Consider the following 121,896-nt stretch of genomic DNA (forward strand, 5'->3'; position numbering starts at 1 on the left):
TCGACAGCAGAAAACACGTTTTTGCTTTCGGGAGAAGGCGACCTCGCAGCCTCACATACCTCCTTCTGTCTTTTAATGATGTGAGAGAGCTCGGTGTAGGGGATTCTCGGGTTCAGCTCGCACTCCATGAGCGTCGCTCCCTCGTAGTCTTTGATGTATCCCAGGTATCGACTCTTCGGCACTTTGATGTCTTTGGAAAAGCCCTGCGAGGAAAGAGCAAATTACTGAGCGGACGGCGTGGAGGGAGAGGACAGCGGCAGAGCTAATGCCCAGGTCACGCCTGCAGTACCTGCTTCTTGAAGTAGCCGATGGCGTACTCGTCGGCGTAAGTGAGGAAATAGAGGATGTTGTGTTTGATGTGATACTCCTTCAGGTGGTTCATCAGGTGGGTACCGTAGCCCTTATGATAAAAAGACCAGAGAAAAGACAATGTCATGAAAAGGTGAGGTAGATGAAAACTTGTCCACCAGCGGCCATATTCACAGACTCACTCTAACAATTCATTTCATACATGACAAAATATCCAGGATCTGAATCTGATATTATTTTGAGTTAACCAACACAGCTGTCTGGTGTTCCAGTGATGGCCATGAAACCAGATTTATGTGTTTAATTCAATGGTTCTGTAATGATCAACAAATGTTAGCCGGAATGGTAATTTTTGCATTTCACTTTCTTTTCTGTCGAGTTCTTTTCCATATGCAGAATATGATTTGCAGGCTGGAGCATCTCTGTCGCACAAGGCTTTGTTTATAACATTTAACATCTTACCTTAATGAAAACATTATTTCTATTATTATTGTATGCAGCCATATTGCGGTTTCAATAGTATCTTGGAACTGTTCAGCCTGACTCAGCACCCTTACAATATGTTGCTTTCCAAAACACGAGCACAACAGGGCGAATCACCTGCAGCAGCTGACTGATTGTGATCAGGTCTTAGTGACAGACGAGTCCTCTGAGCTGTCTCTAACTTCTCTCAGATTTAGGAGCTACTTCCAGCTCTAAAATGTTGTGAACTTAACTTACACTGCGTCCACACAGGTGGCATAGCGTGAGCAGCACCCAAACAAAACCACTGTACTCATGTGTGTAAAACAGAAAGAAGGAAAAGAAATAAACAAACAAAAATACACTTGAAGCCTAAAAATACACTTTGGGTGGCGTTTGCATGCATTTAGTGTGAGTGAAACAGGCGTTGTTATGCAGTCTGTGTAGGCAGCTGGATTTATTAGTACAACATGATTTCTGTCAGATGCGTGTGAGGTGTACAGCTGAAAAACTCAGCTGCACCACTTCCTGTGAAGCAGCGCTGTTGCACCAGAACATCAGAGACTTAAAGGTAGGACAGGCACGCCCCATATTTCTAGCTTCTCCGGGCTCGTCCTGCTACGTTAGCGTGTTTGGTAAACATGGCCTCGGGTCTCAGAGGGAGCAAAGAGGTGCTAACGAAGCTACTTCACATGAAAAAGTAAAAGGTTATTACGTACCTTAACTTGCTCATTGGATGTGACGGCACAGAAGACGATCTCCGTGAAGCCCTGAGTGGGAAACATCCTAAAACAGATGCCACCGATGACGCGGCCATCTTTGATAAGGGCGAGGGTCTTGTGCTTCCTGTGAAAGTTGGAGACATCAGAACAGCGCGCAGGCATCCGATCACATGTGCTACGAGAACATCTACTCACGGGTCAAACACCAGTCGTGTGATGTACTCTTTGGGCATGCGAGGTAATTGGTGAGAGAAGACGTTCTGCAGGCCAACCAGCCACATCAGGATCTTCTTGTTGGACTTCTGGGAAAGCGAGTTTCCAATGACGTGGAACTCTATGATCCCCCGCCTCTCCTCCAGCCTGGCAGTTTCATCACGGGCAGCGTTAGGCGTCAGCAGATTAGTCTGGCGATATACACATAAAAACTGTGAGTACTTAATTCGGAACAACTTCTCCCTTAACGAATCGCCTGAGATCGAACGACTCACCTCTGGTCCGAGCATAGCGGCAGGGTCGGTGATCGTCATCATGACTTCGTTGACCAGCTCCATTGGAATATCTCCCATCACGCGGATCCGCTTGGCGTCCTCCAGCGTCAACGCCTCCGGAAGTTTCCGTTTCTCTCCTGAACAGACAGTGACATTACTCAGATCGCAGCAGCGGGAGGAGACAGCTAACACTGATCCTGGGGTTTTGTTGGCCACTGCGCTGTAGCTAGTGAGGGCCTGGTAGAAAGGTGAACAGACCTGTGATGGGCTCTGCACCTCCAGCGTCCAAGCTGCCCAGAGAGGAGATGCTGCTCAGACCTTTGGGCAGAGCGGAGGAGCCAGAAACTGCAGCAGGACTGATCACTACAATGGAGACACACCAAGATAATTAACTGTAAACCCTACAACAAGAACTGCCAACTCAGCAAAAGCCAACTCTGATTATTTCTGATGTATTTCATTCATCATTTTCACGTGCAAATAACGTACTGTATATGGCCGAAGGTATTGTATATAACTTACGTGATTTATTTGTTTTAGTTGTTCTTAATCTGTTTCTTTGCATGCTGTAATATGTGAGTTTCTCCACAGGGGATCAATTAAGTCTTACCTTTTTACTCCAAAACTGACTCATTTCTTAATGGGAGGAGGAGAGACTACTCAGCTGTGTTTTAAAGTCCCGTTTTAACATGTTTACAGTCCCACGGTCAAGTGACGCACACTATGTTTTTAGAACTTATTATTTCTTGCAGATATTACCAATAAAGTCCAAAAGATGTGATTTAATATAAACTTTCTGGTCCCACCTGACTAAAAACATCATAGCTAAACAACCAGAATGCCATACCCCCCCCTCACCTGTCTGATGTCCCAGCTGTGTGCCGTCTGAGGCCGGCATGGTGAAGTCAGCCTCCCAGATGGGCGAATTCTCCCCGTAGATTTCCTCCTCAAGCATGGACAAGAACCTGACGACATTCAGCGTAAAATGTCATTTCAAAAGGTGAACATGAGCAGGAGCTGACCCCCACAGGGGCAGCAAAACAAAGCTAATGTACCACGGCTATAAGAGGGAAGCTACTGTAACGAATACACATTTTTCACACGACTGCAAGTAAAGTTTAGCATTAATGCAAATGCAGGCACAAGACCAGTGAAGACAAAAGAACGGGATAGAAGATGAAATGGATTCTCTACTGAATCTGTTCTCTAGTTCAACAGAGCCAGGCCTCACTTGGGAAAGTGTGTGAGGATGAGTGTGCGTTTCTCTGGCAGCAGCTTGTCCTTCTCCACTCTGAACTTCTCCAGGAGCTGGCGTCGGGTCACAGTGAAGATGGACTTGAGCAAGCTGCGGCCGAACACATGGGTGGTTTCATAGCGCGGTAGGCTGTCATTACTCTGGGGGACATGGCAGTAGCACAGCCACCTGGGGGTCATGAGGAAAAAACACGACTTTTGTGCAGACTGATACCAGCATCCAGCACTGAAATCTCACAAATAAAAGAATGCACCTGCATTCGTTAATAACAACACATCCACGCACCTGGTGTAGTCCACTTTGTACGCCGTCCCGTCGTCTTTCTGGGTGCGCTGGCGGTACTGCGTCGGCGTCTCCAGCTTCCAATAATTTAGGCACAAGAGGAACATCTTCGACAGCTCAAACATGGTCTGCCTTTCCTTTGGTGCAAGGTGGCTGAACTTGTACTGAACGAAATTCAAAACCCCCTTTGGCGGAAAAGGAAACAGAACATCGGGAAAAAGAGGCAGCAGAAGAAGAAAAGGAGAGTAATGTAAATGTGTAACAGGACGATGCAGTTTCTTTCATGCAGCACAAGAAACCTATGAGAAGCATGCCGATCTTCAGACACAGGCAGTATAATCCTGTTGCTTTTTCAGGTGCTGCTAAACATGAGGAGATGCTTTTAGTTTCAGGTTCACCTGCTCGATGTTGGGCTTCTCAAAGGGTGGACTTCCAAGGGATCCCTCTACGACCGGCTGGCTCATCTGCAGGATGCATTTCCTCAGCAGCTACGAGAAAGAAGTCACAGGTTAGGGGGCTAAAATGGACTCACAGTTATTAGAAGGTCTGTTTTATCTGATACACTGATAGATGCACTTTTGCTTACCTTAAAAAGGTAGAAGTACACCTGTTTGGTGTCAGTGTCCTCCTCTTTATGTACAGACATAAAAAGGTTCTCCACATCCACCACCATCCCCAACAGCCTGTTAATCTCATCCTCAGACACATTCTCCAAGTGGGACACATGATCCGCTGTTAGCACAAAACACACATCAGATCAAGTCAAAATACAAACATATATAATGTCAGACAACACTGGGATGCAGGAGGTCCTGAGAATACAGCTTAATTTGCTGTTGAGAGCAGGGCTGGGGTGCACTGGAGTGAAGGTGCAGGCTGGTTAGTTTGTACCCAGAGCATGTCCACAGCTGCGGCACGGCTCGCTCAGGCTGGCTGCCTGCTGCTGCAGGTCCATACGTGTGGCTGATGGTGGATTTGGGTTTTTCCATCCATTGCACTTGCATGTGTCAACAGCCTGTGAATAAACAAAAACACGCTGAACACCAAATAAACCGTCTTAAACAACAGTTTAGCTGCTCTTTTTCTACGTCAGTGAATGGCTGAACGGTTAACTCAAGATAGCCGATAATACATGCATCTTTAGAGATTTAATGAGAATAATACAAGTGTCCGGGAGTGTTCAGCTAGCTAGCTAGCTAGCATCAAAAGTTAACAATTACGCTAGGTTATTACGCTATTTGTTTATGTTTATGTTTGCGGTGCCTGGACTGTGCTACCAATTGCTTCCCCAGATACACTAATGCCGACACTACCGAGGACTGCTTTGTTGTGGTGAACTTTGGCTAGCTAAGCTAACTTAGCTACCTTGCATGCGGAGAATACGCCAAGTTTCTCAAGCTTTTTTGCCCGTGGGAAAGCTCGGACTTGGGCTTTCTTCTGGCTCGCGCGCTGTTGCTGGCTGAGTCCCGGTCTGGCCGGGTCGCTATTCCCTGATCCGGAGCCTGTCGCGACAGTGCTGGACCCAGCTGACCCAGCAGACTGGGCTTGGAGAAGCCGGGGTTGTAAGGCCTGCGCCGCCGGGTCCGACATATCCACGCTGCTACACTCTTCCTCTGCTCCCGTTTAGCTCATATGCTGCCTTCAAGTGCTGTCGGTGAAATTGCAGTTAAGAAGACAGTGGCAACGTCTTGAAGTGGAACTAATTTTCCATTAAACAGTGGTGTTGAGAACATATAATGAAATAATGCTAAGGCCACACACAAGTAATTTTACACACGAAGCGGACACAGTATCAACTTTTCAAGGCAGAAATGGCAGCAGGGTGGATCGAGTCCCCAAAATTACGTGACCCCCATTGAACATACATCGCTATATCTACTTCAAGCGAAATCATCCTCGTCCCCGTTATCATGGCACGTTTCTTTTCACTTGTGCTTAATTTGAAAACTTTATTTTGAATTGTGAATACCGATGTTTGTACTCTATTATGTCGGCCTTGATGCTCGTGTTGGTGTCTGGTTACCTTCATGGGTATTCAGTGCCCTCTAGTGGTCACAGTGCGTAACTACAGCAAAGGCTATATTGAAAGGTGCGCTCTAGCAAATTTAGCAACCGTTTACCAACTTGGTGGAGCTGATGGATGCCATAAAGGCGTTTATAATGGCGAGGGCAGTGTAGATAATCTCAGGGTGTAACGTTATGTAATGTGGTAACAAAAGTAGGCTGTCAATGTCTTGGGCTGTCTCAGTCCATGTGCCCTCCAGTGGTCACAGTCGTGAACTGCAACACATTACTTAAATTAGCATTAATGCAGCAATACCATACTGTCACTTCCGGTTGTAACTTTTCAAAATAACGCGAGAACCGCCTCAAAACGAAATATGAAATTACCTTAAGTTATCCATGCAAATTCTATTTATTACGGATTCAAATAAACAGCCGTGCAACAAATTTTACTATATGTACTTATGGGAAAACATAATGTTAGAAACACTGCAGTCTCTCTTTTTCATACCTTCGAGGGTACCAGCATAGCCAGTGCACGAGACTCAAAGTGCTTAAGTGCAGTGCTTGAAAGCAACACACCTGGTCTATGTTGATTATGGGTAATGTAGTTTGTAGTATTAAAAATACAACATTTACAAATATCATTTGCTGGTTTCACACGGATGAAGTGTAAATATAGAAAAAATAAAATAAAAATCATGCTTTAATTTAGATTTTGTATTATATGTTATATTAAGAATCAAAAGCAAATGTTCCTCTGTTACTTGTTGCTGGTGATAAAATGACTTGCTCAAAGGTGAAATGATTGAACAGGCATAGAGAAAAGATACCTTCCCCTTATTTATTGGTAAAATTACATTGTTTGTCCTCTTTCTCCACCCATGACCCCATCCTCCCATTATCCCCCTCCCCTAACAGCAGTGGCTGCTGTGCAGGTACTGTTGTGCTAGCTGTTGCCATAACAGAATGACAGCGCAGTTGAAAGCAATCCCTCCCTGATATGAACAGTAAAAATAGAGAGAAAAGAAAACGGAAAGGAAGCTGACGATAACATCTCAATTCACAAAGATGATGAGACAGAACCAGTGCATTTAATACCATAGATCTTCAGAAAAAAAATTAAGACATAAAAAAAAAAAATCCATCACAAAATAATTAAGGTTAACAAAACATCATGTAGAGATTGGGAAGATATTGTTTTGACAATAACTACTGATTGATTATAAACTTGAAAAGTCTGATACAAATACAGCATGTTGTCAATACACAGTTGTGATTTTGGTCGAGAAAACAAATCTTGCTTTATGTATTTGTAATTGTACACTGATGATTCAAAAACATTACATTAATGCTAAAATTACTCATGGGTGATAATGTTAATAAAGTACTATTTACTGTATATGGTTCGATAACATAGATGGATGATTGTAAAACCTCAAAGTCTAGGCTTTAAAATCATACTGAACAGCCTGTGTCAAAAGAAGTTGAAGTAATAATAATAGTGATAACAATAACAATGTAATAATTCAATCTACACAGCTCTATCAAGAAGGAATTATCTGTCCATTCCCGTTCTCCTGCTATGAACCTTCTCTCGTCATCTTTTCCAGGAAGCGGACCAGGAACAAGACAGAAAAGTGAAGGACTGCAGCATGCACCTGGACTGGAGTTTTAACAGTGTCATAAGACATGATGGAAATACTAAATTTAAGGTGCATGGGGAAGCAGTGGGTAGAAGAGACAGGACAGGGCCAATGAGCCTGTTTATATTCCTTCCTGTTGCATTATTTTTTTTCCTCTACACAAATACAGAAACAAAGGTGAGCAAAATGGCCGTTAAGTGCCATTGGTAATGACTGATCTCTTTTTTTTTTCTTCTTCCATGAATGGGACGTTTTTGTTTTGTTTTTTTTTCCCCTAAGGTGACGTCAAGTGTCCATCATCAATAGAGAGGTCATGGATTGGCAAGTCCTGGGGTTAAAACATGATTCTGTATATAAGCCTGTGGGTTGATTTCTTGGTCTGTTGATTGGCTCGTCATCTGGAACCATCAGTGGGCTCTGGCAGTTTACTGGCCAGTGGACTCATTTGCCAAACAGTTTATTTGTGCTGTGTTGCTCAGAGGGTAGCTGGTCCGACCGTGGTTTGGTTTGACCGATGGGACATTGTTTGACAGCTGGCTAATATCTGGTCTGGTTGATCGAAGCTGTAGATTGGTTGGATCAGCTGACTCGTGGTTGTGTTAGTTAGTTCCCGCCCCCACAGCACTGGCCACTTCTGCCCTGTGGTGCGGCTTCCTGGAGGTCCACGCCACCTCTGGCTCGTCCGCCGGCGCCCGCTCCACCCTGAGGCTCGTTCTTAGGAAGCTTCTTGGCTGTTTTGGGTCAAGAGTACAATGAATTAATTTTGGTAGCATGGCAGTAAGACTGCAAGAAATAACTAATTTCATTATCGATCATTTTGCTCATTTCCGTCTTGATAATTTTGTCAATAAAACATCACAAATGAGCAAAATTTATTTTCTAGAATGTGAAGTGATGTCAAAATGTCTTGTTTTATTTGAGCAATGGTCCAAAACCCAAACATATTTTTACTGTAATACAGGACAACCAAAATCCTCACATATGAGAATCTGGAACCATTAAATATTTGTCATTTTTACTTGATAACTGACTAAAATAGAGCTGAAATGATTAGTCGTTTAATTGATTCATCTTTTGATGGAAAATTAATCAGCAACCATTTTCATTTAAACACACAGTATGTAATTTCTGCCACTAGGGGTCGCTCAATCAAAACAACAAAAGACAGAGTTAGATGATGTCATAAAGTAGTGTGAGATCATGGGAGTTGCTGTCGTCATTGTTAAACAACCACCATTGCCAGTGAAAATTAATAATGGTGCTCCATCCTGGGTGAGTAATACAAACAATAGTAAACAATAGAAGGGTTAGCTAGCGGTGTTGCCTGGAAGTTATAGCAACTAGAGGGTGTACAGGGGACATGACACCATTGACATGCGGCCAAATGGTTGTTTTTAGACATTTTTAATGCAGAAATGTTATTACCTTTTTTTTAAAGAAAAATGACAAACATTCTCTGAGAATTTGCTGTTGTTGAAGTGAATTTCTTTGGGTTTTGGACTGATGGTTGGATAATCTGATGGTCTTGCTAATCAATTAAGCATTAATTGGTTATTGAATCCAATAACCAATAGACTAATCTTTGCTCTACATGACAGTAAAATAGCTGCGAGCAGCACTTACCTATAGCCATAAAAATCTCATTGACATTCATAGCAGTCTTGGCTGAAGTCTCCATGAAGAGCAAACTGTTGTCATCTGCATATGCTTGTGCTTCCTAAATGAGGAAACACAACACAGCAATCATTAAATTGACAGCTTGTCTTAAAATTTTCAAGAATGTCTTTAGAAACGTCAGACTGTTTGAATTCCTCTTTACCTGGAAATCTACAGCTCTCTTGTTGGCCAGATCTGCTTTGTTTCCTGCCAGTGCAATAACAATATTCGGGCTGGCTTGTCGCTGCAGCTCCTTCACCCAGTTCTTTGCACGTGTGAATGTATCCTTAAAAAAAAAAAAGTACAAATAGTACATGCATAATCATAAGACACTGCTTTAAAACACAGGTTTTACATGATAAAAGAGCAAAGGTCTGTAGCTGTCTCTTGAAGTAAGCAATCATCAACCCAAACTGGAAGACAAGGTTCAGCAAAACAAATGACACAAGACTTCTGACCGTCTCTGCTGTGTCCTGTTACCGTCCACGTCACTTACTGTGTTGGTGATGTCGTAGACCACGATGGCGGCTTGGGCTCCCCTGTAGTACATGGGTGCCAAGCTGTGATACCGTTCCTGTCCTGCTGTGTCCCAGATCTCGAACTTGACTGTTGTATCATCCAAACATACCGTCTGTGTGAGGAAGGCCGCTGCAAAGAAAATAACACATATTAGACTGCGGCCGAAAGACAATCGGAGCAGAAAATCACACACTTGTTACCTGCAGGGCTGAAGTTTAATATTTAAGCCTGAAAATGTAGTGATTAAGACTGCAGAGAGAAGAGATTTAAATATCAGGTGTGCAGTAAGAACACATTGCAGCACATAAAGAGCTGGCACAAGTGCATACGACTCGCTTACTCAGCCGACTGTCACATGACTGAGGAAACTGAGCACTCATTTTCAAAGCACATACTTTAAGGCTTTGTAATCTTTGACCAGGCGTGCAGCTGACCAGCAGTTCAGCAGAACAGAAAACATGCTGACTCGTTTTGAGTCTCGTAAGCACTGAGCATCCTGTCTCCTCATCCTACAGCCGCATTACTCAGAAGATGTAGGAAACTGGGAATGTTGGTGTAACATGACAAAAAAGAAATGACACAAGAAGAAAAGGAGCTTAATCATCTTTGGGTTTTGGACAAGCATCTTGAAGACGTCATCTTATACTTTGAGATGACACTCCGTACATTAAGTGATTACTCGAGAAAACAATCATCAGTTTAATAAATAAATGAAAATAATTGTTAGTAGCAGTTCTATCAGATAGGGACACAAATTATCAGATATTTCCCTAATTGATTGTTGACCATGTTAACGGTAAATAATCAATTTATTGTTAAATGTCTGTACGGATTATAGACTAAAAATTCCCATTTCAAGTAAACAATAAAACAAGGCTGCCCCGATCTCTTGACAGCAGACTTAAGTCCAACTGTCATACATGTAAGAATATGAGCATACTGTATGCACATGGTCAAAGGTGAGTTGTACAGGTTTTTTGCATGAGCACCTTGTCAGTAAAAATCTGGCAGATCAGTTTTGCACTGAACAGCGGAGGAATGAACAGGGTAGATAGGCGAGACATCTTATACCTTTGATGCCCTGAGGTTCGGTCAGTGACCATATACATTACAACAGACCTGGTTTGAATCTGGCTGCGGATGTTTGTCTGCCTCTCTACTATATTTTGTCGATTAAAAAACATCACGGCATGGGCTTTGTGGGCTGAAGTTCCAGTGGAAACCTGTCAATGTTGTTTTTCCAGCTGGATTGAGGATTTGCAACTTAACATCCCAGTTAAAAGTTTACTTCTGTAGCCTCAGGCTATAGTCACCATCGTGGAGAAAAACCAACACATTTAAGCCCACCGCTTTGTAAAATGTCAAAGTTACATATTACCATGTTCTTGCTTTAAAACTGAACAGTACTCTTTGAACAGCTTCACTGATCTACAGGAGGTTGAGGAAATGGCCATTATTGTCTCAATTCCTTCCTGTTTCAAGTAACCTCACTCCTCTGATGCCGAAGAACTGTTTTTTACAGAGGTCAATCTAAAGTCATTTTCTGTATAAAATATTAAGAAATATGATTTCTTTTCTGCAAAAATCAATACACATGTCTGCCATGTGTGAGGAGCTTGGTGGCTCATGGGAGAGTCATGTGACTAGCTGCAAAGAACTGGTTCTTCCACTCTTGCACAGGCTCTGACAACCAAAAGATTAAGGCCAACGAGCAAGCGGCTCCTCTGTACTGGCAAAGACATGTTTTCTTCTGCTTCAGCATTCATGTTTTGCCCACTCACATGTTGAAAGAGTTTGAGAGTGAGTGCAACAAGATGACAAGAGATTCTGCACAGCCACACGATGCAGGGGATGAAATCCGTTCTTCTGTGACAGGAGTTTAAAATTATTTTATGGTTTCTATCCAATCATACATGATTTGTTTTAATTATCCCTCTGAGCTGTAAATTATAGCTGAAGAGATGCACAACTCTGATGCCATTAAAACATGACGGAGAGCGGAGACGATCCTGAGACCACACCCAAAACCCTCACCTCCGATGGTGCTCTCCTGGTACTCGTGGAACTGGCCTTTGACAAAGCGCAGCACCAAGCTGGACTTTCCCACCGCCGATTCCCCCAACAGCACTAGCTTAAATTGGCAGATCTTGTTGCTTGCTGCCGTGCCGTTGGTCCGAGCGGGTCCGCCTCGCCCTGCCATAGCGCAGTGTTGAAGTCTGGGAGGAAGAAGCTGGGCGAAGAGGGAGGAAGTCCGGTTGAATTTAGGCCTAGACTTGGTGCAGGGGCTGGCAAGGGCTTGGTGAGGCTGAGCTTAGATGGGGACAGGTTTGATTCAGGCAGGTAGGTAGATGAGGAAGAGGAAGAGGAGACCTCACCAGTGGGAGCTGGAAAACACAACACATTCAATACTTTAAGCTTTACTCCAAACAGAAAACAGGCTTTTTTTAAATTAAAACAACCATGTTATCTGCTGATTGCTATGATTGTCAGTTAAAACCTGAAGCAGAGTCTAATAAAAAAAAACAAAAAAAACAAGATGAATTGCTTGTCCCTGCTGGCAGTTGCTAAGACATATGAATCAAGTAAAATACAGTTTAACTGTAAAATATATCAACACTAAAGCTTTTGTTTTAGCCAAGTTTTTATGTTGTTGACACAAAACCCGCATCACACTGGGGCTGGGCCTCCAGATAAAGAGTTTATTATTTAACCATGTTTAGTATACACAAATGCTCCTGCTCTCACAGGCTGTCCTAACAGTGTGTGTTTTTTGACATCACTACACACCGCAGGATGAAATTCTTACTTCTGCTTTACATCAGCGTAGATGCTAAACGGAATACACAGAATACAGAATAAAATATGTGCAGTAATAAGACAAATTAAGTTATAATATACAAATAAAATGACGTGGATCTGGAGACTTGATGGTGAAAGGGTATATAGGCAGGTGGACGTTAAACAAAAGGAAAGCTATGATTGAAGAAATGAAAAGCATATGTGCATATAAACCATAAAAATTAGCATAAAACTTTGCCCTACCGCCTCACACTAACATAGATCCAACACATTTGTTCCTGTGAGTCATCTGTCAACAGATGTCTGGCCACGGTGTTAAGCAATGACTATACGCTGTTAAGATCTCTGCGGCCTCTTCCATCAAGCGACACCAAAACCAGATAATGAAGTCAATAGAAAGCATTAAGATTAATCAGCAAGTCACCCATAAATCATTTTTTACACTGCAACTTCCAGTGACCACATTCTGCATACGACCAGTACTAAGATGAACCTGTAGCAAAGAGGTTGACTCAGAAAAATCTAAACTTTTAAAAAATATTTCATCCCACTTTTGGCCGAAATAAGCTTAACAACTTTACTTGATGACAGCATACCAAGACTAGAACAAGCCAACAATTGATTCTCTTCATTTCAGACTGCTTTGCGTATCTGAAACCTTGCCTAATCTTTTTTTCAGTTGGGTGATACACATGAGGTCAGCCAGCTTCTGCTTGGTCAAAGGACAGGAAACACAAGTCAGCTCAAAGCAGGAAGTGAAGATTGCAGAACACATTTTACTGCTGAGCACATTAAAACCTGGGATAGCCTCAGCTTTGTCACTACTTTGTGCAGAAACACGATGAATACTGAGGACAAACAGGAGGTTAGACTACTCCTGAGTGAGAAGGGAAACGTCAAAAATGAGGAAGACTGAAGTAAAGGCGTCACTGCTGATAGTCTGTAGAGTTTGGTTGTGCTCGGCTTTTTCTCGGCTCTTTGCTGAGCCGAGCTTAAGCTTCAGCATGTGACAAGAGATCACAGCTCTGTCCATAAAATATTCACAACTGCCTTGTTTCATTTGACAGAGTACCAACCGTGCTGCTCATTATACGAATTAATTTCTGCCATGCAGATCGTCTTTTACCGTTAAATGCAACACTTTGCATCACTAGTTTAATTTTAGACATCACTGAACATCACAAATTTTAAAACATACCAGTACCTTTACTGTTTTCCCCATTTACTTAAACATAAAACTATTCAGCTTACATAATACAGTGGCATTACATGTGTTATGATTAAAGAAATATTCCATCTTCTGCATGCAACCAATCTGTTTACTTCTGATAACAGTGGGTGCACGACAGTACATCCGTAGCCAACTACAGCAGACATCAGTAGAGCACTAAAAGTCTTGCTGGACTCTTTAACTAGGCGTGAAAGAGCACAGGAAATCAGTAGCTGAGTTGGAGAAGGAATAAAGGCACTCTGTTCACTGGGTCAAAGTCAGCCTGTACTCATTTGATTGCAAGGAGCAAAGCTGAGCTCTCACCTGTTCACATTCCTCACTGGAGGAGACAAAGAGAAGGAGGGGGCGACGGACTGGGTTTGTGGAAACAGACCCTCAAACCATCCCGAATAGCAAACGGCAAAACAACTGATTTGCTTTTCTTGAACAGATGATGTGCAGATGAATAAAAATCAAGCAACAACTAGCTAAAATAAAAATTCACCCATGCTTCATCAGACATTGACAATTTTACTAACTGTACATTTTGATGGCTCAGTAAAACTACTGATTTAGAAGATCTGGATAAGACAGGCGAGTAACATATACCTTTACCAGCAACAGGCCTGAGGAACAGGTTTTACTATACAGCACAGTTACTTTATATGAGTGTCCTATTTTTAATTTCAGCCAGCAAAAAAAATACCATGCTGCAGCCACTCAGAGGAAGAATACAGTGAAGGAAGGTTTCAAAGACACAGAATAGCCTGCAGTAGGCAAAACAGATTATGTGCCCTGGCCTGAAGTTTTTCCTCACAACAGATAATGAAGAATACAACTATTACTAGGATTATAAACAATTATTATTCTACACACACTGACTGGTGATGTAGTAACTGTTAGGTGCCATTAGAGTACCATCTACGCCAATGCACAGCATATCATGTAAAAGGTACATGTGGCTGTCTAGCTTGCAATCAGAGGCTCTTTGTTGCACTGAGACAGACCTGCACACATCTTAAGCAGCCTGCGATGAATGCTTTGATGGCATCCCTAATGGGCTCTGAAGACCTCCACAGGGAAGTGGGTCAGAGAGAGAGAGACAGCGGGACATGGGTCAGAGAAAGGGGGAGGAGAAAGGGCAGGAAGAAGGAGCAACCTAGAGGGAGAGCCTGTGAAATATTCATCATGGCCCCCCTGTTTGCTCTGCTGCCAGCAAGACATCCAAACAGTTAGCAGGGATTGAGGTGCATTGATCACCTGAGTACCAGTATGTTTGCACAAATGAAACACCTGTATAGGTACAAAGAACTAATTTATGGCAGTTTCAAAACCTGTCCCAAAAAAACACATAATATTCAGATGAATAATTGCTGTTAACCCCATTAACGCATGCAATGTAACCACCCACAGTCAAATGATTCCCCTCCTCTGTGCTCTGTTGTCACATGTAAAGCTCCAAAATAAAACAACAGGAACAAAAAACAAAATGATACTGATAGTGGTATTACTCACTAATAACTGTAATAAAGTGACATAATACTTCTTAGTAACATAAAAGTTATACAAACTTCAGCAAAATGATTAGATCTGAGTTCCTGTAAATGGTTGCCTTGAGTGTTTTTATGAAGTAAATAAGCGTTTTATTCTGTGCTTTTGTAGAGTGCTCGGGGGAAGGCATGTCAGTCTGAAACTGCGGTGACACGAATATTTAGACAAAGTTTGGATTCTTCCCTTCATCTACAGCATGAACAAATCACTGAAGCCTCATTTTTGCAATAATTAAATAAGAAAAAAAATTTAATATTGTTCCATTGCAGGTCATGCAATCTAAAATTTATGACAGGATAAGGTCTTCACAAGGAAGTTAGCTATTGATTACAGAAAATAAACATGTAACTGGCACAAGTATACTGAACATTGTGCTAACATGAACTCACATCTCAAGTCACATATTCCATGTGGCTGGTGTCACTATACGGCAGTTCCTTGAAAACAAGCATGGACTTGTGCTGCTCACTTAATTTGAAGGGTGGGGTCCTGGAAGAACTGGTGGTGTCTGATATGAGGGGTGTCTATTATGCCAAATGGTCTTGCCGGGAAGAAAATTTTCATGTATAGTGAAACCACGTGTTCAAAGTCTGCATGTTATTGGCAAAAAGCTTTTATATGCAACACAACAACTAAAGAAGAGACGACAAGAGCACACAATCCTTGAGATTTCTAATAAAACAGGAAAAGCTCTTGATCCAAGGCAAGTAAGGTAAGTCCTTCTACGGTTCAAGTTCTAATGATGAACTGCTTTGGAAACAGTGACAGGGAAACTGGTGAACTTACTCAGGAAAAGCAAACAGGATACTCATCACCAGTGGTTAGCAAGGCCAATAGGAAATCACAGACACTTCCTTTTCTCGTGACTTCTGTGTGAAAAGCTCTGTCCCAAACAGATGAATAGTTAATACACAGGCCTAAACAAAATCTGCACTTCCTTGTCAACTCACGATCAAAAATTCAGAACTAACCCATGAGTTTTAAAACATTTGCCAACTGAAATATAAATGTACAGTGGTGGTTCTTAAGGTACCAAGTTACATAGTTTCTTGCTGCGTGAGATTACTACAGTATAGGCTGAGTCTTGCGTAGTTTTTCCTATGTCTAAACATGGCATGTGAAAAGACAAAAGGAAGACCTTCTCTTGCAAATTCTTTCTTTATGCATGAAAATCTGAGCAGAAATACTGGCTTCCATACTAGCTGCAATGAAAATCGAATCCATTCTGCACCTCGCAACTCATCAAGCCACATAAAACATCCTCTTACCCTTTTATGTTTCGGTAGACATTCTTGGTAAGTTTAAGGAAATTAAAACACACTACCATGCCTAGTTGTCAGTTCAACAGACCTGCGACTTCAGACAGTGCAGAAACAGAGCCTGAGTAAGAAAAGTGAGGGGTGTCCGTACTAATCCCAAACACAAAATATTAAGTATGCTGATGGGAGAAAAACTCACTGTCGTTGTGTCAGGGATGGTTGGTCAAGTGCGTCACCCCTTTGGAAGAACAAGGTCCAAACACCATAAACACAGCAAGAGCCCAAGCAATTAACTTTAAATCCCTTCAGTCACAAAGGTCCAAGCTCTGTTTCCCCTATTAAGTCATAAAGCGGAGCTACGAAGATACACCTGCATGTGAATATATTTGCTGTTAAATGTAAGGAGACACGTGCAGACACATAATGTAAACTGGCTGGATTACAAAGCAAATGCTGTCAGCAGTAATGACACCTTTATCACACATATTGTGATGGCACTGCTGAAAGTAAAAGCTTGCTGATATTTACTGGCCTGAGAGTGAAAAACTGTGAAGCCTACTCTATACCTCTGATGAGTGCCTTCAGTTAAAGCTAAAAGGCAAACTTGGAAATTGACCTATGCTAAAAAAAAACAAAACAACACTACAAGCATAAGAACATTAAAAAACAGAGATTAAAAACTGTCAAACGACCTTATACAGCATATGTACTTGAGAAAAACAGCTGGTTTGACAGCTAAAAACAATTATTAGCTACATGACAGACACAACGCGAGGATGGAAATTCTGTAACCAACAAGTGCATGCTACCGCTGTTATTAATTACAGTTACATTATATCTAAAACTTGAAAGTTGGTAAGTTAAAAATGTGTACTTAGACCTGGTTGGGACTAGATTTAGCGGAGTGATATGCCGACTTGATTAACCGGTGGACGGTCGGCACGTTCACTGTTATGAAAATAATGTATCAACGGCCGTAACGTTAGCTAGCCAAAAATGTGTACTGTCGCTACACTGGCTAGTAAAGGTAAAATACGGTAAACGCTAACGTTAGCTATGAACGCTGGCCAAAAAAAGCGACCGTTATCAGTAAGTGAGATAGCATAAGACTGACTAATACTTGTGCCTAGCAGTTTTCCAACTTGCTTACTAACCTTAACTAACGTCGACTAGCTAACGTTGGCTATTAACATTATCATTTACCTAGCATTAGCACTAGCCTGCTAGCGTGAATCGTCGACAAAAAAACTACTGCTAAGTCTGGAAAGGAAAACTTGAATTCTATAAGCGTTAGCTAGGTTAGCAGCTACAGCCAAGTGTCGAAAACGTCAATAGACAACTTTCCTTTTCTCGGCCCCACGTCGTCAGCTGATTGACATTTGACAAAGTCGAGGACTCGGACTTCTTATTGTGTTTGCTGCTGGCATGAACATATGTCATATGTCTCTCAGTAATGCTTGTGCCGAGGCTTTTTGGACATTTTCTGTGGTTTCACAGGGCTCGAAGCTCGTAGCTGTCTGATGGACATTTCGACTGAACCCGGACTTGGCTTGATCGGTTGATCAAAATTTGACAGAGGGGTATCGAAATACGATTAACAGCTGGCCGAAAAGAGGCCAACATGCGTTCAGTGTTCTCTTAATCACCCTGTTCTGTATTTTCAAGTTGTTCGACTTACAATACTTTCTCTTCTTTCGCTGGGCTCATCGGCGGCTGCTGTCTTCTTCTTCTTCTTCTTGGGCTCTGGCCTTCCCTTCCGGTTAGCGATTTTTCCGGGAGCGTCCCACTTTTTGTCAGTGGCTAACTGACCAATGACAACAGCAGCCTGCGCAAGACACCACTCTGCGGTACAGGGGGAGAGGTGTGCAGTTTGCATGCCTTTTCTGTTAGAGTCTTCATTTAATCAAGCCACAAGCTGAATTTAAACATGATCATTCATGTGATTTATGTTTAAATAGAAAATAAAACATGCACACACACATACTCAGAGTTTAAAACGCTCTCCGGTTGTCCACAACCAGAGAAAAGAGATAAGACTGAAGAAGGAATCTATAACTCATTTTAATGAATCCATTACGGAAAAAAGAGCTTTTCCAAAAAGTAACAACCAGACAGACAATCTAGCCATGTTTTGGACACTCTGGCAAAATGACACGATGAAGCATGCAGCCTATAATATTATAGATAATAGTCCAAGACTATCATCATGTTTGCAATAAACATTGTGATCCAGAGGATGTTCTGGTGTGATATTCAAATCCTATTCCTGATCTTCAAACTACTTATCTTTTGTTTGTTTGTTTCGTTAATGCTACTGTGTACATCAGAATTACAGCCAACAACGCTTCAACACATGCTTCAGGTCAGGATTTCATGTTTAGTGCTACAGGGAGGCCTGGATGCAATGTTTTACCCTATTGAGAACACATGCACTTGTTTTGCCATAAGCCATAAGTACATGACACACTGGTGAAGGCTTTCAGAGTGGTTGAATGTCTTGTTGTGTCCAGAAGTTCAGGAGTTCAGTCAAAAATATGGTTCATTTGTAAAGGAGTACTGTAAGAAGTATGCAGGTATAAATCAGGACAATGAATTACCATAGGCTATTTTGTAAGGACTTACCATAGTGCCACCTAATGTGTTAATATGTAAACTTACTATGTTAGTAGATTCTGGATGGGCATTCATATGTACTGTAAAAAGTTTTCATTCCCTCATGAAAAGTCCTTCAGGAATAGTTTACAGTTGTGAAGGAGTGCAGGTATGCAGGTCACAGGACTATAAATTACTACATGTTTTGTAAGGGATTACTCCACAAATGAAATAAAAAAAAACACTGTAAAGTTCAAAATATTCTCAATACAAAAAGTGGCCCATAGAGGGGCCCTGGTCTAATGAGGACTCATATGAGTATTATTGAAGGCTGACACAAAAAAAGTAATAAAAAATATTTTAAGTAAAACCTGCTGTTCAAAATATTGCAATTTATTTCCTGTACAGCTGTACCCGATTTCAAAGTGAATAATCAGATGAGTGTTATACTTAGGTTTATTCCTCTGTGTTAGTGTGATGGGCTGTCAGCCTTTTGTTGTTGTAAGCAACTCTTGCCACTGGGTGGTACTGTACGCCTATAGCTCATAACTTGCATCTCAAGCGTGGTCACACTGAATTTGCACAGTACATCTCTCTTTGGTTAACACATTGCAGGGTACCTGATAACAATCAGTTGCTTGTTTTTTTTATAAATATCCAAATGATCCTGTACTGTAAGCTAAAGAGAGAGTGTGTGGTGCACGTGCACTGGCCCCACGACAATCTCCGCAGACCAGTTTGCAACCTCTACCCACTTAACAAGCAAGTTTTATACAGTTGTGGAGGTAAGGTTTCAGCGGTTGTTCATGCATTTGGGCAGACGGCATTTTATTTCAAGGAAACTTTACACCAAAAATCTTTAGATGTACAATAAAGTCATCACTATCAAACAGTAACACAACAAGATAATGAGGTCATCAGTGAGGGGTTTGCATTCCGTCCATATCCAAGAGAGGTAGCTGAACTTCTACAGTTGGAGTACAGCTGCTCATACCATGAAATTCATTATTATCAGTCCTCTCTTGATACAGCGAAGCTCTGCAGTTGGAGTCTGTTACCTGCCCCAGCAGAGAACATGCAATGTCCTGTGTGTGGCGGATGGGGCTGGATCCTACGGGGTCATTTTGCCTGGGACCACCCTGCTGACTCTGGTTGTGCTCTGTGCAGATGGAAGTGTGGACCCCTGAACTGAGAGAGCTGAAGGTCGTGTGATACTGTGGCTGGCCAGTTGGGGTGATGGAGGAATGGATGGGTGTCTGGGAGTTGGTTTGATTGTGTGTGGGATCAGAGTTGGTTTGAACGCTCAGGGATGAATGGGAGCAGCCAGAATTGACTGGGGAACAAAGGGAGTTGCTCATGGTGGGAATAGTGGCATTGTAGGCCACCTGTGGGGCCTGACAAACCCCTGGGAAGCTGCTGAAGGCAGAACTGAGGGCCAGGAGGGATGGACCTCCCTGGGCATGCGGATGGGTCATGTAGGCAGAGTTTGGGGTCGCTCTGGAAGTTTGAAAGGTGCCACACTGGCTCTGTAACCTGTGCGCTGTGCCCCCCTCTCTGTCAGAGCAGCACAGGTGTAAACAGGATGACATTGGGCTTGAAGAGTGCAGCAAGGTGGGACTTCTGCCTTGGGAGGACATCCCACTGCAGCCCCACACATTTCTGGCAGGGTGGCTGATTGCTTCATGATGGAGGTGCAGCCCGGTTGCAATATTTAAAGGAACATGTGGCTGCCAGCTGCTGGGAGCCGTCACACTGGGACTGGGAGCCATGGGTACGCCATAGGAATATGAGGAGGCTGGAGGGGTATAATGGAGCATGGCTGCATGAGATGGTAGGAAATGCATGATGTCATGGAGCTCCTTGGCCAGGTTGGATATTTCTTGGTTCAAGTTGTTCACCTAAGAGAAAGGAAAAGTTGGCTGTAATGCATATCTGCCTTTTAATAATTTGACATAGCTCCTCAATGACAAGAATCGGTGATACACCTGTTAGACCCCAATATCTATAGATATCAGGGAAGCTGGCTATTTATTTAAAGAAAGCTAAAAAGGTGTCTCTTGACTTTAGCCTTTAACTAGCAGTGACTTTCCTGATACAACCTTTGAACTTTGCCTTACATCGCTGTACTTCTTTTAAAATGTAGAATTTTACTTGATTTAATGCATTCTATGTACTCTTTTCTTAACGACATCTTATTACTATTATTAATTAGGGACTCGGGGCATAGCCCCGAGTCACTTATTACTATCCCGCGCGTTTCTTCTTCTTCTTCTTATTAGGGACACGGGGCAACGTCCCGAGTCACTTATTACTATCCCGCGCGTTTCTTCTTCTTCTTCTTCTTCTTCTTATTAGGGACACGGGGCAACGTCCCGAGTCACTTATTACTATCCCGCGCGTTTCTTCTTCTTCTTATTAGGGACACGGGGCACGCTCCGAGGCACTGGCTCCTGCAGCTCTGCTGCAGGAGCCAGTGACTCGGGGCGTAGCCCCGAGTCACTTATTACTATCCCGCGCGTTTCTTCTTCTTCTTATTAGGGACACGGGGCAACGTCCCGAGTCACTGGCTCCTACAGCTATTTCATAGCTGCAGGAGCCAGTGACTCGGGGCGTAGCCCCGAGTCACTTATTACTATCCCGCGCGTTTCTTCTTCTTCTTCTTATTAGGGACACGGGGCAACGTCCCGAGTCACTGGCTCCTACAGCTATGAAATAGCTGCAGGAGCCAGTGACTCGGGGCGTAGCCCCGAGTCACTTATTACTATCCTGCGCGTTTCTTCTTCTTCTTCTTCTTCTTCTTCTTATTATTTTTCATCTTCCTCCAAGTTTTCGTCCCTTAACTCGCCCCGCAGCTTTGAGAAAACCCTTGCAAATTATATATCAAAATGTGCGTATTGTTCGGGATCGGTGTGCTATTACTTTTCTCAAATTTATCGCAGTTTTTCGCGTCGTAAGACGCGAAAAACTGCGATAAATTTCCCATAAGAAATGAATGGGACGGGCGAAAAAAACAAGATTGAAATTGGAGTTTTTCAAACATCTGTAGCTCAGGCATACATTCACCGAGAGACTTCATTTCAACTTTAAAATGTAGACCCAAGTCTGGTCTATTGGTGTGTTCATCCACATTTTGATTGGTCCTATAGTTTTTGATCAGTCACTGTTCAATGACAGTGATCGTTTGGCGGGAAATTTTGAGATTATAATGGGTGTGTATTGCGCGGAATGTTCGTGCTAGAGTGCGTGCTAGAGTGGCACAGAGTCTAAAAACGATCTGAAAATCTTCTCTTTTTCTCGTCGCTACGGCCACAAATTACACTCTACACGCATAATTTTGGGCTCATTTTGTAGACAAACTTGTCCTCTTTCGTGTGATGTCCTCGAAAAAGCCGAGAGACTTACTGAATTTAAATAGTGAGACGTTTTGTGCAGCCAGCGCCCTCCTGTTCTCCCATTAAGTCCCATGTTAAAATTCAGAGCTGTTTTGTGAGCAAAGCAGAAATGCCTCCTGTCTTTAGATCGCCATAAAACGAAAAGTTGTTGTGTCAGGAATAAAACGAGGAGATGGCCGGACTCAGGAAGTTCTCGGGAGTCCGATGATCTATAGTACACTCTGATACGAGGTACGGTTCTCTCACCAGAGGATTTAGTTCAGGAGGTTCGCCGAACCCAAATCTCACTGCATACAATACAAACTCCTGTTCTCTGAGTCGCAGAGTCTTTTTAAGTCGACCATTTTGTCATTTTTCTAAAGAATATCTGGACATAAAACACACGTACATCTGGCCCAGACTTGTCCGCATCTCACAGTGTAGTCGGTTTTTTGATAGCAGCTACGGTTTTGACACAATCGCAAGTTGTTCGGAAGAAACCGACAGCGAAAAAGCCGCTTTTCAAGGGAGGAGTTTAACAGGTGCAACTGTCATTTACACACACACCGGTCAATAACCCACGCACACACATCTGCAGGACAACCAGCCTGAGAATGATTATCTTAACGAGCTCAGTCAAAACAAGGGCATTGTTTGAAAACAATCTCTGTCCAACAAGCAGTTAAACTCAGCTTCAGAAAGCTCTTTGCCAAAGAGGTTGAGACAGTAGTCACACAAATGCACACACAAAAAGGGCTAACCAACAGCTAAAAAGTGATTAAAAACAGCACGTCAAAACTGAACAGGAACAGGTAAACAGTGGGAGAGGTGCAGAGGTAATTATCAGCAGGTGGGGCAGAAGTTACACAGGCACACACGCACACACACACATTCAGACACACATATACCAGACACATCTCCATGTAGGAGCTGGTTGGGCTGCTTGTGTAGTTCAAGCAGACACACACACACAAACAGACGAAGACACACACATACGCAGTCACACACAATGACAGATACATAAACACACAGACTAACCCAGACTTGTCCGCATCTCACAGTGTAGTCGGTTTTTTGATAGCAGCTACGGTTTTGACACAATCGCAAGTTGTTCGGAAGAAACCGACAGCGAAAAAGCCGCTTTTCAAGGGAGGAGTTTAACAGGTGCAACTGTCATTTACACACACACCGGTCAATAACCCACGCACACACATCTGCAGGACAACCAGCCTGAGAATGATTATCTTAACGAGCTCAGTCAAAACAAGGGCATTGTTTGAAAACAATCTCTGTCCAACAAGCAGTTAAACTCAGCTTCAGAAAGCTCTTTGCCAAAGAGGTTGAGACAGTAGTCACACAAATGCACACACAAAAAGGGCTAACCAACAGCTAAAAAGTGATTAAAAACAGCACGTCAAAACTGAACAGGAACAGGTAAACAGTGGGAGAGGTGCAGAGGTAATTATCAGCAGGTGGGGCAGAAGTTACACAGGCACACACACACACATTCAGACACATATATACTATACACATCTCCATGTTGGAGCTGGTTGGGCTGCTTGTGTAGTTCAAGCAGACACACACACACAAACAGACGAAGACACACACATACGCAGTCACACACAATGACAGATACATAAACACACACACACAGACAAATGCATAATGAAAACCCCATCCCCCCGCCCCCTTGTTAACGCCGTTAGCTCTGTTAGCTCTGTTAGCACAGTTAGCTCTGTTAGCGTTAGCGCCGTTAGCTCTATTCGCACCGTTAGCTGTTAGCTCCGTTAGTGTTAGCTCTGTTAGTGTTAGCTCTGTTAGCTCTGTTAGCATTAACTCCATTCATGCTTATTGATTCAGTTCATTAATTCATGTTAACAGAGACATGAAGCAGAGGAGAGAAGCAGACACAGACAGCTGAGGTGATCAACAGAGACAGACAAGGAGAAAGCCACAGAAACAGACGAAGACACACACATACGCAGTCACACACAACGACAGATACATAAACACACACACACAGACAAATGCATAATGAAAACCCCATCCCCCCGCCCCCTTGTTAACGCCGTTAGCTCTATTAGCTCTGTTAGCACAGTTAGCTCTGTTAGCGTTAGAGCTGTTAGCTCTATTCGCACCGTTAGCTGTTCGCTCCGTTAGTGTTAGCTCTGTTAGCTCCGTTAGCATTAGCTCCATTCATGTTTATTGATTCAGTTCATTAATTCATGTTAACAGAGACATGAAGCAGAGGAGAGAAGCAGACACAGACAGCTGAGGTGATCAACAGAGACAGACAAGGAGAAAGCCACAGAAACACAGCTGAGAGCAATTCATTAATCAGGGACTGACTACCTCTGATATCTGCCGTTTTCTCACATTGCAGCCTTTTTCAATTGTCCGCTGCTTCGCCATAGTTTCTCCTAGAGACTTCATTCAAACTTTAAAACGTAGATAATTTTGTCGGCTCAAAATGACCCTCGGCACATTTTGATATCTCTTACGGTTTTCGAGCTATGACCATCGAAGGCCGACGTAAGACGCAAACAACTGCGATAAATTTCCCATAAGAAATGAATGGGGAAATTTCCTCAAATTTCAGCCTTTTTCAATTGTCCGCTGCTCGGCCATACTTTGTCCTAGAGACTTCATTCAAACTTTAAAACGTAGATAATTTTGTCGGCTCGAACACACCCCGTGTCCCTTTCAAAATTTCCCAGGGGGAATTTTCTAGTTATTATTTTTCATCTTCCTCCAAGTTTTCGTCCTCAAACTCGCCCCGCAGCTTTGAGAAAACCCTCGCAAATTATATATCAAAACGTGCGTATTGTTCGGGATCGGTGTGCTATTACTTTTCTCAAATTTATCGCAGTTTTTCGCGTCGTAAGACGCGAAAAACTGCGATAAATTTCCCATAAGAAATGAATGGGACGGGCGAAAAAAACAAGATTGAAATTGGAGTTTTTCAAACATCTGTAGCTCAGGCATACATTCACCGAGAGACTTCATTTCAACTTTAAAATGTAGACCCAAGTCTGGTCTATTGGTGTGTTCATCCACATTTTGATTGGTCCTATAGTTTTTGATCAGTCACTGTTCAATGACAGTGATCGTTTGGCGGGAAATTTTGAGATTATAATGGGTGTGTATTGCGCGGAATGTTCGTGCTAGAGTGCGTGCTAGAGTGGCACAGAGTCTAAAAACGATCTGAAAATCTTCTCTTTTTCTCGTCGCTACGGCCACAAATTACACTCTACACGCATAATTTTGGGCTCATTTTGTAGACAAACTTGTCCTCTTTCGTGTGATGTCCTCGAAAAAGCCGAGAGACTTACTGAATTTAAATAGTGAGACGTTTTGTGCAGCCAGCGCCCTCCTGTTCTCCCATTAAGTCCCATGTTAAAATTCAGAGCTGTTTTGTGAGCAAAGCAGAAATGCCTCCTGTCTTTAGATCGCCATAAAAGGAAAAGTTGTTGTGTCAGGAATAAAACGAGGAGATGGCCGGACTCAGGAAGTTCTCGGGAGTCCGATGATCTATAGTACACTCTGATACGAGGTACGGTTCTCTCACCAGAGGATTTAGTTCAGGAGGTTCGCCGAACCCAAATCTCACTGCATACAATACAAACTCCTGTTCTCTGAGTCGCAGAGTCTTTTTAAGTCGACCATTTTGTCATTTTTCTAAAGAATATCTGGACATAAAACACACGTACATCTGGCCCAGACTTGTCCGCATCTCACAGTGTAATCGGTTTTTTGATAGCAGCTACGGTTTTGAAACAATCGCAAGTTGTTCGGAAGAAACCGACAGCGAAAAAGCCGCTTTTCAAGGGAGGAGTTTAACAGGTGCAACTGTCATTTACACACACACCGGTCAATAACCCACGCACACACATCTGCAGGACAACAAGCCTGAGAATGATTATCTTAACGAGCTCAGTCAAAACAAGGGCATTGTTTGAAAACAATCTCCATCCAACAAACAGTTAAACTCAGCTTCACCAAGCGCTTTGCCAAAAAGGTTGAGAAAGTAGTCACACAAACACACACACAAGCAGGGCTAACCAACAGCTAAAAAGTGATTAAAAACAAGCACGTCAAAACTGAACAGGAACAGGTAAAAAGTGGGAGAGGTAGAGAGGTAATTATCAGCAGGTGGGGCAGAAGTTACACACGCACACAAACAAACACACACACACACACACATTCAGACACACATATACCAGACACATCTCCATGTAGGAGCAGGTTGGGCTGCTTGTGTAGTTCAAGCAGACACACACACACAAACAGACGAAGACACACACATACGCAGTCACACACAATGACAGATACATAAACACACACACACAGACAAATGCATAATGAAAACCCCATCCCCCCGCCCCCTTGTTAACGCCGTTATTAGCTCTGTTAGCACAGTTAGCTCTGTTAGCGTTAGCGCCGTTAGCTCTATTCGCACCGCTAGCTGTTAGCTCCGTTAGTGTTAGCTCTGTTAGCTCCGTCAGCATTAGCTCCATTCATGTTTATTGATTCAGTTCATTAATTCATGTTAACAGAGACATGAAGCAGAGGAGAGAAGCAGACACAGACAGCTGAGGTGATCAACAGAGACAGACAAGTAGAAAGCCACAGAAACAGACGAAGACACACACATACGCAGTCACACACAACGACAGATACATAAACACACACACACAGACAAATGCATAATGAAAACCCCATCCCCCCGCCCCCTTGTTAACGCTGTTAGCTCTATTAGCTCTGCTAGCACAGTTAGCTCTGTTAGCGCTACCGCCGTTAGCGATATTCGCACCGTTAGCTGTTAGCTCAGTTAGTGTTAGCTCTGTTAGCTCTGTTAGCATTAGCTCCATTCATGTTTATTGATTCAGTTCATTAATTCATGTTAACAGAGACATGAAGCAGAGGAGAGAAGCAGACACAGACAGCTGAGGTGATCAACAGAGACAGACAAGGAGAAAGCCACAGAAACACAGCTGGGAGCAATTCATTAATCAGGGACTGACTGCCTCTGATATCTGCAGTTTTCTCAAATTGCAGCCTTTTTCAATTGTCCGCTGCTTCGCCATAGTTTCTCCTAGAGACTTCATTCAAACTTTAAAACGTAGATAATTTTGTTGGCTCGAACGCACCCCGTGTCCCTTTCAAAATTTCCCAGGGGGAATTTTCTAGTTAGGGACACGGGGCACGCTCCGAGGCACTGGCTCCTGCAGCTCTGCTGCAGGAGCCAGTGACTCGGGGCGTAGCCCCGAGTCACTTATTACTATCCCGCGCGTTTCTTCTTCTTCTTCTTCTTATTATTATTATTATTTTTCATCTTCCTCCAAGTTTTCGTCCTCAAACTCACCCCGCAGCTTTGAGAAAACCCTCGCAAATTATATATCAAAATGTGCGTATTGTTCGGGATCGGTGTGCTATTACTTTTCTCAAATTTATCGCAGTTTTTCGCGTCGTAAGACGCGAAAAACTGCGATAAATTTCCCATAAGAAATGAATGGGACGGGCGAAAAAAACAAGATTGAAATTGGAGTTTTTCAAACATCTGTAGCTCAGGCATACATTCACCGAGAGACTTCATTTCAACTTTAAAATGTAGACCCAAGTCTGGTCTATTGGTGTGTTCATCCACATTTTGATTGGTCCTATAGTTTTTGATCAGTCACTGTTCAATGACAGTGATCGTTTGGCGGGAAATTTTGAGATTATAATGGGTGTGTATTGCGCGGAATGTTCGTGCTAGAGTGCGTGCTAGAGTGGCACAGAGTCTAAAAACGATCTGAAAATCTTCTCTTTTTCTCATCGCTACGGCCACAAATTACACTCTACACGCATAATTTTGGGATCAGTTTGTAGACAAACTTGTCCTCTTTCGTGTGATGTCCTCGAAAAAGCCGAGAGACTTACTGAATTTAAATAGTGAGACGTTTTGTGCAGCCAGCGCCCTCCTGTTCTCCCATTAAGTCCCATGTTAAAATTCAGAGCTGTTTTGTGAGCAAAGCAGAAATGCCTCCTGTCTTTAGATCGCCATAAAACGAAAAGTTGTTGTGTCAGGAATAAAACGAGATGATGGTCGGACTCAGGAAGTTCTCGGGAGTCCGATGATCTATAGTACACTCTGATACGAGGTACGGTTCTCTCACCAGAGGATTTAGTTCAGGAGGTTCGCCGAACCCAAATCTCACTGCATACAATACAAACTCCTGTTCTCTGAGTGGCAGAGTCTTTTTAAGTCGACCATTTTGTCATTTTTCTAAAGAATATCTGGACATAAAACACACGTACATCTGGCCCAGACTTGTCCGCATCTCACAGTGTAATCGGTTTTTTGATAGCAGCTACGGTTTTGACACAATCGCAAGTTGTTCGGAAGAAACCGACAGCGAAAAAGCCGCTTTTCAGTTAACAGGTGCAACTGTCATTTACACACACACCGGTCAATAACCCACGCACACACATCTGCAGGACAACAAGCCTGAGAATGATTATCTTAACGAGCTCAGTCAAAACAAGGGCATTGTTTGAAAACAATCTCCATCCAACAAACAGTTAAACTCAGCTTCACCAAGCGCTTTGCCAAAAAGGTTGAGACAGTAGTCACACAAACACACACACAAAAAGGGCTAACCAACAGCTAAAAAGTGATTAAAAACAAGCACGTCAAAACTGAACAGGAACAGGTAAAAAGTGGGAGAGGTAGAGAGGTAATTATCAGCAGGTGGGGCAGAAGTTACACAGGCACACACGCACACACACACACACACACACATTCAGACACATATATACTATACACATCTCCATGTAGGAGCTGGTTGGGCTGCTTGTGTAGTTCAAGCAGACACACACACACAAACAGACGAAGACACACACATACACAGTCACACACAATGACAGATACATAAACACACATACACAGACAAATGCATAATGAAAACCCCATCCCCCCGCCCCCTTGTTAACACCGTAAGCTCTATTAGCTCTGTTAGCACAGTTAGCTCTGTTAGCGTTAGCGCCGTTAGCTCTATTCGCGCCGTTAGCTGTTCGCTCCGTTGGTGTTAGCTCCGTTAGTGTTAGCTCTGTTAGCTCTGTTAGCATTAACTCCATTCATGCTTATTGATTCAGTTCATTAATTCATGTTAACAGAGACATGAAGCAGAGGAGAGAAGCAGACACAGACAGCTGAGGTGATCAACAGAGACAGACAAGGAGAAAGCCACAGAAACAGACGAAGACACACACATACGCAGTCACACACAACGACAGATACATAAACACACACACACAGACAAATGCATAATGAAAACCCCATCCCCCCGCCCCCTTGTAAACGCCGCTAGCTCTATTAGCTCTGTTAGCACAGTTAGCTCTGGTTGCGCTAGCGCCGTTTGCTCTATTCGCACCGTTAGCTGTTCGCTCCATTAGTGTTAGCTCTGTTAGCTCCGTTAGCATTAGCTCCATTCATGTTTATTGATTCAGTTCATTAATTCATGTTAACAGAGACATAAAGCAGAGGAGAGAAGCAGACACAGACAGCTGAGGTGATCAACAGAGACAGACAAGGAGAAAGCCACAGAAACACAGCTGAGAGCAATTCATTAATCAGGGACTGACTGCCTCTGATATCTGCCGTTTTCTCACATTGCAGCCTTTTTCAATTGTCCGCTGCTTCGCCATAGTTTCTCCTAGAGACTTCATTCAAACTTTAAAACGTAGATAATTTTGTCGGCTCGAACGCACCCCGTGTCCCTTTCAAAATTTCCCAGGGGGAATTTTCTAGTTATTATTATTTTTCATCTTCCTCCAAGTTTTCGTCCTCAAACTCGTCCCACAGCTTTGAGAAAACCCTCGCAAATTATATATCAAAACGTGCGTATTGTTCGGGATCGGTGTGCTATTACTTTTCTCAAATTTATCGCAGTTTTTCGCGTCGTAAGACGCGAAAAACTGCGATAAATTTCCCATAAGAAATGAATGGGACGGGCGAAAAAAACAAGATTGAAATTGGAGTTTTTCAAACATCTGTAGCTCAGGCATACATTCACCGAGAGACTTCATTTCAACTTTAAAATGTAGACCCAAGTCTGGTCTATTGGTGTGTTCATCCACATTTTGATTGGTCCTATAGTTTTTGATCAGTCACTGTTCAATGACAGTGATCGTTTGGCGGGAAATTTTGAGATTATAATGGGTGTGTATTGCGCGGAATGTTCGTGCTAGAGTGCGTGCTAGAGTGGCACAGAGTCTAAAAACGATCTGAAAATCTTCTCTTTTTCTCGTCGCTACGGCCACAAATTACACTCTACACGCATAATTTTGGGCTCATTTTGTAGACAAACTTGTCCTCTTTCGTGTGATGTCCTCGAAAAAGCCGAGAGACTTACTGAATTTAAATAGTGAGACGTTTTGTGCAGCCAGCGCCCTCCTGTTCTCCCATTAAGTCCCATGTTAAAATTCAGAGCTGTTTTGTGAGCAAAGCAGAAATGCCTCCTGTCTTTAGATCGCCATAAAACGAAAAGTTGTTGTGTCAGGAATAAAACGAGGAGATGGCCGGACTCAGGAAGTTCTCGGGAGTCCGATGATCTATAGTACACTCTGATACGAGGTACGGTTCTCTCACCAGAGGATTTAGTTCAGGAGGTTCGCCGAACCCAAATCTCACTGCATACAATACAAACTCCTGTTCTCTGAGTCGCAGAGTCTTTTTAAGTCGACCATTTTGTCATTTTTCTAAAGAATATCTGGACATAAAACACACGTACATCTGGCCCAGACTTGTCCGCATCTCACAGTGTAATCGGTTTTTTGATAGCAGCTACGGTTTTGACACAATCGCAAGTTGTTCGGAAGAAACCGACAGCGAAAAAGCCGCTTTTCAAGGGAGGAGTTTAACAGGTGCAACTGTCATTTACACACACACCGGTCAATAACCCACGCACACACATCTGCAGGACAACAAGCCTGAGAATGATTATCTTAACGAGCTCAGTCAAAACAAGGGCATTGTTTGAAAACAATCTCCATCCAACAAACAGTTAAACTCAGCTTCACCAAGCGCTTTGCCAAAAAGGTTGAGAAAGTAGTCACACAAACACACACACAAGCAGGGCTAACCAACAGCTAAAAAGTGATTAAAAACAAGCACGTCAAAACTGAACAGGAACAGGTAAAAAGTGGGAGAGGTAGAGAGGTAATTATCAGCAGGTGGGGCAGAAGTTACACACGCACACAAACAAACACACACACACACACACACATTCAGACACACATATACCAGACACATCTCCATGTAGGAGCAGGTTGGGCTGCTTGTGTAGTTCAAGCAGACACACACACACAAACAGACGAAGACACACACATACGCAGTCACACACAATGACAGATACATAAACACACACACACAGACAAATGCATAATGAAAACCCCATCCCCCCGCCCCCTTGTTAACGCCGTTATTAGCTCTGTTAGCACAGTTAGCTCTGTTAGCGCTAGCGCCGTTAGCTATATTCGCACCTTTAGCTGTTAGCTCCGTTAGTGTTAGCTCTGTTAGCTCCGTTAGCATTAGCTCCATTCATGTTTATTGATTCAGTTCATTAATTCATGTTAACAGAGACATGAAGCAGAGGAGAGAAGCAGACACAGACAGCTGAGGTGATCAACAGAGACAGACAAGGAGAAAGCCACAGAAACACAGCTGAGAGCAATTCATTAATCAGGGACTGACTACCTCTGATATCTGCCGTTTTCTCAATTTGCAGCCTTTTTCAATTGTCCGCTGCTTCGCCATAGTTTCTCCTAGAGACTTCATTCAAACTTTAAAACGTAGATAATTTTGTCGGCTCAAAATGACCCTCGGCACATTTTGATATCTCTTACGGTTTTCGAGCTATGACCATCGAAGGCCGACGTAAGACGCAAACAACTGCGATAAATTTCCCATAAGAAATGAATGGGGAAATTTCCTCAAATTTCAGCCTTTTTCAATTGTCCGCTGCTCGGCCATACTTTGTCCTAGAGACTTCATTCAAACTTTAAAACGTAGATAATTTTGTCGGCTCGAACACACCCCGTGTCCCTTTCAAAATTTCCCAGAGGGAATTTTCTAGTTATTATTATTATTTTTCATCCTCCTCCAAGTTTTCGTCCCTTAACTCGTCCCGCAGCTTTGAGAAAACCCTCGCAAATTATATATCAAAACGTGCGTATTGTTCGGGATCGGTGTGCTATTACTTTTCTCAAATTTCCCATAAGAAATGAATGGGACGGGTGAAAAAAACAAGATTGAAATTGGAGTTTTTCAAACATCTGTAGCTCAGGCATACATTCACCGAGAGACTTCATTTCAACTTTAAAATGTAGACCCAAGTCTGGTCTATTGGTGTGTTCATCCACATTTTGATTGGTCCTATAGTTTTTGATCAGTCACTGTTCAATGACAGTGATCGTTTGGAGGGAAATTTTGAGATTATAATGGGTGTGTATTGCGCGGAATGTTCGCGCTAGAGTGCGTGCTAGAGTGGCACAGAGTCTAAAAACGATCCTAAAATCTTCTCTTTTTCTCGTCGCTACGGCCACAAATTACACTCTACACGCATAATTTTGGGATCAGTTTGTAGACAAACTTGTCCTCTTTCATGCGATGTCCTCGAAAAAGCTGAGAGACTTACTGAATTTAAATAGTGAGGCTTTTTGTGCAGCCAGCTCCCTCCTGCTCTCCCATTAAGTCCCATGTTAAAATTCAGAGCTGTTTTGTGAGCAAAGCAGAAATGCCTCTTGTCTTTAGCTCGCCATAAAACAAAAAGTTGTTGTCTCAGGAATAAAACGAGGAGATGGTCGGACTCAGGAAGTTCTCGGGAGTCCGATGATCTATAGTACACTCTGATACGAGGTACGGTTCTCTCACCAGAGGATTTAGTTCGGGAGGTTCGCCGAACCCAAATCTCACTGCATACAATACAAACTCCTGTTCTCTGAGTCGCAGAGTCTTTTTAAGTCGACCATTTTGTCATTTTTCTAAAGAATATCTGGACACAAAACACACGTACATCTGGCCCAGACTTGTCCGCATCTCACAGTGTAATCGGTTTTTTGATAGCAGCTACGGTTTTGACACAATCGCAAGTTGTTCGGAAGAAACCGACAGCGAAAAAGCCGCTTTTCAAGGGAAGAGTTTAACAGGTGCAACTGTCATTTACACACACACCGGTCAATAACCCACGCACACACATCTGCAGGACAACAAGCCTGAGAATGATTATCTTAACGAGCTCAGTCAAAACAAGGGCATTGTTTGAAAATAATCTCTGTCCAACAAACAGTTAAACTCAGCTTCAGAAAGCACTTTGCCAAAGAGTTTCAGACAGTAGTCACACAAATGCACACACAAAAAGGGCTAACCAACAGCTAAAAAGTGATTAAAAACAAGCACGTCAAAACTGAACAGGAACAGGTAAACAGTGGGAGAGGTGCAGAGGTAATTATCAGCAGGTGGGGCAGAAGTTACACACGCACACAAACACACACACACACACACACACACACACACATTCAGACACATATATACCATACACATCTCCATGTAGGAGCTGGTTGGGCTGCTTGTGTAGTTCAAGCAGACACACACACACAAACAGACGAAGACACACACATACGCAGTCACACACAACGACAGATACATAAACACACACACACAGACAAATGCATAATGAAAACCCCATCCCCCCGCCCCCTTGTTAACGCTGTTAGCTCTATTAGCTCTGCTAGCACAGTTAGCTCTGTTAGCGCTACCACCGTTCGCGATATTCGCACCGTTAGCTGTTAGCTCAGTTAGTGTTAGCTCTGTTAGCTCTGTTAGCATTAGCTCCATTCATGTTTATTGATTCAGTTCATTAATTCATGTTAACAGAGACATGAAGCAGAGGAGAGAAGCAGACACAGACAGCTGAGGTGATCAACAGAGACAGACAAGGAGAAAGCCACAGAAACACAGCTGAGAGCAATTCATTAATCAGGGACTGACTGCCTCTGATATCTGCAGTTTTCTCAAATTGCAGCCTTTTTCAATTGTCCGCTGCTTCGCCATAGTTTCTCCTAGAGACTTCATTCAAACTTTAAAACGTAGATAATTTTGTCGGCTCGAACGCACCCCGTGTCCCTTTCAAAATTTCCCAGGGGGAATTTTCTAGTTTTCCATCTTGTTATGCATTGTCTTTATTTTCATCCTTAGCCTTAGCCATCTTATTTTTACTATTATTATCAAATGTGTTTTATTCTCCAACTTATTATCTCTGTTTTTTGTCTTTTTAATGTGAAGCACTGTACTTCCTGTATGGAAGGCGCTCTACAAATACAGTGATTATCGTTATTATTATTATTATTACATGTCAGAAAATGCTAAAAATCTAGTTGTGTCAGAGACTTTAGTTAAAATTGGAGTATGTTCACTTCTTGCAGTACATTCAACACTATTTTTATGCTGCTGAGTTGGAGCTAAAACCTATTCATACCTCTTTGTTCAGTTTGCTGATGTTCTGTCTCACTTCCTCTGTCTCCAGAAGCAGGTTAGCACTCACCTGGAAGCGGTCTGAAAAAGGATGAAAAAGAAACACACACCTGATCTCAGATAGCCCTCTTTGTGTATGCACTAAATAATATAACATCTAATACCAAATAAGTATGATTATAGGTACTGGTTGAAAAACACAGTGTCACAAATCTGATATTTTCCTATGCTTATTCAACCTTGCATAATTTATAACTCAGCATTTATTCCTGAAAAGGGATTTTAATCAAGATTTTTGCTGCCCCCAATCCAATATAGCTCACATTTCATCCATTGTTCAGCTTGCAGAGACTTTACCTGTTACATTAGTCTTTGTCTCGCTCTGCTCTACATTAAATTGAAATGCATGACCATTGTCCTCAATTCCATCCACGACCCTAGCAGAGGCACAAAACAGTGTTACATCATTTTAAATAGATGAAAGCTGATTAGTGAATCATATTTGGGTAAAGCAGGATGAACAGGTTACCTGGGGCTGAGGTTCAGTGGACTAACACAAGGTAAGGATGGCATGAGAAGCTTGGCAGGCCGATGGTTCAAGCCTGGGTCACTGGTAAGCCTGGACAAAGGAGACGGGCAGAGCTCTTCACCGGGGAACGGCTGAGGAGAGGGGCTGCGGCCTCTGCCGTCCTGAACAGGCGACCTGCAGAGGCGGAGCGCATTGATGTGGTGGAGCTCCTCTCCTAACAGGGTGCTGAGACAGGGCTGACGCACAGGGCTGCCTACTCCATGTAGCAGAGGCACTCTTCTCTGCTGAGAGTGTCTCATGGCTTCTCCATGTGCTGCATCATCTGCCTCAATTATATAGGGTAGTTTATGGTCCATAGAAGCATGACCCTGAGGAGACGATGGATGGAAAATTACATGTTTTCTTTGATTTGTGGAAATGAACGTAAGTTGTAAGAGTATTTGATGTTATACCCATAATACCAGTGCACAATTAGGGTTAAACATACACGTAGATGAGCATCCATTTAAGTTAACCAGAGTCAGTTCTGGTGTAAAATATGGTTTTATAACACATATATGTACAGTCAGAGTTAAAATCTAGAGCTTTCTCTTCCTGCACAAGTAAATTAACTTTAGATATTACTGTCATTTCTGCTTTGTGTCAGCGTGCAAGCTGGCCTGCAAGGTTGTGTTTCTGAATGCAAACCCTCTGGAGCAAACAGTAAATTCTAACACCTTCCTCATAACAAAGTGTGCACGCAGCCTTACTAACGGACTAACGACTGCAGCAAAGCCTTTTTTTGGCTTCTTTTTGCCTTCTATTGTCGAATCCTTAACCTCTTGATTACCTAATTGGTCTTGCCTGTGTAGTCCATATGTAAGCTGCTTTCTTCACTTTCCATTTCTCTATTAATTAGCCGCATCATATCAACCTTCGTCTCAGCTAATGTTATGAATTCGGGCAGTTAAGGTGCCATTTTCCACATTTAGCACAACAGTTCTAAGTTCTCGGTGAAGCAGACTAACTCTTTGTGATATAAATACAGATTGTGCAGTAACTGACTGTCAGATGTATCAAGCAGATCAAGGCTGAAGTAATTACCTTAGTGAAGCACACATACCTGAGACGGCCTGGAAGACCATGGAAACTTTGTCACTCCCTGGAGATATGCAGCCAAAATTAACAAGAGATTACACACACATTCTGTACTTGGTAGCAAAGTATAGGTATGTGGTTGCTAATGAGCAGGATAAATTGAAATTTCTGTCCTGCAGTATTATCCACTGCCTAAATGGGATAACAAATGTCTTACATCAGCTTCACTGCCCTCCCTCAAGTTGTAGGTGAGGTTGTGGTGGATGTCAGAGCTGAACCGGCTGCCATACTCGGGGTACAGCTCAAGGACCTCCCTCAAAGCCCTAACACTGATGTACTGCAAGTCACAGTAGGTCAGTGCCTTCACGTCTGCATTGGTCTTGATCACCTGGCCATGTTCTGGGAGGTCAGCCCCAATAAGATCACCTTTGCCTGCAGGGATTATTGATTAAACAGAGGGGTTACAACAAGGTGAACAGCTGAAAGACTCAGAATGAAGGGAGAAGATGTGTCGTATTTAGTGCACTCTGACCCAGGATGGCCTGGACCATGCCATCTTTCAGAACCTCCAGGGAACCCGAGCAGACAAAATAGTTGGCTTGTAGAGCATCTCCGTGGCGTATAAGGTATTCCCCTGGTGCACAGAACGAGGTCTTGATGTGCAGGGAGAGGGAGCGCAGGCACCCTCTGCTGGCTCGCTCAAATACAGGCAGCTGCAGGATGTCTTTATTCAGGTGCATGGCAATGTCAGCTCGGAGTTCGTCTGGAAAGTCATGCAGCAGCTAAGAAAGAGGACAGGAAAAAAGAAATGCATCTGCTACAGCGCTTCATGAGCTATAAAATACCCCCACGTCTCTGCTTCTCTTTTTACTTTCTACATAAACACATATTTTGTTCTTCCTGACGCTGCCCACTGATGCTTTTTACACCAACATCCGTTCCAATGAAAAGCAGTGCTTCAAAAACTTCAAAAGCAACAGACTCCATAGTGTCTCTTTCAGAAGGATTTCTCCTTTGATGGCTCTGCTGACATACTGTAGGTGGAGCTCATGTGGTGAATAAAAGTTTGTTCAAGCGTCTGAGGGCTGCTGGTATGATTTGGTCGTGATTTCGAACACTGTAATGTTCTGTATCTATTTCTAAGCTCCATTAGGGGAATACTTTTATTCCAACACTGAATCAAATGGCTCCATGAAATGCGAAAGGGTCACTAGTTGAGTCAAACACACTAAGTTCTTGTCTACACCTCCCACACAGCGAAAGCAGCATGTCAGTAGGACAGCAGCAGCAGCGTGAGTCATCTGTGTCGCACTGCATCTGGTCAGCACTGCTGCATGTAGGCTCTCAGAAGCATTTTGGCAGCACATGTAGCCTGATACACTGCAGCTTTATGCTGATTTTAGCCACTTTAGCTCATAGATGAAATGACTGGTCAGTCCAAACATCAGCTGATGTATGATTGAATCACGGACATTTTCATCAAAAGGTAGTAGAGGTCAAACCAGAATGCATCCAGTCCCATGTGAAAAAATATTAGACTTGTTTACACTTTGTGCTTTCCCTCCCTTCAAGTATACATAAGTGTACTCAAGTAGTCCTTGAGTACCAAGTAAGTATTCTTGAAGTGTTTTTTTCACAAGCTTTAAGTACATCAGCGAAAATCATGATTCATGAGCATTCAAAACACACTTTATTACTATTAAAAACCTGTGTAATTTAGTTCCCTTTTTAAAAGTGGACTTTTTATAGGTAGTTTGAAATACCACTTGAAGTACTGTAGAATTAGTACATTCATTTTCAACACATTTAAGTAGAACTTCATGACATTTAGTTGGAAGTACACTTCTTCAAGGAATATGTCAAACATGCTTTAAATTAAGGACAAAAGTGTACTTGTAATAACTTCTCAACACTGAAATTATATATCTAATGCATGAAAGTGTGCTACTTTTTGACTTGGGGTGCCAGGAAACAAAACTAGTGTGATACTCATATTGCTCTATTTCATGAAAAAAAATCACTTGCTGGTCTTTCAATAGCTTTAAGACTGAAACTTTTAATTCAAGACTTCTGCTTGGAATTAGACATTTTTGATTTTTGAGCTGCTGCTACTTAAGTAGCCTAAATGATTTGAATACTCCCTCCACCGATGCTAAACACAAGACCAGAAGAAAGTACAGATTGTGGTTTTACAGGTTGATGCACTCACATGACACGCCAAGCTGCTCGGTAAAAACAGACACGAGGTGTTAAAACCAGCACATTTTCAGAAACCGGCAGCTTTGTCTGTTACCTTCAACACTGAATTAATTATCTACACATGGTGATGGCGAGGGTGTTAATGAGTATTCTCCCTATTTCAACTCCTACTCGTTTAATTACAGGGATCTTCTCCTAGATCAGTTCTGGCATTGTTACTGAAGTTCTATTTGCAACAAAGTGCCGTCTACTTAAGGAAGTGGAATAAGACTCCAGAGTATTTGAGGTGACCCACATTTTAGGGATGACATTTCTGAATGTAGGATGTAGCTCCCACACAAAATGTATTTTAACTTCATGAGAAAGATCTCTCTGCAGCCCACGCGTTCAGCAAAAACAATTGGGGCTTAAATATTTGGTGAAATGGGCAAATGGCTACCTCACCTATGTGAACACCGCTAATTTGTGATTCCTCACCCACCTCATTGGCATTAATGCCGTTGTTGACTGACCAGGTGGCCTGAAAGTACTCCAGCATCCTCTGCTTCAGCTGCTGAGGTAGCCGATGCACCCGGATGAAGTCCTTGAGATCCTTCATGCGGGTGTGGTAGAGAGAGCGGCGTGAGTACATGCGCTGGATGATGGCTGTTACGTTGCCGAAGACCACTGCGTGCATCAGTGCTGGCGGTGGGACAGGGAGCAACATTGTGATAACGTCAGAACACTTATCGGAATTCTGGGAATTTTCTGCAATCTCCTGCAAACTCACCACCCATGAGCATGATGCAGATGGAGAAGATTTTCTCGGCGTCTGTGTTGGCGCACACGTTGCCAAAACCGACACTGGTGAGACTACTGAGCGTGAAGTAGAGAGAGGCGATATATGCGCTAGGCATGGAGGGTCCACCCGTGGTGCTGTTGATGTACGGGGTCTCCAGACGCTTTCCCAACTCCTGAAGCCAGCCTGGGGGACGAGGTCAGAAGATGGTTGTGTCAGACTAATGTGCGGGTATTGGGTGGCTAATTTTGGAGATGTTTTTTTTTCTTTGTGTCTGCTTCAATGGAAGACCCTTTCTCCTTCGATAGGTGATATAATGGGTATTGGGTGATATAATGTTGAATGATATAATGCATTACTGGTGATATAATGGAATTACTCTGTGACCTACACTTCCTCTGAGAGGGGAGACAAGCTAGAGGTTGAAGTGATGCTGAGGCACTCAAGCATGACAGGCAGTACTGATCCATTGGTGGTGCCACGAGGGACACTGCAAAATGTCTCAGGAAAGCGTAATGAGTGAGGATGAACATTATACTGCCACACACACACACACACACACACACACAAAGTGCTCACCTATGTCCCAGGTAACGGGATCACTGCTTTCTATCTCCTTGCGTCCGATGACGTACCAGACGCAGGCCATCCAGTGAGCCAGCAGAGCAAACACAGACATGAGCAGCGTCAGGACCACAGCGCTGTACTGGGAGTAGCGGTCCAGTTTCTGTAAGAGGCGCAGCAGCCGGAGCAGACGAACCGTCTTCAGCAAGTGCACCAGCGAGGTCTGGACAAGGAGAGCAGAAGAATCCTTTTGTATCACGTGTTTGATAAACTTGTTTTACTATTTCACCTTTTTATATTCAGATTTGTTTGCGTAACTTGCGGCCTATCCTCTTTTCTCTTCCAACCTTGATTCGGTGCTTTTTTTAAAGTCAAAGCGCTCGCTCTGAATTTTTTTGTTTCTATTAGCGAGAAACTTTTTAACCAGGGTCAGTTTCAACAAAACCGAGGCTGCAGTCAGAGGGATGTCTTTGTGTGTCAGCTGAGGCCTGTGGCAAAGTAAGACTAATCCATGAGAAATACGAGTGTTTATCTGGAGGATGGAACTGAAGCGAGGACGCTCGGTGAAGTGGTTGAACGTTAGTGGGATAATCATTTCCAGTCCAATGCTCTGGGGGAATAACACCACCAAAACACTGAGGTTGGTGCACTTAAATACACAGGAAAGTATAAAGCCTGGGGGCGTAGTGTACTTCAGGACATGGATAACAATCATCTTACCACTGTGATGTTGAAAGCGTAGAGAAGGTCGAAGGGCAAAGCTGCGATCAGATCCACGAAGAACCAGGTGGTGCAATAGTGGAGGTAGATGGATCGGGCGTCGTACACTACCTGACCTGACTGACTCACATAGGTGGTCCGAAAATTCAGGATAATATCTGAATCACAAAATAGAAACGTTACATAAAAATAAAAACATTTCACTCGGTTTAGCTCCAGTATATAAACTGGAATAAATGATTAATTTGTAGCTTTCTCGAAAATTAGTATAAATTTTAACACACATAACATATTTCAGCAGATCTTAATATTAGCTGCAGTAGCGATTGAGGATGTGAAAACTGACAAAACAAACATTTTAGAAACTATTCTATGGACGCCAGCAGCAAAATAAAAGGAGCTCGAAGTGATGAGGTCGTGTCAATCGTTTCCAATGATGTACTCTGTGTTTTTTCTTTGAGAAAAACTCTTTCCCTCCACATGGATGATATGAGAACACACTCAACTGCAGGCAGCAATAGCAGCATTAGCAGTGTGTCTTTCTTTCTTCTTTCTTTCTTTCTCAAATGTTTTGATTAATGTAACACATCTCTAACTTTTCACATGCAATGACCTGCTCTTCAAATGTTTATTGCAGAGAGGGCACATGCATTTACTTGAAGCTGGTTCAGGGACATTTAGCATTTACTACTACTTTAAATGCCTTCTTTGAAGCTAAAAATAGGCGGACAGAGCGACAGCATGCACAACCAGGTGAGTTCATTTTGAGCGTGAATGTCACTGTCCCCACACAAACTCATTGAGCGAGAGGAAGTGAGCCTCGCGGCAGATGTGCTATCACACTTCCTTTGCAGGAAAAGTGGGATGAAGTGAGAGAAATCTAATTATGATTCGTAACCTGGGGCAACAGAGACACGCTGAGTGGGCGAGGAAAGGTAGGAGGTTTGGTTGTGTGTTAGCCATTGCCAGGGAAACCGCTGCAGCTGCGCTGGAAAATATATTTGCTCTTAATTTAAACTGAACATTGTTATCTCGTCATAACGCTGCTCAAGATGCTTCAACATGAAGGTCAGCTGGTTTGCAGCATGCAATCTGTGTAGGAGACTTTGCTTTAAAATTATAGTGGTGCAAGCCACCAATTATCTTACAAGAATACAATCGCCGACTATCAGGAGAAAGACCTTTGTTGGCTGAAGTTGCTTGTTGTTGTGCAGCATTTTGTTGCTGTCTCTAATGTCTTTTCTTTTCTGTTTGTACTTGTTTAACAGAACTAAGTTGTAGTTCAAGTTTCTTTTTTTAATCATTGAAAATAAATACTCTTCACCAAGGTTAAGAAACATAAAAAGACATGACTGCAAACATTCTGTGATAACAAAAATGTTTTTAATAAAATACAAACGCATCATACCGAGTATGAACAGCATCTCCACCGCAATGTCGCTGCCAATGGTGCTGCGGCTGACGAGCGAGCGATGGTCACCGCCCTCGTCATGGCCGACAAAGCAGATGTCGTAAGGCACGGCGACCGCCACGTAGAAGGTGGCCAGCAGGATGAGCCAGTCCCACAGGGCCTTGGAGATGCTGTAGTGCAGCAGGATGAAACGGGACTTCTTCACAGCTGCCACCTTGTACTCGGGTAGAGACGGTTTCTGGAACACAGTCTGAAAGACACAAATCACCCAAAAATCCTGCAAGAGTCACAAGGAATTGAACTTGTTGGCATCCTGGTGCTGTGGAGTCGACACAGCTGGAGGGGGGAGGCTCATTTTTATTAACTCACAAATCTGAAAGGCTTGGATTATATCTGCAGCCACCTTGAAGCCTGGTGGGCCTCCAGAGGCAGGGTTGGCATGCAGCAACTAGCTCAGCATGAAACACTGAGGGTAGCCACTAAACCATCTGATAATCACCCATCTTCATCATCATCTTCATAACATTTTGCATACATTTTTTTATAGGCTTGAATAAACAGCGACTTGCTGGTGTTGAACGTTCAACTCGAAGCTCAGCTATCACATTGCCTCGTGGATACCACAAACTGGAGCAAGCTTTAAATCAAATGTTGTCTGTATTTAGATGATATTTTGTTTGGCAAATGACATAAAAGTTTAGCTATTAAGAGAGCAAATGCTTTAATTTTAAGGAAAGCAGCCAAAGATCACTCAGTCATAACCGATGAAGAAATATTGAGATTAAAACTGTACGCATATCAGCAGTTGAATGATCTTTAAGCCAGGGGTTTGCTCTCACCTTGGCCAGTTTCCTGTTGCCCCTCTTGCTGAACAGGTTGGTCATTTGGTGCAGGATAGTCCTCCCCCTCTCTCGAGCTTGGGAAAAGTGCGATCGATTGTTTTTCCTCATGTGGTGAGCGGCTTCTGACATACCTGAGAAATAAATGGAAATGCTCTCTTCGATTACTCCCATATTTTTCTAAATGAATGTGGCAGTGGGACATTTTGAGGATGAGATAGTGCTAACAGCTAGGAAATGCATGTAGCCAGGCCTCACCGTCTGCTTGGCTGTAGCGATGGCTTTTCCCGTACGATTCACTGACGTCTTTGAAGGATAAGAGGAAAAGCACAACCTCACCTTTCTCATTTTTAATTGGCACGATATCCAGGAGGCACCAAAATGGATTTCCTGAGGAAATTAAGAAAGCTATTATTACACTGAGATTACCCAGAAATACAGCCAGACACTTCTTACTGTCTCCTTTTAGGACAGATAGGACGTAAGTTCAAATACAATGTTAAAAAGTGTGTGTTTGGGAGTGCATCTCAACATCCTCACCATTTTTCCGATAGAAGCAGACCTCTCCCTGGTACTCCTGCTGGCCCTCCAGAGCCTTGTCCACCTGCTGGATTACACTCTCGCTGGTCTCAGCTCCGTGGAGGAAGCTGCAGGTGCACGTTTTCTGCATTACCTCTGTCCGAACAAAGCCGGTCAGCTCACAAAACCCGTCAGAGCAGTACACGATGGGGTAGCCGTGACGACCCTGAGCGTTTCCCAGGAGGAAGTTACTGTCTGCAAGGCAAAAGAAGAGGTTGGAGGTAGAGCTACTGTGAGACCTTGAGGATTGGAGGCTGATTGAGCGAGAGGCAATATTTTGTGGTTTTGTGACTGCGCAGCTGTGTCCGAAAGTATAACAATCAGACAAGGCGACCAGGTTTTTTTGGTTGACTCTTATCGTTTCCCTCTTCCTCTACATACTTCTCTCCAGATTTGGTTCATTTGTTGACGCACCAACAGAAAACGACTTCTTTTTGTTTTTTATCTGAGTCATTCTATTTGCTTTCAGCTCAGAGCCCTGAAATAGTCTAGTGTACATCAGAGACAGCTTTGAAGTAAGCTGGTGGAGTGTATGAAGTCTAGGCATGTATGCTGGGACCCAGCTGGCTCCATGGGGGACCGGTGCCTCAGTGCGGTTCTGGCCCTTAATTAGCATGTGGAGCATGTTTTCATCCTGCCACCAGTTGTGCAATGGATTTAGTATTTACTCAGCTAGAGACACACACATGTGCGCAAACACTCACACACACAGTTTCATGTTGCATTAAATCAGAGTGAGCAATGTTTTTCCAAAGATCCATTCATCCATCCATTTTCTGCCGGCTGGGTAGACCAGACATTATTCACCAAAGGAATATTTTCCAGCTCCTTCCGGGGGACCCCAGGGCATTCCTAAGCCTAATGAGATATATCATCTCTCCTGCTGGTTGGATGTGCTCTGGAACACCTCCAAAGGAAGGCATCGATGAGGCATCCTGATCAGACGTTCCCAATGAACCTTAGCTGACTCCTTTTGTGGCAAAGAAGCAGCATCTCTATTATGAACATCCCTCTGGATGTCTAAGCTCTGTACGCTGAGGCTGAGCCCATGCAGTGACCCCACAGAGGAAACTACTGTCACCTTTATTTTCACAAAACTGTGCATGGGAAATTTAATTACTGCTTTCTAATTTTGTAAGAAATTACATTTTTAAAGTTTATATATATACTTATACTATTGAAGTTCTTTAACCCAGTGGCCAGTTTATTTGGTACGCCTGACTAAAATTAACGTCCTGCAATAAATCAGACCTTCATGAGCTTTTTGGAGGATGTATAATTTTGTATTGTTATGTGGTGCTGTTGAATTGTATTGCACCATACTGACGGGTGTGTCTGTCATTTTCTCCATTTATTTCAATGAGTTTGGACAACAAATGACATATTTCAAAATGACCTGAAACCAAGCCCTTTCAAAAAGAGCTTAAACAGAACATGAAGATCTGTTGTTCGACTGCATTAGTTTTAACATTAGATAGGTGTACCTAATAAACTGCCTGTTGCCAGGCAACTGGACAAGACTCCAGGAAGTTACTGTTTTTTTCAAATATATATATATATGTATATATATATATATATACATATATATATTCATATATTTGCCAAGAACCCCAGAAAAATAATATATATAATATACAGATATAAAAACATACGTATATTATGCACACACACACACACACACACACACACACACGCAGAGAGAGAGAGAGAGAGAGAGAGAGAGAGAGAGAGAGAGAGAGAGACTAGATATTTAAATCTAAAGACTGAGATCTAAGGACCTATGATTGGTGTAGTGCCTATTTCTTAAATTATTCACTGTACTTATACTAAACCTTATAATTTCCAGAAAACCATAAATTCACATTATGCTTTTTATAAAAACCTTAAATCATGTAAAGAGATCAAAAACTACTACACATGTGAATGGAACATTGTATATATAAAACATGAACTATGTTTTGTATGTTGGAGAAAAAACTAAAAAAAACTGCTAAAAACGCTTTGGTTTTGAGTTTATTACCAAACTGAGATGTTTCTGGATCATATCTAACAAATACAGGAGCGGCTCATGAAGCCAACAGAGCTCGTCTACAATAAGCTAAGCTAAGTCAGGCAGCTGCTAGCGGTAGCATTAGCTTCACATTTTTACTGACAGTGGTGTCAGTCTCCTCAGGTCTTAATATAAAAACGAAAAAGCATTTTTCCAAAACACTGTAATTCCCTCACAGATAAATTTGCAAGTCAGCCTGCTTTTGTGACACCCTCGTCTTGAAATTTGTTTTAAACACTAACTGGGGAATTAAATCAGTTCAAGTCATGTTGATCGTTGCTTTTAAATTAACATTTAACTTTTCTTTGTATTTAAGTTAAAGGTTTACAGTGAAGACTCACTCCTTATTCCTGCAATACCCAAGAAGTCAGAGGGAGCCAGGAAACAGCTTTCTTTCTAACACAGAAGCATAGTTCAACTAAATGTTTAATATTCACTTATTACATAAGACAAGAGAAAGAATACTTCTTTGTCTGAAGGATGGTTTTATGTCTGAGCAATAATGGCGGACATGAAGATCTTTGTGAAATCAATTTAGACATATATTTGAAGATGAAAGCCATGTTTGAAGAGAAAAAAAAGCACCATCAAACATTGCTGCTAACTGCTGGAACATTGCAGAGTCATATCAGGGGCAGAAAGTGTAGATGGCGAAGCAGAAGAAAATAATCATGAAACTGCAATTCGACGAAGCACTGAAGTTAAACTGAAACATGCTGTATGTCTCTTTTGTAATGAAACAGTAAAAACAAAAGTAGCCTGTAATCCTTCGCTTCTTAGCTGCAGAATGATTTGTAGAAATAAATGATCTGAGGTCATGCACGCCACTGTTATTCTAAAGAGTACAACAGCAAAATCTCACCATTATTCACTGCTTTCCCTCGTCCCCACACTATCCTAAATATCCCTTCAATACTTAGACAGAAAGAGTCCACTGGATGACGTCTTCTTTCATTTATTCTTTCTGTTGCTCTCTGAATGCAGCTTAAATTTCAAACGAGCGTCTCTGCTCGGCCATGCTGCAAAAAAAATATAACGATGACATAGCTGCAAAGACAACACTGAACACCTGCACTGCAGCCAGTTTTAATGAGAGGGATGCTTTGTCTAAATCTAGGAAAGTGAGCACAGGCTGATAAAAGCACAGTTTATTCAGACGCATGCAGTTCTGGATTCAGATTTTATGAGACTTTTTAAATTGAAAAATAATTACCAAGCGAGAGGGGGTGTTAACAATTGTTTGTTCCAGAGGAAATGACAGTCGGTTAATGATGTGTGAATATTTTCTACCTGACAAGTGTGCAGTTAATCTCACAATTGACTTTCCAGGCTTGTGTTGCCATGGCAATTTGTATAGAAAAAAAAATCATATGGCAATCCCGTAATCTGCATCTATGGGGTTACAGAGACATTGCCCTCTGCAAAACAGATGTAGTCAATAAAGGATCTGCAGTGTGAGCCTCATTCTGATTGGTATGCAGAGCATTTAACAGATCTCAATGAATCTTTTGGCTGAAGTAGTGTTAAGCAGAGATAAAATGCTCCTCAGCTAAACCTGAAGCCAGTTGTGCCCCTGCAGATTTCCTCCAATGACCCGATCACCTACAATTATTAGTTTTATTAGTTTTTTTCTTCATAATCAGAGGTATGTGTTGGTCGTATCTCTTGCCACCAGTCGCTAGAAGCTCTGGAATCAGCCCCATTCACTTTCATCCATGTCTCTCCTCTCCCTCAGCCTGTTTCTTTTAATGGCTTCATGTTATTCGAGTGAATGGCTCACAATGAGAGACATCAAAGCATGACTGGTCAAAGAATCGGGCATCTGTGAAACTTGCTCCCAGTGATTTCTTCAGCAAAAGCCCACATCGATGCTTCGATAGAAAGTATAGATAGTATAGGTGAATCTAGCTTTACTGTCTTCTTCTGTTCCTCTTAGCAGGTAGCAGTTAGCACGTAACATTAGCTAAATGGAACCGGAACTGTATTGTCTTCTTCTGTTCTTCTTAGCGCTTAGCATTAGCATTAGCAATAGTTAAATGGTAGCATCGGTACTGGCCACTACCTGGAGTATCTCTGGGTCAGTTGAACGTGGCGGTGCTGTTTGGATTGTGTAGGAGCAGTGTGAACTGGCACTAGGGGGGGTGACTCTGGGACGCCGGAGTTCACTGCCTAACCTCCTGGAGGTGTAGTGGGACTAAGTAGGCAAAACACTGTTGAAGGGAGGTTTCCACCTGATGACCCCCAGAGACGTGTTAGGAATCACTGCTCTTTGGCAGGTATAGAGGCAGATTAGAGCTCCAAGGTTCTTCACTGAGAATGAATCCTCTTTTTGAGCACAAGTATCTTGTGTTTAAATTAACTCAGCGCACGTTACAACAGTTTTTTCATTTTAGATTTTTACCATTTAGAGCTCCAGTTGTGGGCATTTGCCTAATGCATTTGCTTGCTTCCAGTTAAGATGCACTAACTCATGATTGTTATCACTTATTTTCCATGGCAGCACTCATGAGGAGGAGAAAAATGCAATTCCAGCACCTGTTCAGACCATTAGCAGAAGAGACTGTTGACAAGGAGGGATTCATTATTTTAAAAGAAAAAGCTTTCTACGCTGGTACTGTACTATTAAATCACTGAAATAATTAAAAATCTACATCCCTGATACTATGATACTTGACCCAAAAGCCCACAAAGCACAATTATTATACTAGAGATCATAAATGTTAGTCTAAAGTCTTTCAGTACATCATGTAATTTTCTCTGCTTTCAAAGAGGATGGCTGAACAAGCCCTTTCATGACATTTGATGGGCTCTCTAATTAATGTCCCTGCTCACACATCAGGGCCAGGTGAATACAACCTCCATTCCCCTGAGCTGCGCTTCAGTTGGCATTCAATCATTCCGTGGATGGTTGTGTTATAGAGCATTCTTTGCATAGAGATATGAGTTAAAATTTGCCCTTCAGCTCCGCAGTTATCCCCTCGTCTTCAAAGAGACTTTCAACTCAACAGAGAGAGATTCAGGGCATTTCTTAGACTGAATAGCGTTCTGTTCTGAAGCCGTCCCTAGCCGTCTATTTGGTCAAGCCGCACAGTTGCACATCTGATACAGTAATGTGGCAGCTTAGACACATAGAAAATGTCTCCTGCGCCGATGTCTGTATGTGCAAGTTTATGTGTGTGCACGTCGTGCAGAAAGCAAGGGCAAGGCAACATGAGGGACTAATGGAGGATTTGTGTGTGTGTGCATGTGTGTAATGGGGAGATGCTGACAAGGATAGTGTTATCACACTGAATTTGTGAATTCGATAAGTTGTAAAGGACATGGACAGTCTGACCCGTAAACACTCTCTCACACCTTTCATGGAAAGAGCCGTCCTGTGTCTGCTGATGACTTTCTACTCTGCACTGATTCTGAGACACGGTGCATGCTAACACACTTGGACTGGTAGGGCAGGAACAAAACAAAAACATGAACAGTCATTATCATATAAGCATGAAGATAAACAACCACTGTCTGACCGTTAGGCTCTATTTTAAATTATGCAACAGCACAGACCAGCATAGTTCATGCGTGCTATGGTGTATGATACAGGGTTGGTGTGTGAGTGTGCATCCAAGTGCTATATTATATATATACTGTATATAGGTGCAGCTTGCTTTGTGCAAAAAGGTTCTGTGGAGTGAAACACTGTATAAACAAGGAGACTCCAAATAGGAAAATAATGTTGCTGTCTGGGAGATTCAGACATGAGTGGAAGCAATTTGTATTTGATGTGTTCTTTTAAAGTTGAAATGACATTTGTGGAGGTACTGAAAGTCCGTCATGCTATGTTTTTGATGGACAATGTTGCACATTTTTATTTTTAATGCAATATCTGTAAAAAAATATTGTATTTTGTAAGCAAAGCTTTGTTTCTTAGGATCTAAATTTTTTTGTGGTTGCAGATTCTTTGATTAGTTTTTAATCATAGTATTTAGTATAATAGCTTGTGAAATGGCATAATTATGAGATGAGTGACACTGTGCTGAAACAGATTTGTGCTTATTGAGACAATTGTTTTAAGCAGCAACAAATAGCCGGTTTTCAGAAGTTTAATGTTGAGGAAGGACACGAGAGAAAGTGTTTGATAAGGTGTTATTTCTTCTGTTGATTTTAAATTAGAGGAGCATGAGCTCTGCAGTCTTCAGTATGCCTGTTCAAAATTAGCAACATTCCTTTGTTGGTTTCTTTTAGAGAAAGACCTTGACTGAAAAACTACCTGAATCTCAATGAAACATCATAATAAGCAGCACTGTGGCCCAACAAGTGGCGCTTCAGTTCCAATAGATCATAATGGACTGTGCTGTCCGTCTCCATGTCTAGCTCTGGTTCACTGTCACAACTCGCAGTCTTATAATTGGATCTCACTACTGTCAGACACATTTGTCGACAGCAGTGTTTTTCAGTGCCAGTCACAATCCTAAAGTGGGTTACAAAAATGCCAAAGGCTAAAATCCTAAAAGCTACAGTAGGCTTCACTGGCAGAGTCGCAGCTTCAAAAGTGCAGCAAATTCATTTGTAGCCGTCACCAATTGAATTGAATAATTTGTCTTGTAATGTATCTCTGGAGAAAAAGTTTAGAACACACTGACTACACTATTATGGTGACATAATATACCCAAAGAACCGGCACAGGCAACAAGTCGAAAGACATACAAGCAAATTGCATTTAAACTGCAAGCTCACACAGAATGCTGCCCATTGGCATATGCAAGGCAGTAATTTATTACCTTGCCAGTCATAAAACAACACTTTAGACAACTGTAGAGTACATTATTATATTATATTGCTCAAAATATACTTACGAGTGCCATCAAAGTGGTTTGCAATGGTGTCCAGGAAGGTGTTTTGTGGAGCAAGGAGGCCCTTCATCACAGGCATCTTGTACTGGATTAAAAGAAGGCTGCAGACTCTCAGACAACACTTTGCATCAGTTCATCACCATTCCCCAAAGAGGACCTGAAAGAGAGCCCCGGCGCCTCTCCTTTGCCCTCCTGCACGATGTTCTGATTGTTTCTGTTCTACGTTGTTGAGACGAAACCACTAACTTGCATCAAGCAGAAATCTAATTTCTTCTTCGGAGGTGAGCTCAGAGGTGCTGTAGTCAGAAGCTTTCAGGTTCAGCTGCGCATCCCCCTGCTCTCAGCACCACTCCAGTATCACAGCGAAGCCTCAGCTTCTCTTCAGTCAGTCGAACTCCACTCACCATGGTTCCTGCCATCTCCGAGTTCCCTGCCTCTCTCTCTCCCTCTCTCCCTCCCTCTGTCTCTCACACAAAAGCCTGAACCATCCCCCTTCCTGCATCCTGTGTATTTATTAGTTACCTCTCTCACCTTCTCTTTCTTTCTCATACAAATCCTGCATCCTCCTACTTCTCACTCCAAAGACAAGTTAATAGAAATCACTTCCTTCCTCTAACTTGTCTGCCTTTCTCTCTCTACCTCTGCATCTTCTCTGAAACTCCTTTTAGGGAGGTACAAGTTGCTGTTCTGTTGCTATGGCTGCTCGCTTCATATTGTTGATCGTTAATGTGTTGCATACAGGGAGCACCACAGACAGTATTGTGAAACATGAAAAGAGAGCATCACCCCGAGTTGGTTGCTGTGGAAACTCTTTTTTTTTTTTTTTTTTTTTGAATATTTGGGTGTCTGTGTCAAGACTTCTTCTGCTGTTCTGTGGATGTACAGAAGTCAGAGGTCAGGTTGAATAAAGCACCTGGTGATGATTCACTGGCTGTTTGACGACAGTACTTCCACTGCTACGCTTCATGTCATCAGCAGCTTGAAGGAACTATCTGCCGTGTGTCTGTATCACCATATGTGTGTCACATTTCTTTGCCACTATATATAAACAAACTCCCAATTATCACTCTCCTCCTCCATATAGGAGTGCAAAGCTGTTGTGCACCATCACACACCCACTGAGAGCTGACATTTCATTAATGCATAGGTTATGAAAATCTGTTCCATGAAAAGGTGGGGGGAAAAACACAGCCAATTAAAATCAATGTTAGTTTTAAAATTAATGCTATATCAGGTTGGTTTGGTTTCCAAATAGATTGATTTAAAGATTTAAAGTACATTGAAAGCCAACATGAGCAGTAATCTAACGGCTGTACTCATGTGACAATGGCAGATTCAGCTTGAGATGTATGCTACAACATGTTGCTGAGCGGCACTCTGCAGCTTCAGTGCTTCAGAACTGAATATCCTGTCAGAAAGCAGTCTAAAACAAAATGTGGTTCCCCTTAATTATTCACTGCAATTACAATTAGCATTGTGGAAGAATGTAAACCGATTTCTGCTTTCACAGGGATGGCATGAAGGTGCAGGAAAGACAATTCTAAGAAATGCCCCCAAAAGTGACAAAGAAATGTGTGCATCATGTAGCCTATATTGTATGTGTTATCTGTAGGATAAGACTCCTAATAAAGTAATTAGGCAAACAACAGCATCTCTGTCTGGACACTGAGCATCTCAAGAATGTTTCCACAGCAGCTACAGTAAGCCCAGCTTCTCAGTCATTTTTTATCATGCTTAATTGTTGATTTTTACCTTCGATTGTGGGCAGAAAACCCAAGTGGAATATCATTCAGCTTCATAAAGCATCCCCTTGGCTAAAACACACTGTGCACAAGCAGAGGCCAGTGTTATATAAGTAGATTCAATGAGGGGTGGGAGCTTGGGTCTAAACAGCATGCAAATGGCAAAGAAGAAAAACAAACCTTATTTTAAATACAGAGAAGCCAGAGGAAAACAGAAGTGATAGAAACTTAGAATTTTTTTTAAAGATAATTATTACTTGGGTGAAAATCAGATTATTTGAGGGAGGAAACGTGGATGAAAAATCCTTCCAGTATGAACGATGACATTCTAGCTGCAATGTTCATGCATTAAAAAGTGCAAAGTTTTGAACCACCAATATTGTTCTTTGAAGGCTTTAACAAAAATCGCTCTTTATATTGAACAGCAAGTGCACAAATACTAAAACCCAAAAGAGAAGAGAGAAAAAAAAACAGGAATGATGGAAGAACAATTTTAAATTTATTTTTTCTATTGGATAGGACATTGCCTCCATCACTACCTTTCTCACTGTTTATCATATTAGCGCCATCTTGTGGCCCTCTTTAGTCCTGCTTTGTAATGGGCTCGTAGGTGTGAGCTGAGGTGCTGGGCTTTGATTCAGTACAATGATTCAGTCAGTCCACTCCAAAGTAACTGGAGTGGATTGTGTTTACTTTGAACCCTCCCCTTCACTTCATATTCATAGCAAAAATCCGAACTCCACCAGTTTGAAATCTAACGTGTTAATGGAACAGCAATTTTACATGGCCCAAATTGCACATTAGGAGAGGAACATATAACTAATGGTGCTCTCTGTTTACCCTGCTGTTTCCATTTTCTCTTTATTTATTGAGAGATAATGTTTAATCAAGCCATAAAGATCCATGCCTACCTGACCTTTAGCTTCCACCAAAGCTTCAAATTAATGAAGTGGGAAATAAAGGCCTGGTACAGAGACATGATAGCTGTTTGCATATGGTAAAAAGCACCATTATGGTCCATGGTGTTCATAAAAGGCATTTTTGGATGGAGCTATTTTGATGCAGTGATTCAGTCTTTTTTTCAGCAAATCTCACAATAATAAAATGAAAGTAGAAGGGCACTCAGAGAGCGCAGGCCTCTGCAAATTGTCGTATTATTATTAGCATGACATGTGTCTATGTTTCCATAGCCACACCTCAGTTTGAGAGAACAAAAAAAGTGATTTTACATTTGTACCCACTGCCCCATGAAACCACTGTCCCCACATGCTGCAATGACTGCTTTCTGTGTCGCACCTGAACTGTACTGCCATCTGCTGGATTTAAAGATGTGGCATTTATTCCATGAAATGCTTCGACTCACAGCTTTAACAAATTGAAAAATGGTTTGTGTTTCTACCCCATGACTCTGATTTTCCGTAATCCTGCTGACAAACCAAACCAAAAACATCACCCCCTTGGCGCAGGTAGTAAATTATAAATGTGAGGCAAGAAGCAACTAAAGTCTCTTCTTTGCTCTCACAGAAATTCTTGTTCATGTAAGATTTTCTTGTAGTTTTGATTAGATTTGCGAGAAAACTCTTTTGCACCAATGATGTTTTATTAACACAGCACTGAGCGGATACGTACTGCTTGAAATTGTTTGAATCACAGCTTTTTTGTGAGGTGGATAGGATTTATATAGGATATAATTGAAGCAAGGAACACGATTTTAGGTTTGAAGTTAATGCAACAACATGTCAAATGGATTTTACTTATAATATAATAATAATATAATATAATAAAACTGTAAGAAATATTTAGTTGTAATTGCAGGAAACACACCCAAGAATGATTAAAGGCATGTTATCAACTTTATACTTTTTTTATTACCTCACAAGGCCTTTTACATGTATGTACAATATTACATGTGCACTCCATATCACATTCAAAAAGGCACAGCTCAAAGAAAAACTTGTGTAATAACATTCACTAAATATGTGTGATTTTCTTTACCTAGAGTCCCAGTATGGTTATACCATGAGGTATTTAGCCTCAAACAGGCAGGGGTGTTGTGTTGCTAGATCCTGACTGAGCCATCCAGTCCATGTACTGCTCTCCTGCCTTCTCCTCAGTCCTCTTCCCCATAGTCAGGATCCCAGCCGCTTGGTTCCTGGAGCCGTGGAGGAGCTGGTGGAGTCGGCTCTGCAGGCGATCGTCATATTCTTTACGTTTACCCAGGGTGAGGATGCCAGCGGCCGCATCTCCTGTGAGCGGCCCTCCCGAGGTGCCTGTGCCGGAGCGACAGAGCAACACATAGAGGCGGCAGGAGCGAGATGGTCGTCTGCAGCACTCAGACACGCTGTGAGCATCACAGGCCAGCTGAGACAGCAGCAACATCAAAACCAGCAGCGGGACTTTCTGCTGGGCAAAAGAAATGAGTTTACATGGACACAGAATATGATCTGTAGGCCTAAAAACAACAGCAACTTTTTATCTTTGATATGCAACACAGAGCTTAATATGTTTAATGTTCACTGAAGGAATATGAATCACTGAATTTCCAATAACATCTTTATTTCACATATACATGATAAATCCTTAATCTCTGGTCAAAGTGGTATTACGTAAACAAAATCATCCCAATATAATAGAATGCATTTAATTTTGTAAAGTTCATATTAAACAAATGTGCAGCCGTATGATTACATGGGTATAGTCATGGCTGAGCTATTACCTAAATCCTAAACAAATTATTATTTTTAGTGTTATTCAAACAGAGAGAAGAACAAAGAGGCACAAACAGAATAGCCGAAACTAATTTTTTACTCTCGTCCTTGAGTTAGGTAAAATACCAGTGGTGGAACAATTACTAACTAAAACTTAAGATAAAGTAACAACACCACAGTGTAGAAATGCTCTGATACAAGTAAAAAAAACTACAAGTTCAAAATGTACTTACTGTACCAAAAGTTAAAAGACTCATTATGCAGAACGATCTATATTAAACAACGTCATATGACTGGATTAAAACATGGATGCATTAATGTTTGTATCACTTTAATGTTGCAGTGGGACTGATTTGAAGTACTTTATGCACTGCCGCATAGTTTAATCTGTAATAATACATAAAAAAATACTTTTTTAATTAGTTTTTTTTTTTTAATAATCTGACTCTGCAAGTAAAGTTTTAAAAAATATAGCAGAGTAAAAAACACAATTTCTGCCCCTGGATCACAGAGTGGAGTAAAAGTATAAAACAATACGAAGAGGAAAGAGATTCCCAAAATTGAACTTTAGTACTTGAGCAAATGGACTTACTTTCATTCCACCACTACAAAATACTCTGTGAAGACATTAACTACCAGTGATTACACGCCTGATGGCCCCAGAAAATGTTTCAACATTGTAAATTGTCCCAATTATGGTACATATAGGTCCCCTGAAGAGAGAAAAATCTGTCCAAAACAAGTTTTGTAGGAAAGGACGTCATACAGTTCCCATAACTGCAACCCAAGTACATTAACAGACATAAACTTAAAATCGAACTGAAGCCGTCTTACCCTGTTAGATGTGTCCACTCCGGCACGTTTCTGGAAGCTGTTGGGGACCCACGTCATCTTCTGCCTTGTGTGCAGGGGAGTCATCTGATGTTCTTGTCTCTCCAGGGGAAGAAATGTCTTTTATATTGTTCTGTGATGTCCACGCCAACGGACGTCATTCAGGCCAACGGGCAAACATGACACAACACCACTAATTCCCTTGTTCTTTCCTTGCTCATTTGAAGGGTTGACGCCAGGCTTGCTGCCGTTCATTAGTCTCCAGTGGCAGATCATCTCCTAGGCACTTCTCTGGACCTTTGATGAACTGCAGGTATTTCTTTGTGGCCGCACGCCAGAGGTTTACGAAGACATACCACTGTAATGAGTGGTGAGTGCCAGAAGTTAATTAGCTTTTGTGTCCTATGAGTTTTAAAATATAAATACAGAATTAGACCAGATGTCCTTTCTCAGTTCTAATGAAAAGCTCATTCAAAAGTCATGCTAATGAGGTTCTATGGGCTTTATTCTCTCGTACAAAAGGTGCCATGCTGACACCCAAACAAGTTTTGTGCATTTTGTTGCTCCTACATAACACCAATCACCAGTGTTGATGAATCTATGGCTGCACAGCTGCAAAGGTCCCAAAATTTTAAGTTGGATTCTTTTAATTGGAAAAAAACAGAGAGCTTATAATATATATCTTTTGGGAGGTGGATGAGTGTCAGCTTCATCGCTGGTCCCACAGGATCTGCTTTACAAAGCGCAGAACACAGGCACTCTCATACTCCAGCAAAAAATCATTTGAAAGCAATTATTGACTCTCAGATTGTTGTTTTTCATCCTTTCATGCTCACAGCCATTTACTTAATATCTGTTGCCATCTTATGGACAACAGGGAGCATTGTTTTAAACAGACAAACTCATACGTGATGTAACAACCGGCCTACTTCTTGTTCGTTAGAACAAGAGGAATAACAGTGCATCTAAAGTAATCAATAAAGCTTTTGAAAGGCTTTATTGATTGCTTGAGATTCACGGTGAGAGAGCTAGTGATGTCTGTTCGAATGCAGTCAGAGGCATCGCTTCACACGTCACGCGTCATTTGGAAAATACATCTGCATGCACTCCTGTTTGAAAGTAAGAGAAATGAACGCGAGGAGGCGGGATAAACAATGAAGCCAGTTTTAATGGGCCACTTAAAGGAGCTTTTACAGAATCCACACTCACTTTGCAGTGAAACACATGTCAGGTTATTGTTTGACCCCCGTGCTGTGGCGCTAACCCGTGATCCCTCGTTCCAGTCCCACATGCACTGGTTGTCCTGATCTGCACCACAGAACAACAGGTGTCAAATCACTGTATATGTGGAAGTAATGTTAAAAAAGAATCAGAATATCAATAGAACTAACAACAGTTATTATAATATCAATCATTAATGTCTGTGTCTGCAAGAATTATTATAGCAATATATGTTCCTTTCATACATTTTACATACAGTTTACATCTATGTTCACTTTATTTTGTGTGTTTTTTTTTGTTTTTTTTTGACAGCAGTACCATGTTCCTGTTGACCTTTGACCTCTAACAGGAAGGGTCAAATATTCCAGTTGTGATTGGCTGGTGAGCTCCGCCACTTACAGAGGTGGGCTAGCTCCACCCTGGGGACCAAAACACCAACTCACGTAACGTCAAACACAGCCCCTGGGGAGGAGACGAGGAGACCCTGTGGGGAGAGTTCAGGAATGCTGCAGAACTGAAATCCTACGGAATGAAAGTGGAGACGTGGCTCCGTGGAGGTTGACAACAGCAAAGGGATGCAAGAAGAGCACGTGTGTGACTGAAGACATGAACAGCTGCAGTTTGTGTTTCTATTCTAGCTCCACAGCTCCCTGCTTTGTGCCGAAACGCTCATCTGTGACTCCTACTTTGTGCACTCGCAAACGAAAATGGCATCCACTTCACTGAGAGGAGTGGGGGTTTGCGCTCAGCTTCGTGTCTAAGATGGAGGAGGAGGAGTGTGAGCATGAAGAAATAAAAGCTCAAAGACATGCCGAGGAATCTCTGGAAATGAAAAGGCAAATATGTGGCAGAAAATGCCAATGTGAGGTAAAGCCTGTACCCACAGAGCTAGTGGAGGGGCGTGTAAGTAGCCCTGCCCAGAGAGAGACGAATTTAAACTCACTGATCCAACAACTGAACGAATTCCTACGCAGGAACGCAGGAGTTTGTTACCTGCTGTTACCAAATTTTGTCTTTTCACGAGAGAGAAGGCAGAGGAGAAGATTATCTTCAAAATCCAAATTGTTCCAGTTTTTTCATCCTCTTTCGAAATGTGCGAATGAAGTGTGAGGTCTCTCTTTCTTCTCTCCTTCAGCCATCTGACCAACCCCCTCTCAGACTTGCGTCTCACTTCTTACACGACGAGCCTTCCTCACCATCATCATCTCTTTAACCCTCTCCGCCGCTTCCTCCATCTCCCTTTCATTACTGGCCTCCTGCTTCTCTTCTACACCCTTCTGCTTCTCCGTCTCTATCTCGCCCTCTCTGTCTCTCTTTGGGTAGGGTTCTCTGTGGGCACAGGCCGCGGGTCAGCAGGATCCCGCAGGATCCTCGCTGACCAGCTCTTTCTCAGGGATGGCGTCCAGAGGCCCCGCTGCCCTCTGCTGCTGGCTCTGGAACGGAAACTGGTGCTGGGGTAGGGGCGGGGGTTGAGGATAGGCCGGTGGTTTTGAAACAGTTTGAACCAGAGGGAGAGCTGGCAGCTGGGGATGGTGCTGGGGAAGGGGATGGAGATAAGCCTGCGGTGCGATCTGGGATTGGAGCTGAGTTTGGGAGTGGTACAGCGGCGGGGGCTGTGGGTGGGCCTTGGCCTGAGGCTGTTGCTGTATCTGGACCTGCTGTGGCTGGTGGTGAGGATGATGCTGGAGCTGGGGGGATGCTGCTCCGTTCTTGCTGAGACCACAGGACTGAGCTGCGCAGTGGATCTGACGCAGAGTGTCCAGTGCCTCGCTCTTAGCGTGCTTCAGCAGGTCTGCCTGGCCCTGAGGTTGAGACAGAGAGAGAGACACATCGGATTGTAAGACAACAAAAATCGCAGGAAATATCTACATCTATGAGATTTTAATCTAAAAAGCACCCTTTACCTTGTTAAACAAAGATGAAAAAAGGGGAACAAATCGGGTAAAGGTGGCAAAAGATTTTTTTTTTCCAACATGCACTAACCAATACTATGCTGAAGGGGGCAGTATAAAGCCACTGAATGAAGGCCTTTGGTTGCCTGCCAGGCCTTCGTCCTGCTCCTCTGAGCTGGAGAATAGTGCTGTCATATGGTGATAATGTTATACTACATTTCTGCTCTTTATTTGGGAGCACCCCAGAGCTGAAACCCTGCCATATGTGGAGGAAGTGGTCAGGGCAGGCATCCTGCTTTACAGCACTGTCAAGTCGATCTGGGCCGCTGCCATGGCTGCCTGCCTCCTTCAGCTAGCTGCCTCTGCCATGTGGAAATGTGGTCGAGTCTTCTCCACAGGCGGTTATTTCTGTGTGTGAGAGGTGCTTATATTATTAGAACTGGCCAAAATAAAACAAGAAAAGGAATCTGACCGCATGCTTTACTAAACTCTCTCCACTTCTAAAGACTTAGACTCTTCCCCTCAGGCCTCTCAGTCTTGCCACAACCCGCCCTCTTTCAGCACGTCCGCTCCAACGCTTTCTTTACACCACCATCTCTCCAACATCTGTTCAAAAGCAAGTTGAAAGCAGTCGCCTTCTCATCTGTGAATCTACATATTTTCCCTCCTTCCCACTGAACTTCACTCTGGACTCGGTCTGACCCGCCGTGACAGCTCGTTAACATCCCTGTGAAGAGGCACAGGCCGACCTGCTCTGGTGCAAATGGTGATAGGGATAAAGTTCCCAGTGCCACAAGGCAGGCACAGCAGTCTGACATATTGCGGAATGAGCAAAGGTGTTGCCCTGCGCACGGCGCCCGACGCTCTGCTCCCATGGGATGTCAATATGCTGCAAGTGGCCTTTTACCTGAGCCACTCCAGCACGCAAACCATGAGAATGAATAAGTCATAGAAAAAAAAACTAAAATTATGTAAGTCATGACTCACTCGGCATAAAATAAGACAGCGAGAAGCCTGTCCCGCGCTGCCAGAGCCAAATCACGACGGCACTCATATTCGGGTACATTCACCCCTACAGCTGGGCCAAAGCTATCCACAGGGGCCTAAGTCCAGGACAGCCACCAAAATCCCACCGCTATATCCTCATCTAATTCTACCCTAATCTCCCCCTTGTTTATCAAAATCAGTCCATCCCTTGATGAACATATCAGCAGTCAATAACCTGCCTTTATTGTACACTATTTTAAGATTATAGAGTGGTATGTGACAGCAAAGCACTAGCAGGACTCGTTTATGGACTCAGTAAGTTCCCACTTGAGCCATCATCTTTGCACAACAAATGAGCTCAAGAGTGAGTGCTGGCAAGACAAAAGGGGGTCAGAGTTGCGATGGTTGGCCGCCCATTGCTATAATCTGAGCTCCTTAAGCAGGGGTTTGATGAATTATGTGATAACAATTAATTACATGTTTTTGGAGGCTGTTATTCTTCTTAAAATGGCCACAATATTCTTGACACTTGCTTCAAAGCTTCTCTTTTCAGCCTCTCTGCTGTGTTGATGCCGTGGTAATGCTGGTAGGAATGGGCAAATACCCTCATTCGCCACGACAGCTCTGACATGACTGTCAAAGTAAGGGTGGCAAGGGAGTTCGGGAAACAGGGAGCGAGAGACAGAGAGAAGACGCTACTCTCTCTCTCTCTCTCTCTCACTCCCTCACAGCTTCCTCACCATCTACCAGCGAGCGCTTCCAGGCCTGCCGAGGGTCTGGACAGGCCGCCAGGTGAAGTTACCGGGCACGGCTGCCAGCTTTGGCGAACAGGCACCAGGCTGGCACCGAATGTTCAGTACGAGACACAAATTACAACTGAAGAATGGGAGGAGGAGGAGGAGGAGGAGGAAGAGGAGAGCTTATGTGCACGCCGAGGTGCCTTCATGTTCAGACTGTGGCTCACCAAAGATATTAGAGGACCAGGAAAGGATGAAAGAGGGAAGTGTGTGTGGGATGGGAGGAGCTGGATGAGTTTAGGGTATATGGGGCGAGGCAGGGATTAGATTTGGGTGTCCATCTGTTATGCTACTTGAGCACAGGCGTTTCCCAATTCTAGAGAGTGCAATGAGGCTTAATTAAGATAAATCTGGTTGTTGCACATGCGGCTGCTCTATTAGTGGAAGAAAAATAGCAAGAACACCAAAACTTTTAACACTGGTTTACTGACCTTTTACTGTCACTAGTGTGAACATTGAGTTAGTTAATGAGTCAAAGCAGTTTTGATAATGAGTTAATTATTGAGGTCATTTATCAACTTAGTTGTTTCCAGCTTCCTAAATTCCAGGATTCGCTGCTTTTATTATTATGATTATTATTATTATTTTTTTTGCAAATTTGATGTGTTTAGACATTGAGATTTAGTTTAAGATTTCGGGGTACTTGTAATGCCAATTTTTCACTATTTCCTGACATTTTAAAGAGAAAACCACAAAAGAGATTTACCATTAATGAAAATAAATTGTTAGTTGCAGCCCTAATCTTTGCCATCTTCTTATCTGACGAGGCTGACATGAAAAGGCAAAGCAGAATCGAGCAATCAAACATCCACCTAACCTCGCACTCCAGCGAAAAGCTCAGCCAAGGGAGCTTCTTCACTCAATGCTAAATGATTTCAGGGTGATGAGAGGAGATGAGATAAAAATATCCAGGCTGCTCTGTCCTTATTTAGCAAAACAGGCCCACTGTGCAGAGCACAGTCTGAGCGGCATGTGGTGCGTTATCTGCGCTGGTATTAGCACTGGTGTTCACAGAGGCAATGAGGGCACTGGGCAACCTTATCTCCCTGAGTCCGAGTCAAGAACGCATTTTGCTGAGCGCCATCTTCACTGCACGTCCTGGGGGCCCCACTGTGTCCTTATGTGGAATAACAGAGCAGCATGTTTGTGTCTACAAACAAGTGTGAACAATCCTATCATTGCTCGTCAAGATAGTTACACGAGCAAATAAAAAAAAAAGAAACTTGGAATCAGCAGTAATTAATTAAGAGATTTAGGGATTAGAGAGGAGGCAAATACAATTAACCCAGAGAGCTTTCTTAAAACACCATGCAGTTTAATCTCAACAACAGGGACTGGGATTGCTTATCCAGCTGGTTATAGCCTCCAAAACAATCTTTGTTGTGCTGGACACCACGTGCCAGGTGTGGTTCAGCCCGTCTCACCTTGAGGACAGTGATGTTCCAAGCGTAGCTCTCCATGGCCTTCTGAAGTTTGCGGCCTTTTAGACCCTCTTTTGCTCCTATACGATGCAGGTCCTCATGGAAGTCCAGACCTGAACACAGACACACAGGACATGTGAATTCTGAATTGAACACACACTATAATTTACACAGTGAAGCCAAAAGCAGAACTGCAATGCAAAAATGACATTTAGTCCTAAACAACAAACACACAATCAGGACTTAATGAAGGTAGTAATACAGAAATTTGCTTGCTCTTATGGTCACTTTTGCAGTGTGCAGCACAAAGTCTGCAGAACAAAATACATCCAGTCAGCTCCTCATGAGCACCTTAATGGCCACAATAGCAGCCCACCGTACAATGTGCTGCATTGCTAATGGGGCTAAAATTGAGGTAGTGCAATGCAGGCTGACCTTTAATTGGTCTATCAGTAGGTCCGGCTTCATTTAGCCCAGGCAGACCATTACTAATCCTCTGGGCTTTAAGAACAAACTCCTCCTAATGCTGTGTGTCTCAGCCTGCTTGTCAGTCTGGCCCTGACAACTGACCTTATGCCACTCGTGCTTTGATTCGCTGGAAAGACATTGATGAAGCATAATGCGCTATAATTCACAAAAGCCCATCTTCACAAGTCATTCATTCTTCAGTCCTCAGCTATTTTCAGCAACTAGTCGGCAGATACGGCACCTCTACTGTTGTCAAGAGAAGTCTAATTAAATGGATTTTCACTGGAGAGCATGGAAGTACCTCAGCCCAGTGGCAGACTTTTGCTTGTTTTCTTGAAAAATAACTGTATAAACTAAGGTAAGAGAAAACATGTATGTAACAAAGCTATAAAATATTGAGTGATAAAATTGTTTATTATTTAATGCTCTGCTTACAATTTGCACAGTAAAAGTATGTCATGCTCTCCTGATCAGGTCATGCAGTTACATCATCTCCCACCACACAATGACATTATGTTGTCGTCAGTAGAGATAATTCTGCATGCATCAGGGCTCAGATGCACGAACACTGTATGTACAGTATACACAGGCCTCCTCGTCTCATTCAAAATGTATGCAAACATCATTCCAGCAAGTTGACATAACTGTCCGTTTGTCATCTTTCCAAAATAACCTGCAGCAGACTTAAAACAGATCAAAAGGTCAGGAAGGAAATACAGGAAATACAATCTCTGGCCTTCTGTGTGCATCACACTCAAGAACCAGGACCTCAGTTGTCTTTCATTTCCATATAATTGGTGATTTACAGCCATGGCAGAATATCTGTTTCTGAGCTTGAAAGTTGTGTTAACAGGGTTTAGGCCTGATTTGATCTTGTAATCTGGTGTAGTTAATGGGCTGTTGCTAGTGCATAGCTGAGCCAAGGCGGTGTGCGATCACAGAATTTGGGGAGCGAGGCAGGCAGAGAGCTGAATAAGAGATGAAATTAGCTGGAGGCGGCTCGTCGTAATACAGCCTCTTCAAGCATTTAATTTCCCAATTATTAAGCATTTCCTTCCCCCAACAGTCACACACTTGCGGTTTCTTACTGTCACTTAAAATCTGTGAAATTCGAGCTAATAAACAAAATGTGGCCCCCATGGCACTCTCTGACGAGACAGGATCTTATGCTTAGCTTCTCTAGTGGAAACAGACAGAGGCAGAGAAATGAACGCTTAGGCAGACAGGACTGAGGGACAACATGTCTTTTCTGAGTGGACACACATGCGCGCAAACACACACAGACACACACACACACACACACACACCCCTCAGTAAATGCTCACAGTCTCTGCATAGAGCAGAGAGGGATTTTTGCCTTTGTAATGAGTTCTGCAGCAGCACCTCTTACTGTATGCTCCAGATACAAATGCACAGAAAAGGAGAAGCAGCTCCAGCAAGAGAGAGGGAGTGGGAGAGCAAGGTGAGTAAATATTAAAATCAAACAGAATCTCCAAACAGGATCTGATGAAAAGAAATGATGAAAACAAAGATGGGAAAGGGGGTGAGAGGGAGCTACATACAGTCAGAACAGTGTTTCATTAATTCATCTTGAGTCATACACGCCGCAGAGCCCAGGCAGAATACCATCATTGCAAACAGAGAATGGGATTTTCCAGCTGCTGATGAGCTGGGAAAACAATGACTGCACAAAGCCGAGGAAGACAAAAGGGGGGGTGTCTTTATCCCTTGGATTTTCATGGTAATGGAATCCACATGGAGTGGCCTTGAACCATACCAACACAGTCGGAGTCGTCAGAAAGAGAGACAGTCTTTGCATGGAAGGGAACATCAATAAATAACAGTGAGGCTTGCAGGAAGGCAGCAGCTCCTGAACTCTGAATTCAGTGAGCTTGCACCTGTTCCGGGGCCTGGTTTAAGGTCTCTAAGGTAGCTGCTGTTCTGCTAGCATCTAAAACTAAAAGAGGAGTTTCTCAGAAAAGCTGTCCACAATGTTCTCTCAGCAGCACTTTAAGATAGCAGGTTGAGCTGATTTTAACTATTTTGGAAACTTGTGGGCAGTTCAAAGACCCTGCACACCTGTGCTCCACGATCACGGAGTTCCTTTCTCGGGGCTGTGTGTGCATGCGCTGGATTGACTGACATCTGTCAATCTCCTGTTAGTTTTCTAGTGGGATGGGTTACAACTTTATCATTCTTATTGGTACAAGGGGTTTGGTGACATGGCGTAACCTGAGCAGGCGTGATCAACCACAATACCTGCAAGCACCTGTGCATGTGTGCAGGGCCTGTATCAACACATATGCATCATATAACTTGATCATATGTTTTGCATGTAAAATCAGACTAAATTAACTAACTATGGTGATCAAATTAATGTAGCAGGAAGTTGAATGAAAGAGAAATACACAGCAATGCAAGTGCAGTACTTGACTAAATGTACTAGTTATTCACCGCCGCTGTTTTTAGCATCCAACAGCTGCAGCTCCCTTGATTCTTGGTTTTTAGCCACTGAGCCTGAAGTGAGCTGTAGCTGCTGAATGCTAACAACATTATCACCATTTTCAATAAAGTTTTACCAGCCTGCACACGAGCAGACACACTTTGAGCTGAATACGGACGTGAAAGCACAGATTATCCTTAAAATGTTCAGAAAAACTGCAAAAAAGAAAAAGAAATCGTAACTTGAGAAAATCCTTTTAGAAGCTAGAGGAGCAAAGGCTCATTAGGAGAGGGAGTGAGAGTGGGAGTGGGAGTTGTGCTCTCCATACACAAACAGATTAGATATGCGTGCAGACACATAAGCCAGTGTAAAGCGTACACACACACACAGACGCAAACACACAGTGGTAGCATCTGGAGGTGCCAGAGTGTGCTTCCCAGCTGTCTATCTGGTCTCCCATTAGCAGTGTGTGTGATGGCGAGCCATCAATAGTGCCCAGGGGGGATCATCCGGCACCTCTCCATCCTCATCAACACGTCAGCTTCACTGCCCAAATTAAACTGATTAGCTGCAATAATGACGGGGCATAAGCTGAACACAGGAAGGAGAGGGAGGAGGGGCGTTTGGGAAGTAAGGGCCATAACAACCCAAAACTGTCCCGCATCTCCGTGTCTCATCTCCTGATGCATGAGCGAGGAGTCCGCCAACGTGCCACCCGTGCCACAAAATTCAAAACGAAAGGCAAGTTAAGAGGTCGGCGCTTAGTTCAGGTCCCTCATTTCAGATTGCGGCCTGTGCGTCATAGTGATTATGGCCCTGTCACAACAGCATTTAGCTGATGAGTAGAGCACACTTTCACTGGCTGGGGCAAACGTGTCAGGTCCAATCAAAGGCCTTAAATTAAGCTTAGATGCAGAACACACACACACACCTTACTCCATTCCATACTCCCTCAGTAATGCTTTAATAGCACCTTTTTCAGCGTCTCACACAGCCATTACACCAAAATTATACCTTTGGCTTCCAGATCGATCAGAGGGACAAAACCTTTCCAATTCCGTGCAAATCCACCATCTCGCTCGTCATACGCCTCAACTCTCGATTCTCTGTTGGGGCTGATGCTATTGTCATCGTCAGTCTGCACATAATCATATGGCTTATGAGATGGCTTCTGAAGGGTGCATTCAGGCCTTGTCAGTCTCTCAAAAAGAGGTAAATCCATGCTTTCCTAGCCTTCACAAAGATGCAGCGTTTTGTTGGGGAGTCATGATTTAATCACAATTTCCTCCACGGATTCTCTGCTCTCTAGAGGATTAGAAATGCTTATAATGAACCAGACGGGAGCGAAACAAGACACAGATGACAGAAAGAGGGACAAAGCCCATTTAGGGAGAACGGGCTGTGTTGCAGCATTGTGCAGGGAGGCAGGTGAGTCTGTGTTGCATTTCATTAGATCGTCTGATTGCAAGATTAGATTGAAGTAGCTTAGCTCAACCCCTCTCAACCTTTCCATTTGTCCCATTTTCAGCATCATGAAGGTCAAGTTTAAGCATTTTAGGATCTCACAGTGAGCGGCACAGGTTTGCCAGCTGCTCATCAAAAATAAGAAATAACGCAATCAATCCCAATTCTCCATACTAGAATCGGTTTTATATAATAATATCACTCTATAGATGTATTTCATTTCTATTTGCGCTAAGCCATACTGCTAAAAACACTTGACGCTCCATTATGAGAAAATCCTGCAAATATGTGAACAAAAGCAGCAGCAGAAATCCAAACAACAGGGACCTGATGAGTCAGGATGCAGATGGAGAGGACAAAGAGTGGGACAGAAGTGTCAACACTAATATTGGAAAGTCATTTGTTTATTTAACACAGGAGGGACATTATCACAGGCAGTGCAAACCACTTTAACTACTCTTTATTCTATCTTGTCTTAATTGATATTCAATCTAATCTGTATTTTCTTCCGTCATAATCATAAATGTGTGTTTTATACTTTGTGCTTGCAGGTGCAAATGGAGCTGTTGCACATCATTAACAAAAAACATCATTAACTGCCACACATAGACCGCATTCTGAGATAATCTCACTTTCTATCCTCTTCGGCAACAACAAGGTTAAATTTCATTTAAAGTTCAGAACTGTTATTTAGAAATTTTGATTTGAGGCAGCAGGATACATTATATAGCTTTTTTACACATGAAAAGCGGAGTAATTGGATTTCGGTAAACAGCGTTGGGGCATCTGTCTCTCTGGCAGCCTGCTGAAAAGCCACATTATGTCGGAGAAAAAGCTGTTTTTTCTACATTGTATTTTTCCGCTCTTTTTTTTTCCTCTAGCCTCGTGTATCGCTATCAAAACTACAACAGCGACTGTCTGGGAGCATGAATGAACAGACACGGCAGTTATGTGCGTTTGAGAGCGGCGGGGGTTTAGGGGTTGAGGCATGTGTGTGTGAGTGCTGGGGGCAGGGGAGTGGGCGATAGGGAAAGTGCTATGTTTGGCATGCAGCTGAGGCCCCTCAGGGCTGTCGCTCCATCCCTCTGCCTCATTGTATCATTCTTACATAATGCTGCTCTTACGTGAAAACCTCGTAACTCCAAATTTATGAATTTCCATGTTTTCACTTCAATTGGATACGGATTAGATGCTCTTTGAGAAAATGCTTAACCCCCTGGGCTTGTGAGGCCCTTTCAGAATTGATTTAATGACTTAAAGAGGCACCAAACATGTTTGATTTTTGTACTGTAGCTTCTGAAAACTTGACATTCTGGTTGCTGTCAGGTTTTCACCTGACAGCGGCAGTAAACTGAGCATCAGCCTCCGGTATCCAGCTAGTGCCACCGCTGTGAGTGGGGCTGCGGCTGTGTGGGGTTTAAGCTCTGCTTAACTCTGCAGCCATCGCCTTTGAAGACGCTTCCAGCTCTGGGCTAGGGGGACCACGGAGGCAGGGGACAGCTCTGTGACTGGAGCCGCAGCGTTCAACCTACATCCCTGGGTAATTGCACAGTGCGAATATCAGCTATCAGCTTGTTGTGGTGTGGGGAGTGAAGCATATGCCTGCCTCTGTGTGACACCAGGGAGCGAAGCTGGGCATAGCAGGCTTAAATTGGCTTATCGGCCTCAGGATATTGGGCTGGCTTGTGCTCGTGAGTGAGCCTTCCCTGTCTACTTTGCGTTTATCGTACACAAAACACACAACGACGGCCACACCGACGACAAATGACTTTCCATGTTTGCATTAGCTATTATGAACTCTCTAATAGGCCTGAATCTGTTGGTGTCGCATTTGTTTCCGTTCTTGCATACTTCATTAGAATGTGAGGCAAAAACATGCGGAATGAAGAGGTCAGTATTCAAACTATGCTCTGCCATTTGAGGAACTCTTCAGCAGAGGCACTTCTGCCTTGTAGAGAAGCAAGGCAAATGAGGAACAATTAGCGCTGAATGTAAAAGAGGCTGGGGAAGACAAGCCACAGGATTTCTTGATTTGAAGCCATTTCTCTCCTAATGATCTTATTATGGCGTATTTGATCCTTTCCTCTAAAAGGCCGGACCTCTTACATCGAGCACCCTTTTTAAAAGCGCTGCGCTGATGAAATGTTTCTTTAATTCCCTCTTTTCCTCTCCGTTTTGCCCTGTCACTCCTCACTCCGTCAAACCTTTTCATTCCTCTCTTCCTCTCAAACGATGTTAACCTCTCTGTCCTCTTTTCTCCCCTTTGTCTGCGTGGCTGGCTGACTGTTTCCACCTGCCCACTGACATGATAACTACTCGGCGGTGACTCACTGATGACGGCCGGTTCCATCAACAGCAGCGACGGCTGATGTTGATGGAGATGCTGCAGCGCCGGATAAACTGTCCTCATTCTATTAGGTGGGAGGACGCGACACATAATACGTTTGAAGGCTGCAGATGCACGTTCTCTCAGCGCGATTCATTCGGACCGGAGAGCAGGAGAGCTGAAAATATTCACCGCCTCAGATACATTTATGTTTCTTCATGCCTCATGATCTTATTTTTCGTGAACAAATTAAAGAAATATGCGAGTAAGTGAGGTAATTTCATTTGTGTCTGATACAAATGTCGTCCTTGAAATGTGAGTCGTTTTCCTCACAGCGGCACGGAGATCGATCTAATCTCGTCTCATGGTGCTGACAACCAAAATATCAGCCTGGATGATGATCCAGTTGTGATCAACATGCCGTGCAGTGCGGAAAAAGAGGAGGATGAACAGGGACGTTGCAGCTGAGGACTCAGCTCAGCCCCTGAGGCAGCATACCTGCTCGTTGTGCTTGTGTGAGCTTGGAGTAGACGACGTCGGCTGACTCAATCAGAGTTCTGCTGGTTTGGATCATCTGGAAGACAAAGAAGAAACTCATTTGAATCACATCTCAGCATCAAACCGCGGTCCGGCCTTCGGCAGAGGCCCGATCAAACACTGTAAACAAACACCAAGAGGGAAACACTTCATGTGAACTACTAAGTGGCGTCTGCCACTTAGTAGTTCACAATGTTTAGCCTAACAGTCACCCCAACAGCCAGGGCTCATTTTGAAGTGGATTTAGCTGCTATATTTACAGGCACACAAACAATTCACCCTTAACCCAATTAAGGCAACATAGCTGTCATGTAAATGTCTTTATCTGATGACTATAATTGGGGTAAGATCATAATCAGAGGAAGCAGATTCTTTTTAATTAATTGGGCGTGTAAGCAACACAGTTCGGATTTGTTTTGCCTCGTATGTAAGTACAAGAGAAAGCTCGATAAAATGCGTGAGGAAAGCTAAATTGAAAGCAGTCTGTTTAGTATTTCAGCTTTGTCACGCCAGTGTTTAACTCGACGGCCTTGCAAAAAGATTTGCTTCCCAGACGGGACCTGCCTGAGACGTTTAAGTAATTATTTTCTGGCCGATAATTTAATAGTTGCAGGTTTTCGTGTGAGAATATGCTTTTAAATTACAGTAAACTGATTATTTCTGGGTCATTTAAAGATGACTTTTGCTTTTTCCTGTGTGTAATTGCTGTACACGTGTTTGAGTTTGTTCATATTTGTCGTCTTTTGTTATCTTCTTGTTGAGCTGTTTGTTTGAAATCCTCCTCTGAATTTGTTCTCTGCACTGAGAACCAGATTCACATGTAGTTATCATCATCGAAATGACATGTTTTCATCTCTACTCTACTTGTATCTGACCAACACAACGCTGTGCGGTTTGAGCCCTAAACATCTTCCCACAGGCTGAGGAGGAGCAGCTGGACCAGCCCTGCGGCACTGAGGAGGAAGCTAATGAAGTTTCACACCCCTGTTAGCAGGGAGACAGGAAGTGGCTCTCATACTGTGTGTGTGCATGCCTTTTCTTGTTTCGGTATTCTTACGAGAACTGGCTTCTAGTTTAGGTTTCTGAGCTCATTTTGGAGGCGATTTAATCTAAGGATTGATAAAATTTTAAAAAACATACAGAAATCTATGATGTCTAATACATGAGGTATCTGATGAACCAGCATTTCCGAGACCTTCTCCACCCATCCCCAGATAACGGAAGGACATACTGTGAGGCATAGCAACAGTGAAAGTAAGACAGAGAGCAAATATTTCCAATAGCAGCAAGCAGGCAGTCGTCAGTGCAGCATGTCTTGAAGCTGCACCGGATTCTGGTCTTGAAAGTATCACCTCTGTCTGCGTACTGTGGTGGATTTCTTCCTGTGTAACTGTAAAAGTTATGCTAAAAACATCCAAATCTCACTTTCCGGCCTGACATTAGCTTTTGATTAAGACAACTGCTTATTTATTTATCATATGTGCCATTTTAGCTGCGGTGTAAACAGATCTATCCGCACATACAGTACATGCACACACATGTGTCTGTGTGTGTGAGCTTGTTCCAGTTTGCCAATGCTTTGTTCAGCTCAGGGTTACAACGCAGCCCACATGGGGGTGACTGAGGACACGCGCGCTGATATGCTACAGCGAGTGGCCCGGTGTTGGCAGCCGTGCACCCATGAAGTCACATGCATTTACACACATGTACACACACGCACACACAAACAGTGGGGCCTCTGTTCTTGAGCTGGGACTGGACCAACAGGCCAGTCTCTTGGAAGCAAACACTCAGCTGACCAGGCCCGAGCAGCAGGATAAGGCCATAGGCTAATGTATGTGCATCTGATAACAGCCAGCCACTGATATAATTCAACATACAGGAGCGTTTGTATGTGAGGATGACTGCCAGACTGGAGGTGGGTGCTGCTATTATGGGTGACAAGAGAAGAAAAATACACTTTTAGTTGAATTTTACAAGCACAGTTTTGATATTGGCAATGTTGTTTTTGAACACCCTTTAAAAAACTGATTGTTCAGATGAATAAAGTAACAAAGACAAACATTTTTTGGTGTTAAAGGCCTTGAGATGCTCTAATATGTACAACTTTAATATATGGATTTCTGCTTGCCCCCTTAAAGACTTTTTTTGTGGACTGGAGCGTCTCTGACAGTCCCAGACTTCCAGTCTGGTGTGAAGCCTCATAAAAGCCAGAGCAGATTCCATTAGGATCTGCTTGCTGCGTCGCTCCTGATATCAGCGCACCCCTGTAGGTGTTAATAGCAGGAGCGCCCATGATCTGAACGGCATGGACACAACAACCTCGGTCCTCCCTCGTGACCCACTTCGCCAGCTCCCACCAAGCCTCACAGGAGGGGAGGAGGAGGAGGAGAGGAAAACAGCGGGTGATAACTAATTACAGACGGAGTTGTCCAAACCCCTTTTGGGCCGTACCAATGTCAAGTGGCGAAAAATGCAGTGTTCTTGTAAGAGAGGGGGCAGGATGGAGAAGGATGTGTGAAATTATACAATGAGAAGCTGCATCTTGACAATCTGACAATTACGTGGTTCTGGCCACGTTCAGAAGCCTTGTAAAGCACATCCAGCTGTGGGAACGCTTGAATCAAATGATAAATACAAAGTAGGATGAAAGGAGCATTTTTCATCTCTATTTCTTTTCTGAGATCTGCACAGAGCAGGAAGTGCACACAGGGAAGCCTCTGTTATCATACTTAAATGCCAGAGTGCTCTGACATTTTATCTTCAGCTGACATAGATATTTACTGATGTTACACGCTATAATAAGAGTGTAATTGTCTTGCATGAGCACAGTACAAGATCTAAATAAGCGTGTGCGTGTAATGAATTTGTATAATATTGATTTCTGAAGGGCATTTCTGCTTGTTCAAAACATTGTTCATATGTGTAAGATCAAATTCAGCCTCTCACTGCAGCAGTATAAACATTTCTGTCTGCCCGACAGCCTCACATGCTGGTGCATACACATGTCGTTTACCATGTCATAGGCGGTGAGCACTTTGCGCAGCAGCTCAGGAACCGGACCCTGAGCCTCCATGGTGGGGTAAGTCTCGCTCAGGTCCACTGTTACCCTCAGTGAGCGCTCGCTGTTCATCAGCCATGTGGACACGGTCAGGATACACTGCTTCATGTTGGCCGCCGGGGTCAGGCCACAGAGCTCCTTGAAGGACACCATGGCATTCTGGGAAGAAAGGACAGCAGTTTGGGTGTGAACACATAAAAAAGAGAGTAAAAAGAAGGAACTCTGTGTCCTGCTTTTATGTCTGTTTTGCTTCTATTCAACACGCTCATCTTCAGTTGCTCTGGGAAGCAGCATCAATTAAAAAGTGTTAAATATTCCAGCGCTAACAAATAAATTCACATAAATATTCAGCATGTGGTGTCCTCTTTGTCCTTGAACCTCTTAGCTGTCGCCACAGTGAGTTTGTGTTCCAGTGCAACCAACCAAAGCAACACAAGCAACTGAGGCAAATTCCTGTGGAGTTATTGTGCTTGGCAAATGGAGCGATTGCGGTCCTAATGGAATGGTAAATATTGCCAGCACTTTTTTGCAGATGACCTTGAGCGAGGAGATTTAATGAGAGGGATCGTGATACTCCCCTCAGACCAGAAACAAGATAAGATAGCAGCGCAGTGTTTGTCTTGGTGACAGTAAAATTATCGGTTTCCCATAACGTCAGCGTGCTCATTCAACAGCCCAGAGGCTCTGGAGCCAAACTGGCCACTTCCTGGAGGTGCTAAGAACATTCAGTTACTCATCCCTCTATTCCTTTATTTCTCTTTTCTCACATTTTCTCTGTGGCTTTTTTCAACACATGTCCCTTTTTCTTCTCTCACTGCAAAAATCCAGCCTAAAACTATCAAATATTAAGCAAATACCAAAGCATTCGTCTCCTTATGTTCCTGTTCCTGCATTGACCAATGGACATTTTAACTCTTTGCTGCAAGATAAATAAAGAAGTCTCAATCTCAACATGTCCTGTTTATTCTATTCTATTACTGATAGCAAATCTTTTTAGCAAAGCAGGTCTGCCGTCAATCACAAAGTTATTCGAACCATGAGCTCCTCCTCTCCACATTTTGTCAGCCAGAAGACATTGAATTAAATTGAATTTGGAACATGCTGCCAGCCTCACTTCCCCTCTGTTTTGCTCACTCTTCATCAATCCTGGGCCAGCCTGCTTTCCAGTCCACCAAAGCCAGAGTTTCTGAAAGTCTCGGTTCAAAGGCTTTGCAACTCCAGAAACTAGACAAGTGCCTCTCGCTGCATTTTATTCTTCAGCCAGTGTGGGAATTTACAGCGTTAGCTAAAGTCATCATGTTTTGGTCATAAACAAGTGCTTGTTTGTCGGCACTGAACACTGAAGCTGTGTAATGTAGAGTAAAATCCAAAAATACTACGACTACACTGCTGTCAAGTCCAGTGTAAAATTAGGGATTAAGTATCATTCGTAGAATATGCATCAGTGTTGTTTTTACACAGGCTGCGACAGCCTTAATCTGTTGGTAATTTTGCTGTTTACAGCATAGAATACACACACTGCTTATCAGATGCTTCATTGTCATGATTATGTGGTCAGCCAGCATCATCCTCCATTTCTATTTATTAGCATAGTTTATTGATAGGTCAGATGGTCAAGCTTGATGGGCCTGCTGCTAAACCACAAAGCCAATGACTTTTTAGCGGTCTGATGCGCAGCCTTTTGACAGGCTGGAACACTTCAAACATTACATTTTTATCCAAACAAAAGTTTTAATGTTAATTATATGGTGGGAGCCCTAAAACACACACACACACACACATATATCTCTTTTCACAGTGAAACCTCCCTCAGTAAGGGGCTGTGCCTGGTGGACATTAACTGAAACAAAAGTGATTTGCTCAAAAAAAAAAACAAAAAAAAAACCAGATCACTGGCACTAATGCAGGTGCCGCTCTCTGTCTGTGGCTCATATCTGATTACCATTACTATACTGGAGTGTTTGGCACTGACAATTAAATGAAATGTGCAGTAATATAACATATATAATGGCATTGATGCAAAATGTGAAATGTGTGATTACACATGAGGCACAAACTTGCCACTGCTGCAGAAATGTTTTTCTGATGATTGATTTCACATTCTGTTACTGCTATCTGACAAGATCGACATTCATACAGACAGTTAAAGAAACTGAAAACCTAAAGACCTCATGATTTTATTGTTGTTTGTTTTGTTACAACTTTGTTCATGTTTAAAAAAAGAAAAAAAATGGAATCTGAGAATTCTTAAATTGCACAGAATGTTCCTGTGACGTCACACAGGCACTTTACCAGGTAACTGCTCTGCCTGATCGGTCAGTAGTTTCACAGCCACGTTAGATAATATCTTTAAAACATAAAGTAGAAAAACCAAAGCAGGGAAGAAATATGGAGGCCCAGCAAAAGAAAAAACTGGAAGCCACAAACAGCAACACCAAAGACCTCGGCTGTCAGGTCAAGCCTGATGTCCCGGAGGATCAATTGACACAGATGAAGAGAAAAAATGCTCTTCTAAGAAATCGGCTGGAAAAAGCACAAATGAAGCAGTGCCCGTCTGATTGTAGACTCGAAGCTGCAGAGGAGAGGATCGCAACACTGACAACTGAGCTGGAGAAGGCACACCATGACCTGGTGACCTCTGAAAACAATGTTGCAGGTCTGATTGAAAAAACGGACACGGCAAAGGAGGAGCAGAAGCAGCAAAGCGCACACGCGGCTGCAAACGTGCAGCAGGCCCTGAGTCTGAAAACTCCTGGGATGGTGAAAAGGGCTCCAACAAAGTACCAGTGGCACAGAACCCACAGGGGCCGAGAGCTGCAGAATGAGCTGGAGAATGACGGAGATGTTGGTCCAAAAAGGAAAAGAGATGCGGGCTGGCCAGGCTCTTCAAATGCTGTGGTTCCAGCTAAACGCCAGCTCTTTGGACTTGTGGCATCTCACCTATTTTATGCCACTCATTCCATGTTTTCCAGCTTAAGAATAAAAATCCAAACTAATAATTCCTGTGCTTTTGCTTCATCCCTGAAAATAATTATGAGTTGTATTTCAGTGAATATGTCAGTAAAACAGCTGTAGAGAGAACATTTTCTAGGGACCCATCATACAGGAGATTGTTTGTCTCCATCTTCTGATGATTTCTATTATTTCCATTGTTGCAAAGTAGGAACATCTTAAACAATTATTCGAGTAAAATTACAATTGAAAATAATTATTTGCTCTTTGACTGTGAATTTTGCGGGACGTTTTAATCTTCTGCTTTAAACATTATATCACCTAATCTACACACAAACAATAAAATATACAAATATTGCGTTTTCTAAACTCCGCTGGGTTAACTCATTGATTTCCTGGGTTGATATTGTGATTGGGATATGAAATGACAATTTGAATGGTACTTTCAGTGAAAATAAGGAAGAATAGTGTTGCTTTGATCTTTTCTGGGGTCTGCAGCAAACAAGCTTCTCTGTAGCACCACAGTGCTTCATTAATTGTATGCTGTGACGCCTTAATAAAGCATTTTGTAACAGATTTTACAGTGAAGTAAGGATTTCCAGGCAGGTGTAAAATGTTAATATTTACAAAACCGACAGAGACATATATATGAGGTTAACAAACATTCATTACCTTTTTCTACACCAGCTACGGATGTGCTATAGGATGCCTTGTGGCAAATGTAAATATATAAATTAGACATGGAAATGTCTTGTAACATATGCTGCATGTATACAGTTTATAAACAGTGGTTGAGCAGGGTTAATGTGTAACCGCAGGGCGGAAAAAACCTCTGATAGGCTACATGTTAATTCACCTGAAAAAAATCTATATAAGTTCAAGTGCATGCCGTAATTAAATAAGGAGGTGAAAATAGATACAGATTATTTTAGGTGGGTCTTCTTATAGGGGGCTAAAATTTGTTTAGCTGCCTACCCCCATCCACAGCACCACATTGCTTTGCATCAGTGCCTCCACGTTGCCTGCTTCTTCAAACTGGGGGCCAGACATTTACTGGAGGGATTACACGATAGAGAAGTACCTCATATAAACCCATTAAAAAAAACCCTGAAGCAACCAAATCAGGCCTTCTGCTTTTCACACGGCACAACATCGGGCAGCTTTGGTCAAAAGACAAGCAGAAAAGAGAGATTGACAGAGCGAGGTGAAAGAAGAGAAAAGAGCCAAGTCTGAAACTGCGAAGAGACAAGAGGAGTGACGAGAAGCACTGAAGAAACACAAGTCAGGTAAGAGGGCGTGAGAGAGAATAAGAGATGCAGGGAAAAGCAGAGGCAGAACAAGCCAGCGCTGGTATTTGGGAGTCCGTCCACACACTCTGCTCTCTGCAGTGTGGGAACCAGCTGTCTCCCTGGGCTAGACCTCCAGGCCTGCAGAAAAATCCACCCCACCACCCCCTGCCCGAGAGGATGTGCTGTCACTGCGTGGCCCGACCTTCCTGTAGACAGAGAGGGTGGCCGAGGGGACAAAGTCGGTGTCTGTATCTGAATCTGCATGCGGAGCCTCAGACGCAGTTAACGCCTCTTGGGCCGACGAGGAAACGCGACAGTGGACGCGGGACGGCACTGGGGCTCTGGGGCTCTGGATTAAAAAAACATGGTGTGATTACGTGTGCGAGCTGCGAGCATGTGCCAGTGCACGTGTTTACGTCTCAGCTGAAGCTATTAGCATTCATGATGCTTTGTATAACACCATGTGTGTGTACAGGACCACATCCGTGAATGTTTTTCAGTAACTGCTGTACAATAAAAGCGAAGCTGTGGTGTTAAAGAAAAAACCCAATGAGAGGCTTATGTTTTTAATTACTCCCCCTCCCCCACTTCACTCCCCTCCCAACATTCCCTAAATGAGAGCTCTGTGTCCACTTACAACACTGCTTTTGTTCCCGTTTTCCTCCCTCCCTCTCTCCATGCTTCTATCTGTGCATCTCCCTCCTTCTTTTCTCTGGCCCACAGAGTTGAGTGAATGTGCTTGTGGTGGCACACACTCTTTTAAGCAAATAAAAAGAAACTCCAGGCTCCCAGCTCTCCTCCAGCTCCATCAACACTTTATGAGGTTCATGGGCAGCAGCACTCCGGGAAGGACTTCATTCAAGTCTCGCGCAGAAATAATTGATTTGCTGCCTCGATCCACATATGAAACATGGCTGATGGGCTGCCATGTTTCTGCCGGCTGGTCAATGTTCATGGATCTCCTCAGTCTCTTTAATAGTCAAACACACTCGTCTTCGTGTTATTATTCAAAGCAGACCACCTTGAAGCTTTGCTGTTAGAGGATAAAAGGAGTCTGAAAAGAGCTTAGTGAGGTGAAATATCACTTTTGGCGGTGACATCTGAAGTGTGTGTGCGCACTGCTTTCATGGCTCAGGCTGTGTGCGGTATAGTACAGAAGACATTTCTTTTTCGTGCTGACGTCTAATCGTGGCTTCATGTCAGAGGTCTCATATCTCCATATTCTGTAAATCATGTCATATCCAGATACTTATACATGTCATGATATAGCACATTTTCTGTTTGCTATAAAGACTGTGAGTTGCAGCAAAATGAAATAAAAATAGAGGATAAAATGAAAGTATTTTTTGGTATACAGTATATCATCATATCGCTCAACCCTTGTGGCCAAGCTTGTTGTTTCTGGCCTCCAGCTCCCACCAGATCCAAGGTGCCAGACCCCACACAGGTGGCTTCAACAAAGCTTTCAAATGTCCCCATTTTTTTAACATTTAAAAGACAAAGGTCTTATTCTAAAAACACCTCAATTTATCCCCTTTGAAGCCTTCCCTCTCAATTTCACCTCTTTCATTAATTTCATCAAACTTTCATCTCTTCATTTCAAAAAAGTAGAATTTACATTTCAAACCTGAGGATATTGTTGTTTGATGGCAGCAGCGTTGTTTGATCAGGTTAAAAGACACCGACTCACATCCAATCGTACGCTGCCACTCCTCATGTAAGCCTATAGATTAGATTCTGAAGCCATTTGTTATGAGAGATGACTCGAAGCTACAGAACAGATTAAAGTGTCAGCTGTGACACATGGCATGCCTGTGATTATTTCCATATTTAGCATAAGTTAGCTGATTGGAGTTTTACGAAAGTTAGGATGTGTCTGATGTCAGTCCTGCATATCTGACACTTCACACTGAGCCATATTCCATGTGTTATTCATGAAACATTCCCATGGTGACTCACACCAGAGCAAAGATTAGGACCTAATCATGACAACCCGTTAGTCATTCATTTAGATTATTCAAACAAGCAACACTTTGATTGTGCCAAAATATCATAATCTTTTGACTAGAGAGGAAACACTTTTTTGTCAGGGTTGCTCATTAACTGCTAGTATTCACACAGATTTATTTCCAATGATTTTCCTGAAATTACCTTCCTCTTATGCCATTCAGGCTGTAATGTGCTAATGCTACTACCTCTAAAATGGCAGGATCAATTTCACCTCCCGAATACAAACATATTTTTCTCTCTATTGGGGTCTCGGAGAGGAAAATGATCCTTTTTCAGAACCTGCCTATATCCACAAGTGAAAAATCTATGACAGCATGCCACAGCATCTCTAATCACATCTCTTGTCTTTTGTTTGCTGTGCCATTAGACTGAGGTTACTGCTTTCTGAATTTATGACCTGGATACACATAAAGCAGTGTGTTACATTAGCTTCTGGGGGAACATATGGTGCATGAGTCTGTCTAATTTTCTGCCTTTTTATACAACACATCAAGATTACATTTTTGACTTTAATGAGGATGCATTCTTCCTGCATTGGCTGCATGTGCAAAAGTCAACAGGTTGCTGCAGATATCAGGTTCAGGCAGGAAATCAGAGAAAATTATCAGTAATCAGATTTGTCAGCTCGGTTATATATATTATTAATATATGATGGAGAAGAGAGAAGAGGTTTTTCTTATTTTTGGTGTTCTTTTTTTTAAAAGGATGAAGGACATGAAGGTTTTGCCATGTTCAACTGTGTGAAATGACCCTTTCAGTATTAGTTTTAATTAGACTTTGGATATAAGAATAATGATCCTTTCATTCTTGTTCACTACTGCCTTATTTAACAGTCAGGGTCTTCTTGTCCTTTATGCTTACCTTTTCATTTTATGGTGCTTGTGCTTTGAACATGACCAGTTATTTATTTTGCATTGTTTTGCAAGAAGATTGCTGAAAGTATGTACTCAAGTAGGTAAGTAATCCTGTTTGGTGAGATGATTATCAAAGCACTTTTACATACATCTGAAGAAGCACCACATAAATAAATGGTATGTGTTTACCTTTTATCAGTTTTTCACTACTTACAGTGTACAAGACTGTTTTCATCTTCCTAGCTGTCAGTGAAGACAACTGTAAAGTGACAACCAAACAACACAACATGCAAAAGGCTCTCCGTCTCTCCCTGGTCCCAGCTCTGTATCACACCCTTCACTCATCATAAACAAAATTATAAACGCACAGAAAGGCTTCTGCTACTGGTCATGAGCCCAACATACACCATGGTTACTAATCTTCATTTGCTCATCTGGACGACTTTTAAAGTAGTGCACTAAGTGCCGAGCAACCCAGTCCTCTCCCCTGGGCAGCAATCGTCCCTGTTTAATGATTACACTATTCATAAAGCTCATAATTGTACAGCAATGTCACTTTATTACCGCTCTCTTCTACAACATTAATAGAGCACAATTAGCGACCAGCCTCTATCCACAACAGCAAGTGAAATGAGTCCAATCAGAAACACTCACATCAGTTTGGACCTACTGAAGCAATAAAAGCTTCTGCAGCTTTATTTGCTGCAAAAGGTTTTTCTGCCTTTTCATACTCTAACTTAAAAACACAATGTGCAAATAACCATGAAACTTACTGAACACGTTCCTGTTCTTCACTCTTTTGGCATTATATGACCTTCATGTACTGCTACATCATATTATAATGTTCAGCATATCTTATGAATTACTTACTTACAAATTATGCAGAGCATGAACATTAATGATTTTGATGATTTTGGTTTCTTTATTTCTTTACTCGTTTATACAGAAACTTCTACAGGCACATAAAATGTTGCATATTATAAAAAGCTCATTTCCATTACATTTAAATTACTACTGGAAGGAGCTTTTGAAGTTGATGCATCAATGATCTGTTCTGTACATCTTCTTCTTCTTCTTCTTTTGTTTTTAAAGAGAATGGGAGTGACAGGCGGCTTCCATCAAGCATCTACAGAATGTGCAGAGACTTGGAAATGTTGGATTTGGATCTGTGAGTGTTATCCCGTAAAAAAAAGTACTGTCACGTTTTCCTAAGAATGTATTCTGTATTCAGAGCACCAATGTTGTACTCAGCAGAGGTGCCCATTAACGCTCCTCTGTTAGAAACAACAGAATGCGTAATGCATATTTGACACCGTGACGAACTGAACACCCAATCTACCTGGATCAACGGCTCAGTCTGAAAAAAAGAAGTGCAGTGCTAAGAAACAGAGATGATGGAGTTAAGTAACTGGTAGAGAATGATCTCGAGACAACCCAATGTGACACTATTAATATTAATAACGGTTGTGTGATAATGTTTATACATATTAATTTGGAAAAAGCAAGCATGTAGTTCCTTACCTGCACATTTTCTCTGAGGTCTGTGGCCTCCCTGAGGGGCTGGGTGGATGCTCTGAAGAGCTCGTCCACTACCTTGATCCCTGTGGTCTTGGTGGTGGTGTACTCCCGGGCCTTCCTACCCTTCCTGACAGACAGACCCCTCTTATGTGCCTTTCCTCCACCTCGCCTGTTGGTGATGGCTACATGGACAAACAGGGTGGTGTTGGGTAGGAACTCTCCTGTCAGAGATTGTAGGGGGACATGTCTATAGCCTGGCTGTAGGCACTCAAATGGGATGGTGTACTGGCCAATGAACTCATCTCCAATGTAGTCATCGTCCAGCACCACAAAGCGCAGTACTGCAAGTTCTGGTAAATTGATCTGGAATTCAAAACTCTCATCAAAAATAGGGTTGTCACCATTCTGGGACACAGTCTTGGTTCTTTGTTCAGCACAGTCGGCTGGGATGCCGTGGATCTCCACATATATGTAAGGCTCCACCACATCACCCTTAGCAGCAGAGCCGCGAGGCTTGGGCAGATTCTGCCCACTGATGACTTTTATGTGAAGAAGTTGGGCCGACACTCCTGGCAGGGAGTCCCGTGCGTTGGCACTGAAGTAGGACACCTCCTCCCTCATGATGGCTGGCCGCAAAACATACCCGCAGTTGCCATTTTGCCTGAACCAACCTAGGTTGAGGTCCATCATCAGGCCTGGTGTCTGGTAGTTCATGGCCACAATCTGGCAGCCACACTTCCAGAAATCCTGGGGGTTCATGTTGCTGGCATCAATTCTCATAGGTGTGGGATATACCCTGGAGAGAAATCGCTTGTTGTAACAAACAAATTCTTCTGGGAACTCATTGGCAAACCTGTTTGCATCTACTTCATTGAAGGAGCAAATCTCCCAGTATTTCTGGTCCCTCTTAGAGATCTCAAAGTCCCTAAATTGGACGGACTTGCAGAGAGATACAAGATCAGAGAGCTCCCGGCACAGTTTGAGTCTCTTGTAGCCTAAGCCATTTAGGTGGTCCTTCTCATCAGCTCCCACTCTTCGGGACATTTCCAGTCCCTCCTCCTCATCGGTTACATCCCCCTCAGCGTCAGTGCAGCCGGGTGGTAGCCTCTTCCCCTTGAGGAGGATTTTACCTTTGAGTTTCTCAGGGGAGGGTAGATAGTTTTCCTCCTTTTTGGGAGGATCAACATACAGCTTGTCCCCTAGGATCTTCTTCATGTGCTGCGCCATGACCCTCTGCTGGGGGATGCAACAGTGGGTCACTAAGCAGAGAATCAGAGGATACTCTGAGCTCTCAAAAGCATATTGGTTTATAATGTCCAGGACTTTTGAGAAAGCTAGATGTGAGGCTACAGAACTACCTACATACACTACTGGCTCATTATCAGGGCCGTCCCATACAATGACCTCAATGCTGCGACAGCCCATCCTTAGAGCTCGGATGTAGCTGCTGATGTCTGACGAACCCCAGAAATGATCTTCCAGAAGGGAGGCATTGTGTGACGAGTTGATGTAGTAGTGGGACAGAGGCTGGTTCATATCCTGGCACACACGTTTGTGCTGGGGGTCAAAGATGTGGCATTCGGAGGAGAGGAGGTAGTGTGTAAAGCCATCAATGGAGAGGTAGCCCCTTTCCCTGCCTTCAGCAGATGGCTCAAATTTCTGAACAATGTCCCTGCACATGTCCTCCGTTACACCTTCCACACCCTGCTCTACCTCTACGAACAGCATCAGATCTTTACTGTCTAGGTACTCCTTGTTACTAGAGAACTGCACCAGCAGGAAGAAAATTTCTGGCCGTGTGCAGAGCTCACAGTAGGCCTCCACGAAGGTGTCCATGTTAATTGCCTCTCCATATTGGTCTTTAGCTTTCTGGAGCTCCTTGAACTTCAGCTCTATCCTGGACTCTTTCATTCCAGGGTTGAGCCCCTTGATTATCTGGGTGGCCCTGAACAGGTCTATGTGTCCTTCCTTTTCCATATCTGCTAGCTCAAACACAGAGCCAATCCATGATGTTCGTAGACTTGGTTGGCTGGGTTCCACCATGTCCACGGTGTGCCGGCCATAAGACACCAGATACCTCAGGCCCATCACCCAAGTGCTCACAATATCTGCGGAACTGGCTACCAGATCTAAGGACTCATAGTTATCGCCATAGATGATTGAGAAGGCGCATTCATCAGGGAACTGGTCTGAGAGACCATTGCTGCGCAGAACAGGAGTTTTCTTTCCCAAACGGACCTCCTTAATGCCCTTGATCTCCAGTTTAGCCTTCTCTGAATCCTTCTTGGATGGCTCCCAACGGAGCCAGTGCATGTCTGGATCCAGCAGGAAATAGCGGTTGTACATGCGTGAGTTGGAGCGCACCTTTTTCATTTCACAACCCTCCATCATGAAGGCCATGCAAGCAGCTGTGCTGTTGATCTTGCGGTCACTTGGCATCGAGCTGAAGGACACCGTTTTCTTCCTCACCTGCCTCTGTTTGGAACCATCCTGGAAACAGAAGGGGTGGGGGAGGGTTGGGGTGGAGAAGGATTTCTTGGTTACTTTGCACATAGATAGATTCATGCACATTGAATCCTTAAAGAAAAATCCTAAATCTGAACACAAGCTGTTACGCTGCTAAAAGGTAATAATGGACATGATACACCATTTCCATCAGTAAATTGTGCTGAGTTGCTGAACACACAAATATGACAGACACGCAGTTATCAACAGCTTAATTTAATTCAGTCTTTTATTTTTTTGATACTCAGTGATGAGCAAAACATCTATGGAGATGAGACTCAGTGGTGGACAGGCACCATGTGGGGCCTTGACATATGATAGTTAAAATGGCAAAAAATGTATATATCAATGACAGGCCGATATCATCAGATAATTGCATGCTTATTTAAAATACACATCTCCTTGAATAATAATTATGCTCATATTTTAAATTGCATAATTTCATGTGAAGGCAGAGTATCTTCTTGGGTTTTCCTTTGAGGCAAACTGTAATGTAGTGCATGAGGTCTGTTTCTTTTTAAAATAGGACTGTTTGCTGTAATGATAGGGTACAAAAGTGGAGATAAGATTTCAGGTTGGCTCAAGTCACAATGGGTTCATCTCTCAAACAAAGTTAAGGACTTTAAAATCTGTTTCAAGTTACCTTACAACTGCAATTGAGATGTGGTTGAATGTCCAACCTGTGGGCAACTTCTCATAAATACATTTCTTGTCAGCCATTTCCAAGGACACTGCTATGTTTGTTAAAGCTCTGAGGAGACTGTCTTCCTAAAATTTGTGAAAGTAGCAGAACAGAGGCTCCACACACCACCTGATATGACATGGCTGAACTTTTGCAGCTTTTGTGTCTTGAGCCTAACTGGCGGAAAGCTGACAGATGCCCTATTTCCACAAGAGTATGTGGTTAGCTAAATAGCCTGAACGCAGATGGCCTGGTTAAGGGCTTGGACAGTGTGCCTGCTGAATAATGCATACAACAGAGAAAGTTACATTAAAATCAAAACTAAACCAATGCACAATTTACTGTTACATATTAAAGATCCTAGACAAAAAGCTTTCAGGCTGTCATTGCTGAAACTCACCGAGGACAAATTTGCTTAAAAAAGTGAAAACATCTATTGTTGATGTTTCATGACTTGCAAGACCTCTAATATGAAATAAATGTAACCAAAGAGACCTAATGTCAGTTTTCTCCCTTGTTCCATGTCTGTTGATCAGCTTTCGTTTGAAGTATGAAAGCTAAACAGTGCAGAGGACCCCAGGGCTACAGAGGAGTGAATATGTTTTCCCGCCCAAGACAGTGACTGCCTGCACAGGTCTGATGGATCTCCCCCGAGCATGGTTCAACCCTAGCCACAGTGCAACACCTCAGCACCATCCATCTTCCAACTGACGGTCAGAGGCAGATGACGCCCAGCACCTCATCACGATTGATGAGCACCACTTGATGCAAAGCCGAAGAAATGACATGATCATCCCTCTCTAGTTTTGCCCTTGTTTTACGACCTCAATCTAATATCCCTACACACAAGTACTCAATATCATAATTTACGAATCTGTAATTCTTAAGAGATGGCAAAAATGAACAGGTATATAAATCATTCTTTAGTGTGGGAGGAAATACCTTTTGGAAATTCTAGTCAGTGCCTTCGCAGGTCTTACACCAGATGGTGTGCTGTGGCCCATTGATGCTGGGACCACCCAGGTCAAAAGGGTTGCTCACTATGTGTTAAAATAGACTTATTCAAGCGCTTTCTCCCCGCCTTGAGAAAAACTTGCATGCAATTGTTGTGAGAGCTAGTGCCAAGACCCACAGGCACATGGTAATGCATCTACCCTTGCCAAGGCTGTGAGGGTAACAAGGTTGCTGTTGGTTCAGCTGGAGGATAATGCAATTCCAACTCTTTCACAGAGATAACTAGGAGGGAAAAGAACTTGTCGACCACTTCATATGAGAGGCAGACGGACCACAGCATCTCCAAAAAAATCATCCACCCCCAACCCATTAAAGTGCTTGTCATGGGATATAAAAATCTGGAGGCCATATTCAAGAGATCACATTTCAACCCAAATGTTGCGGTCCTTAATCTGACTAGCCTGTTCCTTTTGCCCCACGAGACAGAAAACTACAGTTAACAACTCCAGCCTATTTGTAGAACAGGCCAAAAAGACAGTTTGTCTCTACTCTGGTTTGCTCCTGTGCTGTTTGCAAATCAAACAGTTGGACATCTACATTGACTGTGGAAGAAAGCTCTGAGAGACAGAAAGCAGACTGCGCAAGTGGCAAGAGGAGGAGATCTGTTCAGGTTTGATTGTTTCCAGGCCTTCTTCAGGGAAGTGCTGGAGCCACAGAGGGTCAAAGAGCGTGAGGGTAATCCTGTGTCTCATTAACATGCTGTTACAATTAGCCGGAAATCCAGGTAGGACAACACGCTATTACCTCAGCGCCAGCCTCTCAATCAAAACCAAGTCCACTTCTATTTATTGAATTTAAATCCTAATCATACGGCTGGTGACCTATAGGTAAAGGATTAGAAAGGATCTCTTGTGTGGTCAGTTAAATCTGTATTGTGAATGTATGCACATATAACAAAAGCCCTTTCATGAAATTTCCAAATTTGTTTTAAGCCTTTTTTGAAAATTTCTGCCTGTGTATTTTCCTACATGCAGCCTTCTTTTTTTCCATTGATCGACCCTGCTTCTGTTGCACTCTCCCATCATTTTTTTCCACAGCCCCTGGGGTCTTTCCTGGTAGAGATGTCAGTATGTCTCTTTATGTGTGTGTGTGTGCTTGAGTGCATCTGGCTTGACTGCCTGTTGCTGCTGTTTTCTGCTGTTGCCGCGGCGATGTGGGGGTATTTTGGTAATCCTCCACACCTCCCCCATCCCTTTTCCTGTGGTGACGCTAGCTGCCCCGGGCTGGGTCAAACACTCCCTGATGGAAGGGTGAAGCTGCTGGGGACGGGACAGGCTGCGAGACGAGTCCGCCAACATCCTCTGAAGGGCAGTGGTATGTCACACCCGCTCTCCCTCCCGCCGCTGCTGTCACACCCTGGCGCTGGGTGCAGTACGACATGGAGAACTAAACTCCAGGGAGGCAATTAGTCTAATTCAACATGAGTTCTCAGGTTGCCTGTTACACTGCAGTACCCAGCTGAGTGGAGTATGCCAAAACAATAACTCTTTAAAATGGTCCTGTAGGGCGCAGGCACATAGACTTCCTATCTTTGTATAATTTTATAATGGCTATATTTCCAATTATATGTTATATCTCCAAAAGCAATATACATCAGGTTGGCTTTCCTGTTCTCCCGCAGTCTGCTGTGAGTCCTGGAATGCAGCACTATCAGAAAAACGAATGCCTGCTTCATCTCCGCAGTGCATGCTTGTGTGCGTGTGCAACAAAAGCACCCCGACTAAAAAAAACCCCAAGAACTTCCTCTGCTGCCGGATCGCTTGTTATGTCAGAGAGAGCACAAGCAAACCTAAAAAAGTCCTCTTGCTCTGCCTGCCTATGTGGCGACAACTATGCTGTTCAACCGCAGACTGAAAAACACAACATTGTGCTGCAGCTTAACACTGAAGGCTGAAAAGGCGACGTCTCTCAGCCACTGGACTGTCAAATGTTAATAAGTCCAGAGTGCTGAGCTGCTCAACCTCCTTTTGATCACATGGTGGATGAATCTCTCCCCTAAAGGTCTTCCTGTGGGACTCTGGGCAAACTGCCTCTTTCACCACCGCGGCCCACTTCCTCCCCATCCCACCAAACCTCAAACCATCCCACCTCCTCGTCACGGCCGTGCTGGCCGCCTGCCACCCGCCGCTCCCTGCTCCTATCATATCTCAACTCCAAAACGGGTCTGCAGAAAGGAGTCGGGCACGGCTCAGCTCCTCTCGCCCACGGAGCGACTGTGTCATTCGTGTGCGTGTGTGTGCAATGTGAATCGGTGAATAAGGCAACAGGGGAGCGTGGGTAATGGGGAGTGAAGACCGAGCAGAGCAGCGCAGAGCAGAGCCGTCTTGATGACGTGCTCACCAAGATGTGAGTCAGAGTATGTGTGCTCTGTTTGCCTGCATGTGTGCCAGGAGATCATAAGATCAGTGTCTACATACATCACCACAGCTAAGCCACATTACACATCAAGTACACACACCGGCACATCGAAGACTCCTGCTGACTGCGTTTCGATGGTAAAAGTGTTACCACCAGAGTGTCCAGTGTTAATTTGTGTAACTAATTACTGTTTTAATCTCCGTGATAATATCGAAGTCAAGGCAAAAAAACGTCTTCCCCTATAATTATCAGATTAATGATTTTCATCACAGCAGCTGTCGCGTCGCCTGCCTGGATGAAAAATGGAAGCATTCACATCTCCAGTTACTTTCACAATTTAAAGTTTAATAAAAAAAATATAAATTATATACACATTTTTATTCAAATATGTCTATAAATTAAACATCAATGTCATTTTTTTCCCTTGAATCTTCTCAGAGAAGGTTTTCCCCAACTTTATATGCAACAAAGAATAAACAAATAATGGAATGAATTATTGCACCAAGTGAAGGTGATCTGATTATTATGTGTATTACGATTGTTTGGTGCAACATTGTTCTCTGCAGAGGCACCAGAAGTGAGGAACCAGCGAGCTCTGGCTTTTGCCTCGAAGGATTTCACAGCTCAGTAAGCCCCAGTCTACATGGATAAGGTAGGTGGTAGGTCATCATCATAGCAACCCACTCCCCCCCGCCCACCACTACCCCTAAGGCACCGCAGTGCCTCTTCCTTCCCACATCCAAGATGGTAACACAAACTGGCATCTGAATCCTGCCACATGGAGTTTAGGGCAGACATCATTCAGCCTCTAACAGACTCTACTCCCCAAAAGTGGGTGGAAAGAAGCATCCAGAGCGAGAGAGAAAAGAGGGAGATGAAGTAGATGTATGCTAAGAAAGAGAGATAGAAGGAGAGGCTGACAGAAATGGAGAAAGAGAGCAGGTTTAATGAGCTTAATGTTAACTTAATTTGTTTAGATGTTTTGGCAATGCTGTGCAACCTCAATGCCAATAAAGCAAATTAAATCAAATTCGAAAACTGAATTCTCATAGGGGGAAAGAGAGGGATGCAGAGATAAATACAATGTCAGTAACATTTTGCCTTGGCAACACAGCATTGTTATCTGTCATGCTAATGAAGCATCTTCAAATTGAATACAGATTTTGCAAATAGGAGAGGCGAGGGAGGGATGGAGAGAATAAAGAGAGACGGATGAGGGAAAGAGAGTCGGGGGGGAGAGAGAAGTCGGGCCTGTCACTGTTTGTCACTGTAATCTCTCGTGTGGGCGACTGCTTTAATTCTCACAGAGGTGCTCTCAGCCGCACATTGTGCAAATCATCACACCATCTTAGTGCAAGTTTCACAGAACACGAACATAATGTGTGAATAGGCGAGAAAATCGAAGGTCTGAGAGGGAGCGTGCGTGTGAACTGAGTGTGTGCGGACACGCTCGCGCTTGCCCGGCTGCACCGATGGATTTACATTTTTCATCCAGGTGGTCCATTGTGCACGGCGCTTGCTGTGACTCGAATGCAAAGCCCCGGTTCTGCTGTTAACACTCTCTCCGTGCTCAGATAATATGTGGAAATCCCCCGGAGAACTTTGAACAAGCCAAAGCGCACCAAACAGTCTCACTAATTACTGGCCCACAGAGAGAGTGGAGGTCAATGCTATCGAGCTGCGCAACCAAAGAAAAAAAAGCGCCAAGTGCTGCCGTCCGGCTTAGATATTTCAGTCACAAGCATTTGTGTTTAAGAGTCCATTTATTTCCACTATCAGCCATGAGACCGCCTCATTTGCAGGTATTGGTCATAAATCATATCACAACTGTCTGAGTTCACCACACGTTTGAATGCACTCATGCGCACACACATGCACGCCGATGTCAGGCTCTCCTGTGGCTTCTCCATCACGCCGCCTTCCATCTCCCCAGCTGCATTCCTGATGCTTTCCATTGCCCGGCGTCACCAATGGGGCCAATTATTTTCCTGCAGAACCCATTTCATAAGCTCAATTCAGGTGAGTTTGCGTGTGTGCACGTGTGCATGCTTGTTGCTAAGCATGACAGAGAGAGAGAGAGAGAGAGAGACGGGCACAGAGAGAGAGAGACTCTTGCAGGGTCAGGTCACATCCAGTTCAAGACTTCCTCACGGTCAGCTTCCTGTCTTATCTGTGGTCGCCCTCGTCCGTAGGCAAGGTGTCCGCTGTCAATCCGAGCTCCCACTCACTCTGAGTGATTGTGTGTCTGTCAGGTCATGCTGGTAATTCTGTAGAAGCTGCGTTAAATAATAACACAATAATCCTCGTATATGGGAGGGGGGAGACACAGGAAGGGGATGTTTGTCCCTGGATTCCCTCACAATCTCCTGCCAAATGCACCCTCCGCTGCTCTCCCTGGTTTAGCGGAGGATGTCTGAAGGTTGTTTCATCAGCTCATATTCACGATTTCTTTCTCTCGCCGCCTCCATTGACGATGCCAACTCTGCACGAGTTCTGGGCCCCCATTCAATTACTGTGAGTGTCCCAGAACAGAATCTCCCAAGATAACAGGGTTCAACTCTCAGTGGGGCCACCCAAACATCTAAAAATGCACGCACCCATGGCACTGTGAGGCACTTTGGATAAAACCCTTCATAAAATGACATCTAAAGGCTTTCACTACTTAAAGCTGCGCTCAGGACCTTTGCACATTGGTGTTTTAATCTCAAAGTGATAGTGGCAGGAAATAGTTTGAAAGTTTTGAAATAGCTTCAATTCTTTAATACTGAAGGCATGAAAGGGATGAGAGAGGTCGTGTGAGTATTTGTTTAGCTTCTGGTTAGGAAATATTTTTGTTTTTAGGCTTGGATTAGTTACTTCCTGCATGAAAAAGACTGCAAAAACAGCTTAATTAGATCTGGGAAAACAAACTGTTATTGTGTCTTCTCAGTTAGGAGCAGGATGTAGGATTATCTTTTGAGGCACGTCTTTGGGATGGGGGGGTCCAGCACCATGCTAGCTTGAGCACCCTGCATTTTGGACATCATACATGACGTTTTGGTACTTTTTCCATGAGTCAAACACATCTCTGTTTCCTCCCAATTCAAATAACAATCATTAAAGTCAATACAATTGGAGCTGCAGGGTTTTTATCTGACAACAGCCTTATGCTCCCAAACTGATCACAGTGTGCCAAGTCCCTCACAGTTATCACTACTGGAGGCACTCATGGACTCAGATATCACTATGTTTAATACTTCCCCACGGTCTGCATAGCTTTAATTAAACAGTGTTGTCTGATCTCAAAGCATTCCTCTCATTACATTCATTACCACAGTGTTTTCTCGTTTCCCCTAATGGTTTTCAGCCACAGGCACCGGATCTTGGCTGTGTTTGCCAGAAATGTGGAGGATGTGGGGGAGTGTGACATGAAAGTGTGTTTGCCCAACTCCCAATGATGACCACTGAAAGGATAACAGTTGACACTGGTGCTTTGACACCTGGCTCTCATCATCAGTCCCCCTCCTTTCAGTCGATTGCTTGTCCTCTCACTCTCTCACCATTGTTTGCTCTCCTTCTTTGTCTTTCTCTCTGTTGCTTTACGTCTGTGTCTCCTGGTTCCTGAATCCATTTTTTTTTCCTTTCTTACTCTCTGGGTCTCTCTCTCTCTACATATATACCTTCATACAGCACCAATAAAGACACGAGATTGATACTGGGAAACAATTAAGGTCAGCCTAGCGGTGTGCTGAATGTTGATCTATCACTTCCTCAATAACATCTGACAGAGGCAGCTGTTTTGAACCCGCTCACAATGAATCGTGCGTCTGAGCCTCGGGCGCAACAAAAGGGGAAGCCAGAGGAATTCTTTTTGGTACATCCACACACACACACTGGATGGGGAAATTTTGCCATTGTCCTCCGTTTCTGCTGTGTGTGTCTATGTAAGGCCGCAGCTCACCCTGTACAGGAAGTGAGAACGTTGCAGTGGCTCTTATGTGCAACATTAACAGTTGCGGCCTTCCTGTGATCCGCTTCCAATGAAACTTTGCACGGGACCTCTCTGAAGCACTGACCGTACACAGCATTGTAGCCGTGTGGCTGAGACGCACGGTTATCACAGCCAGATATAGGAAGCTGAGGATGAGCGGGAGGCTGATTAACAACAAATGTCACCCCGCCAGTCCCATGCCACACGTCTCTGCAGCATTTACCCTCCACCTCGGACACAATGCATGAAGTGACAGCCTGCCAAAGTATTACAGGAAGCAATGCAACAAGGAGGAAAATAAGAGCGATGTTATCTGTGCGGCACAAGAGAAGCAAAATGCGGCCTCAAAGCCCCAGAAACATCAGGTACTCCTGAAGGAGTCGATGAGGGATTTGCAAGTCTGAACATAAAGGTTCTATAGCTATAAATAAAACCATTAAAGAATAACAAGGCCACAAGTTTCCTGAAGCTTAATCGCTGTCTCTCGGACTGCCTGCCCCGGCATCCTCAATACTTCAGTCTGTCAATGCGTCCACACAGGCATAACCTTGACTGCCGTCTGCATTGCAGCGAATGGCGGGGAGAGAGAAGTGCCCCCGCCTGCCACCAGAGAGCTGTGCTGCTGCAGCACAGGACACCTCTGCTACAGCCTCTCCCCTCCTCCACCCTCCCCGATGCCTCACCTCCATTTTTTCCCCCCATCTCCTCTCCTCCCTTAACAGGACCAAGGAGAGGAGGAGAAGCATCCTGCGCTGTCCTCTGACAGATGCGCCTCGTGCTGTTCAGAGAATAGCACATGAAAGCATCACCACAGCCTGTCCTTGAGAGCCATTCTGAGGCGTACTGTACATCGGAGAGAAATTGGCAAGGGGACAAACTGTGAGATCCATGTTCAATCCCCCAAAAAAATCTTCTCAAAAATAACAGCTTCAGTTTTCCCTTCAACACCTCCTCATGCACACCTACACACACATTGCAAAAACCCACATATTATTGTGGAGGTACACACCTGCCTCCATGTGCAGCACACTCACTCTCCAAACACCTACCATCCAGAGCTCAGAAGCTATTTAGATGCTGGAGTAGAGAAAGAGAAGGAGGCTAAAATTGGCAAGTGTTCAGTGAAGTCCAGTCACCTGTGTAGGTGCAGAGGACTCCGTGTGGGTAGAAGAGCAGGCAAGCTTACTATAGCACAGTGCACATGAAGGCTTTGGTAGAGGCTATTGTTTTCTTCCAAACCCCCGTCTCTGCTCAGCGTTTGGCAAAAATAAGACTACATCTCTGAGCAGGCTTTGATCAATGATGCATTTTCTCTCTGACACATTCCACGCCTGCGTCCGTGAAGCCCACTCAACTCTATAAATAATCCCCGTGAGCCTGATCCTTGGCTGGGCTCCTTCTGTCTCGTCAAGAGGCTGGCAAACCAACTCATGGACTGTTCCAGTGCCAAAGGAAAAAACACAACCCTGGTGTGGTAGTATCTGCGCTCGCTTATCTTTGATCTGCAGGATGATGAGTCTTCTTACACAGCTCCTTCCCTCTCATTTTCTCTTACATAACCACTCTCTATTGCACTTAATTGGCTAAGCATCCTTGAACCTTGAACTGTTTTACATTACATCTAAAAATGGTAACGCATTGTTTGCTAGTGAAAGGCAACAGAGCACACTTACTCCCCATTAGTAGTATTTTAATCTTCTCTCCCAGCCCTGTCTCTTAGAATTACGTTCATATACAACTAATTTGCATTCATAATTAAGTTGTGCTGACTAACGTAATGGTCGCCTGGATTATGTTCAGGCTACAAAGAAGCACTACATTTATGTACCACGCTGGAGTCGCGGGGAGGTGGTCGGGTGGATGGTGGGTGATTACAGGAAGGGAAAGAACGTGACTGCTGCTGACGTTTTCGGTATTAAAACAGACCCTGATCCTTCTCTAATACTAACCTAAGGCTCTCAGTGCCTAAACATAAAAAAGCTGACTAATGCTGTAGTTAGTATGAGTTGATAATACATTGCAAGACTGCCTATTACAGTGGGACACCAATGAAATAATTTGTCAGTAAACTTACATTCAGTATAAACATCATTGCGAACGTGCCAGGTACATTAATTAACAGCATTTCCTCATAAATGTAATTCAGTCTGCATCACATTTCCTTCAAAACGTACTTGCTGTTGCTAATTAGCTGCATATAAACATAATTTTTCTAGGAGACAGGGCTCTGCCCCTCTGCATTTCAGAGGCAAACTTTTGAGCACCATGAGCCTGCTAGATATGATACCCAACAAGTGATAAAAATGGTTAAAAGTAGCTCCACTCCAACTAGCTAAAATTCTGATTACACATCAACGCATCACTAATAATAATCCAATTATGTAATAAGTAATAAGACAGTAAACACTGCCTAGGGCCATTCTGCACAATAAGTACTCTAAATGCAGCATTTTAATAATGCATTTCTGTGATGTGTAATTGCTACCTAGAGTAAAGGATACCTCTTCCACCACTGGTTAGGGCAGATAAGTGACAACTAGTAAGGGCTGGGAGCAGAGATAGGCTGAAATGTAGCTGAGATGAATAACAGTTTCATTAGCTTTTTCTCCCAGTGGAGACAAATGTAGGACATGGGAGGAAGTGGGTGTGTTTGTGTAAATGCACAGTGAAGGGAGGGTGGAGGACACCGGAGCAGTGCAATGTGCCCACTTTGCAGACGAGCTCTGGGTGAAGGTGACCTTTGTGTTTGCCCTGGAAGCCTGTCCGACGGGACTGCAGCGAGGAGCAACTGAACCATCAGGAGCAGGCTTGATGGACTGATACTCGACCGAGAGAAGACAAGGGTGTAAAACTGGGGATCTCTTCAGGAAGAAAGGAGGTTGGCATGCAAGGGGGAAGAAGAGGGAGAACAGCGTTTCCTATTTTTAGGTCTGGCCTCTCTCCTCTACTGAGAAGAGGGGGAGTTAGGGTTCCCTGGGAGAGAACTGAACAGCAGGAGGGGAGGTGAATCTGATGAGGATGCGTAAGAAAGCCACGTTGATATCCAGACCTCGATACAAGCTGACCCAGTTTCACCAAAAAGCCCTGGCCGCCACATTAAACTGAACTCACGTCTCCTAGCGAGGATGCGCTCTTGTTGCTAAAGGTCATGTGAAGGTGACAGTGTCGCCTGTGACCAGCGTCATTTCTCATGCTGTCGCTTTTTTTAGGCAACACTGTTACTCTCAGCAGAGCGGGGATGCAGCACGCCCAAAACAATCAACACATTTATTATGCAACGTGATCCCCGGGAGATCTTTTGGTATAAAAACTGCTGTTTGAGGGGAAGTGGAACTCAATCTGCTGCATTACAGTAAACCTGGAACAACTAGTAGAAAGATGAGCCACAGTCCTCTCCTCTTCATCGAGCTTCTGCAGGAGTCAGGCTTATTTCACTTTATCGCACAATCCCCTCTGTCTTTTGGAAAAAAAAAAGCATTGCCTTTCAGCCGCTTTTTTGGATGCCTCAAACAGAGTCACATTCATTTTGTAGCCCCTGTGCATTTGAATGAATTCTAGCTTGCGATGCAGCATCATCTTAGCGCTACAACACTAGCCTATGTGGATCTACGTAGAGCACACACACACACACACACACACACACACACACTCCCACACAGCTTGAAACTGAAATCCGTATCAAATGGAGGAAGCACCAATAATGAGTTAGATAAGTGACTGAGGCGCCGTTAGGCTATTTTGGTCCACTGTTGTGTTATTTCTTCATGTGGTTGACTTCACAGGTCCCCGTGGAGCACAGAAAACCTTGTAAGCCTTCAACCAGCAGCTACTAAAGCAGTATTTCCGGCAGCAGAACCACATCAGTGTTAAAAGGAGGACCTGGGCCCTCAGTCCCTGTCATTACCGCTCTCTGTGGGGAGCTAGGGCCTTGTTCCTGGTTCCTGAAGACTGCCTGGAAGGCAAATTTTGCCAGAACCCGCATCACTTCAGTGAACACATCCCATCTTCCCTGCACCCTTCTCCAATTCTCTACCAACATCTGTGTTAACTCTCTGTAGAGATGGAATCTGAAATCCAAAATAGCACACAAACATAGACTGAGGGCTCTTTTCAAAAGGTAGAAACTACGCCCAAAGTTACAGCATTACTCACATCTCTCCAAGGACAACAAAGCCCTTTGTTGGGCATATGCTCAATTATGGAGAGAAAAAAAGAGCAGAGCGCGGTACTCATTGTCCTTCATGAAGGAAAAAATAGTGAAGCGGCTGATTTGACATATCAAGCTGGAGTATGTGGGCGTTACAAGGGCAATGAAGGGGCAACCAGGGTCACTGGGAGGGCGGGAGGGGTGCAGCAGGAGGGAAAATCAACACTGCAATAATTCAAATAAACAATTTCCCCCTGCAGTGACAAACCCTGCTCAACCCTGGCTTGGAATAAAGTTTCTCCATTTAACAACGAAACGCCAAGAAACTCTTCCTCCCTGAAAGAAATTCCTGTGTGAGAGAAATCATTACTCTTGCAGTGCAGAGCGGTTCGGTGCTGACAGCCTTACGGCGAAATGAAAAATCTTCTCCGGCTCGGTCAACTCAGCAGCATTTGAGGCCAGTCCAGCGGACGATCACATGCAGTGGGGATCCTACAGGGCACTCCTCTCCTCATCCATCTGCTGCTCTCCCAGACCCCTGCCTTGCTCGCTTCCTTCCGTCCTTCCTTCCTTCCTTCCTTCCTAATGGCATTTCTATTCCAGGTCTAAACAGACTCATCTGACGGAGCTGAATATGACCTTCATTTGTGCTTTTGTTATTTCCCTGTGCCGTTTACCAGAAGTTGTTTAGTCACTGGGCCGTGCCAGTGGAAGCTCCTTTGTCACTTCCTGTACAAAGGGCTCATTGTGATTTAACATGCTGCATCTGTGAGCATCCTGGCTGATTTACTACACTCATTAAGGATAACAGCAACGCCAGCTCTGCGCTGCTCCACCGTACAGACTTAGTGTGCAGGAGGGATTTAACAGTATTGTAACACTGCAGCAAGGTGATAATAATAGCGCTGAAAGTTTAACTACATGGTTGCAATGGATGTTAGGAGGAAGAATGTAATGTCTTCCATTGGTTTTATATCTGTTTCATCTCCTCTTCCCTTTCGCTGTCTGTTTGCATGGCGAGGGCACCTGAAGGACGTGTCGCGCACACACAGTTTCACACACATGCACACGCAACATAATGCAAATGCTCAACAGCTAATCTGATCAAACACGAGGGAGATAGAAAAAAGAACGGCTAGCTGCATAATACTACGAGATTGTCATCAGTGAACAAACAAAATGTTGTGGGAAGAAGACGCATGGGTTTTGCTTACTTTAAAGAAAAACAGGAAGCAAAACACAGCATAATATGCATGCATTTCATACAGTTTTTCACCAGAGAGTGGCAGAGGTGCCTACTAGCAAAACACCGTATCATAGCTCTGCAATCTATTGATTTCAGATACGCCTCCTGAGCAGTGCCCACACCCTAAACAGCTCCATCTGCATCCTGCCCATCACACACAGATTTTTTTTTTCATTCCCATGAGCCACAAGTGCATGGCGCTGTCAATCAAAACGCAGCTGATTATGTTTCAGCCCAGATTACGATCAATTCTTGCGTACGAGTAATTAAAATTCATCAGCGGCGACCTTTCGTCAGGGGAGCTCGGCATTGCTGCGTCCAACCTTTTATTTCATTCACAAACCTGTCTGTGACAGATAACAGTGAAAGGGACAGGAAACGAGACCGACCCAATGCAGAAAGTTCTCCCTCTCTCTCCTCGCATGTTGTCAACACATTAATTAAATGATAATGTCAGAAATAGAGGGAGATTCTGACATGATTTGCCAGGCTAATGGAGTTCAAAATAGGTACAGCAGATAGCAGAACTCATCAGGTGATGAATGAAAAAGCTTTATTCCATATTATAATGCAAGTATGTTGCCAGACAGTGTTTTGGATTGATGAGTTCTCATTTCAATCTAATTGCAGAGAGAGGAAAACTGGGGACACTATTGAATATGTTGTATTTGGGTGCCTTTCCTCTGGCTTCAGATGCTGTTTCCATCCTCCCCAGATTACAAGGTCATGCAAACAGCAGGAAACCTCGATTTGAGGAATCCCGCATCTCCCTAAACCCATCAAAGCCCGTATTCAGACATCGCAAGGGCCGGCGCAAAACACATGGTAACCATGAACCTTTGGAAAATCGGAGACAAGTAAATTTTAGAGATTAAATAAAAGGGTTGAGCAGTAAAGTGCCCTGATCTGCTTTCCTCTGTCATAAAAAGAGAGAACCCTTTTGTGATCAAGCTTAGCCTATTGACATTTATACAACTATCCAGTGTAAGAGCTTAAGAGCTTACATGTTTTGTGCAGACTAAGAAGCCTGCATACCCTCCCCCATCCTCCCCAAATATTGTCAAACTGGACTCATTACCTTTTCTTACCAAGAGTACACATTTCTTTTTCTTTTTTGAAGGGGCTTAACAGAATACAAAACCTACAAAGATGGTTTGTGACACTAAAACTAAGTTAATCAGTCTTTAAATTTTTGTAGGCACATAATCATCATTTTCCTGCAAAGTCTAGACTAATTTTAGCATTTCAGCATCCACATTTTGCAGTCTGATGTCAATAAATAATTGTTCAGTCTAATATAAAGCGGCTCAGCACTGGTTTTCCATGTTTTAGGCTGTACGGTAAAATAAATGGGAAGTAGAGAATAGCCAATTTGCTAAATAACATAGTCCAAGTGGTTAACAGTCCTGCATTTTAATATCAGGATAAGTAACAATAGGTGAGGTGTGAAGTTGCTCAGTTGAAGCCGAGGGCAGCAGAGCCTGCAGTAGACTCCTTTACATTTTGGCTTTATCTGATGGCATTTATCAGATAATTTATTTTCCTTCAGTTCTGTGGTGGCATCAGCATCTGAGAGTATTAGTGCCGCAGCAGTCGCAACAATTACAGTCCCTGCACCACATGGCAAAAGCAGTGCTACAGTGGGTGGTCTGTTGGAACAGAGAAGTGTGGACAAGACGACATGAAAAGAACACTTCTCCAAAAAACAGCAAGGCCGAAGGTTTTAATTAATTACATACACTTGTTGTCCAAACTGATGGCTTTTCTGACAGGGGGGAAAAATAAAAATGGACTGAGCAGCAGCGTAGGGGCTGATCTACTAACACTGGGCACATGGGTAGTGGCCTCTCCCTGAGACACAATTAAAAACAGATCCAATAAAAATAATCATATCACATTGAGAGAGGAATGGTTTATTGTCCCTTTGCAGCCAAAGCAGCTTTGTCTGAGAGGCCGATAAACCTTGTATGAGCTTAATCATATCTGGTTTAAAATATAACAAAGCCGCCTACGAACTTCAGCCTCCAACGCTTCGCTATATATACGCTGCATGTAGATAGAGGCTAATACATACACCCACTCAGCTACCAGTTTATTAGGAACACCCTGCAAAATGACACATTATGGACCAAGTGGTGATCTTTCACTGATGATACTTTGCTTTCTTCCTGCAGCTACTCTGAAAATGATATCTTGTTACTGAACTCCTAAATTTGCTGCCTGGTGCTATTTTCTCCCTCCCCAAATAAAATCTTCAAAGGCCAACCTCATGTCTTCAACCTTTATTGGAGTTGTGTGTAGCACAGGTGCATGGCTCTGAAGTAACATGCATAGTGAGGTGTAATGGTCATTTAGGAGGAACTAGTTTGTAGTTTCTGCAGCTGTTGAATTGTACTGCATGACACTGAGAGGTGTTTCCAGTATTTCGTCTACCCTCGCAGCTATAACTTAAGACAGACAACATATCATATCTATGTTTAGCTACATAATAAACTAGCCACTGCATGTAAATCCGCATACGCAGTATTATTATTATAATAGCAGATTGTACCACGGACTATACATACAGTTGCATGTTTATCCAGCATTCCAACTTTAATTCATTCATTTGAGATGCAGAGAGAAATGTACAAAGAGGTTAATAAAGTGGCCTGGTTGCCTAGCAACTCAGCAATGCCTTTCATTTGTTAATTTAGACTCAAAGAAGGTCAGCGACTCAAGGGCCAACACAAGAAGGAACTTCAGTCTGACACAGAAGGATGAGGAGAGTCCAGAAATATGGAAGAAAAAATCATCCCCATCTCAGTCAGTTATGAACTCTTTTTTTATTTTACCTGAATAATCACCTATAATTAATATTCTAATATAGAATTGATATGTTTATTTAAGCTTTTTTCAACCCGGTTTAAGTCAGGCAGCATAAAGAAGTTCAAAATAAACGCTGAATTTTGTCACTTAATTTAATATTTGCTGTATATTCCTGATGAGCACTATGTTTACGTGCATCATCTGATTCTACAGGGAAATAAAATGGATTCTACAGGCAAATATAGTAGTGGATGCTCATCAGCCAGGAGACAGATGTGGGTGAGACAGAACCGAAAGCTGCTGTGCACCACACACTGAGCCTGGTACATCCAGTTCCTGAGCTGTGCAGAGGTGGTCTGAAGGACACCAATCTCAGTGTATACCGCCGGTGCATGAGGAAAACAATGGACACGGCAAAATGAGTCATCCTGTTTTAACTCTGCCCAAACAGTGTGAAAATGCAGGGAGGAATCAATACGCAGGCTGATGGGAGTGTGAGAGATGGTAGGTGAAGCTGTGGGTGTTTGCGTGTGCGTTTTCCAGCACAGTGGCTAATTCAGACGGTGTCAAAGGGCAGCTTGCTGAAAACACAAAGGGGGGTACGGATGGTTCTCTGTTCGGAGGCACAGTTATAAAAAAAATAGAACACAAATCAAATGAAATCACACATTTTTTTTCCTGTCAGGATTCGTTTCAGTTTGGGCGCACAGTTCCATCGCATCGTGTTACATCAGCGAGGACGCAGGCAGGAAGGAGTGATGGAAAGCTGTCTTTAGGAGAGCTCCAAAGCAGCAAGAAGCTGCCATTAGCGCACTTGCAGACTCTGTCTCCGTCTCTGTTTCCTCTTCTCTCTGAGTGCTGAGTCAGCATGATGCAAGCATGCAAAGCATAAAGCCAGATTTGCCCAAGCCCGCGCAATATCACATCAGCTGAACCATCAACCCGTGTTTAGCCTCAAAGCGTGCACATTTTTCACCTCCTTTGACTTTGGGTCGCTGTTTGTCCTTTCGACCCAAGTCCTGCTGTCTGTTTGTCCCATCCCCAGCTAACCCAACCACACACACACATACACACACAAAACCACAACGTCCCTCCAGAACAACGGCAGACGAGAAAAACCTCGTGAGGCGTTACCTCGCAGATGTCTTGCATTCTCCGTGTGTCTCCCTCCCTCTCTCACACACAAACATGCGCACACAAATACAGCCGACTCGCCACTTTTTCCGGCTGATTGTTCAGCTTTCAGCTTCTGCTTTTTAAAGTGAAGAGAAAACAATTTCCAGCTGCACATCCTCTTTCACTTTCTGTCACACTCTTAAACCAGACAAAGCTGCCGTTCTGTAAGAAGACACAAATAAAGCAGCCAAACACGCGGCTGAAGTGACAGCCCGGAGCTCGCATCATCATTCCAACACGACTGAGGCTGTGTGAGCACTTTGGTAAAAATGTCTTATTTTGAAGTGATGGATAACTGCAGCTGATTTGTGTATGTTTACATGTATTAAAGCACGTAGGAGCTGTTCTGGTTACTGTATGGGTATTGTTTAATGCTTATTTTTCACCACAGCTATAATCGATGATACAGTACTTCGCACCACAGGCTGCTTGACACAGATGAGCTTTAATCAACAGCAGAATGAATTTTGATGGTTGACTAAAGTGGAAAATCACTGCTTGAACCAGTCCTGTGTCAACGCCAGTCTCCCTTCATGGAATACATAAAATTTTGGTTGATGAGCACACTGACACACTGTGGATGTTTGACTAGAGGCGTGAAATTATTTCTCCTCCACCAAACATCGTGCAAACGTGAGGAAATCTCAGAGACGTTTCCTATTGATTTGCAAGCAGGGCTCTGGTGAACAGTTGATGAATAGTTCATTCGGAGCTGCACATATGCTATGTCCGGCCGCTTTCAAACTACAAATACACAAGAGTCGTTTACAGGATTCTCATTTCAAGACAAGCTAATGGTGGCTTATTTAGCAGGCCCAGCCGAAGCTTATAAAACCGGCCACCAACAGTTGTCATTCCAGCCTGCACAAACAACAGTTGTTGGCTGGAAATGAGAAGCCTGTGTCTGTCTGCAGTTTTGCAGTAAATCTGCCGCACTTGTCACAGCAAACTTAGACACCACGCAGGAACAGAAAGCTCGGTGACTCAGGGGAGCAGGTCCAGCTGCAGATGAACCGTGTGCACACCTTTTTTTTTTTTTTTTTTTAAAGATGTATGAACCCACTTTCTGCTGCATGAACGCTTCTGGATCACAACAAAGATGATGGCGAGAACTTTACAAATCTGAAACAAATTTACGTTCAGCTGCCAGCGGGCTATTAAGATAATAGTTACCTGCTTTCTCTGGTGGGCTGACAGGACACTGATGCCACTTTAGAAAGTTTGTCAGTAAATTGAACTATCTCTGGTTTATTGTGTTGTTTCTGGGCACAACTCTGGTATTTTCTGTTGTCAAGTGTCAAATAGACTTAAGAGACTTTAAAAATATAAAGCGGTTCCCTGCTTAATTTTAATACAATCAATGGTGGCCCTCATTTTTTGCATTGCTGAAAGCTGTAAGAGGTGTGGCCCCTCCACCTCGTGGGGGCTGCGGAGGTGTATTTTACATTACGGCCCAGTCAATAACACATTTCCACAGTGCAGGCCTCTATTCCAATTTATGTCCAGTCAAGAGCTCCATCAATAAGGGATGTAGCAATTGACCTGATACCACAAGCCTGCTAATGGCCTTACATACATGACAGCCATAACATACAGAGGAGTCGCGCAAGGCGGGGCAGGCAAACACACCGCCACATCCACGCCGGCCATCACAATTCCTGTCAGGCTGGAATCGATACACAAAGTGGGGGAGGAGATTGTGGTGGCGCTCGGCGCAGGCCGAGCTTGAAGATGCTTATGACTGATAGCTGGCCGCCAAGTTCCTATATCACCTATGCAGCGTCGACTCTGGGAAATGTGATCCTCTCTCCTCTGCTCCTCCGTCTCTCTCCCGCATGGCGGCGAGGGGGGCCGGGGGAGGGGCCGAGCAGGGGAGGAGCGGCACAGCCTCTCACAAGGACAAACTCCGGCTCGGACAGGAAAGCATTTAACGTCATTAGCAAACAGTGCACGTGCGTGTGTGTGTGGCTGCGTGCATGCTCGTGCTTGTGGTCTGCAGGGATGTGCAGTTCGGCCTTCACCTGCGCTCCGCTCCAGCGCTCCGAGCAGCGCTGTTCGATAAGCTAGCGTCTCATCATCTGCTAATCTAACGGCTCCTGGCTGGCCTCAACGTTGAGCCGACCATCACGACGACACCAGCTCTTCTCCCCCTCCTTCCCATTTTTCTGCCGTCCGACTACACAACTCCTACCCCCTCCAGCTTTCGCCTTGACCTCTCCAGGCTCGCGCCGGCTCGATTTATCTTTCTAACCCCCCCCCCCAACCTGTTTGTTTTCCTTTGCCTCATTTCCAGAACATCAAAATACATCCCATCACCAAAACATTGCCGTTTTGTTTAACTCTCTCCGGCTCTCCCTACGTCCTTAGCCAGACCCCCTTTTTCTCACCCTTTCATCTCCACTCTCTTCTTCCCTCTCCGCTCTGTGATAGCAGTGATGCCATTGTGTGGGTCGGCAGTGGTGCTTTAAAGCAACACACACACACACACGCACACACACACACACACACACACACACACACACACACACATTATGGGTCTATGGAGTCTGGAGTGTAAGTGGCAGGTAGGAGTGAGGCTGCACCACAGGGGCTGGCGTTGTTGCCAGCACCATGTACGCTTCTTCCACAGTAGCGCACACGCACACGCACACACACACACACACACACTGTGCCATCCTCACAGCCACAAGCAGTGTAAACAAAGACAGGCGATCGGGGAAATTGCACCTGTTTCCAGCACTTTCACACACACACACACACACATGTAAAGCCTGAGGGAGTTTTATCAATCTCAGCATGTGGTGTCTGTGAATACAGTGTGAATACTAATTACCTGAGGTGACGGGGATGACTGACATGCATTAGATGTGTGTCTGCGCTGTTTCTCGCTTATGAGATTCAGCAGTTTCTCAGAACACTTCCTACATTTCTCAGAACTTCAATTAATAACAACATTTGTGATCTTTCCTCATCTGCAGTCAAAACCCTGAACACACACACACACACACACACACACACACACACACACACACAATGCTCTCAGATAAACACGAACTGCTGCATCTATTCTCTCAATGAATTGAATGAATTCTTAGAAAATGGCTGACTTAGAGAGATGAGGGTGCTCTGTTTGCCGTCAGGAGGCAGTCACGGCCTACTTTGCTGATTTTGTCCAGTTCTCTGCCTACAACGTCCTCAGTGAGACACTCAAGATTCTTTATTGTCATACCCTGTCCTCCTTGACGGTCATCCATTAAAAAATTATCACATAAAACTGTGCAACAGGATCACGATGTGAAGACAAACACCTATTTTTACAGTCAGGTTTGCACTCAGTGTCGGGTGAGAAAAGGGGACTTCTGTAATTGGTTGTGGGTTTCACTGTGCACGTTGGGTAAAACAACTCGGGGAAAGCCGTGTGACTTGACGAAAACCATAAAATCTAAAGGAGGAGAAAGAAAAGAGAAGTGAGCTTTGGCACAGAAAATAAGATTCCTAAAAGCACAAGCAGCACGCGGCCGCCATGTTTCTTCATCTGCGACTCAAGAAGAAAAAAGAAGAAAAGGGAACAAAAGTACAACTTCACTGAAGCTCTGACATCAAATGTTTTGATTTCATTGAAGACATCTGATAATTGTAAATTGCAGCCTTGAACTCAACACAGATTCATACAAAAATAAATCCATGTAATGTATGACTTATGTATTGTGGTTGTCACTCAATCAAGCACACAATCATGGGTCAACTGTTTTATAACAGAGGCATGATCATCTAAGAATGAATCATTTAATCTGTTGTTTCTGCACTAGTTTCCGCAGTAAAACTGAGCAAACACACACATACACTCACACACTCAAGCATATTCACCTACACACACACACACATATGGTTCAATACGTATTACAGCTGCCAAACACACATACACACATTTGTGAGTCTCTCAAGGCAAACAGCTTCCACCCAATCCTCACACAACTAGTATTTTTCTGTTTGAAAGAACAGGTGAGAACGCTGCCTTTGTCACTGCAAACCTCTCTCAGACGTAGAGACGAGGCCTGCGCCGTACTCAGGTTAAATGAGGACAGGAAGGCGGGAGGAGCACCCGTGTGGTTCCACTGATGCACATGCAAAATGTATGGCTTCGCATTTTCACCCTCTCCCTTCATCTGTGTCTCACTTCCCCGTCTCTCTCGCTCGCTCTCTCTGCATGCTCCTGCTTCGTGACTGGGTTGTTTGGAGAAGACTGCAGTCCTCGCTGCTCAGGATTACTGCCAACTGAAGGTGCTAATGGTCTATAGCTGTAGAACAGACAGTGCCCTCTCGGTTCTTCCACCTCTCCGTCTCCATCCCTCTGCCTTTTCATACTTCTCACTATCTCTGACTGACTCCTTCTCCTCTCCTCCTGCCTCTCTCTCTCCACCGCTGAGCGGCGTTCAACAGAGCGGCCCGGCCATTGATCTGTATGTTATTCCCTCGCTGCCGGTCCAGCATGGGGCATTTAGCATCCAGGCCAAGCCCAGTAAGCAGCACACAATAAGAAGTCAGTCCAATCGCTGCAAGGAGCTCAGCCAGCATTCAGCAGCACGATCAACAAGTCACCTCTGTGTCCTTTTACTTGCTGTAGATGTGAGGTATAAGGAAACTCTGACTCATCTGTTCACTGCTATTATGACCAGTGCTAAACTTTTCATGGTCAGCTGTCACTCAGATTTCCATGTTACCAGAACAATTTGATGCAGGATTTATTATTTTAGATTATTTTTTTTTTTTGCTTGTTTATGCCTTTTGGGTTTCTATAAGGATCTAACTGTGATTATATGATGTAATTTAATATTTACTGGCATATGCCACTGAAATAAAACTCAAATGTGTTGCAGCAATTTAAGGAAGAGCAGCAATGTGGCAGGTTATATTTTTGTGTTTTTAATTATTTAAATGGTGTAATTGGTTTACTTTAGGTTGCAACTGTAAATAAAACTACACAATTAATATTTCTGTACAAATAAACCAATAATTGTTGTTGGCACAGAGCAGGCTAGCTGTTTCCCTCTGTTTACAGTCTTTATGCTAAGCTAACCAACCGCAGGTTGAGAGTTGTATCAATATTCTCATCTAACTCGCAGCAAGAAAGCAAATAAGACCATCCTTGATAGATTTACTTTTGTTCTATAAATACTTAAAAGTGTTCTTATCAGCTAAGGAGATTAACCTCCGAAATAATTAACAGAATATTTGATTGTGAATATAATTTATGGCTATAGCCCCTTTTTGCTGAGATAAAACTTGGATGCATGAGAACATTGAATCCAACTGCAACAGCTATAAGTCAGACAAGATGCTTTATCCTTTGCTAGGATCAGCGGTGAACTCTGAATTAGATTAATTGAAATTCTTCTGTTTATTTTTGGCCAATGCTGTGTGTCTTCCACACCTCTCAGCACTGCTGACAATCAGAGCTGCACACTGACCTTAATTCTCCCTGATTGCCAAAGCGACTTTCCTGCTGCATGAGTGTCTGACCTTTTCACACAATCATACAATCATGCACTCAAAGTTACACTTGCTCATGTGCTCACATCCATTCTGCCAACACCGTTATACGTGCACACGCACACACACGCACACACACACAAGTACACAAGCACACAAATAAAATTGGATTGCAGACCGGTGAACAGTCGCTCTCTCTCCCCTCCTCTTCTACACCTCTGCATCCATCTAAAAAAGGCTCGTGACAAAAAAGGTCTCCTCTCACACAAGGCTGTTGACAACTGGGTCACCGTGTGCTGACAATTTGTACCCACTTACTCTGACTGACCTGCTCTGTTCAGGCTAATTGGAGTCTGACATTATGCAATGGCATTAATAAGGTGCCCACATAAAAAGGACGCCTTGGCACTAGGAACTTATTGTGCCTGTAATTTGGCAGGGTCTTCCACATTAACTATGAACTGCATGTACGTTTCACTTTTCAGATTGATGCATTCAGTGCAGTATGAAAACTCTGTGCTTTTAAATGTAAAACTGACATGAATTTGACTGCTGTTGCCCCGTGGATGGTTTTAAAAACTCTTCCTTTTTGATGCATTCATGTATAAAAGGAAAATATTTCTGCATTTCAAGACGTCGAAGCTGGCTGTTACAAAACAGCAACATTATTAAATTATTAAATCCTGGTCATCCTGTTTGTTTATTATTGATCTTCCGGGGATGATCGTCAGACAAAATCATTATTTCTATCTATTTATTTTCAGGAATGTCAGAGGCCAGAGTTTCCTCGAAAAAGACCACCCAGGCGTTTTCCAGTAGTCTCTGCTCACAGCTACTTTACCTCACAACGACAATCAAACTTTGACAAAAACATGGATGGAACATGTTCAAGCACGAAGTTAGATTACATTCTGCACTGGCACAAACTGCAATTAATGGCAGTCTGTAAGGTAGGAAATCCAGTTTAGAGAATGCAGTCTAAAAGCAGTTGGCAGTGAAATCTAGTTAGAGCCAAACTATAGAAGATTTGGTTGTTTTTGGAGGGGGAATATGGAGGCGGGGAGTTTAAACCACAGGCTTTTCACCACTTGTCCCTGACTTTTATCGACCTTTTCCTGACTCATTTTTCCTCTTGCTGTGTGGGAAAAAGGTGTTTGCTCCTCGCTGAGTGGCTCAGCTGGAGCTGCAGCAGCCGTAGACGCAGAAATAAACATGAGGTGGTGGAAATAATATTCATCCCAGTTTAGCCTTTAGTCAGCATCAACTGTCACACCGTGTTGCACTCATGCAAAGATGATGGGTGGAGTGGTGCTGACAAGTCTTCAAGTTTTTTTAGACTATACTTCGATGCACAGTACCTCACTGCAAAAATGTTCTTTTTTTGAGGCGAAGCATATCCACACTTTAAATTTTTAAGGTGCTTCACCATGTGCAGAAAATCCAGCTAACAACCACATGATGTAGTACACAGCACAGTTTATTTGTATATCACCAGTTACAGGAACTTTTTTTCTTTTTGTTTCTCTTTGCATCTTTCTATTCTAATCCATATTTACCTGGATGCTGGGACCTCTTTAAAAGGTAAGATGACAAATTTTTATTAGCTTTTCAAACAATTCGAAAATGTTAATTTGAACCTTCTTGTAACGATACATCTTCATTTTCACCAGGAAAACCAACATCAATGAACTCCCTCTCTGTCATCTTGGCCTCTCACTTTCTCCCGCTCATCTTTTCCAGCCCCTGGTGGGGAGAGCTCGCTGCGCAGTATCACATTTCACACTATAAAGTCCAGATCTATCTCTCTCCAGACCCCTACACATGCAATGCAAAGAACACAAATAAAATCCCTCACTCCAAAGTCACAGCAAAGCCCAGCCTGCTTCCCCCTTCATGCATAAACTGTATACTTCCAGAGAAAACATAAATATACGAACTGATAGGCAGAACATTCAGCAGGCGTAGGCCTGGTGGACCGGAGGCTCAGGCGCAAGACAGAAAGCTGGGGATCACATGAGACCACCATACCTCATCCTCCAATCCCCAAACTCATATCTTATATATTCTCAAGGCTGACTGAAGCCTCTCTCTGTCGGTAACTCCCGCCACACACAAACAAACAAACATACGCAGACCATCTAGACACGTGCACTGTACTGAGGAGATGAACACAGACTTCAGCTTTCCTTCGCTAAGCTGAAGACACACTTGTAGAATGTAAAAGTGATTTAACGAAAACCCTTGAGAAGAAACTGTCAATAGCGTATTCTGTTTAAGCTGCAGAGAAGCAAACTGAAACGCTAGTACTCGGTGTGTGTGTGTCTGTGTGGACGTGCACTACTCATGTTGTGGGGATATAAATCTGTTCACACAGTCACGTTGTGGGAATTTACCTTCCTTGTGGTGACAAAATGCAAATCCTCATAATGCAAATCATTAAATTTTAGTGTGAAGACTTGGGTTATGGTTAGGTTAGCTCAAGGTTATTGGCTATGGTGGTTATGGTAAGGCTCCAAGAAATGAATGTAAGTCTATGCAATATCCTCAAGATGGAAACACAGCTGTTTGTGTTTGTATGTGTGTGTGTGTGTGTGTGTGAAGAGCATCGGTGGAATGTTGACATGCCCGTGCTTGCACTGTAACCTGCAGAAAGACACCCTGGGGCAACACAGCTAACAGGCGGCATGCAGGAGGACGCGGTGGAAACGAGAAGCAGCCAGTTCAACATCTTTAATGCATAACAGGCCTCAGCGACATCTGTGCAAGATTTGGGATGAACAGTAATTACTGAAAGCGTGAAAGGCGGTGTCTCCTGTGGAAGAGGAAAGTCTAACGCGGAGGGATTCAGGTAAATTTGGTTCCGTCTCTTGCTCAGCTTGTGTAGGTGTTGTAGGTTAAGAATGGCTCATCAATAAAAGGCACATGATATTTCTTTTAATGTGTGGGCAGCCACCACAACTGCAAAAAAAATAAGAAAAAAACTGAAACAAAATATGAAATGCATGAATGGAACTGTTATTTTCTAGCCTATTCTGACCACGTGGCGAGGCTGACGTCTACGCCAAATGCCAAAAAGGTTCAATCACTGAATCAAACAAGACAATTAAATTGCAAATTGCATCCCCTTCCAATCACATACACACTCAGCTCCCGTGCTTAAAGCCCACAATTTCCTCATCTTATGCCATCTGTGCCACGGCAAAAAGAAAAATGGCACCATCTGTGAATCCTTGGCAACTGTGTACCGGTGGCTATCATAAATCACAGTGGTAAAAAGATGTACAGTATAGCTCAGAAGACAACAAGCCTCTCCATGCACACACGTTGTTCATGAACACCCATGATGTGCCCAAAAGCTAGAGCACATCATTGTATACTGACCTGATTAGACGTTTCATAACCGTGTCATCTCTGTGCTGCAGTAGGCAAAACATGATGCATGATGCATTGTGCACTTCACATCAAGTTTTTGTAGTGCATTGAGTTCCATACATAAACAAGAGTCTGCAGCCATTCCAGCAGCTCTGTCAGCCTGCGCTTCAGCACAGCACTGCTTAGAAGCCGAAGATGGCCTGGCATCATGCAAACAGCGACAATGCCAACATGCTAGGGTTTTGCAGGTATAATGTTTAGCATGTTCACCATCTTAGTTTGGCGTGCATTATTACCTCAGCTGGTATTATTTCTGCATTTACAGAGGATCGCTACAGCTAATAAGATTCATCCTCTGGGAGTTGTGAATGTTTGTGCAAACTTTCATGGCGATCCATCCACAAATTGTTCAGATGTTTCAGTGTGACCAATCACGGGAGTCATACCCATGCTTGGTTAAAAATTGTAATTTTAAGGGGATGAAAGGGTCCCTTATCGTTGAGAGATTCTACAGGCACATTTATTTGAAAGACAGCAGTTCTCATGAAGCAAAGGGGCCAGTATCTGCCGATACCTACCAAAACTGTGACTTTAGTCTAAAGTAGCAACATTTTGATTTTTAATTTGAAATCATGAGAAAACAAGGCAACAAACTGAACCGGATATCAAACAGCAGCTTTGAGTATCTTGATATTCTGTGCTTCAGGCATGTTTCAGTCAGTACTCAGAAAGCACTGAGGATTGACACCCTGCATTTCCAGTTAACGACTGAAAGCTGTAAACTGATCGTAAGATAATCTCACTATGCTAAACAGCATCTTGAAAACAAAGCCGGCTGCTCTGCTTTGTAGACCTCAAAAGAAAAAGAAAAAAAAGCACTATGTGTTGTTCAGCTTTCGGAAAGATCAAGCCCATGATTATATAATGTATAAATAAGCTGAGGCCTGTGGTCGGCCAGGTCTTGACATGGTGCGAGGTTAGACAGAACGCAAGAGTGAAAGAACTCAGTGAAAAAGCTAAAGCAAATATAGCAAAGCACACCAGACAGAACCCAGGAACAACACTGGCAACCACACCGACAAGGACGAAAGAATGGAGAAACCAGACAGCAGAAGAAAGCCAGAGGGTTTTTTTTCCCAGCAGCTCCACAAGAGAAGTCTCCACTGAAATCAATGTGAGTTCAAACCTCCAAACACAACCTTACACCCTTGCATAACCATCGCATTTGATCTGTGGTGAAACGCAAACAAAAAGCAGCAGTATGTGCTTTCAGATGAGTCGAGCTAACTGGTTCAATATTCTGATTCCTTTTGCAGGAGGATCACTTTTCTCGCCATGGTTACGTCTGAAACTCTCGCTCTCGCACGCTGATGATGGCCCACATGTCTACGTAGTATATGCATGCAAAACATCGAGCTGTCTTGAATGCAGCTTGATTCGTGTGAGTGTGTACACGCACAGCTACAGTACAGTGTAACACCTATTTATATCTCTGATATCTCACCAGCTCTGGCATGTTTTAATGCACATCCACCCACAACATCAGATGGTCAGGAGTTGCATCACTTCCTTCCTCCTGCAGCTCTCTGGCTTTATCTTCCGCTATTAGCTTTCTTGCTTCTTACTGTATCCTCTCAGGAAGCAGCGCTGAAGCCTACTGTCACGATCAACTTTCTGCGAGGAATCCCCTCCTGCTTCAGTGAGAGAAGACGCCGTGCTCCACTTTCCAAGAACGCTGCAAAACCCACCATTAACATTCACCACTGTCACTTCCAATATGAGACGTGGCGCGACTGAAAATGACCACGCACGTTCTCTCGGCTAATCGTTCCCTCCCTGTTCTGAACTCAGGCACAGAGATAACTCCACCAGGCCACCCTGGGCTGCAGGAGGAAGAGGAGGAGGAGGAGGAGGAGGAGGAGGAGGAGAATGAAATGGTGCGGACGTGAAGACAGCGCGCTCCCTCCGGCAGTCCAAACCTAACAGATTGAGTGTCTGAGTAAATAAAGCGAGGCAGATGAGGACTCCGTGCTGGTCTTACCTGTTACCATCCCTTTCTGCTCTTTTTAATTAAGTTGCATAATGAAAGACACCCGAAGAAACAGAGTCAGCTCCATCTCCTGTGTTTCCTGCACATAAGTGGCATTACCAGGGGAAAAGCTAGGATTCACACTTAAATGTATAATATGCAACATTTCTGCATTAAAAGGACTAAAAATGACTGTAGCTATATTAGATATTTTGTTGCGTTGTCGACTTACATTATCTGACAATGTGCAAACCCAGAGAAATCCATGATTTTATTCAAGGTAACGGTGTGCTTCATTTGGTCGCCCATCAATGGTGACGCGGCAAACACCAGGTGAGAGTAAGGAAGCAAGTCGGTGATGAAATTTAACGTGAATGAAACTTTTTAAACGTTACTTCATTAGTGAACATTTCTGCCTGAGTCACTTCAGATAGATTTTCATCAGCAATGACCGAAGACAGCAACTCCTGTGATCCCTCTCTCCTTCACAACAGCGTCAAATTATTAGTTTGTCCTTGTTTTGATTGAGAGACCCCTAGTGGCAGATATTAGATATTGTGCGTTGAAGGCTGTAATGTAGCAGGACATGAAACTAGGAAAAAGTGGGAGAATGAGTGCACAGAATGATTCTTGACTCTCCTGAATAGCCTTAAATGTTGGAAATGTTCCCAATCCCACCTCACATGACGCCACACAGATTGCTTTCAAGTGGCTATGAAAATGCGACTTTTAATTTTGGTGAACCGTTTTGACGATTGCGAACCGTTTCATCACCCTCAGTCACACAGTGCTGTTCTGAGTGTACTGTCACATTCTCTTCCTGTCTCGCTGCACGCTGAGAAGGAGAAAAAATGTGATTGCGAGGAGCTGCTGTGCATTTTACAGGTGGCACAAAACGGGTCGGAGCAAAGCCACGTGGAGCAGCTCTGCAGATATACTGTCCCGTCCATCCATCAGACCCCTGCTTCTCCAGCTCAGGTGAAGCTGGGAAACATCCAGCCCGACAAAAGCTGAATGTTACTCATCCTTACTTGTGTCCTTGAAATGACAGCAGCTTTCCTGGGAGAGCCATCCTGCTAAACAGTGTGTGGTATCGCCTCCTGATCAAATCAATGTCCTGGCCAAGCTATTTTGCCCAGAGGTCTTTTCTCTGTCATGAGGACCGCACACGCAGAAAAATGCCGGTGTCGTCACTGTTGCGCACGTCCCGCAAGGATCATCAAGATAAGGCTTCACCCAAAACACACCCTGGTGGTGTCCAATCAAATCAATAGCTCTTGTTTGAAAGAACTGTCTTTTGTCTGGGGCCCAATTTGACACATGGGTAATTGAGGTTCCAGCTCAAGTCATTATCCTTTAAGGGAATAAAGGAGGAGCAAGGATTAAGAGGCAACTTTGGACAGCCCCACCCCCGTGAAACCCGAGACGGATGGCCAGGAGGAACTCGGCTGCTCTGTGTCGTCTCTCAACGATGTGCGAATGTCAAACACACCAAATCCTTCTCAGAGCTTTGACAGCGGTTAGTCTGGCCTGGTTCTTGCTAATTAGCATTAGTGCTTTCAAACTGTAGTGAGGTGGAAACAAGGTCAATAAAAGGTCCAGTGAAAGGAAGAGTTGCTTCTGTTCAGCTGCCGCCACCCCCAACCTCCACCCACCTCCGTGACCATGAGACACCCACAGCCCCAGAAATGCAAAAAAAAAAACATCTTTAAGTTAATAGAAATTGATTTTTTCACTGCAGTTATTTTTCTTTATCTTACTTTTGTTTATCTTAGAATATTGGAGCACCAGTTCCCATAATACTTCGGGGGCTGTTGCTATGGATTCAGCTAGTTACGCCGCTGTGGGCTGCACCTTGGGCCCTGTTTTTTATGCTATATGTGTTTAGCTTTTGGCACATTGCCACCATTAAAAGCATGCCAAATTAGCCTTTAGTTAGTTTAGTTAGCCTTTAGGTTCCTTTTTGCAATGTACCCGTGGATGTACAGACAACTATCGCTGCATTACTTTGATACTGAAGAAAATGTGCAAACGCGATGATTCTTTTTTTTTTTTTCTGATTCAACATCAGGGATAGAATGCAAAAACCAAGCATATTGTATGTGTTCAGATTTGAGTTGTGACTCAGAGGAGGTGTGTGATTTTTAACAGAAATTGATGCAATTGTGTCCTAATGTACCTAAATTGCCTCTGTGGGCTGTGTCACAGCCTCTGCTGCAGTCCCAGCTGTTGACACACAGGCCAAAGCAAAGGGCCAAACTACAATAACTAACTTTCCCTTGTTTTTCGGACAGCGGTGTACACCTGTCTCCTTCCCCTAACACACATTACCCCCCCCTCCACTGCAACTCTCCCATGGCCCCCTGGGGAGGTGTGCCTCACAGTCTGTGCTACGCTTGCCCATCCAAAAACACTACCCGGAAAATTCAATGACAAATCACTGTGTAAAACCATACCTGGAACCAGGCTTCAAAGCCTGAGATATGGACCCTGCATATCATGTCTCCCACAGAATCTCAGATTATGACGGATCTATTTGATTTTTCCCTGCTTCTAGCTTCCTCGTCTTTTCTCGGCTCTGATCTGACAGCGACTCAGCTTCAAGTGATAACACATTTTGGAGTGGCAAGAGAATTTACTAGGCCTATCAAATAACCTTGAAATAACAAGCGAAACAGAAACATGAAATATACATAAATCACAGCTGCTCTTTGTTTGAATTCGCTCCGCTGAGATGCTAATCGCACTTGTTCGAGGAATGCATTTTGGGCTCTTGAGCTCAGTGTTTCTCTGTGGGTGAGTGACCTTTATAAAACTGCTTTCGCTCCCTGTTTGACGCTAAGATGTGCATTTGAAACACAAAGAGGCCTATTTGAGATGTTTGTATTTTGCAGATTGCTGCTTGGAGAGAACCAGCCAAGAGAGCAAGCGATGATTCAGCAGCCCCAGACGTCTGTAATCACCACTTCACATCTTCTGCTGCCTCCATTTCAACGCAGTGCAGATCTCTGATTTCCAAAAATATCTAAGCGCTCAGTACGCGGTGCTGCTGCAGCAGACGTGGGAATTACTTATGCACTTTAAAAGCCTTAAAAGAGACAATTTTACCACAACTTCCTGGATCTCTATCCATACTGTCTGTCCATTACTTTAAATCACTTTTTTTGGAGGCAGCTCTTAGCCTAAGCTTGTGACATGAGCAGCGAGGCGTGGATATGCTCTTGTTCCAATTCTCATCATCATCTCAGATGATCCCACTAAATGTAATCAGCGCTTTCAGTTCGGGGCTTGTTGTAGTGAGTTGTCCTCGGTCCTCAGGAGGATCAGCCAAATCTCACATTAGCTAAACAGTAGCCAGGAGCAGCGGCAGCCTGACGGCGGGATCCATCAGAGGGCGGAAATTCAAGACGCTGCTCGTGTCTGACAGATCGCCTGCAGCTACGATTCAATCCAGGTGTCAGACGGGTTTTAAGTAAACTTTGAAATGTCACAAAGAAAGACCGAATTACCTGTTTGTTTCAGCAGGAGGCTTTCTGTTAATATAACAGACTGTAGGTAAATACATAAAGCCTTTCAAAGATCAATTACTATTGTTTGTGACTGTCAGCTGGCGTAAGACAATTCATATATAAGATAATTCTTTATTGATCTCCCAGAGGAGAAATTCAGGTGTTGCAGCAGCACAGAGGCTGACAAGTACAGGCAAACAGAGAAAGAAATAATTAAATGTGTAGAACATATGAAGTAAAAGATTTAATAAATATACATAAACTAAAAGGTATTTTATAATCAATATATTACTGCTGCATTTCTTGCTGCTGAATGCACTGACTCATAAATGACCACACACACCTTAAACATAGAAAACAAAGATGTCTGCATCATGAATGACGAATGTGTTCGTTACTGACCAAATCATTTCCAACTCAAGTGAGTTTAAACACTTTTGGGAACCAGAAAGTAAGATCATCACCATTTGGTTCCATATACCCAGTTCATGAGGGGGCCCCCGGTGGGATGAGGAGCTGGGATCCACTTTCCAGGGCAAACAACATACTGTCAGCCTATATGTCAGTGCATACACAAATGTACACAATCACAACTGCATGTCCACACTTGTTTTGCTTGCTTGGAGTGCAGGGATGAGTTCTTTTCACTGGGTCTATTAATACCTGTAGAATCGATGCCTTGACGCCAGAACACACCATTAAAAGTCACTGTGAACCTCCAAGGGGACACATATCTTCAATGAGATTATGTCCCCTGTCATAGCGCAAGAATCCTCCAGAAAGGATTCTGGGATCATTCAGATAAAATGACATTCTCGACCTGCTGACCATCCCTGATATCAATCTCACGGACCCCCTGTGGGATGGACGCGATTGCGCCATAAAAAGGACTATCCACCCATCAACCTTGGGTAGTTATGACAGGCACTGATGTCTGCACGGTCGGCTCTAACGCTGGGACGCTACAAGTCCTCGCAGGCACGACGCGTGCAGCTGTTATCAGGGCCAGAGGTGGTCAAACACAGCTGCTCTTTCTATTCATACGGTCAGTGAGGGGAGGAGGAGATTTGGACATTGGAAGGACCAATTCAGTGCAACACATTGTGTGCCCTGCGTCTGTGTGGCAGGTTTGGAGATGCAAGCGAACCTAAACAACATCTTAATCTCCTGTTTTTATCCAAGAAATTTAAAATTCATTCATTTAAAAGCCAAAAACACAATCTTCCTATTTCTTCTTTAGAATAAGAGTACATATTTAGTTGACCTCTGAGCTGCACGATATGTCATCTAGACATCGCAACATGTGCAACGTCTAAGTGCCTGATATAAGATCATTTACATGTTTGTTGCCAGTGAGTTTCTATTACTGTGTTTTGGTCAGTGTAGAAGAGGTGTGCCTGCTTTTCCCTCTGCATCAGATCGCACTGCAAAGTCCATGTTCCTGCAGCCGACTGCTGCTTAGACGTAAGCCCAGTCTCTGGACTCTGTGTCAGGAGGAGGAGTGATCCAGTGGAAGCGCAGATTTCCCAGTCTGAGTTCCTCCAGGAGATGCCGGTCTTATCGGGATCCTCGTTAAAACCCGGAGGAGACGTTAGAGTTGTCTTTCTTTTCGTGCTTGTGAACTGGGTCTCTCACCGTCACCACACCGATAGCTGCTTTGCTTGCTTGATTGAATACACCTGCTGAAAACCGAACTGCGTGTAGTCGATTTGTTTGGTTTTCATTGACGTATATTTCATTGCTACTACACTGCTACTATTTGACAGGCCTATTATATATTTCTATTTTAGAATTATTTGTCACTGACTCTGATTGGCACCCCACGTCATTTAAAAGTGTCTAGAATGATTATTTCTTTCCAAATAGAGCTCAATAGAGTAATCTGGTGAAAATTCAACGGTGAAACGTCAGTTTTTTCCAATATCAGGCAGCTCGAACATAAATGAGTAAAGAACCCTCGAGAACTCTACAGAAAAGCTCAATCTGTCGTCTTTTAAACCTCTTGAAAATCAAAAGCATCGCCTCCTCCTGCACGATGTTCTCTTCCTCACTCTCGGTTGACAGGATTGACGCCTCCATAAGCCGGTCTACACTGTATATCTATGTCAGTCCCTTATTACGCATCTCAGCACACTCACGAGCTGATGTGGGGCACGCTGGCTCATATTGGCTATCGTCTCTTACATGAGGCCATGAATGAGAGGGTGAATTGATATCTTGTCGCTCACAGAGGCAGATTGCCAAGGTGCAGGGGAGGGAGGACCTGATGCAAGACAGGCTGATAACCGTGTGATCTTTATTGATCTTTATCCCCAACAGACATTAACTGTGTTACATCACTGATGTCTTTCTTTCCTTTTGGATTACCTTTAACCCAAGCATGAATTGCTTTTTTTCATGCAGATGTCTGAAAATAAATGTTTGACCTTTATTCTGCAGCTGAGGTTCAGGACTCTACAAAGCGAGGAGGGCGGTAACAGCGGATAAAGATGAAAGCAGATGCATGCTGAATGCTTGGGAGCTTCTTTTCAGATGCAGCAGCACCATCCTTAAATTCTTGGCAAAATCCTGTTTGCGCCTTCCGTAATGTGCTGGTTGTCAGTTCCCTCCACCCAGCAGCCAGGCTGGAGCCGGCCTTGCAGCTGTCCACAGTCCAGCATTACATAACACGGCTGCATCACAAACCCCCCTCTAGCCACTTCGCAGCCTCTCCACCATGACTCTGTCACCCTGCTGAGGAAATGACACGAGGACAAAGTTGGATGGCCGCTTAAGGGACCGACACACAAGCTCCTTTCTTCTAAGATTTGCTTGTTGAGGGCCGGGTTAATGAGGTAACGCTGCTCTGTAATTGCTCATTTGCTTCCCTATTCCCATGGACCTGCAGCCCCTTCACCTTTTAAACCTCCACTCAACACACACGCAACAAATTGCTGCTAAAGTGTGGGTGGGTGTGATGAAGCCATACATGAACCAAGCCTACAGAGTGGCTGACCCACTTTCCCACCAGGGTCTGCTCAGTGTGTGCCAGTTTGTGAGTGTAATGTGCGATGCGTCTGTCCGGAGGTGTTGCGCACTGAACATGAGGAAGGATCAAATGGTACAAGACGTATTTAAGGTGACAGGAGTGTTTCACCTTTCAATTTCTTTAAGTTAAACACTCAAACTTGCTCTGCAAGGTCGTCACATGATCGGCGATGTTTGCTAGCAGGATATAGCTGAAGGACTTTTGTCTACTTAAAACTGCCCCCGAGAAAGAGAGGACTGGTGGATGTGCTTGGAAAAAATGGGTTTATTGAAATTCCAACAACAAGCAACACTTTTATTATTGTTTAATATCTGCAGAAGCGTTTTCTACAGCATAACACTTTCTGAAGTGCAGCTGAACATAAAAGAAGGGAATTCCATCAGAGCACAGTTTCCCTCTATCAGTACAGTCAGCTGATCAGTCTAAAATTCAGCTTTTCACATAACAGTACATTCCCATTATTTCACCAAGGGCATGTATGCACATGGTCTTCCAACAGAAGAAGAGCCTGGAGAAGAAATGCACGTCTCAGGAGGAGTCACAGCTGGGTTTTATGAGTCGTCCATCAACATTTCCCGTCATTAAAAGGCACTCAAATACCTGCAGCACGGATCACTTTCTTCCAGCTATTAGAATGGAAGCAACAAATCGGCGCAAGCCTCAGCTCACCAACTCAATTTTCAAGCCGTCCCCGGTTATTTTAGGAGCCAGTGCACGAGAATTTGCCGTACTTCATCACACCATGCTAGCAAAGCACAGCGGGATCACTTTCGAACATCATGCAGACGCGCTATTCAGAGAATCAGCCTTTGAAGCTTGGTTATCAATCACATTGAGACAGCACAATCCCCTCCAGCTTTCCTGTCATGTTTCGCTCATGAGCTTCACAGAGGTGGTCTGATTGTTGTGGAGGCAGAGGAGGGATTTAGGGCTTTGGAGCCACACGATATTTCAAGATTCTTCTTTTTTAACGAAGAACAAATGTGTTTGTAATGAATACCAAGGGGATGCCTCGGGGTGAAAACAGCAAATGATGCACCTTCATTTGGATTCCAACGAGCTGACAGCATTCAACCAGTGTCAGTGTTTGTTTTCACACATGAACATACATGTTGTTTGTGTGCCCACATCCACAGGGAATCTAATAATGGGGGCAACAATGAATTAGCCACTGTTTTGTGTTGGTTGCTAAGCAAACTAGGTCTGATGTGACAGAACGCAACTCTCCAGTGTGTCCCACCTACGCAATACTTCAATCTCCACGAAGGACCCCGTGACAGAGCCTGTCAGGCTAACAGACTCTCTGTGATGTATAATCAAGGCATTCTTGTGCACAACATGGGGTAACATTACAAAAATCATGAGGAAATTTGCTATCTTGCCTGCGTCTGTGTGCAGAAGACCAGTCAATTAACCTCCAGTAATGGGAGCACTAATTAGGGCCGGGCAAACCATTAAAAATATTAAAATCACAGCATCCATTACTGAAAGCGGCTGCATGGAGAAAGACGCCTGCCCCCGGCCCATAAATCAGGTTCATATTAGCCAAAAGTTTCAAAGCATGCCAAATTGTGTGCACCATCTGTTTCACCGAGGCCTGCTTTTACTTCTGCATTATCAAGTGTTAATACATTTATCCCTGAGTGTGCTGCAGCTCCAGCAGCAGAGTACGAAAACTGTCTAATCTAAACTGAAAAAATAGCATAAATCATGTGAAGTTTAATATAAACACACTACAACTCTCTAGAGTTACTTCACTGGAGTGTTCCTGTCCTGGACTGCAGCAAACAGCTGATTCAGAGGATTTCTCAGCCTCTTTTTGTTTGATTAGAGATGCAAACTGCATGTCTGGAGAGTTTCGGACCTGCAGAAGTGTGGGTGGATTTCATCAGTGAGTTTGACACACAACATGCAGGGACATCCACATGTGAAGGACGCAAATACAGATGTTCTGCGTAGATTTCAGCATGCCATTCCTGGTTAGAGTCTTATATTTCTGTTGATGCTATGAGTGAGGACATGAAGTCCAGTTTGGGGTAATTCCCTTGCGCATTCTGGCGTTGTGCTAAACTTCAAGACTTCCCAGCCTATTTGTGATTTTTCTGGGGAGCCCAGTGGAGCTGTGCGGACCCCTGGAAGTGTCTGGACCGCACGTTTGCGCAGGCTTTTGCTGCTTTGTTACGCTACGCCACTTCGCAGATTCCCCTTGTGTCACCTTGAGAATCGTTGACAAGGAGAATTAAGTGTTTCAACCAACTAACCTTCATGATGCCGCAAGGTGTGTTTCCAGCTCCCTGACTTCTCTCGGCGGAATTATCACGGCTGCCACTCCCGATCCTTGGGCTGCTGTGCTCCCTGTACCGTCCATTGGTGTAAACTCCCTCGGCCCCGTAGCCCTGGGCAGCTGCTGACACCTCCAAATACGCCCGGGTGCCGGTTGGAGGCAGCGCGGCCGCGTCGCCGGTGACTCCCGCCGCGTTGGTCGCGCCCTGGCCAGGCGGGGAGCCGATGGCAGGATCCAAAAAATGTCCCGACACAGCATCTGAAGCGTGTACCCCTGCCATGATCCGCCGGTGTTACAGCAAAGCCCTCCCCTCCACGATGTGAAAACAGCCCATTTTCTCAAAGCACGGTGGACTTGTTGGCGTCCAGGGTGGCTCTTGTTCTTCACCGGATCACCACTGCCGGTCCATCACCGGAGCGCAGGGCAGCGTCTGAAGCCGGGCAGCGGACGGTCCGTCCTGCTAAAATACTGAACAGACGGCGTCCCCCGCACGCAACCCCCTCCGATAAGCTTTCTGGAGGCGTGTGTTCAAAAACAAACTGGAAATGCTGACTTATGTCGAGGCTTTGCCGCCGCCGTGCCTGTTCACAGCTTCCACTTTCGTCTCCTTGTCCTCAGAAATGTGCTTCGCGAACCACGTCCGCTGCTGTGGACTGCGCGCTGCGCGCATCGCCTCGCGTCCTCTGCACTTTTGCTCTGCTTGCGAACGGGAGCGCTTGCCCTCTCGCACGCATCCGCGGGACAAATTCAAGACTGCGAGAGCGCAATTGCAATGAGCACCAAACCCCCGCATGCACAGGTGAGCGCGTGCGCGCACAATTAAAACCGACGTGTCCCGCGCGCAATCACAGTTTGATCCGTCGGCGTGCGCGCGCACTGTGGCTCTGTTACTGAAAGCAAACAGACCACGCTGACAGTTTGTGAGCTCAAGGCCAAACATTTGGACATTTCCTAAACACATTAAGATCTGGAAGTTTTATGATAGTAAACATCATTATACTTGCTGTGAAGTACAAGACAGAGCTCACACACTGCTGTTAAGCCAAAAGAGGGAGCTAGGGAGCTCCACTACTTAAAAATGAACATTTTAAAAAGTCCATAATGCACACAAGTGGTGTTTATTTCACCCCTCTCCAGAGTCATCCGGAGACAGTGATATATGAAGGCCAGTTCACTGCAGGCTGAACTGAATAAATCACTTGAATTTCAGAGATTTCAATAGTAAAATGTCCAACCTTAAACAACATCAACCCTATGAGGAAGACTATGAAAAAGAGAAATTAGTTTTAAGAATCATTGCCTTCAAGTGGTGCATGTGTCAAAATTGCAGCAGCTTTTATTTTCCTTGCCTGTAGGTGGCGCTAGTTAGACCAGAACAAGTAGGTCCAAAGCTGCAGGTCAGAAGCTGCCGGTGCTGCAGCTCTGCAACTACATGATAACGGCTGAGCCGGTAGATTAGATTAAGCCATGTTTGTCCTGCTGACAAGAAACTTTCTGAAAACCACGCATCTCTGCAACCCTGCGTCTGTTT

General features: G+C 43.6%; 5 protein-coding genes across 5 annotated transcripts in view; all 5 read right to left on the reverse strand.

The window, feature by feature from the left end:
* The window catches only part of kat2a (K(lysine) acetyltransferase 2A), an 8,778-nt gene extending 3,655 nt beyond the window's left edge, over positions 1 to 5,123 (reverse strand). Inside the window, exons 1-13 of the mRNA XM_041956617.1 lie at positions 4,884 to 5,123; positions 4,410 to 4,533; positions 4,105 to 4,250; positions 3,917 to 4,006; positions 3,522 to 3,703; positions 3,213 to 3,404; positions 2,840 to 2,946; positions 2,240 to 2,344; positions 1,982 to 2,118; positions 1,689 to 1,897; positions 1,491 to 1,617; positions 290 to 400; positions 60 to 203 (exon numbers count right to left, since the gene is read on the reverse strand). Of these exons, the coding sequence (XP_041812551.1) occupies positions 60 to 203; positions 290 to 400; positions 1,491 to 1,617; positions 1,689 to 1,897; positions 1,982 to 2,118; positions 2,240 to 2,344; positions 2,840 to 2,946; positions 3,213 to 3,404; positions 3,522 to 3,703; positions 3,917 to 4,006; positions 4,105 to 4,250; positions 4,410 to 4,533; positions 4,884 to 5,108 (1,899 nt within the window). The 5' untranslated portion in view covers positions 5,109 to 5,123. The remainder of the gene's footprint in view (positions 1 to 59; positions 204 to 289; positions 401 to 1,490; positions 1,618 to 1,688; positions 1,898 to 1,981; positions 2,119 to 2,239; positions 2,345 to 2,839; positions 2,947 to 3,212; positions 3,405 to 3,521; positions 3,704 to 3,916; positions 4,007 to 4,104; positions 4,251 to 4,409; positions 4,534 to 4,883) is intronic.
* A 1,471-nt stretch (positions 5,124 to 6,594) lies between these two features.
* rab5c (RAB5C, member RAS oncogene family) lies at positions 6,595 to 17,928 on the reverse strand. The gene is made up of 6 exons (XM_041957217.1): positions 17,841 to 17,928; positions 11,378 to 11,727; positions 9,321 to 9,472; positions 8,988 to 9,110; positions 8,792 to 8,885; positions 6,595 to 7,899 (listed from the first exon to the last, which is right to left on the reverse strand). Exons 2-6 carry the CDS (start codon positions 11,541 to 11,543, stop codon positions 7,772 to 7,774), a joined length of 663 nt encoding a protein of 220 aa, XP_041813151.1. The 5' UTR covers positions 11,544 to 11,727; positions 17,841 to 17,928; the 3' UTR covers positions 6,595 to 7,771.
* Positions 17,929 to 19,671: 1,743 nt separating this feature from the next.
* On the reverse strand, positions 19,672 to 50,305 carry kcnh4a (potassium voltage-gated channel, subfamily H (eag-related), member 4a). Its single transcript, XM_041956843.1, has 16 exons — positions 50,230 to 50,305; positions 43,297 to 43,530; positions 43,015 to 43,146; positions 42,757 to 42,890; positions 41,915 to 42,167; positions 40,507 to 40,664; positions 39,802 to 40,009; positions 39,214 to 39,408; positions 38,926 to 39,125; positions 36,778 to 37,027; positions 36,463 to 36,677; positions 36,271 to 36,309; positions 35,169 to 35,536; positions 34,997 to 35,076; positions 34,644 to 34,720; positions 19,672 to 20,652 (listed from the first exon to the last, which is right to left on the reverse strand). The coding sequence occupies exons 1-16, from the start codon at positions 50,303 to 50,305 to the stop codon at positions 19,672 to 19,674; spliced, it is 3,600 nt and encodes a 1,199-aa protein (XP_041812777.1).
* Positions 50,306 to 54,002: 3,697 nt separating this feature from the next.
* On the reverse strand, positions 54,003 to 55,594 carry hcrt (hypocretin (orexin) neuropeptide precursor). Its single transcript, XM_041957679.1, has 2 exons — positions 55,511 to 55,594; positions 54,003 to 54,368 (listed from the first exon to the last, which is right to left on the reverse strand). Exons 1-2 carry the CDS (start codon positions 55,592 to 55,594, stop codon positions 54,003 to 54,005), a joined length of 450 nt encoding a protein of 149 aa, XP_041813613.1.
* Positions 55,595 to 56,655: 1,061 nt separating this feature from the next.
* On the reverse strand, positions 56,656 to 121,106 carry si:ch211-210g13.5 (inactive phospholipase C-like protein 2). Its single transcript, XM_041957697.1, has 6 exons — positions 120,343 to 121,106; positions 80,751 to 83,237; positions 72,080 to 72,283; positions 69,025 to 69,100; positions 61,829 to 61,938; positions 56,656 to 58,530 (listed from the first exon to the last, which is right to left on the reverse strand). Exons 1-6 carry the CDS (start codon positions 120,643 to 120,645, stop codon positions 58,078 to 58,080), a joined length of 3,633 nt encoding a protein of 1,210 aa, XP_041813631.1. The 5' UTR covers positions 120,646 to 121,106; the 3' UTR covers positions 56,656 to 58,077.
* Between the last annotated feature and the right edge of the window lie 790 nt (positions 121,107 to 121,896).

Source organism: Chelmon rostratus, chromosome 17 (genome assembly GCF_017976325.1).
Source record: "Chelmon rostratus isolate fCheRos1 chromosome 17, fCheRos1.pri, whole genome shotgun sequence".
NCBI lineage: Eukaryota > Metazoa > Chordata > Actinopteri > Chaetodontiformes > Chaetodontidae > Chelmon > Chelmon rostratus.

Excerpts from the sequence above, each read along its gene's own strand:
- rab5c (XM_041957217.1), bottom strand. The coding sequence starts at position 11,543 with ATGGCAGGGCGAGGCGGACCCGCTCGGACCAACGGCACGGCAGCAAGC. Across the intron at positions 9,473-11,377 it reads CCAGGAGAGCACCATCGGAG|CGGCCTTCCTCACACAGACG; the intron begins GTGAGGGTTTTG and ends TTTTCTTTGCAG. Across the intron at positions 7,900-8,791 it reads TGAGATTTTTATGGCTATAG|CCAAGAAGCTTCCTAAGAAC; the intron begins GTAAGTGCTGCT and ends GACCCAAAACAG.
- kcnh4a (XM_041956843.1), bottom strand. The coding sequence starts at position 50,305 with ATGCCTGTGATGAAGGGCCTCCTTGCTCCACAAAACACCTTCCTGGAC. Across the intron at positions 36,678-36,777 it reads CATGGTCCAGGCCATCCTGG|GCAAAGGTGATCTTATTGGG; the intron begins GTCAGAGTGCAC and ends TAATCCCTGCAG. Across the intron at positions 35,537-36,270 it reads GGTCTTCCAGGCCGTCTCAG|GGTCATGCTTCTATGGACCA; the intron begins GTATGTGTGCTT and ends TCGTCTCCTCAG.
- hcrt (XM_041957679.1), bottom strand. The coding sequence starts at position 55,594 with ATGACTCCCCTGCACACAAGGCAGAAGATGACGTGGGTCCCCAACAGC. Across the intron at positions 54,369-55,510 it reads GAGTGGACACATCTAACAGG|AAAGTCCCGCTGCTGGTTTT; the intron begins GTAAGACGGCTT and ends TTTGCCCAGCAG.
- si:ch211-210g13.5 (XM_041957697.1), bottom strand. The coding sequence starts at position 120,645 with ATGGCAGGGGTACACGCTTCAGATGCTGTGTCGGGACATTTTTTGGAT. Across the intron at positions 83,238-120,342 it reads CACCTTGCGGCATCATGAAG|GATGGTTCCAAACAGAGGCA; the intron begins GTTAGTTGGTTG and ends TTCTGTTTCCAG. Across the intron at positions 58,531-61,828 it reads GGAACATCACTGTCCTCAAG|GGCCAGGCAGACCTGCTGAA; the intron begins GTGAGACGGGCT and ends TCTCAACCTCAG.